Source organism: Oncorhynchus keta, unplaced genomic scaffold (genome assembly GCF_023373465.1).
Source record: "Oncorhynchus keta strain PuntledgeMale-10-30-2019 unplaced genomic scaffold, Oket_V2 Un_contig_26588_pilon_pilon, whole genome shotgun sequence".
Lineage (NCBI taxonomy): Eukaryota > Metazoa > Chordata > Actinopteri > Salmoniformes > Salmonidae > Oncorhynchus > Oncorhynchus keta.
Genome location: NW_026285052.1, coordinates 17,878 through 162,056, shown reverse-complemented (window position 1 = coordinate 162,056; position 144,179 = coordinate 17,878). Strand labels below are relative to the sequence as shown.

The following is a 144,179-nucleotide window of genomic DNA, read 5'->3' as shown; positions in this document are numbered from 1 at the left end:
GGAAGTGGCTCACTTAATCACGTATAGTCATGTGTCAATGTTTCTTAAACTTACAGAAGGCAAATCCTTTCTCCAAAATGAAATATGTGTTGATATTAGTTGGTAGGGGTCTTTACTTCAACATTATTGTCTTTTGATGTATTTTCTAATACTATTTAAGACTTTTTCTGGTAGATGTTTTTCTCTTATCCGTCTGGTTGACCAGAAATCCAAGCCATTACTTATGTATGCCTAATTTTAAGATGAAAACGGTTGAGAAGTGTATATATATGCCTTCATTTCCCCAAAATATAGACTCCTAGCTTTTCTTTGAGACATGTAGCTTCTCCTTTTACATGGACATGACCATAAGCACCTGTAATGGATATTGCCTAATGTCATTCACTTAGCAAGTCTGCCGCGCAGACGTGGGAGAGCTGTTTTAGACAGTCGATTTCCTTCTACTCAGACAGCACACACATTGATAAAATATACACACCCACACACACATGCAAATACACACAAAGTTGCAAACACACAAAATCAGTCCTTTATAAGTCTGTATTTTGTATCCACCACACCCATCTCTCTATTGTACCCTCTTCCTCTAACCGCAGACACAAACAGACACACCTACACACATACCGTCCATGATTTTGGTTCGTACCATGGTTCATTTGGAAAACATTTCATCAGCTTTTCTTGCTACCGTCTTAGCAGCAAACAGAGGGCCACCGAGTCAAGAGGTTCTCGCTTCCAGAGTTCTGACACATCGGTGTTCATTTGCTTACCTGCCTAGCTTCTCCCCTGTGTCGCGCAAAACTATTTCGCCACATGTGCTGCTCAACGTGCCTCGGCGAGCCTTTGTCTCCAATCCTGTGGCCTTTAAGTCCTCAGCTGTCTACAATTGTCCTTGTTAATCTCTATTTACTAGTAGTAGTAGTGTAGTAGTAGTCTACCACTCTAGTAGTAGTGTTATTGCTGCATTGCTGATGCCATTTCCGGTCACAACTTGCAGACTTGTTTACGTGTTGCTGTTTTGTGCGTTTTGTTGCCAACCTTACTTTGCTACCTGACAACTTTGCGGTTTTTACATTTTAATTACCGTTTATATTTTTGGTTTTTCCCTCACTCAACTTTTTTTCATTCAACTTTTTCACTCCAAACGCTTTATCTGGACGTGGTTCGTCAGGACCTCCAACAGCCGAAGCTAAGTAGTAACATCATAATATACAGGAGAACGATCGCCTTACGGCGAAGATAGCTGTGTTGCAAGCCCAGCTTCAGACGCAATCGTTAGGCAAGGGTAATTTCAGTGTAGGAAAGGATGAAACAGCGTCTGTGCCACCGTAGATAGTACAGATAGTAACGTTAGTATAAATCCCCTCGTACGGTCCCCGCAGCCGGACAACTTACCCATGGTTTCTGGAGGGAAATGCTGTAGGAATGCTCAACCGGTGTCACACATTCAGCTGACAGAAACTTTCAACCGGTTTTCCCCATTAAGCAGCAAGTCTGGGTCTGAGGCCGTGCCTTCTCTTGTCTCTACTCCTCCCGTTACGGGGTCTGAGACACCGAAGCTTCCCACCATTAGCTCTGACAAATTGAAAACCCTAGTCATTGGCGACTCCATTACCCGCAGTATTAGACTTAAAACGAATCATCCAGCGATCATACACTGTTTACCGGGGGGCAGGGCTACCGACATGAAGGCTAATCTGAAGATGGTGCTGGCTAAAGCTAAAACTGGTGAGTGTAGAGAGTATAGAGATATTGTTATCCACGTCGGCACCAACGATGTTAGGATGAAACAGTCAGAGGTCACCAAGTGCAACATAGCTTCAGCTTGTAAATCAGCTAGAAAGATGTGTCGGCATCAAGTAATTGTCTCTGGCCCCCTCCCAGTTAGGGGTAGTGATGAGCTCTACAGCAGAGTCTCAAAACTCAATCGCTGGTTGAAAACTGTTTTCTGCCCCTCCCAAAAGATAGAATTTGTAGATAATTGGCCCTCTTTCTGGGACTCTGTTGGGGAAATTATGATTAAATGACTGAACAAATCATTTTAAATGGAACTGTAACTAAGTAAACTTATACTCTGTTTTCTTATATCTGATTAACAATATGAGTTCATAAGAAGGGATTGTGTGACACGGACAAGGAGTAATTAAAGTTAATGAACACCATTCCAACTTGGCAGAAACTAATGGGTTGTGGATTAAGTAAGCAGATAAGGTAGTTAACCTATGGTTGAATCGACGAAACTGAGCTCTGGGGTGTTTAGATAAGGAAGTGAGTGCATTCCTAGGGTTTCTGTTAATTAGAACTGTCAGCTAAGTGGTGATCGATAATGTTGGGGGGTCAAAAGTTAATTCAGTTATGTTGTGTGACCTGAGTGTGTTAGTAAGTTAGAATGAACTATTAGCCTCACTTTGTCCCGGTCGAGAGGAGGGGATTCTGTTAAGCAATGAAATGACGTCATGTTATGGTATACAAACTGTTGCTTGTGGTAACGTGGCAGCTCGCTCCGAGAATAAATTCTGTTACCTATTATTGAAATGGCTGGTCTCCGTCTATTTTATGCAAACAAGAATCTTACAAATTCTCATAAAATAGATTAAGGGTTTTCAATTAATGAACACACATTGGCATAATTAAATTACAGTAACAGACTCACCCACAAACAGGACCAAGCCTGGAGTGACGGCCATCGACTCAATGGGTTTTGTCCAACATGTCTCTGGACCTACTCACTGTCACAGTCATATTCTGGACCTAGTTTTGTCCCATGGAATAAATGTTGTGTATCTTAATGTTTTTCCTCATAATCCTGGACTATCGGACCATCATTTTATTATGTTTGCAATTGCAACAAATAATCTGCTCAGACCCCAACCAGGGAGCATCAAAAGTTGTGCTATAAATGCACAGACAGGTCAAAGACTCCTTGATGCCCTTCCAGACTCCCTCTGCCTACCCAAGGACGTCAGAGGACAAAAATCAGTTAACCACCTAACTGAGGATCTCAATTGTGCAATACCCTAGATGCAGTTGCACCCCTAAAAACTAAAAACATTTCTCATAAGAAACTAGCTCCCTGGTATACAGAAAATACCCGAGCTCTGAAGCAAGCTTCCAGAAAATTGGAACGGAAATGGCTCCACACCAAACTGAAAGTCTTCCGACTAGCTTGGAAAGACAGTACTGTGCAGTATCGAAGAGCCCTTACTGCTGCTTGATCATCCTATTTTTCCAACTTAATTGAGGAAAATAAGAACAATCCTAAATGTATTTTCGAATCTGTCACAAAGCTAACTAAAAAGCAGCATTGCCAAAGTGAGGATGGCTTTCATTTCAGCAGTAATAAATTCATGAACTTCTTTGAGAAAAAGATCATGATTATTAGAAAGCAAATTACAGACTTTAAATCTGCGTATTCCTTCAAAGCTCAGTTGTCCTGGGTCTGCAAAACTCTGCCAGGACATAGGATCAAGAGAGACACTCAAGTGGTTTAGTACTATATCTCTTGACACAATGATGAAAATAATAATGTCCTCTAAACCTTCAAGCTGCATATTGGACCCTATTCCAACTACACTACTGAAAGAGCTGCTTCCTGTGCTTGGCCCTCCTATGTTGAGCATAATAAAATGGCTCTCTATCCACCGGATGTGTACCAAACTCAGTAAAAGTGGCAGTAATAAAGCCTCTCTTGAAAAAGACAAACCTTGACCCAGAAAATATAAAAAAACTATCGGGCTATATCGAATCTTCCATTCCTCTCACATTCTTTAGAAAAGGCTGTTGCGCAGCAACTCACTGCCTTCCTGAAGACAAACAATGTATACGAAATGCTTCAGTCTGGTTTTAGACCCCATCATAGCACTGAGACTGCACTTGTGAAGGTGGTAAATTACCTTTTAATGGCATCAGACCGAGGCTCTGCATCTGTCCTCGTGCCCCTAGACCTTCGTGCTGCTTTTGATACCATCGATCACCACATTCTTTTGGAGAGATTAGAAACCCAAATTGGTCTACACAGACAAGTTCGGGCCTGGTTTAGATCTTATCCATCGAAAAGATATCAGTTTGTCTCTGTGAATGGTTTGTCCTCTGACAAATCAACTGTAAATTTCGGTGTTCCACAAGGTTCCGTTTTAGGACTACTATTGTTTTCACTATATATTTTACCTATTGGGGATGTCATTCGAAAACATAATGTTAACTTTCACTGCTATGCGGATGACACACAGCTGTACATTTCAATGAAACATGGTGAAGCCCCAAAATTGCTCTCGCTAGAAGCCGGTGTTTCAGACATAAGGAAGTGGATGGCTGCAAACCTTCTACTTTTAAACTCGGAAAAAACAGAGATGCTTGTTCTCGGTCCCAAGAAACAAAGAGATCTTCTGTTGAATCTGACAATTAATCTTAATGGTTGTACAGTCGTCTCAAATGAAACTGTGAAGGACCTCTGCGTTACTCTGGACCCTGATCTCTCTTTTGACGAACATATCAAGACTGTTTCAAGGACAGCTTTATTCCATCTACGTAACATTGCAAAACTTTGAAACTTTCTGTCCAAAAATGATGCAGAAAAATTAATCCATGCTTTGTTACTTCTAGGTTAGACTACTGCAATGCTCTACTTTCCGGCTACCTGGAAAAAGCACGAAATAAACTTCAGTTAGTGCTATATACGGCTGCTAGAATCCTGACTAGAACCAAAAAAAATGTATCACATTACTCCAGTCTCTGCTTTTGCTGCCTCCAGCTCTGCTTTGGGGCGGCGATATTCCCCTGGCTGTGCCCAGGGTCCTTCGCCATTCTAGAATGTCCTCCCAAGTCCATGAGTCCTGCGTTGTTTACCGCTGCTGCTGCTGGCCGTTACCACGCTGCTTGGTCCTTTGTTGGTGGGTTATTCTGTCACGATCGTCGTATTAAGGAGACCAAAGTGCAGCGTGGTGTGAATGCCTACTTGAATGAATGGACGGAAAAAACACGAAGTACACTAAACACATTTTAAATAATAACAAGACAAACGTGACCGCTATCAAAACTGAGTGCAAACATGCAACATCACATAGACAATAACCCACAAACCACAATTCTAAACAGGCTACCTAAATATGGTTCCCAATCAGAGACAACGACAAACACCTGCCACTAATTGAGAACCATATCAGGCCAAAACACATAGAAACAGACTAACTAGACATGCAACATAGAATGCCCACTCATATCACGCTCTGACCAAACAAAACATAGAAACAAACAACTCAAATAATGGTCAGAGTGTGACAACTGTGCACTCTCCTCAAGCAATACAATGGTATTCCTTCAGTGTAATAGCTATTGTAAATTGGACAGTGCAGTTAGATTAACAAGAATTGAAGCTTTCTGCCCATATCAGATATGTATGTCTGGGAAGTGTTCTTGTTATTTACAACCTCATGCTAATCACATTAGCCTACGTTAGCTCAATCGTCCCACGGGGGGACACTGATCCTGTGGAGGTTGTAAGACATGAAGGTCAGTCAATGCAGAACATTTCAAGAACTTTGACATTTTCTTCAAGTGCAGTCACAAAAATCCTCAAACGCCCTGCAGAAACTGGCCCTCATGAGGACCACCACAGAAAGGAAGACCCAGAGTTACCTCTGTCGCAGAGGATAAGTTCATTAGGATAAGTTCATCAACATCAACTGTTCAGAGGAGACGTGAATCAGGCCTTCATGGTCGAATTGCTGCAAAGAAACCACTACTAAATGACATCAATAAGAAGAAGATATTTGCTTGGGCCAAGAAACACGAGCAATGGACATTAGAATGAAGGAGATCTGTCCTTTGGTCTGACGAGTCCAAATTAGATTTTTTTGGGCTCCAACCATCGTGTCTTTGTGAGAAGCAGAATAGGTTAACGGATGAGCTCTGCATATGTGGCTCCCACTGTGAAGAATGGAGGAGGTGTGATGGTGTGCGGTTGCTTTGCTGGTGACACTGTCAGTGATTTGTTTAGAATTCAAGGCACACTTAATTAACCAGCATGCCTACCATAACTTTCTGCAGCGATACGCCATCTTAGTGGGACTATCATTTGTTTTTCAATAGGACAATGTATATAATTCATATACAATTCAGAAGAAAGAGGAAAGTATAGTTTACTTGGTTTTGATGGAAGGTTTCGAATATGACTGTTTCCCAAATAGTAGGTCTGGCCCCCTTGGTGAGTCACATCTCCCTCCTCCTGGATCACAACATAACACTGGGCAGTGACTGGAATTATTGACTTTGATCTATTTTACTAACCTTGTTAGATGCCAAACAGTTTCAGCGTCCTGAGACTATGAGAATATCCTGTTGAGTTAAAGTTCCAGGGTTTTGATTAAGACTGGGATTATCTATGAGGACAAGCATGTAAAGTCATGGCCAAAAGTTGAGAATGACACAAATATTAATTTTCACAAAGTCTTCTGCTTTAGTGTCTAGATATTTTTGTCAGACGTTACTATGGAATACTGAAGTATAATTACAAGCATTTCCTAAGTGTCAAAGGCTTTTATTGACAATTACATTTCTCTTCATCCTGTCCAATTTGTAGCCATGTGTGAACTCCAGACAGGGATAGTAAACACATTGAGGGCCTATCATTTCTCATTGGGGGTTAGTGTGTCTGTTGATTTACAGAGAGCAGCCCACGGAGATAGGGGTCCTGATGATGTGGGCTGCATCAAGAGATCTCTTGGACAGCTATGCTTGTTTTTCCTGCTATGATTGTCTTTGGAGGCCACACAACATTATCGCTTCCAGCCATTAACTGGCCACCTGGGAGCCCTGCCACATGGGAGCCCTGGCCGCTAAGCCTGTGTGTGCCTGTGCGCTAACTATGCAGGAGCAGAGAGCCAAGTGTTGTGACTAACTGAGGGATACAAAACTGGGACATGGTCAAAGGTGGGAAATAGGACATTCATACTCCATATTTCCACAGGGGACCAAGGGCCACAGATGACTACAAACGCAACAACAACGTTATCAACAACATCAAACTAAACATCAACCTGAAAAACAACAAAATGATCATGAACAACAACAAGAGTAACAAATAATGAATTCACAGCCATAAAAAGCGATGGTATTAAAGCAATGAGGCAGTCAGCTAACATGTTTATTTTTATTTTACACTCCTTATTCCAACAACACACAGTTGAAGTCGGAAGTTTCCATAAACTCAGGTTGGAGTCATTAAAACTCATTTTTCAACCACTCCACAAATTTCTTGTTAACAAACTATAGTAATATTTCCAACATTTTTTTACAGACAGATTATTTCACGTATAATTCACTGAATTACAATTTCAGTGGGTCAGAAGTTTACATAAAGTAAGTTGACTGTGCCCTTAAACAGCTTGGTAAATTCCACATAATGATGTCACGGCTTTAGAAGCTTCTAAAAGTCTTATTGACAAAATTTGAGTCAATTGGAGGTGGATCTGTGGATGTATTTCAAGGCCTACCTTCAAACTCAGTTCAAAATCAATGCCTCTTTGCTTGACATCATGGGAAAAATCAAAAGAAATCAGCCAAGACCTCAGAAAAAAGTGTAAAACTCCATAAGTCTGGTTCATCCTTGGGAGCAATTTCCAAACACCTGAAGGTACCACGTTCATCTGTGCAAATAATGGTCTGCAAGTATAAACACCATGAGGCCACCCATCCATCATACCACTCAAGAAGGAGACGCGTTCTGTCTCCTAAAGATGAACATTCTTTGGTGTGAAAAGTGCAAATCAATCCCAGAAAAACAGCTAAGGACCCTGTGAAGATGCTGGAGGTAACAGGTACAAAAGTATCTATATCCACAGTAAAACGAGTCCTATATCAACATAACCTGAAAGTCCGCTCAGCAAGAAGAAGCCACTGCTCCGCCATAAAAAGCCAGACTACGGTTTGCAACTGCACATGGGCACAGAGATCGAACTTTTTGAAGAAATGTCCTCTGGTCTGATGAAACAAAAATATAACTGTTTGGCTATAATGACCATCGTTATGTTTGGAAGAAAAAGGGGGAGGCTTGCAAGCTGAAAAACACCATCCCAACTGTGAAGCACGGGGGTGACAGCATCATGTTGTGGGGGTGCTTTGCTGCAGGATGGGCTGGTGCACTTCACAAAATAGATGGCATCATGAGGATGGACAATTATGTGGATATATGGAAGCAAAATCTCAAGACATCGGGCTGTTAAAGCTTGGACGCAAATGGGTCTTCCAAATGGACAATGCATACTTTCAAAGTTGTGGCAAAATGGCTTAAGCACAAAGGTATCAAGGTATTAGAGTGGCCATCACAAAGCCCTGACCTAAATCCTATAGAACATTTGTGGGCAAAACTGAAAAAAGTGTGTGCGAGCAAGGAAGCCTACAAACCTGACTCAGTTACACCAGCTCTGTCAGGAGGAATGAGCCAAAATTCACCTAACTTATTGTGGGAAGCTTGTGGAAGGCTACCCAAAACATTTGACCCAAGTTAAACAATTTAAATGCAATGCTAACACATACTAATATGTGGTATGTAAACTTCTGACCCACTGGGAATGTGATGAACGAAATTGAAGCTGAAATAAATCATTCTATCTCCCTACTATTATTCTGACATTTTACATTCTTAAAATAAAGTAGTGATCCTACCTGACCTAATAATTGGCTTTTTTACTAGGATTAAATGTTAGGAATTGTGAAAAACTTTGTTTAAATGTTTTTGGCTAAGGTGTATGTAATCTTCCGACTTCAACCGTATGTACATAGGCCGTCACCTTTTGTCATAACATAAAACATAAAAGTTGCAAAAACATTCCCCCCAAAAGTTGTAATAACACGATATCTGTCCAGTTCTGTTGACGATTATACAATGTTGGTGGGATTTTTTTTATCTGATGCTGCAAACATGCTGACAGAACATCGTTTTTTTAACGTTCCAAAAACATTTCATTATGTTGTAAGAACAATGTGGGGACATCACAAGAGATAACAAAATATGGGCTCCCGAGTGGTGCAGCGGTCTAAGGCACTGCATCTCAGCGCTAGAGTGCTAGAGGCTTCACTACAGACCCTGGTTTGATTCCAGGCTGTATCACAACTGGCTGTGATTGGGAGTCCCATAGGGCGGCGCACAATTGGCCCAGCGTCATCTGGGTAAGTGTTTGGCTGGGGTAGGCCGTCATTGTTAATAAGAATTGGATCTTAACTGTATTGCCTCGTTAAATGAAAGGTTAAATATATTAACATCTACTTCAACCAGTGTAGATGAAGGGGAGGAGACAGGATAAAGAAGGATTTTTAAGCCTTGAGACAATGAGATGTGTACGTGTGCCATTCAGAGGGTGGATGGGCACGACAAAGATAAATATATATATATTTTTTAAACTGCAACGCTGCTGGGTTTTTCACACTCAACAATTTCCCGTTTGTATCAAGAATGGTCCACCACCCAAAGGACATCCAGCCAACTTGACAACTGTGGGAAGTATTGGAATCAACATGGGCCAGCATCCCTGTGGAACACCTTGTAGAGTCCATGCCCCGACGAATTGAGGCTGGTCTGAAGCAACTTAACATTAGGACGGTGTTCTTAATGATTTGTACACTCAGTGCATATCCATAGTTGTAATCATAATTTAGGGATTTCAGTGCAAAGGGAAATCCACTGGAAATAGGAGGATCCTGGTGGCACAACAGACTAATTGCCTATAGATCGCAAGTTCAAATCTACTTAATGATCTTTCTTTAAAAAAGCTAGGACAATACCCGAATAAAATATGATATAAGAAGATTAAAATGTCATTTCACATAATAATGTTAAACTACACATTAGCAGAACATTGCAGCATTGGTTTCAGAACTACTTCCATTCATTTTTCCTTTATTTACCTAGGCAAGTCAGTTAAGAACAAATTCTTAATTACAATGACAGCCTAGGAACAGTGAGTTAACTGCATTGTTCAGGGGCAGAATGACAGATTTTACCTTGTCTGGCCCAATGCCCAATGCTCCAACCACTAGGCTACCTGCAGCCCCAGCCTTAATATGCCTTCAGAACATTATTGGAACATCATGTCATAACATTTCAGAATATAAGAGTCTCGCAGGAATGTTTCTAGTTTGGTGTTATAACAGAGGCGAGATGGGCTTTATGTGGTTCACATGTGAAAATAAAGGTCATTCTTTGTTACTGGGAAAAAGGAATCTCCATGGAGCTACACATCCTGCTTGGCTAATAAATGCAGACAAAGGCGCTGGACATTTTTGAGGGAGATAATGATCCAGGGTTTGAGCGCTCCAAAACTGGGTGGATTACACAATTCAAGTCACCTCCAAAAATTAAATAGTGTGAGTTGAGATTGGGCATCAAAGAAATGTTGGTAAAATGTTTGGTAAACCTTCTTCAGGCTAGGAGTCCTACTAGCAGGACAACTTCCTGTGAAACTGGAGGGCGCACAATTCCAATAAATAATCATACAAATTATGGATATTAAACATTTATGTACATACAAGTGAAAGCTTAAATTCTTGTAAATCTAACTGCACTGTCCAATTTACAGTAGCATTTACAGCGAAAGCATGCCATGCAATTGTTTGAGGACGGTGCCTCACATCAAAATATTTTTCCACAGGCAGAGGTTTCATAAATTAACAAATAGCGATGAAATATTCACTTACTTTTTTGAAAATCTTCCTCTGATTTGTCATCCAAAGGGTCCCAGCTATAACATGTAGTGTAGTTTTGTGAGATAAAATCCTTCATTATATCCCAAAAAGTCTGTTGAGTTGGCGCCATCGATTTAAGTAATCCACTCGTTCAGCATGCAGAGATAGGAATCCAAAAATCTACCTCTAAAATGTATTTCAACAAGTCAAAATGTTTCTATTGACTCCGCAGATACCCTAAAATGTAATGAAACTATAATATTTCATACGGAAAGATGTTCAATAGGAAACCGATTTTAGCAGGTGCAGGTGTCTTCATCGAGCATGCATACACACATTTCCAAGACTGTGTCCCTGTACTAATCCTCTGCATTGAACAGAACTGCTATGAAAGTCAGTTCTGTTTGCCAATCAGATCAGCACACCGTGAGTCATTGTTCCAAAGGCTCATTTGAGAGTGGGCAGCCAGATTCCACAATGCATTTAAAACATGCAGAACATTAGCAATGGATCAAAACAGTGTGTGTGTTTGTTGTTCTTAGTACTTTATCCACACATGGATAGAGAGAAGAAAATCTATGGGATATACATGGCCATAGATGGGTAATGAGAATGCAAATACAAAGGTGCAATCTAGAACCAAAAAGTTTTTTTTGACTGTCCCCATAGTTTAACCCTTTGAATAACACCTTTTGATTCCAGGGAGAACCCTTTTGATTGCAGGTAGAACAGTTTTGGGTTTCATGTAGAACCCTTTTCAAAGAGAGTTTTACCTGGAACCAAAAAGGGTTCTCCTATTGGGACAGCCACAGAACTCTTTTGGAACCCTTTTTCCTAAGAGTGTAGTATTGACATAGATGGGTAGACTAGATTATAGTTAGAGTCACCCTAGTCTCTGTTTGCCTATCAAAAGCAGCCACACTCCACTGCCACTTTAATGGCCTTTTCCTTATTTTCTCTTAGTCAATTATTGCCTACTTCTCTCACTCTCTCTCGCTCTGAATTACTCACTCACTCCCTCTCCCTCTCACCCTCTCTCTCTCACCCCCTCTCTCTGCCCCTATGACACTGTACTGGGAAACCCTTCCGTGTTCAGATGGAACATCTAGTCAGAGGCCAACACTAGCAGCTACCTGGAGTTCATTCAGATGGAACATCTAGTCAGAGGCCAACACTAGCAGCTACCCGGAGTTTATTCAGATGGAACATCTAGTCAGAGGCCAACACTAGCAGCTACCTGGAGTTCATTCAGATGGAACATCTAGTCAGAGGCTAACACTAGCAGCTACCCGGAGTTCATTCAGATGGAACATCTAGTCAGAGGCCAACACTAGCAGCTACCCGGAGTTCATTCAGATGTCTGATGGAAACCTTATGCTCCTTTGTTAATGAATCTGTCCAGAATAATCTGGCTCAAAACACTTTTTTTTTTTCATTTTCTTTCCTTATCCATGAACTGTTTTTTCTACTTTCATTTGTCAATGGGGTCTTTGGGGCCTGTCATGCCAAATAGTGTCCCTTGGCCAAATAGTGTCCCCCTCTACGTCACAATGGGATTTGATGAGTTCTAGCTCTTGTCGCTAGGGCTGTTGGTAGAACTTTAAAAAATCTGAACGGATTACGTAATGAATCAAAGCGTTCATAGCTATGCTGGTTGCTTGTCTCAATTTTTACCTCGTAGTGGTCGAGAAGGATGGAGGATGCGGGCAGTTCTAGTTCTATTTCACAGCATAAATGCTCCCTCAGTCCGCACAAAATTATTACCTCAGAATTGCTCTCCAAGGATGGTGTTTTTGACAGTGACAACCTTCTGCTTCAGAGGACCGAAAAGACTGGAAGGAGAACACTTTCTTTCCCATGTATTTGTCTTTATATAAGTACAAATAGGAATAAATAATTTGCACTGTTTTTAGATTGATGTTAACGAGCTAGATAGCTAGCTAGCAAGCAAGCAAGCAAGCTACTGTAACTGTCATTGCAGCTTTCTGTTTGTATCTATCGTTAGCTTGCACTTCAATGGTATCCCTCGGAGATTTTTTTAAATCTTTCCAACCAGGCGAAGTACTATGAAGACACCACTGGTCTCGACAGGAGGCGCAACATTCAGAGAAATTCACAATTCAGGGTAACGTTAACTTCTTGGTGACAGGGGGCAGTATTTTCATGTTCGAATTAAATGCATGCCCAAATTCAACTGCCTGCTACTCATCCCCAGAAGACAACATATTAATATTATTAGATTTGGATAGAAAACAATCTGAAGTTTCTAAAACTGTTTGAATCATGTCTGTGAGTATAACAGAACCTATTTAGCAGGCAAAACCCAGAGGAAAAACTATTCAGAAGTTTTTATTTTTTTAGGTCACTCTTTTCAAAGGGTTTAATTTGGAATCCAGATTTCCAAGTGACCTTCTTGCAGTTCCTACCGCTTCCACTGGATGTAAACAGTCTACAGAAATTGGTTGAGATTATTCCATTGTGAAATCATGAAGTAGCCCTGTTCAGATCGAGGGTAACTTGCAGTATACTGTTTGTTAGAGTCGCGTGACCAGAAAGCACGCTACAGTTTGTTTTCCTCCTGTATTGAACACAGATCATCCCGTCTTCAATTTGATCAATTATTTATGTTAAAAAATACCTAAAGTTGTATTACAAAAGTAGTTTGTAATGTTTTGGCAAAATTTACAGGTAGCTTTTGAGATATTTTGTGGTCACGTTGCGCAAGTTGGAACCGGTGTTTTTCTGGATCAAACGCGCCAAATAAATAGACATTTTGGATATATCGACGGAATGAATCGAACAAAAGGACCATTTGTGATGTTTATGGGACATATTGGAGTGCCAACAAAAGAAGCTTGTCAAAGGTAAGGCATGAATTATATTTTTATTTCTGCATTTTGTGTCGCGTCTGCAGGGTTGAAATATGCTTTTCTGTCTTTGTTTACTATGGTGCTATCCTCAGATAATAGCATTGTTTGCTTTCGCCGAAAAGCCTTTTTAAAATCTGACACGTTGGCTGGATTCACAAGTGTAGCTTTAATTTGGTATCTTACAAGTTTGATTTTATAGTAATTTATTTGTATTTGGCGCTCTGCATTTTCACTGGCTTTTGGCCAGGTGGGACGCTAGCATCCTACATATGCCAGAGAGGTTAAAAACCTGTTGGGGATAGATAGGGCTGTTTACTGCCCCCTCTGGAGTAATTGCGTGCCCATAGTAAACATAATTTTTTTTTGTCAAAAGTTGCTAATATATGCAAATAAAAAATATTATTGAATAGAAAAAAACTCTAAAGCTTCTAAAACCGTTTAAATTATGTCTGTATGTAAAGCAGAACTCTCAGGGCAGTCATTCTCCCAAACTCTCTCTTGTCATCAGAAAAGTTGGCCCAACTGTGACGTCATCGCCCCCACCCTTCCCAAGCACCTACAGGTCTGGGAACAGTCTCTTTGTCTTCAGCGCGATGTCTGCTTCCAATGGGGCTTCTCATTGTGAGAATCGCGCGCTCAGAGAGTTTTGGCAGGCCGAAACCTTTCGGTCAAGCGAAAAAACAGGTTACTCTCATGCGTGCTCTGCTCCGGTCCTGTCTTTTTTCCAAGATCGATTAAACGGTGCCTGTGTTTCTGTTCGTCCTCACAATTGCTGTACACCTTTATAACATGTTAAAGCTTGATTATGAACTTAGTTTGACAAGTTTAGTCGACATATAATATGTAATTTCAACGTTTTGGTGCGCATCCACTTGACTTTTGGCTGCATTTCAACCAAAATGTGTCGTGTTTGAGAACCGAAAGACACAGACTGCAAAACTAAACACTGTTTTTGGTAAGTATAATTCCTTCCAGGTCTTCTGATGGAAGAACAGCAAATGTAAGGGAATATTTATGTGGTAAATTTGGGTTTATGTGGACTCCAAGATAGAGGAGCCATAATGCTACTTTGAGCGCCGACTCATAGTATAGCCTAGTGAACGAAACCTGTAACGTTAAAAATAAATGTAACACAGCGATTGCATTCAGAAGAAGTATATCTTCCTATATATATGTAGAACATGCATATTTAGTCAAAGTTTATGATGTATATTCCTTGTTAGCTGACGTTATCTGCCGGAGCTATCGTCATTTCTCAGGACATTTGAGTAGCATTTTTTGAACGATGCATCATTGTAAACAGAGATTTATGGATATATATAGCATATTATTGAAAAAACATAAATGTACCGTGTAACATGTTATATTACTGTCATCTGATTAAGATTTCAAAAGGTTAGTGAAATTATTTTTCTTTTAATCCTGCGTTTGTTGATTGCATATTTTTTTCAACTTGGCTATGTAAATTAGCTGTGTCTTCGGTGGTGGTTTGACATAAATATGTGCTGTTTGACGTAAAACATTTTAGAAATCTGACTTGCTGGGTAGATAAACAAGGTGTTTATCTTTCATTTGAGCCATTGGACTTGTTAATGTGTGGAAGTAAAATATTTTTAGGAATATTTTTGCGTTCCATGCGCCACCTTCCAGCTGAACGTGGGGGGTGTTCCCAAATTGGAACCCTAATCTCCTTCTGGTTAACTAGCTCCTCAAAGCACTTCATGATGACAGAAGTGAGTGTTACAGGGCGATAGTCATTAATTAATAAGAGGTTTTAGGTTCAGTTACATTTGATTTCTTGGGTACAGGGGCTATGGATACATTTTAAATTTAAGCTGTAACAACACAATGTGGGAAGTGAATGGGTGTGAACGCTTTCTGAAGGCACTGTATAGAGTGCCTTCTGGGAAGTACTCAGACCCCTTCACTTTTTCACCATTTTGTTACCTTATGGCCTTATTCTAAATTGGATTAAATGAGAACATGTATTCATGAATCTACCCACCATACCCCATAATGACAAAGTGAAAACAGGTTTTTAGAAATGTGGCAAATGTATTGAAAATAAGTTTACACTCTTTGCTATGAGACTCGAAATAGAGCTCAGGTGCATCCTGTTTCCATTGATCATCCTTGAGACGGTTCTACAACTTGGAGTCCACCTGTGGTAAATTCTCTTGATTGGACATGATTTGGAAAGGCATACACCTGTCTATATAAGGTCCCAGAGTTGATAGTGCATGTCAGAGCAAAAACCAAGCCATGAGGTCAAAGGAATTGTCCGTAGAGCTCCGAGACAGGATTGTGTCGATGCACCGATCTGGGCAAGAATACCAAAAAATGTCTGTAGCATTGAAGGTCCCCAAGAAAACAGTGGCCTCCATCATTCTTCAATAGAAGACGTTTGAACCATCAAGAGTCTTCCTAGAGCTGTTCACCTAGCCAAATTAAGCAATCAGGGGAGAAGGGTCTTGGTCAGGGAGGTGAGGAAGAACCCGATGGTCTCTCTAAAAAAGCACCAGAGGTCCTTTGAGAAGAAAGAACCTTCCATAATGACAACCATCTCTGCAGAATTCCACCAATTAAGCCTTTATGGCAGAGTGGTCAGACGGAATCCACTCCTCAGTAAAATGCACAACAAGACACTTGGAGTTTGTCAAACGGAACAAGATGAAACCAAAATTGAACCCTTTGGCCTAATTGCTAAGAATCACATCTGGAGGAAACCTGACACCATCCCTATGGTGAAGCATGGTGGTGGCAGCATCATGCTGTGGGGATGTTTTCCAGCGGCAGTGACTGGGAGACTAGTCAGGATCAAGAGAAAGATGAACAGAGAAAAGGTGCAACAGGACAATAACCCTAAGCACACAGCCAAGACAACGCAATAGTGGCTTCGGAACAAGTCTCTGAATGTCCTTGAGACTTGAACCCTATCGAACATCTCTAGAGACCTGAAAGCAGCTGTGCAGTGACTTTCCCCATCCGACCTGATAGAGCTTGAGAGGATCTGCAGAGAAGAATGGGAGAAACTCCCCAAATACAGGTGTGCCAAGCTTGTAGCGTCATTCTCAAGAAGACTCGAGGCTGTAATCGCTGCCTAAGGTGCTTTAGTAATATCTGAGTAAAGGGTCTGAATACTTTCATCTAGTATTTCCGTTTTGTTTGATTTGTAAAACTGTATCAAACAGTTTTTGCTTTGTCATTATGGAGTATTGTGTGTAGATTGACAAGGTACATTATTTTGAATACATTTTTAGAATATGGCTGTAACATATCAAAATGTGGAAAAAGTCAAGGGATTTGAATACTTTTACGAATGCACTGTATGTGTGCCCATCCAAAGCAATGCAAACCCATTGAAAGTGACTGACTCAATTTTTTTCCCAAACACAGTCTCTAGTATTGTTGGAGAAAAATCAGAGAGATGGGGAAAGTAAGTAACATCTCACACACATGGACACAGTTATGCCACTTCACACAATGTGGAGATTAGTGTTATCATGAGGTGGATTGTCAAGGTCCCTCTCAAACGTACAACCTGCACATACCAAACCAGATCCCTGGATACCGACCCGCAATAATATGTAGCGTCGGAATATTCATTTCACAGGGAGTTTGATTGTTGTATAATAGGGAACAACATTGATGTATTGCAGGCATTGTGCTCTTTCTGTTGGGAATACTAGGGAGAAAAAGGTGTAGATTCACACACAGAGCATGGCAGGTGTTTATTACGCCTCTGCAGAAGGCAGGAATCGTGGTCACAGGCAGGCAATGGTCATTCACAGGTAGGCAAACAGGCAGACGCAAAACTAGGACTGGAGGCTATAACTGGTTCTCACAAACGATCTAGGAAAAGGCTTAGTAGAGTCAAAACGAACACCTCACAAAGGCACAAACAGAATGAACCAAACTAAATAAGGAGCTGATGAGACCAGGTGAGTGAATAACACAGGTGAAATCAATGAACAAAAATGAGACAGGGCTGAAACAGTGCTACGTTCCAGAACACAACGAAACAGGGCTACGTTCCAGAACACAACGAAACAGGGCTACGTTCCAGAACACAACGAAACAGGGCTACGTTCCAGAACACAACGAAACAGGGCTACGTTCCAGGACACAACGAAACAGGGCTACGTTCCAGAACACAACGAAACAGGGCTACGTTCCAGAACACAACGAAACAGGGCTACGTTCCAGAACACAACAAAACAGGGCTACGTTCCAGAACACAAAGATACAGGGCTACGTTCCAAAACACAAAGAAACAGGGCGACGTTCAAGAACAAAGAAACAGGGCTACATTAAAGAACATAAAGAAACAGGGCTGCGTTCCAGAACACAAAGATACAGGGCTACTTTCCAGAACACAAAGATACAGGGCTACTTTCCAAAACACAAAGAAAGAGGGCTACGTTCCAGAACACAAAGAAACAGTGCTACATTCAAGAACACAACGAAACAGGGCAACGTTCAAAAACACAAAGAAACAGGGCAACGTTCAAGAACACAAAGAAACAGGGCTACGTTACAGAACACAACGAAAGAGGGCTACGTTACAGAACAAAGAAACAGGGCTACGTTCAAGAACACAATGTAACAGGGCTACGTTCCAGAACACAAAGAAACAGGGCTACATTACAGAACACAAAGAAACAGGGCTACGTTCCAGAACACAAAGAAACAGGGCTACGTTCCAGAACACAAAGAAACAGGGCTACGTTCAGGAACACAACCAAACAGGGCTACATTCCAGAACACAATGAAACAGGGCTACGTTCAGGAACACAACGCAACAAAACATAAAGTTGACTAAGAAAATGATTACAGAGCATTACACTTTCGGCCCAGCCTCGGTTTGGAAAGGTTACCAGTGGTTCGAACATTCCTGAGAGATCACATAGGGGGTCACATCTATGATTCAAAATAAAGGGGAGGCAGTACACACCACATTAAATCATGGCTAATTGGGGCTATTTTCAACTAAATGTTGATTCAAACTGTATACTGCTAGAGGCGGGTAAATCAATAGTTCTACACACTGCCTCTTATTGTACAACAGAGTGTGTTCTCAATCACCTACCTGGCTTTTGAAATTACAGATAAATAAATAAAAGCAAATCCAGAGAGTCTGACCTCAGTGGCACCATAGCGTCATCTACCTGTGTCATCTACCTGCCTCCTGAATAAGCAAAGAAGGTTTTAATGTGGGCCAGATACAGTGCATTCCCTGTGCTTTGTGAACTCACTATGTTTTCTTTGTGGCCAACCTGAAAGGTCTGTGAACATAACCATCAGCCACAGCTCCAGGCCCAGCGCAGGAGGATTGCATCAGTGGTGGAAAGTGGAACAGGAACAGTCCTGGCCAGTAAACTGCTCTTTAATTGCTGTACAACTGAGAACACATTGGTCTGGAAAACAAGGGGCCCATTGTAAGAGGAATTTCCTCTCAACACACTACATATTTTCATCACACCACTTCTTCCTGGCCCCGCTCTACACACACACACACACAAACCAGCAAGAGCCCAGTACATTCCCAAGCTAACACAAACAGAACAATTAGGATACAGGAACTCAGAATTAACCCTAACAGCGGCAAGAACAAAAAAATATCATCAGTTTGAAATCCTTTATTTTATCCTACTGAAATTTTAGTACTTTGTCAAGCAAGTAACCCTGTCTTTCTAGGCCATGGTAAAGTCAAATGCTCTCAAAATTAATTTGCACTCATGTGTCACAGACTCACATGCTGCTTCTTATCATTCGACCACCACCTTGCTTCTGTATATCGCGAATCAGTTAAGGGAAACAGATAGCGAAAAGGACTCATTGGGACTCACCTGGATATATAAACAGTAACTTAATGGTTACCTGTTCCTGGTTTAGGGCACTAAGCTTCACTTCCTTCCTCTCTGACTGAGTGTCGATTGTTGACTGTGAGAAGAGAGGAGCCATCCACGCAAACACACACACAGCAAGAGTCGAGCAGAAGTCCATTTCCAAGCTAACACAAACAGAACAATTAGGATACATGTACACAACAACATAATCCCATCAGTTTGAAACCCTTTTTTTGTCAAGCAAGTAGTCCTAGGACTGTAACATAGAGGTACTGGTAACTCCCAGAATAAAAGAAACACCAACATAATGTGACTCATGGGTTTGGGCCACCACTAGGACTGTAACATAGAGATACAGGTAACTGCCAGAATAAAAGAAACACCAACATAAAGTGTCTCATGGCTTTGGGCCACCACTAGGACTGTAACATTGAGGTACAGGTAACTGCCAGAATAAAAGAAACACCAACATAAAGTGTCTCATGGCTTTGGGCCACCACTAGGACTGTAACTGTAACATAGAGGTACAGGTAACTGCCAGAATAAAAGAAACACCAACATAAAGTGTCTCATGGTTTTGGGCCACCACTAGGACTGTAACATAGAGGAACAGGTAACAGCCAGAATAAAAGAAACACCAACATAAAGTGTCTCATGGCTTTGGGCCACCACTAGGACTGTAACATAGAGGTACAGGTAACTGCCAGAATAAAAGAAACACCAACATAAAGTGTCTCATGGCTTTGGGCCACCACTAGGACTGTAACTGTAACATAGAGGTACTGGGAGCTGCCAGAATAAAAGAAACACCAACATAAAGTGTCTCATGGTTTTGGGCCACCACTAGGACTGTAACATAGAGGTACAGGTAACAGCCAGAATAAAAGAAACACCAACATAAAGTGACTCATGGCTTTGGGCCACCACTAGGACTGTAACATAGAGGAACAGGTAACAGCCAGAATAAAAGAAACACCAACATAAAGTGACTCATGGCTTTGGGCCACCACTAGGACTGTAACTGTAACATAGAGGTACAGATAACTGCCAGAATAAAAGAAAAACCAACATAAAGTGTCTCATGGTTTTGGGCCACCACTAGGACTGTAACTGTAACATAGAGGTAGGTACTGGTAACTGCCACAATAAAAGAAACACCAACATAAAGTGTCTCATGGTTTTGGGCCACCACTAGGACTGTAACATAGAGGCACAGGTAACAGCCAGAATAAAAGAAACACTAACATAAAGTGACTCATGGCTTTGGGCCACCACTAGGACTGTAACTGTAACATAGAGGTACAGATAACTGCCAGAATAAAAGAAAAACCAACATAAAGTGTCTCATGGCTTTGGGCCACCACTAGGACTGTAACTGTAACATAGAGATACAGGTAACTGCCAGAATAAAATAAACACCGACATAAAGTGTCTCATGGCTTTGGGCAACCACTAGGACTGTAACATAGAGGAACAGGTAACAGCCAGAATAAAAGAAACACCAACATAAAGTGACTCATGGCTTTGGGCCACCACTAGGACTGTAACATAGAGGCACAGGTAACAGCCAGAATAAAAGAAACACTAACATAAAGTGACTCATGGCTTTGGGCCACCACTAGGACTGTAACTGTAACATAGAGGTACAGATAACTGCCAGAATAAAATAAACACCGACATAAAGTGTCTCATGGCTTTGGGCCACCACTAGGACTGTAACATAGAGGAACAGGTAACTGCCAGAAGAAAATAAACACCAACATAAAGTGTCTCATGGCTTTGGGCCACCACTAGGAATGTAACATAGAGGTACAGGTAACTGCCAGAAGAAAATAAACACCAACATAAAGTGTCTCATGGCTTTGGGCCACCACTAGGAATGTAACATAGAGGTACAGGTAACTGCCAGAAGAAAATAAACACCAACATAAAGTGACTCATGGGTTTGGGCCACCACGAGGACTGTAACTGTAACATAGAGGTACAGGTAACTGCCAGAATAAAAGAAAAACCAACATAAAGTGACTCATGGGTTTGGGCCACCACGAGGACTGTAACTGTAACATAGAGGTACAGATAATTGCCAGAATAAAAGAAAAACCAACATAAAGTGACTCATGGGTTTGGGCCACCACGAGGACTGTAACTGTAACATAGAGGTACAGATAACTGCCAGAATAAAAGAAAAACCAACATAAAATGACTCATGGGTTTGGGCCACCACGAGGACTGTAACTGTAACATAGAGGTACAGGTAACTGCCAGAATAAAAGAAAAACCAACATAAAGTGTCTCAGGGCTTTGGGCCACCACTAGGACTGTAACTGTAACATAGAGGTACTGGTAACTGCCAGAATAAAAGAAACACCAACATAAAGTGACTCATGGCTTTGGGCCACCACTAGGACTGTAACATAGAGGTACCGGTAACTGCCAGAATAAAATAAACACCAACATAAAGTGTCTCATGGCTTTGGGCCACCACTAGGACTGTAACATAGAGGTACAGGTAACAGACAGAATAAAAGAAACACCAACATAAAGTGTCTCATGGCTTTGGGCCACCACGAGGACTGTAACTGTAACATAGAGGTACAGATAACTGCCAGAATAAAAGAAACACCAACATAAAGTGTCTCATGGCTTTGGGCCACCACTAGGACTGTAACTGTAACATAGAGGTACTGGTAGCTGCCAGAATAAAATAAACACCAACATAAAGTGACTCATGGCTTTGGGCCACCACTAGGACTGTAACATAGAGGTACAGGTAACAGCCAGAATAAAAGAAACACCAACATAAAGTCACTCATGGCTTTGGGCCACCACGAGGACTGTAACTGTAACATAGAGGTACAGATAACTGCCAGAATAAAAGAAACACCAACATAAAGTGTCTCATGGCTTTGGGCCACCACTAGGACTGTAACTGTAACATAGAGGTACTGGGAGCTGCCAGAATAAAAGAAACACCAACATAAAGTGTCTCATGGCTTTGGGCCACCACTAGGACTGTAACATAGAGGTACAGGTAACAGCCAGAATAAAAGAAACACCAACATAAAGTGACTCATGGGTTTGGGCCACCACTAGTACTGTAACATAGAGGAACAGGTAACAGCCAGAATAAAAGAAACACCAACATAAAGTGACTCATGGGTTTGGGCCACCACTAGGACTGTAACATAGAGGTACAGGTAACAGCCAGAATAAAAGAAACACCAACATAAAGTGTCTCATGGCTTTGGGCCACCACTAGGACTGTAACTGTAACATAGAGGTACTGGGAGCTGCCAGAATAAAAGAAACACCAACATAAAGTGTCTCATGGCTTTGGGCCACCACTAGGACTGTAACATAGAGGTACAGGTAACTGCCAGAATAAAAGAAACACCAACATAAAGTGTCTCATGGCTTTGGGCCACCACTAGGACTGTAACATAGAGGTACAGGTAACTGACATCCTCCTCCCTCCTGTGGTACCCTTCCTGCAGGCTCATCCTGACATGACCCTCCAGCATGACTATGCCACCAGCCATACTGCTCGTTCTCGCGTGATTTCCTGCAAGACAGGAATGTCAGTGTTCTGCCATGGCCAGCAATGAGCCCGCATCTCAATCCCATTGAGCACGTATGGGACCTGTTAGTTCAGATGGTTCAGGGCTAGGTTCATTCCCCTCATAATTATCCGGGAACTTGCAGGTGCCTTGGGGGAAGAGTGGGGTAACATCTCACAGCAAGAATTGGCAAATCTGGTGCAGTCCATGAAGAGGAGATACACTGCAGTACTCAATGTAGCGGTTGGCCACACCAGATACTGACTGTTACTTTTGATTTTGACCCCCCCTTTGTTCAGGGACACATAATTCCATTGCTGTTTGTCACGTCTGTGGAACTTGTTCAGTTTGTCTCAGTTGTTGAATCTGGTTATGTTCCTACAAATATTTACACATGTTAAGTTTGCTGAAAATAAACACAGTTGACAGTGAGAGAACATTTATTTTTTTTGCTGAGTTTATATACTGTATTCCACTGTATTATAGTCAATGCCACTCAGACATTGTTCATCCTAATATTTACATTATTCTTAACATTATTTTGTTTTTAAAAATGTGTGTATTTTTGTGAATTGTTAGATTTTACGGCACTGTTGAAGCGAGGAACACAAGCATGTTGCTTCTCAAGCAATAACATCTGAAAAATATGTGTGGGTGACCAATCAAATTGGATTAGATTTGATGGGAAATACAGCGAGATCCTTGATGAAAACCTGCTCCAGAACGCTCAAGACCTCAAGACTGGGGCGAAGGTTTACCTTCCAACAGGACAACGACTCTAAGCACACAGCCAAGACAATGCAGGAGTGGACAAGTATCTGAATGTCCTTGAGTGGCCTAGCCAGAGCCCGGACTTGAACCCAATCGGACAACTCTGGAGAGACCTGGAAATAGCTGTGCAGCGGCGCTCCCCATACAACCTGACAGAGATTGAGAGGATCTGCAGAGAAGAATGGGAGAAACTCCTCAAATACAGGTGTGACAAGCTTGTAGAGTCATACCCAAGAACACTCAAGGCTGTAATCGCTGCCGAAGGTGCTTCAACAAAGTACTGAGTAAAGGAACTGAATACTTTGGAAATGTGATATTACATTTTTTCTATTTTTATAAATTTGCAAACATTTCTAAAAAAACAGTTTTTACTTTCTGAATGCACTGTATGGACTGGTTACTTTCAGCTACGCTCAAATCTTTCTATCCATGAGTCTGGAAGAGAACGTGTAGTCCGAGGCGATGCTGTTGGTTCATTGATTGTGGAGGGCGGCTTACAGATTAACCTCTCTGGGATATGTAGGATGCTAGCGTCCCACCTGGCCAAAAGCCAGGGCAAATGTAGAGCACCAAAAACAAATATATTACTATAAGAATCTAACTTTCATTAAATCACTCATGTAAGATACCAAATTAAAGCTACATGTGTTGTGAATCCAGCCAACATGTCAGATTTCAAAAAGGCTTTTCAGCAAAAGCAAACAATGCTATTATCTGAGGATAGCACCTCCGTAAACAAAAGAGAGAAAGCATATTTCAACCCTGCAGGCGCGACACAAAACGCAGAAATAAAAATATAATTCATGACTTTACCTATGACGAGCTTCTTTTGTTGGCACTCCAATATGTCCCGCACAAAGGCGGAGGTAGCGGTCCTGTTGCTGGGTTGTTGCCCTCCTACGGCCTCCTCCATGTCTCCTGAAGTACTGGCCTGTCTCCTGGTAGCGCCTCCATGCACTGGACACTACGCTGACAGATACAGCAAACGTTCTTGCCACAGCTCACATTGATGTGCCATCCTGGATGAGCAGCACTACCTGAGCCACTAGAGTTGTAGACTCCGTCTCATGCTACCACTAGAGTGAAAGCACCGCCAGCATTCAAAAGTGACCAAAACATCAGCCAGGAAGCATAGGAACTGAGAAGTGGTCTGTGGTCACAACCTGTAGAACCACTCCTTTATTGGGGGTGTCTTGCTAGTTGCCTATAATTTCCACCTGTTGTCTATTCCATTTGCACAACAGCATGTGGAATTTATTGTTAATCAGTGTTGCTTCCTAAGTGGACAGTTTGATTTCACAGACGTTTGATTGACTTGGAGTTACATTGTGTTGTTTAAGTGTTCCCTTTATTTTTTTGAGCAGTGTATATCCAAAATGTCTATTTATTTGGCGCGTTTGATCCAGAAAAACACTGGTTCCAACTTGAGCAATGTGACGACAAAATATCTCAAAGGTTACCTGTAAACTTCGCCAAAACATTTCAAACTACTTTTGTAATACAACATTAGGTATTCTTTAACATATATCATCAATAAAATTTAAGACGGGATGATCTGTGTTCAATACAGGAAGAATACAAACTGAAGCATGCTTTCTGGTCATGCGCCTCTATCTAACACTAACACTTGAAGTTTACCTTGTTCAAGTACTTCTACAAGTACTTCTACATTACACAAAGGAATAACCTCAAACAATTTCTAGACTGTTGACATCCAGTGGAAGCGATAGGAACTGCAAGAAGGTCCCTTAGAAATCTGGATTCCCAATGAAATCCCATTGAGTCACATCCAAAATGTATTTTTGATACTGTCCAAAGCTAACTAAAAAGCAGCATTCCCCAAGTGAGGATTGCTTTCACTTCAGCAGTAATAAATTCATAAACTTCTTTGAGGAAAAGATCATGATTATTAGAAAGCAAATTACGGACTCCTCTTTAAATCTGCGTATTCCTTCAATGCTCAGTTGTCCTGAGTCTGCACAACTCTGCCAGGACATAGGATCAAGAGAGACACTCAAGTTTTTTAGTACTATATCTCTTGACACAATGATAATAATAATCATGGCCTCTAAACCTTCAAGCTGCATACAGGACCCTATTCCAACTGAACTACTGAAAGAGATGCTTCCTGTGCTTGGCCCTTCTATGTTGAACATAATAAACGGCTCTCTATCCACCGGATGTGTACCAAACTCACTAAAAGTGGCAGTAATAAAGCCTCTCTTGAAAAAGCCAAACCTTGACCCAGAAAATATAAAAAAAACTATCGGGCTATATCGAATATTCCATTCCTCTCAAATATTTTTTGAAAAAAGCTATTGTGCAGCTACTCACTGCCTTCCTAAAGACAAACAATGTATAAAAAGTGCTTCATTCTGGTTTTAGACCCCATCATAGCACTGAGACTGCACATGTGAAGGTGGTAAATTAACTTTTAATGGCATCAGACCAAGGCTCTGCATCTGTCCTCGTGCTCCTAGACCTTAGTGCTGCTTTTGATACCATCGATCACCACATTCTTTTGGAGAAATTGGAAACCCAAATTGGCCTACACGGACAAGTTCTGGCCTGGTTTAGATCATATCTGTCGGAAATATATCAGTTTGTCTCTGTGAATGGTTTGTCCTCTGAGAAATCAACTGTATATTTCGGTGTTCCTCAAGGTTCCGTTTTAGGACCACTATGGTTTTCACTATATATTTACCTCTTGGGGATGTCATTCGAAAACATAATGTTAACTTTCACTGCTATGCGGATGACACACAGCTGTACATTTCAATGAAACATGGTGAAGCCCCAAAATTGCCCTCGCTGGAAGCATGTGTTTCAGACATAAGGAAGTGGATGGCTGCAAACGTTCTACCTTTAAACTCGGACAAAAGAGAGATGATTGTTCTAGGTCCCAAGAAACAAAGAGATCTTCTGTTGAATCTGACAATTAATCTTAATGGTTGTACAGTCGTCTCAAATAAAACTGTGAAGGACCTCGGCGTTACTCTGGACTCTGATCTCTCTTTTGATGAACATATCAAGACTGTTTCAAGGACAGTTTTTCCATCTACGTAACATTGCAAAAATCAGAAAAGTTCTGTCCAAAAATGATGCCGAAAAAATGTATCCATGCTTTTGTTACTTCTAGGTTAGACTACTGCAATGCTCTACTTTCCGGCTACCCGGATAAAGCACTAAATAAACTTCAGTCAGTGCTAAAAACGGCTGCTAGAATCCTGACTAGAACCCCAAAATTTGATCATATTACTCCAGTGCTCGCCTCCCTACATTGGATTCCTGTTAAGGCTCGGGCTGATTTCAAGATTTTACTGCTCACCTACAAAGCATTACATGGGCTTGCTCCTACCTATATCTCTGATTTGGTCCTGCCGTACATACCTACACGGTCACAAGACCCAGGCCTCCTAATTGTCCCTAGAAATGAAAATTTCTCCTATAGAGCTCAATGTTTATGAAATGGTCTGCCTCCCCATGTGAGAGATGCAGACTCGGTCTCAACCTTTAAGTCTTTACTGAAGACTCCTCTCTTCAGTGGGTCATATGATTGAGTATAGTCTGGCCCAGGAATGTGAAGGTGAACGGAAAGGCTCTGGAGCAACGAACCGCCCTTGCTGTCTCTGCTTGGCCGGTTCCCCTCTTTCCACTGGATTTCTCTGCCTCTAACCCTATTACAGGGGCTGAGTCACTGGCTTACTGGTGCTCTTTCATACCATCCCTAGGAGGGGTGCGTCACTTGAGTGGGTTGAGTCACTGATGTGATCTTCCTGTCTGGGTTGTGCCGTGGCGGAGATCTTTGTGTGCTATACTCGGCCTTGTCTCAGGATGGAAAGTTGGTGGTTGAAGATATCCCTCTAGTGGTGTGGGGGCTGTGCTTTGGCAAGGTGGGAGTGGTTATATCCTTCCTGTTTGGCCCTGTCCGGGGGAATCATCGGATGGGCCCACAGTGTCTCGTGACCCCTACTGTCTCAGCCTCCAGTATTTATGCTGCAGTAGTTTAGGTGTCGGGGGCTAGGGTCAGTTTGTTATATCTGGAGTACTTCTCCTGTCTTTTCCGGTGTCCTGTGTGAATTTAAGTATGCTCTCTCTGATTCTCTCTTTCTCTCTTTCATTCTCTCTCTCGGAGGACTTGAGCCCAAGGACCATACCTCAGGACTACCTGGCATGATGACTCCTTGCTGTGCCCAGTCCACCTGGCCGTGCTGCTACTTCAGTTTCAACTGTTCTGCCTGCGGCTATGGAATCCTGACCTGTTCACCTGACGTGCTACCTGTCCCAGACCTGCTGTTTTCAACTCTCTAGAGACAGCAGGAGTGGTAGAGATACTCTTAATGATCGGCTATGAAAAGCCAACTGACATTTACTCCCGAGGTGCTGACTTGCTGCACCCTCGACAACTACTGTGATTATTATTATTTGACCATACTGGTAATTTATGAACATTTGAACATCTTGGCCATGTTCTGTTATAATCTCCACCCGGCACAGCCAGAAGAGGACTGGCAACCCCTCATAACCTGGTTCCTCATTAGGTTTCTTCCTAGGTTTTGGCCTTTCTAGGGAGTTTTTCCTAGCCACCGTGCTTCTACACCTACATTGCTTGCTGTTTGGGGTTTTAGGCTGGATTTCTGAGATATCAGCTGATGTACGAAGGGCTATATAAATACATTTGATTTGATTTGATTTAATTGGAAAGAGAGTGACCCCAAAAAATGTTTTGGAATGGTTTGTCCTCAGGGTTTCGCCTGGTAAATAAGTTCTGTTATACTCACAGACATAATTCAAACAGTTTTAGAAACTTATGAGTGTTTTCTATGCTAATAATATGCATATATTATCTTCTGGGGATGAGTAGCAGGCAGTTGAATTTGGGCATGCATTTCATCCGGACGTGAAAATACTGCCCCGTCACCAAGAAGTTAACCATCAATTATAGTGAATTTGTATTTGACTTTGAATAGCCTATTAATAGGGGATTTTTATATTTTCATAATAGACTGACACAATAGCCTACCTTTAGCTACAGAATATATCTCTCAGAGAGAGGGGGCGTCAACATTTTATTGAAATATGTTTTGTTGTGAAAACATGTTACTGTTGATATTCCTGAACAGATTTCATTTGATTTCCCAAATTAAGCACTAGGTAGCTGCAGGAACAGGGTTGGAGAGTGGCAAGAGCCCATGGCACACAGATTTTGGGCAGAATATGTCCTGTCGCTCCTCAAACAGTGGTTGATGCATGGAGTGAAATAACCAGAGTTGCCTATGTTGCTTGATTGAAAAACAAACAAGTGGGAAAGCCTCCATTCGCTAATCGAGTGCATAGGCTATAATTTATTTATAATTTATTTATGTATTTTTATCCCCTGCCCATTTGATAACGGGCCATTCTAAATCAACACTAACTTTACATATTCGTAAAGACAAGTTTAAATGGAGAATTATCTTATTATCTTTGTCTTTTTTTGCTGAATTTACATATGAAATGAGTAAAACAGTATGTAAACATGAATTAAGAGACTGGTGTCCCATTTAAGGTGGCCAGTGTTTCCATGTCTATGTACATAGAGTAGCAGCCTCTAAGATTTGAGTAACCGGGTGGTGCTGACTATTTAGCAGTCTGATGGCTTTGAGATAGAAGCTGTTTTTCAGTCTCTCGGTCCCAGCTTTTATGCACCTGTACTGACCTCGCCTTCTTGATGGCAGAGGCCATGGCTCGGGTGGTTGATGTCCTTGATGATCTTTATGACCTTCCTGTGACATCGGGTGCTGGAGGTGTCATGGAGGGCAGGCAGCGTGCCCCTGGTGATGCGTAGGGCAGACCTCACCACCCTCTGGAGTACCCTTTGGTTGCGGGCGGTGCAGTGGCCGTACCAGGGGGTGATACAGACCGACAGGATGCTCTCAATTGCACATCTGTAAAAGTTTGGCCAAACCAAATGTCTTCAACTTCCTTATGCGCTGTTCCACCTTCTTCACCACACTGTCTGTGTGGGTGGACCATTTCAGATTGTCAGTGATGTGTGCTCTGAGGAACTTGAAGCTTTTCACCTTCTCCACTGCGGTCCCATCTATGTGAGCAGGGGCGTGCGCTCTCTGTTGTCTCCTGAAGTCCACGATCAGCTCCTTTGTTTTGTTGAGGGAGAGGTTATTTTCCTGGCTTTACTCCGCCAGGGCCCTCACCTCCTCCTTGTAGGCTCTCGTCATTGTTGGTAATCAGGCCTAATACTGTTGTGTTGTCTTTTTTTTTTTTTTTTATTTATTTCACCTTTATTTAACCAGGTAGGCTAGTTGAGAACAAGTTCTCATTTGCAACTGCGACCTGGCCAAGATAAAGCATAGCAGTGTGAACAGACAACACAGAGTTACACATGGAGTAAACAATTAGCAAGTCAATAACACAGTAGAAAAAATGGGCAGTCTATATACAATGTGTGCAAAAGGCATGAGGAGGTAGGCGAATAATACAATTTTGCAGATTAACACTGGAGTGATAAATGATCAGATGGTCATGTACAGGTAGAGATATTGGTGTGCAAAAGAGCAGAAAAGTAAATAAATAAAAACAGTATAAAAGGTCTGCAACCTTGATGACTGAGTTGGAGCCGTGCGTGGCCACGCAGTCATGGGTGAACAGGGGGTACAGGAGGGGGCTAAGCACACCCTTGTGGGGCCCCTGTGTTGAGGATCAGCGTACTGGAAGTGTTGTTTCCTACCTTCACCACCTGCGGTCGGCGTGTCAGAAAGTCCAGAACCCAGTTGCATAGGGTGGGGACCCAGGGCCTTGATTTTAATGATGAGCTTGGAGGGTACTATGGTGTTGAAGGCTGAGCTATAGTCAATGAACAGCATTCTAACATAGTTCCTCCTCTTGTCCAAATGGGATAGGGCAGCATGCAGGGCATTGCTCATTCAGGGATATTTTGGGACGCTACGCAAATTGAAGTGGGTCTCAGGTGTCAGGTAAGGTGGAGGTGATTTGATCCTTAACTAGCCTTTCAAAGCAATTAGTCTTGACAGAAGTGAGCTAAGGGTCGATAGTCATTTAGTTCAATTACCTTTGCTCTTGTTGGGTACAGCACCAATGGTGGACATCTTGAAGCAAGTGTGGACAGCAGACTGGGATGGGGAGGGATTGAATATGTCCATAAACCCTCCAGCCAGCTGGTCTGCACATGCTCTGAGTACACAGCTAGGGATACTTCGCTCCGTTCATCTTTCCCTCTATCCTGACTAGTCTCCCAGTCCCTGCCACTGACAAACATCCCCACGGCATGATGATGCCAACACCATGTTTCACAGTAGGGATGGTGCCAGGTTTCAGTGACACAATGAGTTCAATCTTTGTTTCATCAGACTGATGAGTGTCCTTTAGGTGCCGTTTGGCAAACTCCAAGCGGGCTGTCATGTGCCTTTTACTGAGGAGTAACTTCCTCACTCTACCATAAAGGCCTGATTGGTGGAGTGCTACAGAGATGGTTGTCCTTCCTGACGGGCCGCCCCCAGGTGGTGAGGGTAGGCAACAACATCTCCTCCCCGCTGATCCTCAACACTGGGGCCCCACAAGGGTGCGTTCTGAGCCCTCTCCTGTACTCCCTGTTCACCCACGACTGCGTGGCCACGCACGCCTCCAACTCAATCATCAAGTTTGCGGACGACACAACAGTGGTAGGCTTGATTACCAACAACGACGAGACGGCCTACAGGGAGGAGGTGAGGGCCCTCGGAGTGTGGTGTCAGGAAAATAACCTCACACTCAACGTCAACAAAACTAAGGAGATGATTGTGAACTTCAGGAAACAGCAGAGGGAACACCCCCTTATCCACATCAATGGAACAGTAGTGGAGAGGGTAGCAAGTTTTAAGTTCCTCGGCATACACATCACAGACAAACTGAATTGGTCCACTCACACAGACAGCATCGTGAAGAAAGCGCAGCAGCGCCTCTTCAACCTCAGGAGGCTGAAGAAATTCGGCTTGTCACCAAAAGCACTCACAAACTTCTACAGATGCACAATCGAGAGCATCCTGGCGGGCTGTATCACCGCCTGGTACGGCAACTGCTCCGCCCTCAACCGTAAGGCTCTCCAGAGGGTAGTTAGGTCTGCACAACGCATCACCGGGGGCAAACTACCTGCCCTCCAGGACACCTACACCACCCGATGTTACAGGAAGGCCATAAAGATCATCAAGGACATCAACCACCCGAGCCACTGCCTGTTCACCCCGCTATCATCCAGAAGGCGAGGTCAGTACAGGTGCATCAAAGCTGGGACCGAGAGACTGAAAAACAGCTTCTATCTCAAGGCCATCAGACTGTTAAACAACCACCACTAACATTGAGTGGCTGCTGCCAACACACTGACACTGACTCAACTCCAGCCACTTTAATAATGGGAATTGATGGGAAATTATGTAAATATATCACTAGCCACTTTAAACAATGCTACCTTATATAATGTTACTTACCCTACAATATTTCTCATATATATATACAGTATATATACTGTATATATATACTGTACTCTATATCATCGACTGCATCCTTATGTAATACATGTATCACTAGCCACTTTAACTATGCCACTTTGTTTACATACTCATCTCATATGTATATACTGTACTCGATACCATCTACTGTATCTTGCCTATGCTGCTCTGTACCATCACTCATTCATATATCCTTATGTACATATTCTTTATCCCCTTACACTGTGTATAAGACAGTAGTTTTGGAATTGTTAGTTAGATTACTTGTTGGTTATTACTGCATTGTCGGAACTAGAAGCACAAGCATTTCACTACACTCGCATTAACATCTGCTAACTATGTGTATGATTCTGGAAGGTGCTCCCATCTCCACAGAGGAACTCTGGAGCTTTGCCAGAGTGACCATTGGGTTCAACTCCCTGACCAAGGACCATCTCCCCGATTGCTCTATTAGGCCGAGCGGCCAGCTCTAAGAAGAGTCTTGGTGGTTCCAAACTTCTTCCATTTAACCCTTGTGTAGTGTTCATGTTTTTGTTTTTCACCCAATTTTCCCTGGTCTGATGGACACGCAACATTATTGGGTTTTTAAAGAATGCAGCCATAACCATTTATGTCAAAATCCTTAATATTTAGATGTTGACTTATATCAATTATAAGCAATATAGACAGCATAACTTTAGACCGTCCCCTCGCGAACCAGGGACCCTCTGCACACATCAACAACAGTCAGATTGAAACGCTATTTAGCGCGCACCACCGCTAACTAAGCTAGCCGTTTCACATCCGTCACACTGACCCCCCTTTTGACCTCCACCTTTTCCGCAGCAACCAGTGATCCGGGTCAACAGCATCAACGTAACAGTATAAATTTAGACCGTCCCCTCGCCCATACCCGGGCACAAACCAGGGACCCTCTGCACACATCAACAACAGTCACCCACGAAGCATCGTTACCCATCGCTCCACAAAAGCCGCGGCCATTGCAGAGCAAGGGGAACCACTACTTCAAGGTCTCCGAGCAAGTGACGTCACCGATTGAAACGCTATTTAGCGTGCACCACCGCTAACTAAGCTAGCCGTTTCACATCCGTTACACATACATGGTTAATATTTGCCATTTACTTCTGCTAGATCACATTTATCAATAAAAGCACTATTCATATTTTTAAATAAAATTATAATCAAGACATGGGTGGAGTAAATCATGTTAATCTTGAACAAATACAAATGCAGCACTATTGATGTCTATTGCTTTGAACCGAACAAATTGGAGGACACAGTCTACATACAATATTTTATGGAAATGATAAATGAGCCCAACTGAACACAAATTAAGGCCAGTCTACACATCAAATGAGGGACAGAGTTTTACTGTGTGTGTGTTGGAAATGTATTTCTTGCAGTTGATGCATGTGTACTGTATCTTCCTGTCCTTCTTGAGTCCACACACATCGCAGCGCTTCTTCTTGTTGCTACCCAGATGCAATCTAGAATGACGAAAACACTCATATATAGTTACAGCAGGCCAAGGTAGGAGAGTCAGACACACACACGCAACAACCTCACTCAGACTTCCGGTATTGGAGTTGTTGGTTCTGTGGGTCGGGCGGTTGAGGCACCAGCATCCTCCTCCCAATCCTCCTCACGAAGGCTGCAGAAGCCGGGGTCCTTGGGATATATTGCCTCCTCTGGATTTGAGGTTTTATCAATGCCTTGAGCAGCGAGAAAGAGCTGTCTTGTCTGGAGCTTCCCTCTGTTCCAATCTGGGTTCAATGGCATCCAGATGACAAACGTGTTGTACGCCAAGATGTCCAATATGTTGAAGAATAGCACAAGTGGCCAGAGTAGGGTCCTTCTTTTGCAGCTGTAGGCAGTCACTAGCTTGTCTAAATTGTCCACCCTTCCTTATGAGGCATTGTAACCCCCCTTAAAAGATTTAGATGCACTATTGTAAAGTGGCTGTTCCACTGGATGTCATAAGGTGAATGCACCAATTTGTAAGTCGCTCTGGATAAGAGCGTCTGCTAAATGACTTAAATGTAATGTAAATGTAATCCGTGATGATTTCAGTTTTCTCATGTTCCTGGCCACAGATTCTCCCATCCCTATGCAGCGTACTCATGAGTACCACATTTTTGCCTTTCTTTGTCACGTAGAACATGATGTAGGTGTCGGCCCTGAACACAAACTCAGGAATTTATAGGCCTGTTCTGTGTATTCAACAGCTGAGGTGGGAGCTCTGGCTTGTTTTTTGTACTATTCCTACCATCGTCAACTTGGGGCGGCAGGGTAGCCTAGTGGTTAGAGCGTTGGACTAGTAACTGGAAGGCTTGCGAGTTCAAACCCCGATCTGACAAGGTACAAATCTGTCGTTCTGCCCCTGAACAGGCAGTTAACCCACTGTTCCTAGGCTGTCATTGAAAATAAGAATTTGTTCTTAACTTCTTGCGTCGAGCCATCCCGGATCCGAGATCGTGAATACAGCCTCAAGCTCATTACCATAACGCAACGTTAACTATTCATGAAAATCACAAATGAAATGAAATTAATCTATTTGCTCTCCTTTTGTTAACAACACTGTCATCTCAGATTTTCAAAATATGCTTCTCAACCATAGCAAACTAGCATTTAGCATTTAGCGTTAGCATTTAGCATTAGCATTTAGCATTAGCATTAGCAGGCAACATTTTCACATAAACCAGCAAAAACATTCAATAAATCATTTACCTTTGAAGAACTTAGGATGTTTTCAATGAGGATACTCTCAGTTAGATAGCAAATGTTCAGTTTTCCTGAAAGATTAGTTGTGCAGGAGAAATCGATCTGTTTTCTGCATCATGTTTGGCTACCAAAAAAAAAACGAAAATTCATTCATCCAAACGCCAAACTTTCTTCCACATTAACTCCATAATATCGACTGAAACATGATAAACGTTGTTTAGAATCAATCCTCAAGGTGTTTTTCACATATCTCTTCATGATATATCATTCCTGGAAGTCTCCTCTCTGTCTTAATCACATGGATGAATGCGAGCAGCTTGGAGATTACGCAACAATTTCAACAAAGGACACCGGGCGGACCCCTGGTAAATGTCGTCTCTTATGGCCAATCTTCCAATGATATGCGTACAAATACGTCACAATGCTGCAGACAACTTGGAGAAACGATAGAAAGGGCAGGCTAATTCGTGGCGCTTTCACAGCCATATAAGGAGACAATGGAAAACAGAGCCTCAAAAATCCTGCTCATTTCCTGTTTGAAGTTGCATCTTGGTTTCCCCTGTAAGATCAGTTCTGGGGCACCCACAGATAATATCTTTGCAGTTTTGAAAATGTCAGAGTGTTTTCTTTCCAAAGCTGGCAATTATATGCATAGTCGAGCATCTTTTTGTGACAAAATATTGCGCTTAAAACGGGCACGTTTTTTTTATCCAATAATGAAATAGCGCCCCCCTAGCTTCAACTGGTTAACTGACTTGCCTGGTTAAATAAAGGTAAATAAAATAAATAAATAAAAAACTTCCTCTTGAGGAGCTCCTGTCCCAGCTTGTGCAAAGTAAAAACATTTTTGCATGTGATGTTGTGGCCACGCTGGGTCTGCCATGACGTACTATGAGGGCGCAAGGCGACACCCAGATGCAGATACAGGAGGCAGATGGTTAGAGTCCAAGATGGTTATTAATAGTCCAAAAGGGGTGAAACAGATCAGGGTGTGACGTGAACACCACACAATAGTTAAAAATGATGGAGGCCACTGTGTCCTTGGGGGCCTTTAATGCTGCAGAAATGTTTTGGTATTTTTCCCTAGATCTGTGCCTCGACACAGTCCAGTCATGGAGCTCTACGGACAAATCCTTTGACCTCATGGCTTGGTTTTTGCTCTGACATGCACTGTCAACTGTGGGACCTTACATAGACAGGCCTTTCCAAATTATGTCCAATCAATTGAATTTACCACAAGTGGACTCCAATCAAGTTGTAGAAACATCTCAAGGGTGATCAATGGAAACAAGATGCATCTGAGCTCAATTTAGAGTCTCATTGCAAAGGGTCTGAATACTTACGTAAATCAGGCATTTCTGATTTGTTTTTATTTCTAAATCCTAAAAACCAGCCCTAGCCACCACGAGCCAGAATAGTTGTAATGTACCTTGGCATAGATTCTACAAGAGTCTGGAACTCTATTGGAGGGATGTGACAACTTAATAACTCAGTCAATGTCTCTATACCAGTCAATATAATGTCTCTGTACAAAGCTGAGAGTCTCTTCTTTAAGATGCATTTGGAACTGAGTTGATTTCCCATAGCGTTCCAAATTTATAGCTAAAAGTGTGACTGCACCAGCTCCCATGTTGCCTTTAACGCCCTTATCGGTGGCTATCTTAGGTTGTACCTGTCACGCCCTGGTCTTAGTATTTTGTGTTTTCTTTATTATTTCGGTCAGGCCAGGGTGTGACATGGGTTATTTATGTGGTGTGTTTTGTCTTGGTTTTTTTTGTAGGTTATGGGATTGTGGTGTAGTATAGTTGTCTAGAAAAGTCTATGGTTGCCTGGAGTGGTTCTCAGAGGCAGGTGTTTATCGTTGTCTCTGATTGGGAACCATATTTAGGCAGCCATATTCTTTGAGTGTTTCGTGGGTGATTGTTCCTGTCTCTGTGTTTGTTTGCACCAGATAGGGCTGTTTAGGTTTTTCACGGTTATTGTAGTGTATCATCTTTATTAAAGATGTATGAAGATAACCACGCTGCATTTTGGTCCTCCTCTCTTTCGACACAAGAAAACCTTAACAATACCAGTACGTCAGATTAGCTCAATTGCCAATTTCTCAACCTCTGAGTATTAAAGCAACACAACACTTTGATTGAATAACAGAAAAATTCTTGACAAATTTCTATGGATGAAATGTATCTAAATAACTGTTAAAAACATAAACAGCCCAAAACGTATATTTCTAATAATAAAATGTGACTATAAATGTGTGAAAATAACTGTTAAAAACATAAAATAACAGCCCAAAATGTATATTTCTAATAATAAAATGTGACTATAAATGTGTGAAAATGTTCTAATATATGTTATTTTGGGGGAAATAAAACCAATAACTTGTGTTACAAAAACGTAATTGAAGGAAAAGTCTTACTGCTTGACAGACAGCCTCTCTTTGCAATCATTACCGATGTAGGGTAAAAAAAAAAACACTGGCGCTTTTAAGACAAAGTACAGTAGGTTTGCACTTTTAGGGTTAAAATACAGGCTCCCAATCTCACACACAAACACACACGCTCCCTTGTACACACCACACACACACACACAGACACACACACGCACGCACGCACACACACACACACACACAGTCGTTTTGGTCCGATAGCTTACAGCCAGCTCTTTGCCCAGCATGGCGAGGGGATAGAGGTACATAGCGTGGTTCTGTCCTTGGATAATAGGAGACATTGCTTGGGTGTTTCAGGGCACTGGGGAGCTGTATAATGAGGTATGGAATATGGATGAGATGATGGCTGTGTTTCTGTGTGAATGTTTTGCTGTTGGCAAGGTTGTGGTAGTCTGGTAGTCAAAGCCAGATGCTGAGTAGACTATCGTCCCCCCGGAGAGAGAAGGACTGTACGTGTCTCTGTGTGGAAGTGTGTGTGTGTGTCTAAAATATAATCTAATCTCATATTTTTCCAAACCACAATGGAAGACCAGGGATGTCATGCAAGCTGGAATGAGCTCATGCCTCGTATGGTTTGATCCTATGGAATATGAGGGATTAACTCTCCCGACAAGTACAGCTTCGTATGGTTTGATCCATAAATCATATGGATTACATAGAATAACTCTCCCGACAAGTACAGCTTTGCAAAAAAACATACATCTATTGATCAATGACTTATTCAGACCTCATATATGCATTAAATCTATTTAGACAAGTTAAGTTAACAAGTGACCTGGATTTATTTAATCTATTGGCCCATTTAGATGTAATTAGAGTAGTCCATTTAGATTTTTGGAAAGGGCTTTTATTTTTGTACAAATGGTTTTGTGTACCTTTTTTTGTTCACAATGCCACCAGTGTTGCATAGACTGGAAATCCCCATATCATTTGGTACGGTATTTAAACTACAAGTGAGTTGAACTCAAAGTTAGTGGAACTGAAAATAAAAATAAAACTATGTGAAAAGTCATCAACATTTTTTTTAAAGTAGATTTAAAAAAAACATGTTTTTAATATCTGTGTTTTTGCATTTACATTGAGAGATTGATTGATAAGTGTATGCTACACAATGATAAATAACAATTTATTTATCATATACATACATACTAACTCAATCAAGATTTCTTTTGCACCCATTACTTGTCACGACTTCCGCCGAAGTTGGTTCCTCTCCTTGTTTGGGCGACGTTCGGCGGTCGGCGTCGCCGGTCTTCTAGCCATCATCGATCCACTTTTAATTTTCCATTTGTTTTGTCTGGTCTTCCCACACACCTGCTTTCAATTCCATCATTACATGTTGTGTATTTAACCCTCTGTTACCCCCATGTCCTTGTCCGGAATTGCTTATTGTAAGTGCTTGTGCACGTTATTCTGGTGTGCGAAGGGGTTTGTACCCATTGTATTGATTGTTCCTCTTTACGGTGATTTTTATTATTAACTTCTCTAGGGTAGGGGGCAGCATTTGGAATTTTGGATGAAAAGCTTGCCCAAATTAAACTGCCTTATAGTCAGGGCCAGAAGATAGGATATGCCTATAATTGGTAGATTAGGATAGAAAACACTCTAAACTGTTAAAATAGTGTCTGTGAGTATAACAGAACTGATATGGCAGGCGAAATCCTGAGAAAAATCCAGTCAGGAATTAGGATTTTTCTTTTTTTGTAGTTTTCTATTCAATGCCATTACAATATCTATTGACTTAGGATTCACATTGTTAGTTGCTATGCCTTCTAATAGATGTCAACAGTCTTTAGAAATTGTTTCAGGCTTGTATTCTGAAAAATGAGGGAGTAAGAGTAGTCTGAATGAGTGGACCCTAACATGTCACAGAGCTTTTTCATGAGGGCGACTGAGAGAGTAACTTTCTTATTTACCTTTTATACGTTATTGTCCGGTTGAAATATTATCGATTATTTAGGCTAAAATTATTTAGCAATTTAGGCTAAAATTTATATTATTGATTATTTAGGCTAAAAACAACCTGAGGATTGAATATAAACATTGTTTGACATGTTTCTATGAACTTTACGGATACAATTTGGATTTTTTTGTCTGCCTGTTGTGACTGCGATTGAGCCTGTGGATTACTGAAGAAAGGTTTTTGGATATAAAGAGAGACTTTATCGAACAAATGGGAAATTTATTGAATAAATTAATATCTTCTGAGTGCAACCATATGAAGATCATCAAAGGTAAATTACTAATTTTATCTCTATTTCTATCTTGTGTAACTCTTCTACTTGGCTGGTTACTGTTTGTAATGATTTGTCTGCTGGGCGATGTTCTCATATAATCGTAAGTTATGCTTTCGCTGTAAAGCATTTTTGAAATCTGACATTGTGGTTGGATTCACAAGAAGTTAATCTTTCAACCGCACGCGTCCCACGTACCCTAGAGAGGTTTAAACTATGTCGTTGAAACAGTTTTTGCTCTCCTGCACCTGACTTCTTTGCCGCCAGTACGCAACCTTTACAGAATTCCGGACCAAACTTATGGAGTCAGCAGGAGCAGGTACCCCGGGTATAGGGGTGGAGGAGCACATCTAGGTGCACGCAGCAATGCTCCACCATCTTGTCACCGCCATGGACCGCATTGTCCAGACAAAGGTAAACTGGGAGAGACAGGGAGTTCTACCAGCACCTCCACCAGCACAACCGTGGTCTCCACTACGCGACCCTCCTTCTCCTGGTCTCGGTGGGATTCATCTCTCCCTTCCCCAGGAATACGATGGGATGGCTGCGAACTGCCAGGAGATCCTGTTGCAGCTAGACATTTACCTGACAACCATCCACCCAGTTCCTTCGGTCTGTGAGAGAGTGTCTGCCCTCGTCTCGTGCCTCACAGGGAAAGCTCTGGAGTTGGTCAATGCCACGTGGAGAGAGGGAGATGCGATGTTGTACCAGTTTGAGGAGTTCACCCGCCGTTTCCGGGCAAACTTTGACCACCCACCTGAGGGTAGAGCGGCAGGTGAATGCCTCATCCATCTGAGGCAGGGGACAAGGAGCGCCCAGGAGTTCGCACTGGAATTTCGGACCCTGGCTGACGGCGCAAGATGAAAACGACAGGGCCCTGATCGACCATTACCTGTCCATCCGGCTGGATAACCTGCTGGCGACCCGCGGATTTTAAGATCGGGTCTGTTGGTTCCATCCCCCCGCACCCCCTCACAGGAGGAGGTTCCAGCTCGTGCACCATCTGTGGCTGCAGAGGTCACACTGCCGGTCGGTGCCGGGTTGGTTCCTCTGGGTATCAAGACAGCAGGGAGGGCTTTCTGGCGTCAACCCAGGGGAGTCGACACCATTCTTACCCAGAGCCCTCTGTTCCACATATGTTTTTGTATGTCACCTTTCCTGAGTTTTCCCCGCATTCCCAGCATAAGGCGCTTGTCAATTCAGGTGCGGCTGGGAATTTTATAGAATTTTTATCGTTCGCCCATGGTTTAAGGATCGCCACTGTTCCCGTGATTGTGCCTTTCCCCGTTGACGCCTTAGATGGTCAACCATTAGGGTCGGGGTTGATTAGGGAGGCCACCGCTCCTCTGGGCATGGTGACGCAGCGAGGTCAATGAGAGAATTAGTCTCTTCCTTATTGACTCTCCTGCCTCTTCCTTATTGACTCTCTTTCCAAAAATGATAGATATGATTCAGATCAGGACTCATAGAACGTCACTTTAGAATAGTCCATGTTTTGTTCTTATCCATCCTTGAGTGTTTTGGGTCATTATCCTGTTGGAGGACACATGACCTGGGCAGTACGTTTCACTCCAGAATGCCTTGATAGTCTTGAGATTTCATTGTGCCCTGGATAGATTCAAGGCACCCTGTGCCAGGTGCAGCAAAGCAGCCCCAGAATAGAACCGAGCCTCCTCCATGTTTCACTGTAGGTATGTTGTTCTCTTCTTTGAAAACTTGAAAATAAAATCTTTGTCTGTGAACATAGAGCAGATGTGACTTGCCAAAAAGTTCCAGTTTTGACTCATCTGTCCAAAGGACACTCTCCCAGAAGGATTGTCAATATGCGTTTATGCAAATTCCAGTTTGGCTTTTTATGTTTTCCTTTTGAAAGTTGTGTCATCCTGGGTCTTCTTCCATGGAGCGCACATTCACTCAAAAAGCGATGGATGGTGCGATCAGAAACTGACGTACCTTCACCTTGGGGTTCAGCTTGTATCTCTTTGGCAGTTAACCTTGGTTCTTTTTCTACCATTCACACTATCCTTCTTGTCACGTTCTGACCTTATTTCCTTTGTTATGTCTTTGTTTTAGTGTGGTCAGGGCGTGAGTTGGGTGGGTTGTCTATGTTCGTTTTTCTATAATTTGGGATTTCTGTGTTCGGACTAGTATGGTTCTCAATCAGAGGCAGCTGTTTATCGTTGTCTCTGATTGAGAATCATACAGGTAACCTGGTTTCACTTTTGAGTTGTGGGTGTTTGTCTTCCGTGTCAGTGCTTGTTGCCACAGGGGACAATTTACATTTATTGTTTTGTTCCAGTGTTCTGTTGCGTTTTGATTAAAACTTGTTATGGCTAGGAGTCCCTCGAAAGGAACACCCCCCATTCAGCTGAAAAGGTGGCGCGGGAAATATTTAACTTTCACACTTTAACAAGTCCAAACATCTTGTTAATCTACCCATTGTGTCCAATTTTTTTTATGTTTTACAGCGAAAACACAACATATATTTATGTTAGATCACCACCAAATCCAAAAACACACACAGCTATTTTTCACAGCCAAAGATAGTCAAAAAAGCAGAAATATAGATAAAGTTCATCACAAACCTTTGATTATCTCCATCAGATGACACTCATAGGACATCATGTTATACATGTATTGTGTGTTTTGTTCGATAATGTGCATATATATATATATATATATATATATATATATATATATATAAAGTTTACATTGGCGCGTTACGTGCAGTAATGTTTTGATTCCAAAACATCCGGTAATTTAGCAGAAATACTCACAATAAACATTGATAAAAGATGCAAGTGTTATTCACAGAATTAAAGATAAATGTATCCGCTATGCAACCGCTGTGTCAGATTTCAAAAAAACTTTACGGAAAAAGAATAATCTGAGAGCGGTGCTCAGAACCTAAATTAGCCAAAGAAATAGCCTCCATTTTGGCGTCAACAGAAGCTACAAAAAACACTATAAATATTCACTTACCTTTGAATATCTTCATCAGAAGGCAGTCCCAGGAATCCCACTCAGTAAAAGAGCTCCTATGAGCCCCTCCTTTATAGTAGAATCATACAACCAGAATCTAAAGATGGTGACACCTTGTGGAAGCCATAGGAAGTGCATGCACATCCATAACTAACATGGACTTCAAATGGCACTGTTTTGAAAATCGAGTTCTCGCTTCCTGTTTGGATTTCTTCAGGTTTTTGTCTGCCATATGAGTTCTGTTATACTCGCAGACATAATGCAAACAGTTTTAGAAACTTCAGGGTGTTTTCTATCCACCAGTAATAATAATATGCATATATTCCCATCTGAGACAGAGGAGGAGGCAGTTAAGTTTGGGCACGCAATTCATCCAAAGTGGAAATGCTGCCCCCTATCTCTAAAAGGTTTTAAACATTATGGACACTTACCACGCTGCGCATTGGTCCTCCGATCCTTCTCGCTACTCCTCCTCAGATAGAGAGAGAGAGTATGGGGAACACAATCACTATACTGAAAAATGTGGATCAATAGGGAATAAGACAAATAGACTATACTAAGATATTGTATGCCTCTGGCATTATATATACATATATAGAAATTAAATACAAATATCATAAATGAATATGCAATCATGTAAACAACTGGATTAGCAAGAGAAGCAAAAACTTATTTTACTTACTGATCTGGAGAAGTAACGTTACTATCTTCTCCTTCTCTCTTGCGAGCAGGACTCCTCGTGTCTCAATTTCTGCATTAATCTCATTCAAATGTGTATACTTGAAGTTCGATTTAGCATTTATACTCTTAGTAGACATGTTATACTTCTTACAGTTGCAGAAAACGTATTACTCATCAAGCTGTGCGTAATGTAAACTCTTCTTTCTTACGATTTTCAATGGACAATTAATCTTGTTGGGCTTAGTACAATGGCTTTTACTTATACAAAGGACTCATGCAAAGCCCTTTTGGCTATCTAGCTAGCTATATTTCAAAATGATAGGTGGTTGGACCAAGTACAGTCAACAAAGTGAACACCGCCCGTCTCATTGGTGCGTAATGATTTCTGTGGGCTTAAAGAGGTGTTGTGTAGCCAATACATAATGTAAAATGATGCAGGGCATTTTGGTTGCCTTCTAGGGTGTCTAAGGATTGCACAGAAACCAAACTTGACTGGGTGAAACAAGGTTTAGTGTTTATATTACATTGATTTTTTTGTTGCAAGTTGAAAGTGATGGAATTTATGAGAAATGCTGTATACCACATGGATCATGTTAGGATATAAAAATTGATTTTATTTAACAAAACTATGCTACATTTCATCTCTGGGACCCTGAGGATGACAGATCAGAGCAAGAATACTGAATGTAAGTACATTATTTACCTTCAGAGGTAAATGTATCAAACCAGTTGCCGTGATAAAAGTGTTTTGTTGTTGTGCATTCTCCTCAAACAATAGATATGGGTATTCCCACACTGTAATAGCTACTGTAAATTGAACAGTGCAGTTAGATTAACAAGAATTTAAGCTTCTGCCCATATAAGACATGTCTATGTCCTGGAAAGTTGGCTTTTGTTTCCAACATCATTCCTGTCACATTATCGCATATTGAGCAACAACTGTCCTGATTTCGGGACACCGATCCTTAATGCTTTTATTGTGGTCGTTGATACAAGATGAATGAAATCTAACTTTAGGCTACATGAAAACGAACAATCACATGTGCACACACACACATACACTATGAACGCAAGAACAAACACCCTCCTTCTCCCTCACACACCATGAGGTGTCAATGGCCCATGTCCATTGGCAAAAGCATGGCAAAAGTAACTCGACATACTGTGTCTCCATCTAATAGGGCTGATTGTGTACACACCTAACCCAGGCCAATTGCTTTCCTCTGGCAGCAGCTGCTAAACTGGAGAGAAATCCACATGCATATGAAATCCACATTTCCTTTTCCACCTCCCTCTCTTTATAGAGGCGGGTCATTTCCCAGGTCACTACTGAGAGAATGGATCAGGTGTCTTAACTCTGGGATACATTGCTGATGTCACAACCCAGGGATGTAAACTCTCTCTCTCTCTCGAGTAGCTTTATGGCTGCATCTAATAAGATCATGTCCAGTAAAAGTGCCTAAGAAAGAGCCAGTGACGGGTCACAGCAGGGTTAAAGTAATGAAACTAACTGAGTGGTATGCTGTTTCGCTAAAGTGCTTTCATTAAGTCAGTCTCTGGTGGCTCTATCAGCAAAGGACTGCAGTGTGGGTCACATAGTCTACTGTATTGTGGGACCATAGCTGACAGTTGTGCTCAGGGAGTTCTCTAGGCTGAGAAGTCTTAAGTCTGGAAAGCATTTCACATTAACAGTACAGTAGAAGGCAATACATGGATACAATTGTTTAGTTTTTTTTCTCTCCCCAGGGAATTGGTCCCAGATGTTTTAATGATCTATGAAGCTACAAGGAATCTGAGCACCATATTTAACTTCTTTCGGCTCATTGGGATGGCAGTGTCCCACCTCAACAACATCTGGTGAAATTGCAGAGCGCCAAATTCAAATGACAAAAATAGTAATAATAAACAATCATGAAAATACAAGTGTTATATATTGGTTAAAAGATTAACTTCTTGTTAACAAACAGAAGACACAACCGATGCCTTGTTTAAACTATGGATTCCAAGGTGTTTCATGTCACGGTTATTTGTTTCTCTTTATGTCATTTTTTTTTACAACAATTTACCAATTAGATGACTCCACATAGCTCAAGGAAATGTCCTTCAAATACGAGAGTCCGTATGCACACCTGCAATGATTAAAGAATAAAGCCCGCATTTATTAGAAAGAACACATTCACAAGTGTATTCCTCTACTATTTTATCTACAATACACCATAATGACAAGGCAAAAACACGTTTTTGTCATTTTTTTTGCGAGTGTATAAAAAAACAGAACTATCACTTATACATAAGTATTCAGATCCTTCACTCAGTACTTTGTTGAAGCACCTTCGGCAGCGATTACAGCGTCGAGTCTTGGGTATTATGCTACAAGCTTGACACACATGTATTTTGGGAAGTTTCTCACATTCTTCTCTGTAAATCCTCTCAAACTCTGTCACGGTGGATGGGGAGTCTCACTGCAGAGCTATTTTCAGGTCTCTCCAGAGATTGAATCTTGCCTATATATTCATATTCCATTAATTTACTTAGATTTGTGTGTTGTGGAATTGTTAGATTACATGTTAGATATTGCTGCACTGTCGGAACTAGAAGCACAAGCATTTCGCTACACTCACAATAACATCTGCTAACCATGTGTATGTGACCAATAAAATTTGATTTGAGTCGAGATGTTCGATCGGTTTAAGTCCGGACTCTGGCTGGGCCACTCAAGGATATTCAGACTTGTCCCGAAGCCACTACTGCATTGTCTTGGCTGTGTGCTTAGGGTCATTGTCCGGTTGCAAGGGGAAACTTCACCCCAGTCTGAGGTCCTAAGCACTCTGAGGCAGGTTTTCATCAAGGATCTCTCTGTACTTTACTCTGTACATCTTTCCCTTGATCCTGACTAGTCTCCCAGTCCCTGCCGCTGAAAAACATCCCCACAGCATGATGCTGCCACCACCATGCATCACTGTAGGGCAGTAGCGTGCCGTGGTTCTGGGGCCTGGACCTTCAGTGAAGTCCTACACAGTCCCACCCGAATTAATCCACCTCTTATTACCATCATTATGATGCCATGGCTCTAGACACTATACATGTAGACAGAAACGCAGTATAACCAGGAGTTGCGTCACCTTGAAATTGACATTTTTATTCAGAGAATTTGAGAATTTTTCATTGTGCAGCTTCGTTGCCCTGCGTGCTTGTTCGTTGAGCTGTAGATCCACTCGGGTGTCCCCAAAAGTTTTCAAAAGCACCATTGCTTGTAAGTGCCCAGCCGTACGTTGGTGTCTCGTTGCTGCCTTGGTTAGACAACTCAGGTTTGCAAAGCCAGTGTGGCTCCAAACACCAAATCGATCACTTGCAAATAATAGGCATTCCCAGCAGTACAGTTTGCAGTGCTTCTCGGAGCCTGTGAGTCATTCATAGTTGAAAGTGGCGAACGAACCCCTTTCCCGCCTGTGACAGGCTTTGTAGCGTCGGCGTCTACCTCTCCTGACAATGTCTAACTTTTCTTGAAAAGGCGTTATAGTTATATCCTCGACCAAATCGATATCTTCTCCTTCCGCCATTGTGGGAAGAAAAAACAGCTTAGTAGTATGCAAATTAATTTGTTGATCAATTTCAGTTTCCTAGTTCTGAGACCTGCCCATATAGGACCTGCCTCTCAATATTGGTAATCCAATCAAAAGACGTGCACGCACTACGCCTGCTAGCTGGCTCCTGTGTAACACTGGAGCCAGCCAGCAGGCTTACAATAGCCAACTCTAAAGCTGATTGGTTGACACTAAATTTTAATTCCCATTCACTTTAAGCTACAAGCGCCCGCACTGTTGATTCTGAAGGCCTGAGGGCAGATTTTAGACCCCTGGAAACACATGATGGCTAAATATGATTGGATAAAAGATCTAACATAAAGACCAGCCCTCCAAATCTGGAAGCAGTGCAACCAAGAGGAATGCTATGAAATGAAGAGTGTAACTCTTACTCTGGGGAATAATTTAATACATATTTTTGGGAAAATATATATTTTTTAAAATTATATTCTGATAATGTTTAGGCCAAGATTCCTCCAGACATGACAATTGGCATTCAGGCTAAAGAGTTCAATATTGGTTTCATCAGACCAGAGAATCTTGTTTCTCATGGTCTGAGAGTCTTTAGGTGCTGTTAGGCAAAATCCAAGCAGGCTGTCAAGTGTCTTTTACCGAGGAATGGCTTCAGTCTGGCCACTCTACCATAAAGGCCTGATTGGTGGTGCTGTAGAGATAGTTGTCCTTCTGGAATGTTCTCCCATCTCCACAGAGGAACTCTGGAGCTCTGTCAGAGTGACCATCAGGTTCTTGGTCACCTCCCTGGCCAAGGTTCTTCTTCCTCGATTGATCAGTTTGGCTGGGTGAACAGCTCTAGGAAGAGTCTTGGTGGTTCCAAACTTCTCCCATTTAAGAACGATGGAGGCCACTGTGCTCTTGGGGACATTCAATGGTGCAGAAATGTTTTAGTACCCTTCCCCAGGTCTGTGACTCGACACAATCCTGTCTCTGAGCTCTAAGAACAATTCTGTTGACCTCATGGCTTGGTTTTTGCTCTGACATGCACTGTCAACTGTGGGACATTATATAGACAGGTGTGTGCCTTTCCACCTTTTCCACAGGTGGACTCCAATCAAGTTGAAGAAACATCTCAAGGATGATCATGGGAAACAGGATGCATCTGAGCTCAATTTCGAGACTCTAGGCAAAGGGTCTGAATACTTATTATTATTATTATTATTATATACTTATGTAAATAAGGCATCTCTGTTTTCTATATTTAATTAAATTTGCAAACATCTCTAAAAACCTGTTTTCACTTTGTCATTATGGGGTTTTGTGAGTAGCTTAATGAGGGAAAATGAATTTTATCCATTTTTAGATAAGCCTGTAATGTAACAAAATGAAAGGGTCTGAATACTTTCCAAATGCATTGTACCTTTAATCTACGATCTCAGAAGCAGCAGAGACATGAAAATTAATTAGTGAGTTACTGTCACGCCCTGACCTGAGATATCTCTGTTTCTTTATATTTTGGTTAGGTCAGGGTATGACTAGGGTGGGTACGCTAGTTTTTGTATTGTCTAGGGGTTTTGTAATTGTCTAGTGTTTTGTATGTCAAATCAAATCAAATGTATTTATATAGCCCTTCGTACATCAGCTGATATCTCAAAGTGCTGTACAGAAACCCAGCCTAAAACCCCAAACAGCAAGTAATGCAGGTGTAGAAGCACGGTGGCTAGGAAAAACTCCCTAGAAGGCCAAAACCTAGGAAGAAACCTAGAGAGGAACCAGGCTATGTGGGGTGGCCAGTCCTCTTCTGGCTGTGCCGGGTGGAGATTATAACAGAACATGGCCAAGATGTTCAAATGTTCATAAATGACCACCATGGTCGAATAATAATAAGGCAGAACAGTTGAAACTGGAGCAGTAGCACGGCCAGGTGGACTGGGGGCAGCAAGGAGTCATCATGTCAGGTAGCCCTGGGGCATGGTCCTAGGGCTCAGGTCCTCCGAGAGAGAGAAAGAAAGAGAGAAGGGGAGAATTAGAGAACGCACACTTAGATTCACACAGGACACCGAATAGGACAGGAGAAGTACTTCAGATATAACAAACTGACCCTAGCCCCCCGACACATAAACTACTGCAGCATAAATACTGGAGGCTGAGACAGGAGGGGTCAGGAGACACTGTGGCCCCATCCGAGGACACCTCCGGACAGGGCCAAACAGGAAGGATATAACCCCACCCACTTTGCCAAAGCACAGCCCCTACACCACTAGAGGGATATCTTCAACCACCAACTTACCATCCTGAGACAAGGCTGAGTATAGCCCACAAAGATCTCCGCCACGGCACAACCCAAGGGGGTGGCGCCAACCCAGACAGGATGACCACATCAGTGAATCAACCCATTCAGGTGACGCACCCCTTCCAGGGACAGCATGAGAGAGCCCTAGTAAGCCAGTGACTCAGCCCCTGTAATAGGGTTAGAGGCAGAGAATCCCAGTGGAAAGAGGGGAACCGGCCAGGCAGAGACAGCAAGGGCGGTTCGTTGCTCCAGAGCCTTTCCGTTCACCTTCCCGCTCCTGGGCCAGACTACACTCAATCATATGACCCACTGAAGAGATGAGTCTTCAGTAAAGACTTAAAGGTTGAGACCGAGTTTGCGTCTCTGACATGGGTAGGTAGACCGTTCCATAAAAATGGAGCTCTATAGGAGAAAGCCCTGCCTCCAGCTGTTTGCTTAGAGATTCTAGGGACAATTAGGAGGCCTGCGTCTTGTGACCGTAGCGTACGTGTAGGTATGTACGGCAGGACCAAATCAGAGTGATAGGAAGGAACAAGCCCATGTAATGCTTTGTAGGTTAGCAGTAAAACCTCGAAATCAGCCCTTGCTTTGACAGGAAGCCAGTGTAGAGAGGCTAGCACTGGAGTAATATGATCACATTTTTTGGTTCTCGTCAGGATTCTAGCAGCCGTATTTAGCACTAACTGAAGTTTATTTAGTGCTTTATCCGGGTAGCCGGAAAGTAGAGCATTGCAGTAGTCTAACCTAGAAGTGACAAAAGCATGGATTAATTTTTCTGCATCATTTTTGGACAGAAAGTTTCTGATTTTTGCAATGTTACGTAGATGGAAAAAAGATGTCCTTGAAATGGTCTTGATATGTTCTTCAAAAGAGAGATCAGGGTCCAGAGTAACGCCTAGGTCCTTCACAGTTTTATTTGAGACGACTGTACAACCATTAAGATTTTATTTTTTATTTGATTTGTATGTTTATGGTGGCCTGATATGGTTCCCAATCAGAGGCAGCTGTTTATCGTTGTCTCTGATTGGGGATCATACCCTGCTCAAAAAAATTAAGGGAACACTAAAATAACACATCCTAGATCCGAAAGAATGAAATATTCTTATTAAATACTTTTTTCTTTACATAGTTGAATGTGCTGACAACAAAATCACACAAAAATGATCAATGGAAATCAAATGTATAAACCCATGGAGGTCTGGATTTGGAGTCACACTCTAAATTAAAGTGGAAAACCACACTACATGCTGATCCAACTTTGATGTAATGTCCTTAAAACAAGTCAAAATGAGGCTCAGTAGTGTGTGTGGCCTCCGCGTGCCTGTATGACCTCCCTACAACGCCTGGGCATGCTCCTGACGAGGTGGCTGATGGTCTCCTGAGGGATCTCCTCCCAGACCTGGACTAAAGCATCCGCCAACTCCTGGACAGTCTGTGGTGCAACGTGGCGTTGGTGGATGGAGCGAGACATGATGTCCCAGATGTGCTCAATTGGATTCAGGTCTAGGGAATGGGCGGGCCAGTTCATAGCATCAATGCCTTCCTCTTGCAGGAACTGCTGACACACTCCAGCCACATGAGGTTTAGCATTGTCTTGCATTAGAAGGAACCCAGGGCCAACCGCACCAGCATATGGGGTCTGAGGATATCATCTCGGTACCTAATGGCAGTCAGGCTACTTCTGGCGAGCACATGGAGGGCTGTGCGGCCCCCCAAAGAAATGCCACCCTACACCATGACTGACCCACTGCCAAACCGGTCATGCTGGAGGATGTTGCAGGCAGCAGAACGTTCTCCACGGCGTCTCCAGACTCTGTTACATGTGCTCAGTGTGAACCTGCATTCATCTGTGAAGCGCACAGGGCGCCAGTGGCGAATTTGCCAATCTTGGTGTTCTCTGGCAAATGCCAAACGTCCTGCACGGTGTTGGGCTGTAAGCACAACCCCCACCTGTGGACGTCTGGCCCTCATACCACCCTCATGGAGTCTGTTTCTGACCGTTTGAGCAGACACATGCACATTTGTGGCCTGCTGGAGGTCATTTTGCAGGGCTCTGGCAGTGCTCCTCCTGCTCCTCCTTGCACAAAGGTGGAGGTAGTGGTCCTGCTGCTGAGATTTTGCCCTCCTACGGCCTCCTCCACGTCTCCTGATGTACTGGCCTGTCTCCTGGTAGCGCCTCCACGCTCTGGACACTACGCTGACAGACACAGTAAACCTTCTTGCCACAGCTCGCATTGATGATCCATCCTGGATGAGCTGCACTACCTGAGCCACTTGTGTGGGTTGTAGACTCTGTCTCATGCTACCACTAGAGTGAAAGCACCGCCAGCATTCAAAAGTGACCAAAACATCAGCCAGGAAGCATATGAACTGAGAAGTGGTCTGTGGTCACCACCTGCAGAACCACTCCTTTATTGGGGGTGTCTTGCTAATTGCCTATAATTTCCACCTGTTGTCTATTCCATTTGCACAACAGCATGTGAAATGTATTGTCAATCAGTGTTGATTTCTAAGTGGACAGTTTGATTTCACAGAAGTGTGATTGACTTGGAGTTACATTGTGTTGTTTAAGTGTTCCCTTTATTTTTTTGAGCAGTGTATTTAGGTAGCCATTTCCCTTTGGTGTTTGTGGGATCTTATTCTATGTTTAGTTGCCTGTCTGCACTTTTCGTATAGCTTCACGTTTCGTTCATTTTGTTGTTTTTCTAGTTTGTTCAGTGTTCTTTCTTTAATAAAAGAAGAAGGTACGCATACAACGCTGCACCTTGGTCTCCTTCCTATAACGAATGTGATATTTGCAGACAGCTAGTTACCATGCATAGTTCCCAACTGTGGAGGCTACACACTGGGCAACTCGGGTCCTAAAAACAATTTATGCAAATAAAATACAAATCTTGTCACATGCTTCATAAACAATAGGTGTAGATTAACAGCACCGAGTTGATATGCAGGGATACAAAGCAATTGAGGTAGATATGTACATATAACTAGGGGTAAAGTGACCAGGCAACAGGATATATAATAAACAGTAGCAGCAACGTATGTGATGAGTCAAAAGAGTTAGTGCAAAAAGTCAATGCAGATAGTCCGGGTAGCCATTTGATTAACTATTTAGCAGTAAAATCTGTTCAGGATCCTGTTGGATCCAGACTTGGTGCATCGGTATCGCTTGCCGTGTTGGTTCAGAGAGAACAGTCTATGACTTGGGTGGCTGTAATCTTTGACAATTTCTACGTCCTTCCTCTTACACCGCCTGGTATAGAGATCCTGGATGGCAGGGAGTTCGACCCCAGTGATGTATTCGGCCGTACGCACTATACTCTGTAGCGCCATGCCATCGGAGGCCGAGCAGTTGCCATAGCATAGCAGTGATGCAGCCAGTCAAGATGCTCTCAATGAAGCAGCTGTAGACCTTTTTGAGGATCTGAAGGCCCATGACAAATCTTTTCAAGCACCTGAGGGGAACAAGCATTGTTTTGCCCTCTTCACGACTGTGTTAGTGCGTTTGGACCATGATAGTTCCTTAGCGATGTGGATACCGAGGAACTTGCAGTTCTCAAACCGTTGATGTGAATGGGGATGTTTTCTGTAGTCCACGATTAGCTCTTTTGTCTTGCTCACATTAAGGGAGAGGTTGTTATCAAGCACCACACTGCTATTGTGTTGAATGCTGACTTATAGTCTACGAACAGCATTCTCACATAGATGTTCCTTTTGTCCAAGTGGAACAGGACAGTGTGGAGTGCAATAGATATTGTGTCATCTGTGGATCTGTTTGGTCGGTATGCGAATTGTGAAGATACTTGCCGCGTTGTTCAGTTTGCAAGCCCTGCCACATCCGACAAGCATCAGAGCGAGTTTGGTAGGATTTGAGCTTTGTCCTGTATTGAAGCTTTGCCTGTTTGATGGTTCGTCGGAGGGTGTAGTCGGATTTCTTATAAACGTTCAGATTTGTTTTTCTGCATTAAAATCAACGGCCGCTAGGAGCAGCGCCTCTGGATGAATGCTTATAGATCGTTGATTGGGGTGTTAGTGCCAGAATACATTTTTGTGGTGGTAAATAGACAGCTACGAAAAATAGAGATGAAAACTCTCATGGTAAATAGTAAACAGTATTATCTAACAGCTTATCATTAGGTATTCTAACTTAGACGAGCAGAACTTTGAGACTTCCCTAATATAAGAGATCGCCCACCAGTCTTTGTTGACAAAGAAACACTCCCCACCCCCACGGATCTTACCGGACGATGCTGTTCTTTCCTGCTTATACATGGACAACCCAGCTAACTGTACATGATCCATGTCCTTGTTCAACCATGTCTCCATATAATATATATACTTTATAGATATAATGTATAATACAGTTCTTTATGTCATGAAAAACAATATCGGATTTTTGATTTAGCGGTCACCAAAATGTCTTTCAACCATTTAAAAGCACAGCAAAATTCAAATGGGAAAACAAATAAATAACATGTCTACATATACCACATGAATCTGTTGATCAGTTCCATCATTCATTGAATCAGATGGCTCATTCATCACAAAACCCACTGGCACGATAAGCAAATTCAAGCATGACATGCCAGCAACAAACGCTGACAATACACATCCAACAACACATCCACATCCTGATCTAATTATGAAAGACAAGCATTGTAATTTTGAATTCAGTGAAGTGAGTGAGTAAAAGGTGAAAAAAATATTGAAATGAATGATAAAAAAGATTGTGGGGGCTGTTTTGTTAGACTTCAGTGTGGCTTTGACATGATTGATGATAGTCTGCTGCTGGAAAAATCTAGGTGTTATGGCTTTGTACCCCCTGCTATATTGTGGATAAAGAGTTACCTGTCTAACAGAACACAGAGGGTGTTTAATGGAAGCCTCTCCAACATATTCCAGGTGGATTCAGGAATTCCCCAGGACAGCTGTCTTGGCCACTTATTTTTTTCAATCTTTACTAATGACATGCCACTGGCTTTGAGTAAAGCCAATGTGTCAAATCAAATCAATTCAAATTGTATTAGTCACATGCGCCGAATACAACAGGAACTCACTGCAGCCCTTTCATATTACATTGCAAAGGACATGATGCCATTTCATATTGATGTCTTACAGTGAAATGCTTACTTTCGAGCCCCTAACTGATGGTGCAGTTAAAAAAAATACAGATAAGAATAAGAGATAAAAGTAACAAGTAATTAAAGAGCAGCAATAAAAATAACAATTTATATAGGGGGGTGCCGGTACAGAGTCAATGTGCAGGGGCACCGGTTAGTTGAGGTAGTATGTACATGTAGGTAGGTACTTAAAGTGACTGGATAGATGACAACAGAGAGTGGCAGTGGTGTGGCGAAGGGGGGGAGGCAATGCGAATAGTCTGGGTAGCCATTTGACGAGATGTTCAGGAGTCTTATGGCTTGGGGGTAGAAGCTGTTTAGAAGCCTCTTGGACCAAGACTTGGCGCTCCGGTACCACTTGCCGTGTGTTATTAGGGAGAACAGTCTGTGACTTGGATGGCTGGAGTCTTTGACAATTTTTAGGGCCTTCCTCTGACACCGCCTGGTATAGAGGTACTGGATGGCAGGAATCTTAGCCATCTTAGGATGGCTAATCATCTTAGGATGATCAGTGAGATACACCTGCTGGAGCGCGTGCTACGGGTGGGTGTTGCCATCGTGCCCAGTGAACTGAGATAAGGCGGAGCTTTAGCTAGCATGGACTTGTAGATGACCTGGAGCCAGTGGGTCTGGTGCCGAATATGTAGCGAGGGCCAGCCGACGAGAGCATACAGGTCGCAGTGGTGGGTGGTATAAGGTGCTTTTAGTAACAAAACGGATGGCACTGTGATAAACTGCATCCAGTTTGCTGAGTAGAGTATTGGAAGCTATTTTGTAGATGACATCGCCGAAGTCGAGGATCGGTAGGATAGTCAGTTTTACTAGGGTAACTTTGGCGGCGTGAGTGAAGGAGGCTTTGTTGCGGAATAGAAAGACGATTCTAGATTTGATTTTAGATTGGAGATGTTTGATATGAGTCTGGAAGGAGAGTTTACAGTCTAGCCAGACACCTAGGTACTTATAGATGTCCACATATTCTAGGTCGGAACCATCCAGGGTGGTGATGCTAGTCGGCCGTACAGGTGCAGGCAGCGAACGATTGAAAAGCATGCATTTGGTTTTACTAGCGTTTAAGAGCAGTTGGAGGCCACGGAAGAAGTGTTGTATGGCATTGAAGCTCGTTTGGAGGTTAGATAGCACAGTGTCCAAGGACGGGCCGGAAGTATACAGAATGGTGTCGTCTGCGTAAGGGTGGATCAGGGAATCGCCCGCAGCAAGAGCAACATCATTGATATATACAGAGAAAAGAGTCGGCCCGAGAATTGAACCCTGTGGCACCCCCATAGAGACTGCCAGAGGACCGGACAGCATGCCCTCCGATTTTGACACACTGAACTCTGTCTGCAGAGTAGTTGGTGAACCAGGCAAGGCAGTCATCAGAAAAACCGAGGCTACTGAGTCTGCCAATAAAAATATGGTGATTGACAGAGTCGAAAGCCTTGGCAAGGTCGATGAAGACGGCTGCACAGTACTGTCTTTTATTGATGGCGGTTATGCTATCGTTTAGTACCTTGAGCGTGGCTGAGGTGCACCCGTGACCGGCTCGGAAACCAGATTGCATAGCGGAGAAGGTTTGGTGGGATTCGAGATGGTCAGTGACCTGTTTGTTGACTTGGCTTTCGAAGACCTTAGATAGGCCGGGCAGGATGGATATAGGTCTGTAACAGTTTGGGTCCAGGGTGTCTCCCCCTTTGAAGAGGGAGATGACTGCAGCAGCTTTCCAATCCTTGGGGATCTCAGATGATATGAAGGAGAGGTTGAACAGGCTGGTAATAGGGGTTGCGACAATGGCGGCGGATAGTTTCATGGCTACAGACATGAGTGCTGCAGGTCAGTTGACATTTAGGCAGGTTAGGTTTGTGTTCTTGGGCACAGGCACGGTGGTGGTCTGCTTAAAACATGTTGGTATTACAGACATGGACAGGGAGAGGTTGAAAATGTCAGTGAAGACACTTGCTAGTTGGTCAGCGCTTGCTCACAGTACATGTCCTGGTAATCCGTCTGGCCTTGAGGCCTTGTGAATGTTGACCTGTCTAAAGTTCTTACTCACATCAGCTGCGGAGAGTGTGATCACACAGTCTCATGGTACAGCTGGTGCTCTCATGCCTGTTTCAGTGTTATTTGCCTCAAAACGAGCATAGAAGTAGTTTAGCTCGTCCAGTAGGCTCGTGTCACTGGGCAGCTCTTGGCTGTGCTTCCCTTTATAGTCTGTAATAGTTTGCAAGCCCTGCCACATCCCACGAGCGTCAGAGCTGATGTAGTACGACTCAATCTTAGTCCTGTATTGATGCTTTGCCTGTGTGATGGTTCATGAAAGGGCATGGCGGGATTTCTTTTAAGCTCCCGGTTAGAGTCCCGCTCCTTGAAAGCAGCAGCTGTAGCCTTTATCTCAGTGCGGATGCTGCCTGTAATCCATGTCTTCTGGTTGGGGTATGTACGTACGGTCACTGTGGGGATGACATCATCGATGCACTTATTGATGAAGCCAATGCCTGATGTGGTGTACTCCTCAATGCCATCGGAGGAATCCCGGAACATTTTGCACGCCCAATTTTTCAGTTTTTGATTTGTTAAAAAAGTTTGAAATATCCAATAAATGTCGTTCCACTTCATGATTGTGTCCCACTTGTTGTTGATTCTTCACAAAAAAATACAGTTTTATATCTTTATTTTTGAAGCCTGAAATGTGGCAAAAGGTCGCAAAGTTCAAGAGGGCCGAATAATTTCGCAAGGCACTGTATGTGGTAGTGGAGCAGGGCACACACTTAGTGTGTTGTGAAATTTGTTGTAAACGTATTGCAAAGATTTTTAAATTGTGTAACTGCCTTAATTTTGACAGACCCCAGGAATAGTAGCTGATGCCAAGGGGATCCATAATAAATACAACATGATTACTTTTCAGGTGAGACCCAGATGTAGACAACATCGAATTAACAACAGTTTATTAAAAGGCTAGGCATCCCGTCAGCGGGACAAATTCCGGGGAAACTGGAGGGTGCGCAATTTAAATAAATAATCATACATTTTGGGGATATTAAACATTTATGAACATACAAGTGTCTTATATCGATTAAAATATTAAATTCTTAATCTAATTAATAATAATAGTCCAATTTACAGTAGGCTTTACAGTGAAAGCATGCCATGCGGTTGTTTGAGGACGGCGCCCCACATCAAAATATTTTTCCTCCAGCACAGGTTTCATAAATTCACAAATAGCGATGAAATATTCACTTACTTTTTGAAAATCATTGTCTGATTTGTCATCCAACGGGTCCCAGCTATAACATGTAGTGTAGTTTTGTTAGATAAAATCCTTATTTTTATCCCAAAAAATCTGTTGAGTTGGCGCCATCGAATTGAGTAATCCACTCTTTTAACAAATCTTCCCCTAAACTTTGTTTCAACAAGTCAAAATGTTTCTATGTAATCCTCAGATACCCTAAAATGTAATTAAACTATAATATTTCATACGGAAAATAAGTATGTTCAATAGAAAAATGATATTAGCAGGTGCGTGTCCTCTTCCTCGCTCTTGCATACACAAATTTCCAAGTCTGTGTCCCTGTGGTAAAAATCATTATTCTTACTCGTTTTGGAATAAACAAGCCTGATACCTTGAATTTTGAGTGCTGACACCCAGTGGAAGCCATAGGGAATGCATCCTGAGAGCTAGATTTCAGAATTCCCGTAATCTCTCCATTGAAAGAGCATAGGCTCTCAAAAAAAAAAAAAATTCAGGTTGGTTTTTTTTTTTAATGGGGAAGATAGCCAACACCTTGAGGGGGGTGGAGACAATCAAAAAGACACATGAAACAGATGATTTTGTGACAGTACCCCCCTCTAGGGGGCGCTACCTGGCGTCCTTCCTGGGCGCATACCTGGTTGACCGGGGTGCCGGCATTGGAAATCCGCCATGAGGCCTGGGTCCAGGATGTCCCTGGCAGGGACCCAGTACCTCTCCTCTGGGACATAGGACATAACCCTCCCAGTCAACCAGGCACTGGAACCCCCTGCCCCGATGTCAAACCTTCAAGAGAAGATAACAGGAGACAAAGGGCTGGAAACAGGAGGCAAAGGGGTGTGAGACATGGGTTTAACTCTGAACACATGAACGGTAGGATGTATACGAAGGGTACGGGGCATCAGAAGATGAACAGCAGAGGCGCTAATGATGTTGGAATTTGGGAAAGGGCCGATAAACCAGGGGGAGAGTTTACGGGATTGCACCCGGAGAGGAAGATCCCAGGTGGATAGCCATACCTTCTGCCTGAGACGATACAGGGTAGCCGGCATCCAATGGCAATCCACTTGACATTGATACCTGGAGGTGGTCTTTAGAAGGGCCAACCAGGCTCTCCTCCAGTGGCAGACAAACATCTGGGCTGTAGCCAACGTTTTCTTCATGCTCGGGGAAGAGCTGGGGCTGATACCCTAGGGAACACTAAAATGGCGATAGGGAAGTGTGTTGCGGGCGTATTCCACCCACACAAGCTGCTGGCTCCAGGTGGTGGATTTTACGGAGACCAAGCAGCGCAGAGTAGTCTCGAGGTCCTGGATGCTCACAACAACTGGCCATTGGACTGGGGGTGGAACCCAGAGGACAGGCCGGCCGGTGCCAAATGAGGGTGCAGTATGCCTTCCAAAACTGGGATGAGAACTGAGTAAGACGTGCTCCGGATCTGGAAGACGTGCTGCACCAGGAGCTGGGGAGTCTCCTTCACCGAGTGTAGTTTGGGGAGAGGAATGAAGTGGGTGACTTTGGAAAACCGGTCGACCACAGTCAGGATGGCAGTGTTTCCCTCAAAAGGGACCCATGATGAAATCCAGGGAGATGTCGGAAAAGGGACAGTGAGGGACAGGCAGTGGTTGAAGAAGACCAGCCGGAGCTAGCAACGAGTCATGTTCTGAGCACAGACCATGCAGGCGGCGACACGCAGCGATATCAGGAACCATAGTAGGCCACCAAAAGCATTGTCGCATGAAGGCCAGGGCAGGCTAGCCTGGACAAATGGGCCCACTACAGGACTGAGGACAGCGTCAGGCACAAACATCCTGTTATCTGGGGCCCCCCCAGGGTTCAGCTGGGACTGCTGCGCCTCCCAGACCTGTTTCCCTATACCCCAGCTGAGTGCCATCACCAGGCAAGCAGTGGGAGGATGGTCTCGGGCTACGGGGTAGTAACCGTGGGGCTATAGCGGCGAGACAGGGAATCCGGCTTGACGTTCTTGGACACCCGGCCAGGTTCCGTCCATTCCAGCCAGTGCCTCCATTCCTCCAATGGCATCTTCACCGCTAGAAGCTCTCAATTCTACACTTCTACAACCAAAGTTGCGCCCCTGCTCTAAATAGACAAGGAATACATCAAATAACATGTAAGACACTCATACACTTATCCATACACACCCTTATGCACTCACACATACACTGCTGACAAATGCATACATTCCATATATAACCTCGTTGTATCTCACCTATTTAATGTTGTTACATGTATACAATGATCTCACTGTACGTCTTCTTTTTGATGTTATGTTTACTTATCAAAATGCTTTTTAGATCATCACAATATTATTAATAATAGATCATTTAATTTATTATATTTCTATTCATAAAGAAATATACAGTACCAGTCAAAAGTTTGGACACACCTTCTCATTCAAGCGTTTTTCTTTATGTTTACTATTTTCTACATTGTAGAATAATAGTGAAGACATCAAATTCTATGAAATAGCACATATGGAATCATGTAGTAACCAAAAAAGGGTTAAACAAATCAAAACATATTTTATATTTCAAATTCTTCAAAGTAGCCACCCTTTGCCTTGATGACAGCTTAGCACACTCTTGGCATTCTCTCAACCAGTTTCATGAGTTGGTCACCTGGAATGCATTTCAATTAACAGGTGTGGCATGTTAAAAGTTAATTTGTGGAATTTATTTCCTTCTTAATGTGTTTGAGCCAATCAGTTGTGTTGTGACAAGGTAGGGATGGCATACAGAAAATTGCCCTGTTTAGTAAAATATAAAGTCCATATTATGACAAGAACAGCTCAAATAAGCATAGAGAAACAGCAATTCCATTATTACTTTAAAATACATAAATGTCAGTCAATGTGGAAAGTGCAGTAGCATAAACCATCAAGCGTTGTGATGAAACTGGCTCTCATGAGGACCGCCACATGAAAGGAAGACCCAGAGTTACCTCTGCTGCAGAGGATAAGTTCATTAGAGATAACTGCACCTCAGATTACAGGCCAAATAAATGCTTCACAGAGTTCAAATAGCAGACACATCTCAACATCAACTGTTCAGAGGAGACTGTGTGAATCTGGCCTTCATGGTTGAATTGCTGCAAAGAAACCACTACTAAAGGACAACAATGACGAGAAGAGACTTTCTTGGGCCAAGAAACACGAGCAATGGGCATTAGACCGGTGGAAATCTGTCCTTTGGTCTGATGAGGTACATTTTTATATTTTTGGTTCCAACCGCTGTGTCTTTGTGAGATGCAAAATGGGTGAACGGATGATCTCTGCATGTGTGGTTCCCACCGTGAAGCATGGAGCAGGAGGTGTGATGGAGAGGGGTTGCTTTGCTGGTGACACTGTCAATGATTAATTTAGATTTCAAGGCGCTCTTAACCAGCATGGCTACCACAGCATTCTGCAGCGATACACCATCCATCCCATCTGGTTTGCTTGGTGGGAATATCATTTGATTTTTAACAGGATAATAACCCAACACACCTCCAGGCTGTAAGAGCCATTTGACCAAGAAGGAGAGAGATGGAGTGCTCCATCAGATGCCCTAGCCTCCACAATAAAAATACATTTAAAAAAGTAACCTTTATTTAACTAGGCAGTCACCCGACCTAAACCCAATTGAGATGGTTTGGGATAAGTTGGACTGCAGAGTGAATGAAAAGCAGCCAACAAGTGCTCAGCATATGTGGGAACTCCTACAAGACAGTAGGAAAAGCATTCCTCATGAAGCTGGTTGAGAGAATGCCAAGAGTATGTAAAGCTGTCATCAAGGCAAGTGTCACACCCTGATCTGTTTCACCTGTCCTTGTGCTTGTCTCCACCCCCCTCTAGGTGTCGCCCATCTCCTACTTATCTCCTGGGTATTTATACCTGTTTTTCTGTCTGTCTGTCCCACTTCGTCTTGTTTGTTCAAGTCTACCAGCGGTTTGTCTCAGCTGCTGCTTTTCCCCAGTCTCTCTTTTTCTCTCCCTCCTGGTTTTGACCCTTGCCTGTACTTACTCCGCGCCTGCCTGCCGTCCTGTACCTTGGCCCCACTACTCTGGATTATCGACCCCTGCCTGACTTGACCTGTCGTTTGCCTGCCCTTGTTGTTGCAATAAACATTGTTACTTCAACACAGTCTGCACTTGGGTCTTACCTGAAACCTGATACAAAGATTGGCTACTTTGAAGAATCTCAAATATAAAATATATTTTGATTTGTTTAACACTATTTTGGTTATTACATGATTCCATATCTGTTATTTCATAGTTTTGATGTCTTCAATATTGTTCACAATGTACAAAAATGGAAAAGGAAAAACCCTTGAATGAGTAGGTGTGTCCAAAATTTGGACTGGTACTATATATATATATATATATATATATATATATAGACTGGACTGGTACTATATATATATATATATATATATACAGTAAAAAATTAACAATACAATTGGTGATTAGAGAAAGGGGAATATATATATATATATTATATATTCCCCTTTCTCTAATCACCAATTGGTAAATTTTTTACTGTTATTGTTGATGTCATATAGCTTTAGCAACAGTGGCCTTGCCATTCATGCTAATAAATCTTATCTGAATTTGAGAGAAAGTATGGGGTTGTTCCTCTGTGTCTGGGCTGGGTAGCATTTCAGGGCAGGGCTAAGGATAGGGGTAGGGCCTGGGGAGGGACAGGGGATATACAAATGGCTACTGCCTGTCAGCCGGCCCCCTCATAGTCAGTAGTAGAGCACGCTGCTCCACACACACACCCTCGTACACACACAGAGCACAGAAGACGGAAGAAGCTGAGTCAGAAACGTCCACCCTTTCACACACACACACACACACTTGCATGTGTATATGGATATGTGGCATTCCTAGACACCATCTCTATCTCTATCTCTCTCTCTCTCTCCTTTACTTTACCTTTGGTTGTGCTCTCTCCCTCCCTCTTTCCCTCTTCCCTTCTCCTTCTCTAGTTTTCCTTCTGCTCTGCCTGTCGCTGGCAGTTGCCTGAGAGAGTGTGTGTTGAAGAAAACAGAAGAGAAGAGGTGCAGGACGGGTCAGGATGCTGTGGACTCTGCAGATGTATGCGTCTACAGGTTTCCCTCAGGGCTGACTGAAGACAAGACAAAAACACTCGAGGCACCAGGATCCTAACACACAGCTTGTCTGTTTTTTTCTCCTTTGGTTCTCAACCTGTCCATCAGTTGTTCATCTTTGTCCTCCTTTTTGGTGCTTTTCCACGGGTTATTTTGGAAGCCACCCAGAAGAGAAAATGAGGTCCAGGTTGCCTCAAGCCGCTTTGCAGCCCTTTTTTCTAGGACTGTTGCTGTCACTGGTGGACGCCAAAGGAACCTTCTATGGAACAGGCCATGGGAACCCGCTCTATGGAGGAGGCCATGGGAACCCGCTCTATGGAGGAGGCCATGGCAACAGATACAACCTGTACAAGTCTGGAGCCAACTCACACTACAGCCCGGGCAAACCCTTGGGCCGTCACAAGTAAGTGCACCTCCTGAAACTGTCTCTAGCCTCACCTGTACAACGAATACTTTGGTATTGACTTGGATTCATACAGCACCTCGCCAAGTGCTCAAAGTGATTTACATGGCAATAGGGATTTCCATTGATTTCCATCTTATCCAAAGTCATTTACAATACTACAGGGGATCAAATGTTTTTATTGTTAACGTTTAGACAAGTACACATGAACAAAGAAACAACCCCATCCCCCGACAGGACTTCCTAAACCATAGTTAGATTCCTGGGTCACAATAGCAGTCTTACAGAGATACGCTGATGTAAGAACCATTATGTGTCTTTCACTTGCTCCATGCGTATATGCTACAGATATTTCCATGTTTATAATATCCATGAGTTACAGAAGCCACTGCTGTCTGTTTAAAGAATGAGGAGCCTGCCAACACGAGGCTCTCGTTTTTCTGGCCCTTGAATGTTTTGGTACACCTACTGGAGAGCTCTTCTTTATCTACACCCATTCAGCATCGTTCAGACCCTCATAAGCCTTAGTGGTAAAAGTAGTAGGTTACAATAAGGAAGAACTCCAGGTAAAACTACCCAATCCTTGGCCTATATCCTAATCTGACAATCAATCAATCAAATTTTATTTATATAGCCCTTCGTACATCAGCTGATATCTCAAAGTGCTGTACAGAAACCCAGCCTAAAACCCCAAACAGCAAGCAATGCAGGTGTAGAAGCACAATGGTGCATGTCATGTTGTTTATCACATTACTGTCTCTGGTAAGCACACACTATCAAAAAATAGCTACGTTGATTTGACTCATGCACAAAGATATAAAGTGTCCAAATAAAAATATTGTATAAATATTTTGTAATTATTAGATGACACATGCCCAACATGCTTGTCTAAATTGATAAATCATGTGAAGGAAATGCTATAACCACCCCTAGACATGTACACATGTTCATGAAATATGGCCGTAATCACCCGCAGACACACCTGGCTAACTTGACGTGTCATGTAATCATCTGGCGAAGTGGAGTTTGTTTAGACATGTAGCTAAACGATGAGCCGGCATAATCCCAACTCATTCTACTACCAATACAAACTGTAAGGGATTTCCTCCTCTTCTTCCGAAGAAGAGAGGCGACAAGGATCAGAGGACCAATGTGCGGCGTGGTAAGTGTCCATGGTTCTTTTTAATAAGAAATAGTACACATGAACAACTAAATACAAAAACAATAAACGTGGAATGAACGAAACCCAAAACAGTACCGTGTGGTGAAAAACACAGACACGGAAACAAACACACAGTGAAACCCAGGCTACCTAAGTATGATTCTCAATCAGAGACAACTAATGACACCTGCCTCTGATTGAGAACCATACTAGGCCGAAACATAGAAATACCCAAATCATAGAAAAACAAACAGACTGCCCACCCCAACTCACGCCCTGACCATACTAAATAATGACAAAAGAAAGGAAATAAAAGGTCAGAACGTGACACAAACATTGTCATAGATTTAGTATTAATCTGCAGGTAGCTACAGAGCTAACCAGCTAGGTTCAACGTTAGCGAGCTAACATTAAGCTTTAACTGTAAAATATACACAGGGAGTCAGGAAGCAGGTGCAGAAGGTGAGTTTAATAATAGTAAGCATGAAGATCATACAAAACAAGACATGCTAAATTAAGGGTATACATATTGATGAGAAAAATAAAAAGTTGTAGTTTTTTTTTGCCCTCAATCTACACACAGTACCCCATAAAGGCAAAGCAAAAGCTGTTTTTTATACATTTTTGCCAATGTATTACAAATAAAAAACAGAAATATTACATTTACTTAAATATTCAGACCCTTTATTCAGTACTTTGTTGAAGCACCTTTGGCACCTTTGGCCACTCAAGGACATTCAGAGACCTTTCCTGAAGCCACTCCTCATTGTCTTGGCTGTGGGCTTAGGGTCGTTGGTTTTTTGGAAGGTAAACCTTCGTCGCAGTCTGAGGTCCTAAGTGCTCTGGAGCAGGATTTCAGAATATCTCTGTATTTTGCTCCTTTCATCTTTCCTTCAACTCTGACTGGTCTCCCAGTCCCTGCCGCTGAAAAACATCCCCAAAGCATGATACTGCCACCACCATGCTTCACCATAGGGATGGTGCCAGGTTTCCTCCAGATGTGATGAATGGCATTCAGGCCAAAGAGTTCAATATTGGAGTCTGATAGTCTTTAGCTATCTTTTGGCAAACTCCAAGTGAGCTGTCATGGGCCTTTTACTGAGGAGTGGATTCCGTCTGTCCTCTCTACCATAATGGACAGATTGGTGTACTGCTGCAGAGATGGTTGTCCTTCTGGAAGGTTCTCCCATCTCCACAGTGAAACTATGGTGCTCTGTCAGAGTGACAATCGTCTTCGCGGTCACCTCCATGCCCAAGGCCCTTCTCCTCTGATTGCTTAGTTTGGCCGGATGAACAGCTCTAGGAAGACACTCTGTGGTTCAAAACTTCTTCCACTTAAGAATGATGGAGGCCACTGTGTTCTTGGGGACCTTCAATGCTGCAGAAATGTTTTGGTGCTCTTCCTCAGATCTGTGCCTCGACAATAGCCTGTCTCAGAGCTCTACGGACAATTGCTTCAACCTCATGGCCTGGTTTTTGCTCTGACATGCATTGTCAACTGTGGGACCTTATATAGACAGGTGTGTGCCTTTCCAAATCATGTCCAATCAACTGAATTTACCACAGGTGGACTCCAATCAAGATGTAGAAACATCTCAAGCATAATCACTGGAAACAGGATGCAAATGAGTTCAATTTCGTGTCTCATAGCAAAGGGTCTGAATACCTATGTAAATAAGGTTATTTTTATTTAAATTTGCAAAAATGCTCTGTTTTACAGAGAATGCTGCGACAAACAAAAAACATTCATTCAGCGGCAGTCCTGTGGGTCGAAAACACCTCGTTGATGAGAGGTCAAAGGAGAATGGCAAGAATCGTGCAAACTAACAGGCTTTCTGACCACCAACAGGAATATAACAGCACATTACAACAGTGGTGTGCAGAACAGCATCTCGGAATGCATAACTCGTTGGTCCTTTTCACGGATGGGCTATTGGAGCAGACGACCACTCTGGGTTCCACTCCTATCAGCTAAATACAAGAAGTAGTGGCTGCAGTGGGTACGCAATCACCAACACTGAACAATTTAGGATTGGAAAAACATTGCCGGTTCCTGTTACGTCGTGCAGGGTCAGGATTTGGCGTAAGCAACATAAGTCCATGGCCCTATCCTGTCAGGTGTCAACAGTATAGGCTGGTGGTGGTGGTGTAATGGTGTGGGGTATGTTTTCCTGGCACACGTTAAGGTCCCTTCATATCAATTGAGCAATGTTTCCATGCCCAGAAGAATTTATGCTGTTCTGGAGGCAAAGGGAGGTTTGACCAGGTACTAGATGGGTGTAACTAATAAACTGACCACTGATTGTATTTTGGGTAGGTTAAAACCTTACTACTACCAGGCAGGATCTCCTCAACGTCAGCCTTGAGGCTTGTGACAAAATAACAACCCACCGGGCAAACTACGTAATTTCAAACGTGGATAATTGGGTCATATTTGGCTGAGACCGATCGTTGTAATCGATGAGATTACAACATGGGAGACCAAAGGGTAGCTGTAGATAGATTCGATTCTCCATTAGGCGTTGCTGCCCAGCCTATTGTATTTTTTTCTAATAGTGGATATAATGCTGAAGATCTGACCAAACATTAGATACGGCTAGGAGATCCTGTTGCAGCTAGACTTGGCAATCATCCACCCAGCTCCTTCGGGCCGTGAGACGGTGTCCGCCCTCATCTCGTGCCTCACCGGGAAAGCCCTAGAGTGGGCCAACACAGTGTGGAGAGAGGGAGATGCTGCATTGGACCAGTTTGAGGAGTTCATCCTCCGTTTCTGGGCAGTCTTCGACCACCTGTGCGTGTGTAGAGCGGTGGGTGAACGCCTCTTCCATCTGAGGCAGGGGACGAGGAGCGCCCAGGAGTTTGGCTGACCATGGCTGCCAGCGCGGGATGAAGCGACAGGGCCCCGATTGACAATTATCGCTGCAGTCTGCGCGAGGATGTCTGTCGGGAGTTGGCCTGCAGAGACACCACCCACACATTCGACCAGCTGGTGGACCTGTCCATCCAGCTGGATAACCTGCTGGCTACCTGCGGACGTCCAGATCGGGGTCTGTTGATTCCATCCCCCCACACCCCTCTCTCTGATACCCATGGAACTGGGAGGGGCGGTGCACAGAGAGACCGGAGGGGGTTCCAGCTCGTGCACCATCTGTGGCCGCAGAGGTCACACTACCGGTCGGTGCTGGGTTGGTTCCTCTGAGTATCGAGGCAGCAGGCAGGGCGCTCTGGCGTCACCTCAGGTGAGTCGGCACCATTCTCACCCAGAGCCCTCTGTTGCACATATGTTTTTGTATGTCACTTTTCCTGAGTTTTCCCCGCATTCCCAGCATAAGGCGCTCGTCGATTCAGGCGCGGATGGGAATTTTATAGATAGATCGTTCGCCCAAAGTTTAGGGATCCCCATTGTTCCCGTGGCTGTGCCTTTTCCAGTTGACGCCTTAGATAGTCGACCATTGGGGGCAGGGTTGATTAGGGAGGCATGGTGACGCAGGGAGGTCACAAGGAGAGAATTAGTCTCTTCCTTATTGATTCTCCTGCATTTCCTGTGGTGCTAGGCCTACCCTGGTCGGTTTGTCATAACCCCACTGTTTCTCGGCAACATAGGGCTCTCACGGGGTGGTAGCGAGAGTGCTCTGGGAGGTGTTTAGGGGTTTCCGTTGGTGCTACTACGGTGGAAAGTCCAGACCAGGTCTCCATCATGCGCATTCCCCCTGAATATGCAGATTTGGCTCTCGCCTTCTCCAAAAATAAGGTGACTCAATTACCACCCCATCAACGGGGCAATTGTGCGATAGAGCTCCTGGTAGACACTGCACTTCCCAGGAGTCACGTGTATCCCCTCTCACAGGCGTAGATGGCGGCTATGGAAACATATTTCTCCAAATCCCTGCGTCAGGGGTACATTCGGTCCTCAACTTCACCCGCCTCCTCGAGTTTCTTTTTTGTGAAGAAGAAAGAGGGAGGTCTGCACCTGTGTATTGACTATCGAGGTCTGAACCAGATCACTCTGAGGTATAGTGGTCCTTCTGTGGCTCAGTTGGTAGAGCATGGCGCTTGTAACGCCAGGGTAGTGGGTTCGATTCCCGGGACCACCCATACGTAGAATGTATGCACACATGACTGTAAGTCGCTTTGGATAAAAGCGTCAGCTAAATGGCATATATTATTATATTATTATATATATAGTTACCCGCTACCGCTCATAGCCACAGCGATTGAGTCAATGCACGTGGAACACTTCTTCACCAAACTAGATCTCACGAGCGCTTACAACCTGGTGCGTATCCGGGAGGGAGACGAGTGGAAGATGGCTTTCAGTACCACCTCAGGGAACTATGAGTACCTCGTCATGCCGTACTGGTTGATGAATGCACCATCAGTCTTCCAAACCTTTGTAGACAAGATTTTCAGGGACCTGCATGGGCAGGGTGTAGTGGTGTATATTGATGACATTCTGATATACTCAGGGAGTGGCTCCCATTACATCACTGCTGAAGGGGGGCCTGGTACGTTTGCAGTGGTCGGCTGAGGCAGACAGGGCTTTTGGTCACCTGAGAGGCTCTGTTTACCTCGGCTCCCATGCTGGCCCAACCGGATCTTAAGAGGCTGGGATAGGAGCTGTGCTCCATCAGCGCTCGGGTACGCCACCGAAGCTCCGCCCCTGTGCCTTCTTCTCGAAGAAACTCAGCCCGGCGGAGCGAAACTATGACATGGGGGACCGGGAGATGTTGACTGTCGTCAAGGCCTTGAAGGCGTGGAGACATTGGCTTGAGGGAGCTAAAGACCTTTTTCTCATCTGGACTGACCACCGCAATCTGCAGTGCATCCAGGCAGCGAAGAGATTGAAACTTTGCCAGGCAAGGTGGGCCATGTTTTTCACCCATTTTGTGTTCACCCTTTCCTACAGACCAGGCTCCCAGATTGTTAAGGCAGACGCATTGTCCTGGCTGTATGACACAGAGGAGCGGCCCATGGATCCCACTCCCATACTCCCCGCCTCCTGCCTGGTGGCACCGGTAGTGTGGGAGCTAGACGTGGACATTGAGCAGGCGTTACGTGCAGAGCCCGCGCCCGTCCAGTGTCCCGCTGGGCGTCTGTACGTACCGTCTGCTGTTTGTGACCGGTTGATCTATTGGGCCCACACGTCACCCTCCTCTTGTCATCCTCGGATTGGTCGGACAGTGCGCTGTTTGAGCAGGAGGTACTGGTGGCCTAACTTGGCTAAGGACGTGAGGGTTTCCTCCTGCTCGGTGTGCGCCCAGTGTAAGGCTCCTAGGCACCTGCCCAGTGTGAAGCTACACCCATTACCCGTTCCACAACAGCCTTGGTCGCACCTGTCGGTGGATTCTCCCCCCTCACAGTGTAACACTGTGATCTTGGTCGTTGTGGATAGGTTCTCGAAGTCCTGTCGTCTCCTCCCTATGCCCGGTCACCCTACGGCCTTACAGATTGCAGAGGCCTTGTTTACGCACGTTATCCGTCACTTCTGGGTGCCTGAGGATATAGTGTCTGATCGAGGTCCCCAGTTCACGTCTAGGGTCTGGAAGGCGTTCATGGAACGTCTGGGGGTCTCTATCAGCCTTACTTCGTGGTTTCACCCCAACAGTAATTGGCAGGTGGAGAGAGTAAACCAGGATGTGTGGCAGGTTTCTGTGGTCTTATTGCCAGGACTGGCCGGGGGAGTGGGCGGCGTTCGTGCCCTGGGCCGAGATGGCACAGAACTTGCCTGGGGAGGATGTACTGTCACGACTTCTACCGAAGTTGGTTCCTCTCCTTGTTCGGGCAGCGTTTAGCGTCGCCGGTCTTCTAGCCATCATCGATCCACTTTTAATTTTCCATTTGTTTTGTCTTGTCTTCCCACACACCTGGTTTCAACTCCATCGATAAATGTTGTGTATTAACCCACTGTTCCACCCATGTCCTTTTCCAGAATTGTTTATTTTAAGTGCTTTTGCACATTATTCTGGTCGGCGACGGCAGGGTTTTGTACCCATTGTATTGATTATTCTGTTTATGGGGATTATTATTATTAAACTACAAAGTTGTAAAACAGTTTTTGCTCTCCTGCGCCTGACTTCTCTGCCGCCAGTATGCACCCCTTACAGACATCAATAAAGGATCATAGCTTTCACCTGAATTCACCTTGTCAGTCTATGTCATGGAAAGAGTAGGTGTCCTTAAAATGTTGTATATTCAGTGTATTTTATAGGTTTGTATATGTTGAAATTTGGTTACTATGATGACATAATCCTGTGGTTGAAATGTCACCCTCAAAACAGCATATTATTTTGATGACTTTTTTTAACTCCAATGTATTTTCCACATAGATTCCACATCACAATACGTTGAACATTACGTTGAAACGACGCTGATTCAACTATTTTGTGCCCAGTGGGAAGTGTGTGTGTGTGACTTAAGTTTGTCAATGACTGTGGTAAATATGACTGAATTCCAGCCTCAGAGTAATTCAACTGTACAGTAGATCGACTGTAAGGGGCCAGAATGTGGCTACATTCTTTGTGCTGTATTGCTAGTAAAGCTTTTCATATTTTCTTGTCACCACCAAATAATTACTCAAGTGATAACATACAGTAGCTGGATCTGGGGGTTTTCTCCCTTTTCCTCATTTGATCATAAAAATAATTGTCATTGCAATTCAATTATTACATACAAGAAGAACATAGGAATTGTTAGGAGTGATGCTGAAAGATGGGACTGTGAAAAACATTGCTGTGATGACTGTGAAGAACATTGCGATGTTCTGCATTGTAGAGAAAGAGAGTTCCACATGGCAGGTTGTTGTTTGGCCCTGGGGGTTTTCCGATCTGTCCTTTTCTGTTGCTTGGCTTCCCCTGAGAGCTGTACCACTCTGGACAGCAGCCCACCTACCTGCTGCTTTCCTCTACCAGCCCCAGCAGACAGACCCTGACCTGGCCCTACTTAGTCTTTACCCTCCCCCTCCCTCCTCACCCCTCATTACCCTAATTCACCAGGGAGACAACCCCTTTCCTCTACCAGCCCCAGCAGACAGACCCTGACCTGGCCCTACTTAGTCTTTACCCTCCCCCTCCCTCCTCACCCCTCATTACCCTAATTCACCAGGGAGACAACCCCTTTCCTCTACCAGCCCCAGCAGACAGACCCTGACCCAGCCCCACTTGGTCTTTACCCTCCCCCTCCCTCCCCACCCCTCATTACCCTAATTCGCCAGGGAGGCAAACCCTTTCCTCTACCAGCCCCAGCAGACAGACCCTGATCCAGCCCAATTTAGTCTTTACCCTCCCCCTCCCTCCCCACCCCTCATTACCCTAATTCACCAGGGAGACTAACCCTGACCCAGCCCAACTTAGCCTTTACCCCCTGTTTTACCCACCTCATCCTTACTTCTCCTCATTTTAATTACCTCGGAGAGAGGGTCTGACTTAACAGTTTTCATCCCGACCCTCACCAACACTATATACTCACCATACCATTGCTCACTATATCTCACACACCCTCTCTCCCTTTCCTCAGTCACTCTCTCACCCTCAACCTCTCCTTCACCCCATCGCTCGATCTCACCTTCAACCTCCCCCTTCCTCCCTATCCCTCAACCTACCCTTCCATCTCACCCTTAAGCTCGCCCTCACCCTCAACCTCGCCCTTCCTCCATATCCCTCCGTCTCACCCTCAACCTCCCCCTTCCTCCCTATCTATCCATCTCACCCACAACATTCTTATTGGCAGACTAGACAGCCTTGGTTTCTCAAATGTTTGCCTCGCCTGGTTTACCAACTACTTCTCTGATAGAGTTCAGTGTATCAAATCGGAGGGCCTGTTGTTCGGACCTCTGACAGTCTCTATGGGTGTGCCACAGGGTTCAATTCTCGGGCCGACTCTCTTTTCTGTATACATCAATGATGTTGCTCTTGCTGCTGGTGATTCTCTGAACCACCTCTATGCAGACGACACCATTCTGTATACTTCTGGCAGCTCCTTGGGCACTGTGTTAACTAACCTCCAGACGAGCTTCAATGCCATACAACTCTCCTTCCATGGCCTCCAACTGCTCTTAAACGCAAGTAAAACTAAATGCATGCTTTTCAATTGATCACTGCCCGCACCTGCTCGCCCGTCCAGCATCACTACTCTGGACGGCTCTCACATAGAATACGTGGACAACTACAAATAACTGGGTGTCTGGTTAGACTGTAAACTCTCCTTCCAGACTCACATTAAGAATCTCCAATCCGAAATTAAATCTAGAATCGGCTTCCTATATTGCAACAAAGCATCCTTCACTCATGCTGTCAAACATACCCTCGTAAAACTGACCATCCTAGCGATCCTCGACTTCGGTGATGTCATCGATAAAATAGCCTCCAACACTCACAGTGCCATCCGTTTTATCACCAAAGCCCCATACACTACCCACCGTTGCGACCTGTATGCTCTCGCTCTCGCCAAACCCACTGGCTACAGGTTATCTACAAGTCTCTGCTTGGTAAAGCCCCGTCTTATCTCAGCTTACTGGTCACCATAGCAGCACCCACTCATAGCACGCGCTCCTGCAGGTATATCTCACTGGTCACCCCCAAAGCCCATTCCTCCTTTGGTCGTCTTTCCTTCCAGTTCTCTGCTGCCCATGACTGAAACGAATTGCAAAAATCTCTGAAGCTGGAGACTCACATCTCCCTCACTAGCTTTAAGCACCAGCTGTCAGAGCAGCTTACAGATCGCTGCACCTGTACATAGCCCACCTATCTACCTTCCTACCTCATCCCCATACTGGTATTTATTTATTTATTTTGCTCCTTTGCTGTTACAGGAATTAAATTCCTATGTTTTTTTTTGTTTGTTTTTTTTGTTTGTTTTGAATTTTACCGCTTTTTCTCCTCAATCTCGTGGTATCCAGTTGTTGTAGTATCTATCTTGTCTCATCGCTACAACTCCCGTACGGGCTCAGGAGAGACGAAGGTTGAAAGTCATGCGTCCTCCGATTCACAACCCAACCAGCGCGCATCCAACCCGGAAGCCAGCCGCACCAATGTGTCGGAGGAAACCCCATGCACCTGGCAACCTTGGTTAGCGTGCACTGCGCCCGGCCCGCCCCAGGAGTCGCTGGTGCGCGATGAGACAAGGACATCCCTACCCGGACGACGCTCGGCCAATTGTGCGTCGCCCCACGGATCTCCCGGTCGCGGCCGGTTACGACAGAGCCTGGGCGCGAACCCAGAGTCTCTCATGGCACTAAATTCCTATGTGTTTTAACACCCAATTAAAATTAAGCACTCTGTTAATTTCTAAGAATTTGTAAGACTCTTATTTGCATGAAATGGACAGAGACCAGTCTCAAAATCTATCAGCAGTGTTTATTCTCGAGAGTACTGAACATGATACAGTTTACCACAGGTTATAAACTAAAGATGACGTCATTCGTTTTCGTACTACCCCGTCTCATCTCCGCTCCATGACAATGGCTGTATGGTTCTCAAGACTTACATAATTTATGACCAGAGCCAAGGTCTGCCTGTGTAGATAAGCATTCTAGCCAGTCTAGCGATAAGTTCATTCATTTCTACCAAGGAACAGACAGTCATTGTTCTAATTCTTGATTATAATTACACACATTATATTCAGTACTAGGGTTAAAAGAAAATTCATACATCTATAGTAACATAATAGTATTCTGATTATTCCGTCCTGATTGAAATGTATACATAATTAGTCATTTATTGATAAAAATTCCCTTAACATTTGCACCCCAGTATCTCTACCTGCACATTCATCTTCTGCCGATCTACCATTCCAGTGTTTAATTGCTATATTGTAATTACTTCGCCACCATGGCCTATTTATTTCCTAAACTTACCTCATTTGCACTCACTGTATATAGACTTTTTGTTTTCTTTTGTTCTACTGTATTATTGACTGTATGTTTTGTTTATTCCATGTGTAACTCTGTGTTGTTGTATGTGTCGAATTGCTACACTTTATCTTAGCCAGGTCGCAGTTGCAAATGAGAACTTGTTTTCAACTAGGCTACCTGGTTAAATAAAGGTGAAATAAATAAAAATAAAAAACCTCCCCTTTCCTCTCTATCCCTCCATCTCACCCTCAACATCCCCGTTCCTCTCTATCCCTCTATCTCACACTCAACCTCACCCTTTCTCCATATCCCTCCATCTCACCCTCAACCTCACCCTTTCTCCATATCCCTCCATCTCACCCTCAACCTCCCCCTCCATATCACCCTCAACATCCCCTTTCCTCCCTATCTCTCCATCTCACCCTCAACCTCCCCCTTCCTCTCCATCCCTCCATCTCACCCTCAACCTCCCCCTTCCTCTCTATCCCTCCATCTCACCCTCAACCTCCCCCTTCCTCTCTATCCCTCTTTCTCACACTCAACCCCCCCCTTCTTCTCTATCCCTCCATCTCACCCTCAACCTCACCCTTTCTCCATATCCCTCCATCTCACCCTCAACCTCCCCCTCCATCTCACCCTCAACATCCCTTTCCTCCCTATCTCTCCATCTCACCCCCTTCCTCTCCATCCCTCCATCTCACCCTCAACCTCCCCCTTCCTCTCCATCCCTCAATCTCACCCTCAACCTCCCCCTTCCTCTCCATCCTTCCATCTCAACCTCAACCTCCCCCTTCCTCTCTATCCCTCCATCTCACCTTCAACCTCCCCCTTCCTCCCATATCCCTCATCTCACCCTCAACCTCCCCCTTCATCTCACCCTTAAGCTCCCCACCCCCTCCATCTCACCCTCAACCTCCCCTTCCTCTCCATCCCTCAACCTCCCCCTTCCTCTCTATCCCTCCATCTCACCTTCAACCTCCCCCTTCCTCCCATATCCCACATCTCACCCTTAACCTCCCCCTTCATCTCACCCTTAAGCTCCCCCACCCCCTCCATCTCAACCTCCCCCTTCCTCTGTATCACCCTCAACATCCCCCTTCATCTCACCTTTAAGTGTTGATGCATTGGATTGGTTCCAGAACTACCTTTCTGACAGAACACAGTGTGTAGCACAGGAGGGAATGAAATTTGAGTTAAGGCTTACAAAAGGAGTTCCCCAGGACTCGTTTTTAGGTCTGATCCTTCTTAAACTGTATATAAATAATATAGGGAAGACTGTTGACTCTGCAAATCTCCATTTGTATGCTGATGACACATTCATTCTAGCGCGTCTAATATTGAGCCTTTTCAGGACTTACAGTTGGCCTTTAATGTCATTAAAAGGCAGCTTTTCCAATTGAAACTTGTGCTTCATGAAAAAGGAAAACAAAGTTTATGGTTCTCTTCCCTGAAAGTTAACAGATGAGTCAATTGCAGATTTGAACTATAAAAGGCCAACAAATTGATAGGGTCACCTCCTATAAGTATCTTGGGATTTGGTTAGATGAGAATTTGAATTTTACACAGCACATTGATAACCAAGAAACTGAAGTTGAAATAGGGTTTCTATTTCAGGAACAAATCTTGCTTTTCAATGTTAGTCAGAAAGGATCTTGTTCAAAGCATTCATTTTTAACCAGTGCTGAATTATGGTGGTGATATTGTCATGTATCATGGTGCTTTAAGATGTATTACAAACGCTAGATCACTGACCCATCACTGTGATCTGTATGCTATGGTGCAATGGGCCTCTCTTTCCACGAGGAGGCTAAAGCACTGGTACAATTTTGTGTACACAGCAAATAAATCATTCAAATAAAATTTGATTGGTCACATTCACATGGTTAGCAGATGTTAATGTGAGTGCAGCGAAATGCTTGTGCTTCTAGTTTCATGCAGTAATATCTAACAAGGAATATAACAATTTCACGACAACTACCTTATACACACACAAGTGTAAAGGAATGAATAAGAAAATGTACATATAAATATATGGATGAGCGATGGCCGAACGGCATAGGCAAACATTATATTATAAACATTATATAAAGTGGCATTTCTAAAAGTGACTAGTGATGCATTTATTACATCAAATTTTTAATTATTAAAGTGGCTATAGATTTGAGTCAGTCTGTTGGCAGCAGCATCTCAATGTTAGTGATGGCTGTTTAACAGCCTGATGGCCTTAAGATAGAAGCTGTTTTTCATTCTCTCGGTCCCTGCTTTGATGCACCTGTACTGACCACGCCTTCTGGATGATAGTGGGGTGAACAGGCAGTGGCTCGGGTGGTTGGTGTCCTTGATGATCTTTATGGCCTTCCTGTGACATCGGGTGGTGTAGGTGTCCTGGAGGGCAGGTAGTTTGCCCCCGGTGATGCATTGTGCAGACCTCACTACCCTCTGGAGAGCCCTGCAGTTGAGGGCGGAGCAGTTGCTGTACCAGGCGGTGATACAGCCCGACGGGATGCTCTCGATTGTGCATCTGTAAAAGTTTGTGGGTGTTTTTGGTGACAAGCAACATTTCTTCAGCCTGCTAAGGTTGAAGAGGCGCTGCTGCGCCTTCTTCACCACGCTGTTTGTGTGGGTGGACCATTTCAGTTTGTCTGTGATGTGTACGTTCGAGGAACTTAAAACTTTCCACCATCTCCATTACTGTCCCGTCGATGTGGATAAGGGGTGCTCCCTCTGCTGTTTCCTGAAGTCCACGATCATCTCCTTTGTTTTGCTGACGTTGAATGTGAGGTTATTTTCCTGACACCACACTCCATGGGCCCTCACCTCCTCCCTGTAGTCCGTCTCATCGTTGTTGGTAATCAAGCCTACCACTGTAGTGTCATCTGCAAACATGATGATTGAGTTTGAGGCGTGCATGGCTACGCAGTCGTGGGTGAATAAGGAGTACAGGAGGGGGCTGAGCAGGCACCCTTATGGGGCCCCAGTGTGGAGGATCAGCGGGGTGGAAATGTTATTTCCTACCCTCACCACCTGGAGGCGGCAAGTCAGGATGTCCAGGACCCATTTGCAGAGGGGGGGTCCCTTTGTATCTCTGTTCTTTACTGACCAGATCTGTCACTCAATATAGTCTTCGTTCACAGTCGCTGCTTTCCTTGTCTGTTCCTAAGGGATATGTCACAGGCAGACCACAACAGCAGATATATGACTTGAGTTAGCTTTCTCCAGGGCAGTGGAAATATAGGTGGGGTTCTCCTATCCTTGTGGGGACTTAAAATCCCCAAATGTCCCCAGAAAGATAGTAAAATAAGGAAAACCATAACCCCTAAGCTTAGGGAACATGGGAAAGGTCCCCATGAGGACCAAGGCTATAAGCTAAGGGGTTACAATTAGTGTTAGGTTACAATTAGGGTGAGGGTAAAGGGTTAGTGGTTAGGTTTAGGAGTTAGGGATAGTGTTAGGGTTAGGGTTATGGTTAGGTATGGTTTTGAATGGAAATCAATTTTAGGTCCACGCAAGAATAGAACAAAACATGTGTGTATGTGTGTCATTATCTGGAATTTATAACACATACAAACACAACCAAGAACATAACACACATGTATAAATCTAGGTAACAAAATATATAGCCTAGAAATCACTACATAGAATTAACAGATCACAGCATTCTCTGTCAAGTCTTCAGCTGTGGGTCTGTTGGTGTTTTTTTATTTTTCGCATTTTTCAGTATTGTTGCAATGGAACATGTGATTCAACAGCTGACTGGGAGGGAATGTGCCCGCTCCTCATTGTTAGTGACAAGGAAGACAATGATCACAATGGCTCCAACTAAACTTGCATGGGATTTACACAAACCACAGAGGGCTACAGGAGGAGTATTGGTGAAAGGTTGTGTTTTTCACTCCAATCCTGCTCATTTGGATGTTGTCGGAGTCAAACAGACAGGCCTGGGTGAGATCTTCAAAGATCTCACAAAATCATTTTAGACCCAAGCCAAGTACCCAGACTTTGAACTACTCCCCTCTGGGCGCAGATATAGGGCACCCCTCAGCAGGAATAACAGAACTAGACAATAATTTGTGCCAGGTGTGATATCCCTCCTAAATAGCTCAGTCTATTGTTCCTATCGACTCAGTAATGCCAGCAGGCTAGTCTCTTTTTATTGGTATGTGCAGTTGATGTCGGAAGTTTGCATACACCTCAGTCAAATACATTTGAACTCAGTTTTTCACAATTCCTGACATTTAATCCCAGTAAAAATTCCCTGTTTTAGGCCAATTCCCTGTTTTAGGGCAGTCATTTTAAGAATGTGAAATGTCAGAATAATAGTAGAGAGAATGATTTATTTCAGATTTTATTTCTAATATCTCATTCCCAGTGGGTCAGAAGTTTACATACACTCAATTGGTATTTGGTAGCATTGCCTTTAAATTGTTTAACATGGGTCAAACGTTTCGTGTAGCGTTACACAAGCTTCCCACAACAAGTTGGGTAAATTTTGGCCCATTCCTCCTGACAGAGCTGGTGTAACTGAGTCAGGTTTGTAGGCCTCCTTGCTCGCCTACGCTTTTTCAGTTCTGCCCACAAATTTTCTATAGGATTGAGGTCAGGGTTTTGATGGCCACTCCAATATCTTGACTTTGTTGTCCTTAAGCCTTTTTGCCACAACTTTGGAAGTATACTTGGGGTCATTGTCCATTTGGAAAACCCATTTGCGACCAAGCTTCAACTTCTAGAATGATGCCTTCAACATATTCACATAATTTTCAGATTTGCACTTTTCCCACCAAAGTACTTTCATCTCTAGGAGACAGAACGCGTCTCCTTCCTGAGCGGTATGACGGCTGAGTGATCCCATGTTGTTTATACTTGCGTACTATTCAAACCAAATCAAAATCAAATCAAATGTATTTATATAGCCATTACATTTACATTTACATTTAAGTCATTTAGCAGACGCTCTTATCCAGAGCGACTTACAAATTGGAGCATACACCTTATGACATCCAGTGGAACAGCCACTTGCATCTCATCTAAATCTTTTTTTTTTTTGGGGGTGAGAAGGGGGGTGAGAAGGATTACTTACCCTATCCTAGGTATTCCTTGAAGAGGTGGGGTTTCAGGTGTCTCCGGAAGGTGGTGATTGACTCCGCTGTCCTGGCGTCGTGAGGGAGTTTGTTCCACCATTGGGGGGCCAGAGCAGCGAACAGTTTTGACTGGGCTGAGCGGGAACTGTACTTCCTCAGTGGTAGGGAGGCGAGCAGGCCAGAGGTGGATGAACGCAGTGCCCTTGTTTGGGTGTAAGGCCTGATCAGAGCCTGGAGGTACTGAGGTGCCGTTCCCCTCACAGCTCCGTAGGCAAGCACCATGGTCTTGTAGCGGATGCGAGCTTCAACTGGAAGCCAGTGGAGAGAGCGGAGGAGCGGGGTGACGTGAGAGAACTTGGGAAGGTTGAACACCAGACGGGCTGCGGCGTTCTGGATGAGTTGTAGGGGTTTAATGGCACAGGCAGGGAGCCCAGCCAACAGCGAGTTGCAGTAATCAAGACGGGAGATGACAAGTGCCTGGATTAGGACCTGCGCCGCTTCCTGTGTGAGGCAGGGTCGTACTCTGCGGATGTTGTAGAGCATGAACCTACAGGAACGGGACACCGCCTTGATGTTAGTTGAGAACGTCAGGGTGTTGTCCAGGATCACGCCAAGGTTCTTAGCGCTCTGGGAGGAGGACACAATGGAGTTGTCAACCGTGATGGCGAGATCATGGAACGGGCAGTCCTTCCCCGGGAGGAAGAGGAGCTCCGTCTTGCTGAGGTTCAGCTTGAGGTGGTGATCCGTCATCCACACTGATATGTCTGCCAGACATGCAGAGATGCGATTCGCCACCTGGTCATCAGAAGGGGGAAAGGAGAAGATTAATTGTGTGTCGTCTGCATAGCAATGATAGGAGAGACCATGTGAGGTTATGACAGAGCCAAGTGACTTGGTGTATAGCGAGAATAAGAGAGGGCCTAGAACAGAGCCCTGGGGGACACCAGTGGTGAGAGCGCGTGGTGAGGAGACAGATTCTCGCCACGCCACCTGGTAGGAGCGACCTGTCAGGTAGGACGCAATCCAAGCGTGGGCCGCGCCGGAGATGCCCAACTCGGAGAGGGTGGAGAGGAGGATCTGATGGTTCACAGTATCGAAGGCAGCCGATAGGTCTAGAAGGATGAGAGCAGAGGAGAGAGAGTTAGCTTTAGCAGTGCGGAGCGCCTCCGTGATACAGAGAAGAGCAGTCTCAGTTGAATGACTAGTCTTGAAACCTGACTGATTTGGATCAAGAAGGTCATTCTGAGAGAGATAGCGGTAGAGCTGGCCAAGGACGGCACGCTCAAGAGTTTTGGAGAGAAAAGAGAGAAGGGATACTGGTCTGTAGTTGTTGACATCGGAGGGATCGAGTGTAGGTTTTTTCAGAAGGGGTGCAACTCTCGCTCTCTTGAAGACGGGAGGGACGTAGCCAGCGGTCAGGGATGAGTTGATGAGCGAGGTGAGGTAAGGGAGAAGGTCTCCGGAAATGGTCTGGAGAAGAGAGGAGGGGATAGGGTCAAGCGGGCAGGTTGTTGGGCGGCCGGCCGTCACAAGACGCGAGATTTCATCTGGAGAGAGAGGGGAGAAAGAGGTCAGAGCATAGGGTAGGGCAGTGTGAGCAGAACCAGCGGTGTCGTTTGACTTAGCAAACGAGGATCAGATGTCGTCGACCTTCTTTTCAAAATGGTTGACGAAGTCATCTGCAGAGAGGGAGGAGGGGGGAGGATTCAGGAGGGAGGAGAAGGTGGCAAAGAGCTTCCTAGGGTTAGAGGCAGATGCTTGGAATTTAGAATGGTAGAAAGTGGCTTTAGCAGCAGAGACAGAGGAGGAAAATGTAGAGAGGAGGGAGTGAAAGGATGCCAGGTCCGCAGGGAGGCGAGTTTTCCTCCATTTCCGCTCGGCTGCCCGGAGCCCTGTTCTGTGAGCTCGCAAGGAGTCGTCGAGCCACGGAGCGGGAGGGGAGGACCGAGCCGGCCTGGAGGATAGGGGACATAGGGAGTCAAAGGATGCAGTAAGGGAGGAGAGGAGGGTTGAGGAGGCAGAATCAGGAGATAGGTTGGAGAAAGTTTGAGCAGAGGGAAGAGATGATAGGATGGAAGAGGAGAGAGTAGCGGGGGAGAGAGAGCGAAGGTTGGGACGGCGCGATACCATCCGAGTAGGGGCAGTGTGGGAAGTGTTGGATGAGAGCGAGAGGGAAAAGGATACAAGGTAGTGGTCGGAGACTTGGAGGGGAGTTGCAATGAGGTTAGTGGAAGAACAGCATCTAGTAAAGATGAGGTCAAGCGTATTGCCTGCCTTGTGAGTAGGGGGAAGGTGAGAGGGTGAGGTCAAAAGAGGAGAGGAGTGGAAAGAAGGAGGCAGAGAGGAATGAGTCAAAGGTAGACGTGGGGAGGTTAAAGTCGCCCAGAACTGTGAGAGGTGAGCCGTCCTCAGGAAAGGAGCTTATCAAGGCATCAAGCTCATTGATGAACTCTCCGAGGGAACCTGGAGGGCGATAAATGATAAGGATGTTAAGCTTGAAAGGGCTGGTAACTGTGACAGCATGGAATTCAAAGGAGGCGATAGACAGATGGGTAAGGGGAGAAAGAGAGAAAGACCACTTGGGAGAGATGAGGATCCCGGTGCCACCACCCCGCTGACCAGAAGCTCTCGGGGTGTGCGAGAACACGTGGGCGGACGAGGAGAGAGCAGTAGGAGTAGCAGTGTTATCTGTGGTGATCCATGTTTCCGTCAGTGCCAAGAAGTCAAGGGACTGGAGGGAGGCATAGGCTGAGATGAACTCTGCCTTGTTGGCCGCAGATCGGCAGTTCCAGAGGCTACCGGAGACCTGGAACTCCACGTGGGTCGTACGCGCTGGGACCACCAGATTAGGGTGGTCGCGGCCATGCGGTGTGGAGCGTTTGTATGGTCTGTGCAGAGAGGAGAGAACAGGGATAGACAGACACATAGTTGACAGGCTACAGAAAAGGCTACGCTAATGCAAGGAGATTGGAATGACAAGTGGACTACACGTCTCGAATGTTCAGAAAGTTAAGCTTACGTAGCAAGAATCTTATTGACTAAAATGATTAAAATGATACAGTACTGCTAAAGTAGGCTAGCTGGCAGTGGCTGCGTTGTTGACACTACACTAATCAAGTCGTTCCGTTGAGTGTAATAGTTTCTACAGTGCTGCTAATCGGGGCTAGCTGGCTAGCTAGCAGTGTTGTTTACGTTACGTTGCGTTAAAAGAACGACAATAGCTGGCTAGCTAACCTAGGAAATCGCTCTAGACTACACAATTATCTTTGAAACAAAGACGGCTATGTAGCTAGCTACGATCAAACAAATCAAACCGTTGTACTGTAATGAAATGAAATGAAAATGTGATACTAACTGTGGAGCGAAGCGGAATGCGACCGGGTTGTTGTTGGCTAGCTGTTAGCTGTTGGCTAGCTAGCAGAGTCTCCTACGTTAAGGACGACAAATAGCTGGCTAGCGAACCTCAGTGAATTAAGATAATCACTCCAAGGCTACACACACTAAACTACACAATTATCTTGGAAACAAAGACAGCTATGTAGCTAGCTAACACTAGACTAATCAAGTCGTACAGTTGAGTGAATAGCACTACAGTGATGCTAATCTGTGTGCGTTAGCTAGCGCTTGCTAGCTCCTGGGCGAATAGCAGTGAAGGCTACGTTAGGGCGACGAAATACGATAATTATGCAATTATCTCTGATACAAGGACGGCTATGTAGCTAGCTAAGAAGAATTGCTAAGATTAGACAAATCAACCGTTGTACTATAATGAAATGTAATGAAAAAGTTATACAACCTGCAGAGCGAAGTGCGAATGCGACCGCTCGCTCCAACCCGGAACCGGATAGCCCTTCATACATCAGCTGATATCTCAAAGCGCTGTACAGAAACCCAGCCTAAACCCCCAAACAGCAAGCAATGCAGGTGTAGAAGCACAGTGGCTAGGAAAAACTCCCTAGAAAGGCCAAAACCTAGGAAGAAACCTAGAGAGGAACCAGGCTATGTGGGGTGGCCAGTCCTCTTCTGGCTGTGCCAGGTGGAGATTATAAAAGAACATGGCCAAGATATTCAAATGTTCATAAATGACCAGCATGGTCAAATAATAATAATCATAGGCAGAACAGTTGAAACTGGAGCAGCAGCACGGCCAGGTGGACTGAGGACAGCAAGGAGTCATCATGCCTGGTAGTCCTGAGGCATGGTCCTGGGGCTCAGGTCCTCCGAGAGAGAGAATGAAAGAGAAAGAGAGAATTAGAGAGAGCATACTTAAATTCACACAGGACACCGGATAGGACAGGAGAAGTACTCCAGATATAACAAACTGACCCTAGCCCCCCGACACATAAACTACTGCAGCATAAATACTGGAGGCTGAGACAGGAGGGGTCAGGAGACACTGTGGCCCCATCCAATGACACCCCCGGACAGGGCCAAACAGGAAGGTTATAACCCCACCCACTTTGCCAAAGCACAGCCCCCACACCACTAGAGGGATATCTTCAACCACCAACTTACCATCCTGAGACAAGGCTGAGTATAGCCCACAAAGGTCTCCGCCACGCGACAACCCAAGGGGGGGCGCCAACCCAGACAGCAAGATCACATCAGTGACTCAACCCAATCAAGTGACGCACCCCTCCTAGGGACGGTATGAAAGAGCCCTAGTAAGCCAGTGACTCAGCCCCTGTAATAGGGTTAGAGGCAGAGAATCCCTGTGGAAAGAGGGGAACCGGCCAGGCAGAGACAGCAAGGGCAGTTTGTTTGCTCCATAGCCTTTCCGTTCACCTTCACACTCCTGGGCCAGACTACACTCAATCATATGACCCACTGAAGAGATGAGTCTTCAGTAAAGACTTAAAGGTTGAGACCGAGTTTGCGTCTCTCACATGGGTAGGCAGACCATTCCATAAAAATGGAGCTCTATAGGAGAAAGCCCTGACAATTAGGAGGCCTACGTCTTGTGACCGTAGGGTACGTGTAGGTATGTACGGCAGGACCAAATCAGAGAGATAGGTAGGAGCAAGCCCATGGAATGCTTTGTAGGTTAACAGTAAAACCTTGAAATCAGCCCTTGCCTTGACAGGAAGCCAGTTTAGGCAGGCTAGCACTGGAGTAATATGATCAAATTTTGGGGTTCTAGTCAGGATTCTAGCAGCCGTATTCAGCACTAACTGAAGTTTACTTTGTGCTTTATCCGGGTAGCCGGAAAGTAGAGCATTGCATGCAGTAGTCTAACCTAGAAGTGACAGAAGCATGGATGAATTTTTTCTGCATCATTTTTGGACGGAAAGTTTCAGATTTTTGCAATGTTACGTAGATGGAAAAAAGCTGTCCTTGAAACAGTCTTGATATGTTCTTCAAAAGAGAGATCAGAGTAATGCCGAGGTCCTTCACAGTTTTATTTGAGATGACTGTACAACCATTAAGATTAATTGTCAGATTCAACAGAAGATCTCTTTGTTTCTTGGGACCTAGAACAAGCATCTCTGTTTTGTCCGAGTTTAAAAGTAGAAAGTTTGCAGCCATCCACTTCCTTATGTCTAGCGAGGGCAATTTTGGGGCTTCACCATGTTTCATTGAAATGTACAGCTGTGTGTCATCCGCATGGCAGTGGAAAGTTAACAGTATGTTTTCGAATGACATCCCCTGGAGGTAAAATATATAGTGAAAACAATAGGAACCTTGAGGAACACCGAAATTTTACAGTTGATTTGTCAGAGGAAAAAAACATTCACAGAGACAAACTGATATCTTTCCGGCAGATAATATCTAAACCAGGCCAGAATTTGTCCGTGGAGACCAATCTGGGTTTCCAATTTCTCCAAAATAATGTGGTGATCGATGGTATCAAAAGCAGCACTAAGGTCTAGGAGCACGAGGACAGATGCAGAGCCTCGGTCTGATGCCATTAAAAGGTCCTTTACCACCTTCACAAGTGCCGTCTCAGTGCTATGATGGGGTCTAAAACCAGACTGAAGCATTTTGTATACATTGTTTGTCTTCAGGAAGGCAGTGAGTTGCTGCGCAATAGCCTTTTCTAAAAATGTTGAGAGGAATGGAAGATTCGATATAGGCCGATAGTTTTTTTTATATTTTCTGGGTCAAGGTTTGGCTTTTACAAGAGGCTTTATTACTGCCACTTTTAGTGAGTGTGGTATACATGGGTTGGATAGAAAGCCATTTATTATGTTCGAAATATGAGGGCCAGGCACAGGAAGCAGCTCTTTCAGTAGTTTAGTTGGAATAGGGTCCAGTATGCAGCTTGAAGGTTTAGAGGCCATGATTATTTTCATCATTGTGTCAAGAGATATAGTACTAAAACACTTGAGTGTCTCTCTTGAGCCTAGGTCCTGGCAGAGTTGTGCAGACCTAGGACAACTGAGCTTTGAAGGAATATGCAGATTTAAATATGAGTCCGTAATTTGCTTTCTTATAATCATGATCTTTTCCTCAAAGAAGTTCATGAATTTATTACTGCTGAAGTGAAAGTCATCCTCTCTTGGGGAATGCTGCTTTTTAGTTAGCTTTGCGACAGTATCAAAAAGGAATTTCGGATTGTTCTTATTTTCCTCAATTAAGTTGGAAAAATAGGAGGATCGAGCAGCAGTAAGGGCTCTTCGATACTGCACGGTATTGTCTTTCCAAGCTAGTCGTAAGACTTCCAGTGTGGTGTGGCGCAATTTCTGTTCCAATTTTCTGGAAGCTTGCTTCAGAGCTCGGGTACTTTCTGTATACCAGGGAGCTAGTTTCTTATGAGAAATGTTTTTAGTTTTTAGGGGTGCAACTGCATCTAGGGTATTGCGCAAGGTTAAATTGAGTTCCTCAGTTAGGGAGTTAACTGATTTTTGTCCTCTGGTGTCCTTGGGTAGACAGAGGGAGTCTGGAAGGACATCAAGGAATCTTTGTGTTGTCTGTGAATTTATAGCACGACTTTTGATGTTCGTTGGTTGGGGTCTGAGCAGATTATTTGTTGCAATTGCAAACTTAATAAAATGGTGGTCCAATAGTCCAGGATTATGAGGAAAAACATTAAGATCCACAACATTTATTCCATGGGACAAATCTAGGTCCAGAGTATGACTGTAACAGTGAGTAGGTCCAGAGACATGTTGGACAAAACCCACTGAGTCGATGATGGCTCCGAAAGCCTTTTGGAGTGGGTCTGTGGACTTTTCCATGTGAATATTAAAGTCACCAAAAATTGGAATATTATCTGCAATGACTACAAGGTCCGATAGGAATTCAGGGAACTCAATGAGGAACGCTGTATATGGCCCAGGAGGCCTGTAAACAGTAGCTATAAAAAGTGATTGAGTAGGCTGCATATATTTCAAGACTAGAAGCTCAAAAGGCGAAAACGTATTTTTTTTTTGTAAATTGAAATTTGCTATTGTAAATTTTAGCAACACCTCCGCCTTTGCGGGATGCACGGGGGATATGGTCACTTGCGTAGCGAGGAGGTGAGGCTTCATTTAACATAGTAAATTAATCAGGCTTAAGCCATGTTTCAGTCAGGCCAATCACATCAAGATTATGATCAGTGATTAGTTCATTGACTATAATTGCCTTTGAAGTAAGGGATCTAACATTAAGTAGCCCTATTTTGAGATGTGAGGTATCATGATCTCTTTCAATAATGACAGGAATGGAGGTCTTTATCCTAGTGAGATTGCTAAGGCGTACACCGCCATGTTTAGTTTTGCCCAACCTAGGTCGAGGCACAGACACGGTCTCAATGGGGATAGCTGAGCTGACTACACTGACTGTGCTGGTGGCAGGCTCCACTATGCTGGCAGGCTGGCTAACAGCCTGCTGCCTGGCCTGCACCCTATTTCATTGTGGAGCTAGAGGAGTTAGAGCCCTGTCTATGTTGGTAGATAAGATGAGAGCACCCCTCCAGCTAGGATGGAGTCCGTCACTCCTCAGCAGGTCAGGCTTGGTCCTGTTTGTGGGTGAGTCCCAAAAAGAGGGCCAATTATCTACAAATTCTATCTTTTGGGAGGGGCAGAAAACAGTTTTCAACCAGCGATTGAGTTGTGAGACTCTGCTGTAGAGCTCATCACTCCCCCTAACTGGGAGGGGGCCAGAGACAATTGTTTGTACAGATGAACGTGGTACCTTCAGGCGTTTGGAAATTGCTCCCAGGGATGAACCGGACTTGTGGAGTTCTACAATTGTTTTGCTGAGGTCTTGGCTGATTTCTTTTGTCAAGCAAAGAGGCACTGAGATTGAAGGTAGACCTTGAAATTAATCCACAGGTAAACCTCCAATTGACTCAAATGAGGTCAATTAGCCTATCAGAAGCTTCTAAAGCCATGGCATCATTTTCTGGATTTTTCCAAGCTGTTTAAGGGCAGTCAACTTAATAATAATCTGTCTGTAAACAACTGTTGGAAAAATTACTTGTGTCATCCACAAAGTAGTTGTCCTAACCAATTTGCCAAAACTATAGTTTGTTATCAAGACATTTGTGGAGTGGTTGAAAAATGTGTTTTAATGACTCCAACCTAAGTGTATGTAAACTTCCGACTTCAACTGTAACTATTATGAAAGTGTTATTGTCAACTTGCTTTGTATTTGAATGCCACTTCTTATGGCTGCAAGGACACTATTCAGTAGCTTGGATGAAAGGTGCCCAGAGGTGCCCAGAGTAAACAGCCTGCTCCTCAGTCTCATTTGCTAATATATTCATATTATTATTAGTATTGGATAGAAAAAAACTCTGAAGTTTCTGAAACTGTTTGAATGATGTCTGTGAGTATAACATAACTCATATGGCAGGCAAAAACCCGAGAAGGAATCCAAACAGGAAGTTGGTATATTTTCAATCCATTCCGTTTTGAAATCCCTGTTAGATATTAAATTTCACCTTCTAGGGCTTCCACTAGATGTCATCCGTCTATAGAAATGTGAATGAGGCTTCTACTGTGATGTGGGGCTGAATAAGAACAGAATGCACCAGTCTACTGGCAGAGAGCCAGTTCCAGGTCACGCGCAAAGCACATGATATCTTCCTGCGTTCCGTTCCTCCTCTAGACACAAAGGAATTCTCTGGTTGGAACTATATTGCAGATATATGTTAAAACATCCTAATGATTGATTCTGTGTTTATTTGACCTGTAATATAACTTTTTGAAGTTTTTGTCCGAAGAAACGGCGACCAGCTCCAGCGTTTGGATAGGTGTACCAAACACGCTAACAAAAGTAGCTAATTGGACATAAATAATGGACATTATCGAACAAATCAAGCATTTATTATGGACCTGGGATTCCTGGGAGACTTTCTGATGAAGATCATCAAAGGTAAGGGAATATTTAGCATGTAATTCATGGTTTATGTTGACTACAACATGGCGGCTAATTTGACTATTGTTCTCAGCGCTGTCTCAGATTATTGCATGGTTTTCTTTTTCCGTAAAGTTTTTTTTTAAATCTGACACAGCGGTTGCATTAAGGAGAGATATATCTATAATTCCTTGTGTATATTATCATCTACATGTATGATGAGCATTTCTGTTGAATCTATGTGGCTAATCAAAATCCCTGGATGTTTTTGGAACTAGTGAATGTAAACCGCCAATGTAAACTCAGATATTTTGATATAAATATGAACTTCATCAAACAAAACATACATGTATTGTGTAACATGAAGTTCTATGAGTGTCATCCGATGAAGATCATCAACGGTTAGTGATTAATTTTATCTCTATTTGTGCTTTTTTTCTTCTCTCTCTTTGGCTGGAAAAATGGCTGTGTTTTTCTGTGAGTTGTTGGTGACCTAACATAATCGTTTGTGGTGCTTTCGCCGTACATCCTATTTGAAACCGGACACTGAGGTGGGATTAACAACAAGACTCCATTTAAAATAATATGAGAGACATGTATGTTTGAGGAATTTTAATTATGAGATTTCTGATGTTTTGAATTTGAACTTTCACTGGCTGTTGTCATATCGACCCCGTTAACGGGATTGCAGCCATAAGAAGCTTTAAACATGTACATGACACTGCAACAACATTTCCCCATGGGGAAGTCGTGTCTTTGGCATCATTTAAAGTGAAGACTGTTATTTTATCAAATCAATTCTCTGTAATTATTATTACGTGATTAAACTAATTGTGTACATATAATTATCTAGGAAGTCGGGGCACCATGGAAAATCTTCAGATTACAAAGTTATAATTTTCCAAATATAACTCTTCAGATATTTTAATATCTGATTAATTAGTCTTTTATTAATGAATTATTCTGTACCTCACGTCAGTCTCATCTGAACGTCGTAAATTGTTGGTTATCTGCATGAACCCAGCCTTTACTATGAATCCTCCATACACCAATTGGCTTAATCATGTATATACTATCTAACTAAATAATCACAGAAATGCATAAACAAACAAACAGTAGATGTGTTCCAAACAAATGATAGGGAAGATTCCCTAGTGGGCTAAACCAATATGACGGCTTGGTGGACAAAGGGAAGTGGGTGTGGACTGAGAAAGAAGTGGGTGTGGGCTGAGAAAGAGTGGGAAAGACAAAAGGAATCTATATTCATTGAAATGCCCATCTATTGCACATGAACGCTCACTCATTCGGGAATAATTGCAATCAATATATATTTATGCCCAGTGTGTCGTTGTGATCTTTTCTGTTGGAATCCGGTCCGTCTGATGGAGTCGCGCTCTCTCTCTTTCTGTGGTTAGAATGGATACTCCAGAGTACCATTCAGAAATGTCCTCATAGGATAGATGTTTTGGCGGTTGTCTGTATTTGCATCCCAGGTTTACATCATTTCTAGCTGCAGACTAGTAATTAGTATCTTAGATTTTCTCTTATTCTGTATGGATCTATAGTCTCAGAGTTTAATCATTTCCAGCCTTGTAGCCAATTCTCCATGTGGTATGGTTAGGAACTAAATAACTATTTGCAATCACAGCTCATGCTGAGGGTTGGCTCAGTCTTGGTTCTCAAACCTGTGCCACCTCAGCTCACACCGAGGTATGCGTGGTCTGAAGAGGATTTCCTCAGGAGGGGGTTTTATTCGTAACAATAGAAAGGACGCCTGGTCTGTGCTCACGGGGGCCAATGACTTAGTTAAAGGGAATACAATTCTCTCACATTAAAGGTTTAACATCCCATTACATCACTTCACAAATAGTTTCATCTTTACTCATTAATTTTATACGTGAATTAGATGCAAACCCTATAATTGAGAAATGTACATATTCAGAGATATGGTTGTGTGTTTCCTGTCCTCTCTGAGGTCACCAAATGAAACACACTCGTCATACCCGTCCCGTAAGAGTCCACAGACCATTCCCACAAGTGGGCATTTTGTTTCATATTCTCATTTTGGGGATTTAGGAGTTCGCCAAGTGAAATCCTTTGTTCTCTCTGTGTCTCTCTTTCTGCATGACCAGAGGGAGAGTCTCTGCCAAGAATTTATGACCTGAGATAACAGAACCTGGAGGTAGGAGAGCGTGAGAGAGGGGGAAGCCACGATCTACAACCAGAAAGGGCCACATCATGAGAGGGACAAAAAAGTCAGTCAACTTATAGTGTATTCTGCAGCTGCCATTATTCTGTTTCAATTATCATCTATTATCTCCATAAATATAGTGACTGCAGACAGAGCACGCAGAGGGAGGGGTCCACATGAAATATATGAGCGCAGCCCCAAGATAGGTACATATGGGAACGTATGGTCCTGTGTCATTCATCTCATTGGCCCAACAAATGCATCTTTCAAACTCAGAAGCAGGAGTCAAGTCAGGTCAATGCCAGTTCAGTCTTTTTAGCTATTTGCATGTGAAAATATCTTGTAATCCTATTTTAATATTGCTTGGTAGTGTTTTGTTTTGTTTTGTTGGTGGGCCTACTTATTGATGGTTAACAAATATCACAGAGTGTAGCTTAAAACTTATTTGGGACTGGAGGGCAGTATTGAGTAGCTTGGATAATAAGGTTCCCAGAGTAAACTGCCTGCTACTCAGGCCCAAAAGCTAGAATATGCATATCACTAGTATATTTGGATAGAAAACACTCTGAAGTTTCTAAAACTGTTTGAGTGATGTCTGTGAGTATAATAAAACTCATATGGCAGGCAAAAACCTGAGAAAAAAATCCAACCAGGAAGTGGGAAATCTGAGGTTTGTAGTTTTTCAAGTCATTGCCTATCGAATATACAGTGTCTATGGGGTCACTTCCTACGGCTTCCACTAGATGTCAACAGTCTCCAGAACCTTGTGTCAGGCTTTTACTGTGAAGGGGGAGCGAATGAGAGCTGTTTGAGTCAGGTGTCTGGCAGAATGCCATGAGCTAAAACATGCGCGTGCCAGTGAGAGGTAGCTGTGTTCCTTTTAATTTCTAAAGACAAGAGATAGAGATTTTGTTTAACAAGTAATATTTATATTTATATTTAATATAAAAGGTAGGGGTAAAGGTTATTGACACCTCTGTTTTCAATTCCTTTCAGTACCTTACCTTACAAAGATAACGGCACTGATCCTTTTTCTAAAATGTTTTGTGAGACGAAGAACACATTGAGATGAATCATTCCTCCGTTCAGAATCCTTCCAGATTCTTGATATCTTTTGTCTGTGCTTATCGACTGTCCTCTTCAATTCAAACCACACAATTTCAATGGGATCCAAGTCGGGAGACTGAGATGGCCATTTCAAACTGTCAAAAAATCTCAGTGAACAAATCCATTGAAGAGGCCCAGACTAATCCATTGCGGAGGCTGTGGGAATGGCACAGTCTAAGGCGAAGGGGAGTGGCTAAAATGCATATCTCTCTCCAGAATGTACTCTTTCCCGTCAATTTGTGCACATTCATTGTTTCATAACTTTATTGTGTGAATTGTTTGCGTTTGATTGTTATTAGTGTCTATCAATTCCACATTACATACAGTACCAGTCAAAAGTTTGGACACATCTACTAATTTCAGGGTTTTTCTTTATTTTTACATTTTCTTTACATTATAGAATATTAGTGAAGACATCAAAACTATGAAAAAACACATATGGATTCATATAGTAAGCAAAAAAGTTTTAAACAAATCAAAATATTTTATTTTTGAGATTATTTAAAGTAGTCACCCTTTGCCTTGAAGACAGCTTTGCACATTTAATTTGTGGAATTTCTTTCCTACTTAATGTGTTTGATCAGTTATGTTGTGACAAGGTAAGGGTGGTATACATAAGATGGCCCTATTTGGTAAAGTCCATATTATGGCAAGAACAGCTCAAATAAGCAAAGAGAAACGACAGTCCATCACTACTTTAAGACATGAAGGTCAGTCAATCTGGAAAATGTCAAGAACTTTGTAGGTTTCTTAAGGTGCAGTTGCAAAAACCATCAAGCGCTATGATGAAACTGGCTCTCATGAGAACCGCCAAAGGAAAGGAAGACCCAGAGTTACCTCTGCTACAGAGGATTAGTTCATTAGAGTTAAATGCACCACAGATTGCAGCCCAAATAAATGCTTCACAGAGTTCAAGTAACAGACATCTCAACATCAACTACTAAAGGAAACCAATGAGAAGAAGAGACTTGCATTGGGCCAAGAAACATGAGCAATGGACATTAAAAAGGTGGAAATCTGTCCTTTGGTCTGATGAGTCCAATTTTGAGATTGTTGGTTCCAACTGCCATGTCTTTGTGAGACGAAGAGTCTGTGATTGATTATCTCTGCATGTGTGCTTCCCACCTTGAAGCATGAAGGAGGAGGTGTGATGGTGTGAAGGTGCTTTGCTGGTGACACTGTGATATATTTACAATTCAAGGCACACTTAACCAGCATGGCTACCACAGCATTCTGCTGTGATGCCATCCCATCTGGTTTGTGCTTGGAAGGACCATCATTTGTTTTTAACAGGACAATGACCCAACACACCTTCAGGCTGTGTAGGGGCTATTTGACCAAGAAGCAGAGTGAAGGAGTACTGCATTAGATGACCTGGCCTCCACAATCACCTGACCCAAATGAGATGGTTTGAGATGAGTTGGACAGCAGAATGAAGGAAAAAGCAGCTAACAAGTGCTCACCGTATGTGCGAACTCCTTCAAGACTGTTGGAATATCATTCCTCATGAAGCTGGTTGAGAGAATTCCAAGAGTGTGCAAAACCATCATCAAGACAATAGCTTAATATTTTGAAGAATATAAAACATACACTACCAGTCAAAAGTTTTAGAACACTCATTCAAGAGTTTTTGTTTATTTTTACTATTTTCTACAATATAGAATTATTGTGAAACAGATCAGGGTGTGACAAAATTAACTTTTAAGAAGGCCTACCTGTTAAGTGAAATGCATTCCAGGTGACTACCTCATGAGAGAACACCAAGAGTGTGCAAAGCTGTCATCAAGGCAAAATGTGGCTATTTGAAGAATCTCAAATGAAAAATATAATTTGATTTGTTTTACACTTTTTTACTATATAATTCCATATGTGTTATTTCATAGTTTTGATGTCTTCACTATTATTCTGCAATGAAGAAGAAAAATAAAGTACTCATTCAAGAGTTTTTGTGTCCAAACTTTTGACTGGTACTGTGTACTCGCAGTAGTACATTCACCATTAATTCCTGTCATTTCTACAAAATGAATAATCTACAACGCTTGTTTGGAACTTCTTGTGACTCCCCATCCCGGATCCGGGAGCGTTTTTTAAATTTTTTATTTCATCTTTATTTAACCAGGTAGGCTAGTTGAGAACAAGTTCCCATTTGCAACTGCGACCTGGCCAAGATAAAGCATAGCAGTGTGAACAGACAACACAGAGTTACACATGGAGTAAACAATTAACAAGTCAATAATACAGTAGAAAAAAGAAGAGTCTATATACATTGTGTGCAAAAGGCATGAGGAGGTAGGCGAATAATTACAATTTTGCAGATTAACACTGGAGTGATAAATGATCAGATGGTCATGTACAGGTAGAGATATTGGTGTGCAAAAGAGCTTAAAATAAAATAAATAAAAACAGTATGGGGATGAGGTCGGTAAAAATGGGTGGGCTATTTACCGATAGACTATGTACAGCGGCAGCGATCGGTTAGCTGCTCAGATAGCAGATGTTTGAAGTTGGTGAGGGAGATAAAAGTCTCCAACTTCAGAGATTTTTGCAATTTGTTCCAAATCGCCCGGAAATTGCAGTCAGGAACACTGCGAAAAATATTCCAAATTAGCTCCATAATATCGACAGAAACATGGCAAATGTTGTTTATAATCAATCCTCAAGGTGTTTTTCTAATATCTATTCGATAATATATCAGTTGGGACAATTAGTTTATCAGTAGGACCGATTGGAGTAATACCTATTTTACAGGAGAATCTCTCTGGGAGCCATCATGTGACCACTTACGCAATGTAGCCGCCTACAGCTATTCTTCAACATAAATGCGTAAAACTACGTCACAATGCTCTAGGCACCTTGGGGAATACGTAGAAAGCATAAGCTGGTTGATAGGGCATTCACAGCTCAATAGGGACTCATTGGAACACAGCGCTTTCAAAATATGGGGCACTGCCGGCAACAACAGTTCTGTTATACTCACAGACAATATCTTTACAGTTTTGGAAACGTTAGAGTGTTTTCTATCCACAGCTGTCAATTATATGCATATTCTAGCATCTTGTCCTGACAAAATATCCTGTTTAAAACGGGAACGTTTACTGCCCCTAGAGTCGCAACACAGGAGACAGGTAATTTCTGTAAATGCATTTACATTACATTTACATTTAAGTCATTTAGCAGACGCTCTTATCCAGAGCGACTTACAAATTGGTGCATTCACCTTATGACATCCAGTGGAACAGCCACTTTACAATAGTGCATCTAAATCTTTTAAGGGGGGGGGGGGTGAGAAGGATTACTTTATCCTATCCTAGGTATTCCTTAAAGAGGTGGGGTTTCAGGTGTCTCCGGAAGGTGGTGATTGACTCCGCTGTCCTGGCGTCGTGAGGGAGTTTGTTCCACCATTGGGGGGCCAGAGCAGCGAACAGTTTTGACTGGGCTGAGCGGGAACTGTACTTCCTCAGTGGTAGGGAGGCGAGCAGGCCAGAGGTGGATGAACGCAGTGCCCTTGTTTGGGTGTAGGGCCTGATCAGAGCCTGGAGGTACTGAGGTGCCGTTCCCCTCACAGCTCCGTAGGCAAGCACCATGGTCTTGTAGCGGATGCGAGCTTCAACTGGAAGCCAGTGGAGAGAGCGGAGGAGCGGGGTGACGTGAATGCATTCAATATATTATTTTTGCTCTCATTGTCGTAGTGGACAAGTTGTTTGCAGACCGCACAGCCTATGTTACGCTTATGAGAAATACGTTTTGGTTTATTTTATTTCTCTTCAGTTTTGTCAATTTATTCATTCTCTTTTGTTTGCAGCGCTCCTGTCAATGTTGATTACGCTCACCTGATTTCACATAGAAGTAGGCCTATAGGCCCATTCGGGGATCTGATAGTATTTCTGATTCTCTTAATGCACCACCACTAAGGAGCTGTGGAGCTTCTCAAATAGCAAGCAAACAAAGTCTGTTTTTACATCTATTGAGAATGACAATTGTTCCTCAATGTATCTGAAAGATCTTTCCCGCTCTCTCCCTTTTGATAACCACTCAGCGTGAAAGGGGAAAATGTCATCCACTGATCCAGTGGAAACTTCATAAAATAGGCCTACCTGATTACTTCTTATCCCTTGTGCAAATAGCCTACAGCTATGTCTGTCCCGAGCTCACTGGCAAGGGAAACTCTAAGGGCCCAGATTATTTTCTACAATGCTAGAGCAAGCTTCATGCCAGACCGAAATTAATTCAAGATCATTGCAGACAGGCCATGCATAGCCAATGTGATTTAATAATAATAATAATAATATATGCCATTTAGCAGACGCTTTTATCCAAAGCGACTTACAGTCATGTGTGCATACATTCTACGTATGGGTGGTCCCGGGGATTGAACCCACTACCCTGGCGTTACAAGCGCCATGCTCTACCAACTGAGCTACAGAAGGACCATAAGGCATTTATTTTTATCGGGATATTTTCTACCTGCAGGCTGAAATGTTTTATGTAGGCTACTTTAACAAAGTTGGTAATAACAATAGAATTTACTTTTTAGGTTTGTACATTACATGACCAAAGTATGTGGACACGTGCTCGTCGAACATCTCATTCAGAAATCATGGGCATTAATATGCTAACATAATTGCAAGGGTTTTCTAATGCTCAATTAGCCTTTTAAAATTATAAACTTGGATTAGCTAACACAACGTTGCTGATAATGGGCCTCTGTACTCCTATGTAGATATTCCATTTAAAAAATCATCTATTTCCAGCTACAATAGACAACATCAACAATGTCTACACCGTATTGCAAATCAATTTGATCTTATTTTAAATGGACAAAAAAATAAATTTTCTTTCAAAAACAAGGACATTTCTATGTGGCCCCAAACTTTTGAACAGTAGTGTACTTTGCAATTCTTTTGAATGAGCGTAGTTTTCAACTGTATGTAGTGGATCCATTCTGTCTTTCCCGCTCTTTATCTGTCCCCACCCATTTCCATTGTGTACCAAGTCGTCATATCGGGTTTAGTCCACTAGGGACTTTTCATTACATTATGTAGTAATCAAGGTGTACGCTATTCTGTTTGTGTGTTTATGTAATTCTATGTGATTATTTAGTTAGTTAGTAAATAAATTATAAAGTCAATTTGTATATCGCTGATTCATCATTTATGCTAGGGTTCGTGCAGACATCCAAGGATTTTGTGCAATTCAGAATGAGACTGAAGGTAAATAAGAATGAATGAATTGACTGATGTAAGAGATATTTGTCTTTTTAGTTTAATTGGGAGATAGTAACTCGTTAAATTACTTTTCCCATGGTGCCCCAGATTACTACTTAATTAATTGTTGCATAATAATTTTACATGGTATGTAATTATTTTATAAAATAACAGTCAATCACATTAATGATAGTCAAGACACAACAATGGCTACCGACGTGAGCGCTACGGGCGGTAATCATTTAGGCAGGTTACCTTTGCTTCCTTGGGCACAGGGACTACGGTGGTCTGCTTGAAACAGGTATTACAGAAATAGGTATTACAGACTCGGTCAGGGAGAGGTTGAAAATGTCAGTGAAGACACATGCCAATTGGTACGCACATGCTTTGAGTACACATCCTGGTACTCAAAATATACAACAATGAACTATATTCAGGAAGTACACAGAAATTCCAATTCTAATTCCCGTAAAATGTCAAGGTCGATTTTGGTTTACTTTCTGAATTGACTGGAATGTAAATGGAACTGACCTCAACATTGGTTAGCACACTTGGACACAACCACACCTGGGATTTGAACTCATAACCTCTAGGATGCCATTAAGAGGAATTTCCTGCATTGCCAGCAGATATGTGGCCATGACAGAGATCAACCACAGATGTATTGGCAAGAATACATTTCTGCATTTTGCAAGTTACCCGGAATCAAGTCAATAATTGTGTGATTGTCACGTGAAGTTTGATGTTATCAGATGTTGAGATTTTGCATCCCCATGTTGTCACATGTATTTCACATCAATTTCACATGAGATCATGTTCTCACATGTGCTAACATGTTGTGACATGTTTAATTTTATGTTAACATATTAACTTCACATTAAATCACATAAATCGCTCGATTAGTATGTTTTAATTTCATGAGGGAAACCTCAATGACACATACATGTCTTCACATTTTATTTTGGCCTAAAGTATAGTGCACTGAATGGGGGAATCAAGTGTCATTGGAAATTTCATCACTAAACTTTCAGAAAGTGTGGTACAAAATGATTGAATTCCTTGGTCGTTATGAAAAGCAGCTGTGTGTGTTGGATTAGCAACTATCTCTAATGTTGTTATAGACAGCTTTAGTACACAAAGTCCTACAGGAGATACAACGTCGGATTGAGCACTTGATGATGTTGTATTTTGTTGTTGTTGTCTTCTCTCTTTCGATCTCTAACAGAAATCACTGTGCGTATGTGGTCCAGAAGAACATCACGTGTATGATTGAGGACGGCATGGCCACCTATGTGAAGGCAGAGTACACCACCAAGTGCATCTGGGGTCAGAAGTGTCCTGTCGTCATGTAAGTCTACACTCTTCGAAAAAATATTAAATTCCAATTTAATTCAATTCCAAAGATGTTTTGTTTGTACAATTCAATTCCCATTCAAAAAGTCCAAACAGTTGAATTCCAATTCAATTCCAATTCCATGAGTTGAAGATTTTTTTAAATTAGAATGTAATGCTTTGTAAATTCTTCACTTCATGAGTGAATTCAATAATTTCAAATTCAATTGGAATTGACCCCAACCCTGATAGTTACTCAATTCAGACCCACCAGCCTCTGACACTACTTATCGTAACATGAGAGAGGATACATACAGGGACATAATAGATACTGATAGTAGCTAGCTTTCCATCCAGTTTGCAACATATTTTCATTCGAATATTCTATAATCTGAAACCCACCAGTGGTGTTTCCAACAAACTGGCTCATTGCAGATGAAAACATGCCAGTGATTACGTCTTGGTACTTTCGCTCTAGCCAACATCTCGCGGATACAGTGGTCTGCAGGTAGGCTAGTTTAGATGATGATATTATGGATAAGAGCCAGAATGTTTTTATTTGTAAAAACAGCAGCCAAGCATCGATCATCATGTCACTAGAATAAAACCCTTAATATTTATTGGAAAGGAGCATCAGGCTCATCACCTTGCACTTTCACCACCCTGTGAAGTTCATCGTAACTTATTTCATCTGTAGCCTAATAAACTGCATGGTAGGCCAATCCCTAGTCGTAGTAGGAGGACCACACACCATCACTCCACATTTACTTCTGTATGATAATTATTATATCAATATTTGTGCATAAATATAATCCTTTTAAAGACCTCCAAAAGATCCCACAATGTCGAAAGAACAAATGATCTGTTGTACGGAAATGTCCTGTTTCCATCACAGCTGTCATGATTTGTTTTTATATGGTATGACTTGACTCGCATAAAACTGTGGATGGGAACGTGGTTTATGAGACTCACCCCACTGCTGTACACTTTCCGTATAGTTTTGACAGGCACAGCAAAGTAGGTGGTGTACCATGCATTGGGACTCATGTATATGTGCTGCCCTCTGGTGGTGTCAGTTTGTATTACTAGTTAACTCCACACTGTCCCTCCAGCTGCACTTCCAGCTGTGTTTGTGGTCAGTGGCTCTGTGACTCTGCTCAGGCCTCAAAGGTTGGAAAGTGTTAATGGTCTGCTAGTTTTCATAATAATTGGATTCTTGTCAAATTTGACCATTTATTTCCATCTCAGTGGATTATAAACAAACTCACATTATGGTTATTACAGAGGCCACCTTTTCAGTATAAGTTTACAGTGAAATTGTGCTGTGTCCGTTTGTGTGCATGCATGAGTGCGTATGTGTTTGTGTGTCTATAGCTCATCTCTGTAATGAGTGTGTGAGCTGGGATGTCAGATTCTCTCTGATGTGACTGAAGCCTCTCAAAGGTCCTCTGTAGTGACATCACAGAGAGAAAGCATTTCTACTTTTTTTTAATGTAGGGAATGAGATAGAAGAGAGAGAGGAAAGAGAGAGTAGAGATCACTATTCTTCAGTAGAAGAGTAGACACCTTAAGACATAACCGTCTCAGTGAGGTCAATGACCCTTGTAACAATCCTTCATCTGAGAATGCCTCATCATCATCAGCACACTAAAGTGTCTCTTTATCTCCAAATCTACTGTTCATACCCTCCCCAGTATCAATATACAAACCTTGATCCTTTGATCTACCATCTTCTCTCCTCCCATCTCACTTTCTGAGATAGTCACTGACCTCTTGTTATCTTCTCTCCTCTCCATCCACTCCAGGTACCGGACCTTCTACAAGCCCAAGTATAAGGTGGGCTATAAGAGAATTACTGCGCTGGAGTGGAGGTGTTGTCCTGGCTACTCTGGGGAGAACTGCTACGATGGACCCACCACTCTGCCCCCTTTCAAAGGGGGTGCCCCACACCGACCAGGGATCAAGGGGTACCCCCATGGGCAGCCCCAACCTCCCCTGATCCAAAAACCTGTCCCTGGTGGGGCTAATCTGGAGCCAGGGAGCCCCTTCCCAAATCAGCCTAATAGCAGACCCATCCCCACTGGACAACTGCCCACCGGGAACGGCAAACCCAACTATGGTGAGTCCAGACATTGGGTGAAATATTTGCCCATTTATATTTTCAAACTGTGATTCACTTCTCCCTCCCTTGCCCTGTGTAATAACGTTTTCTCTTTCTCTCTGGGTCATAAAGTTGGTGGAGACCGTCTCGATCGTATGGAGGAGGACCTGCTTCGTCTGACCCAGGATCTGGACATTCTGAACGGGGTGATGGCCAGCCTAGAAGACCGCCTGCACCTCTCTCTCCGGGAGGACACAAAAAATATGCTGGGCTCCTTGCTCTCCACCGTCCCCCGTCTTTCAGACACCTCTGTTGGCTTTGGGGTGATCCCAGACGGGACCCCAGATGGCCTGGAGGGGGGAGAGGGACTCCCTGGGTTCAGAGACCTGGCTGGGAGGGTGACAGAGGTAAAGGATGAGCTCAAAGCCAAAGGACATGTGCTTGAGGAGATACAGGTGGGTGCTACGGTTTTGTTAATGTTATTAGACTGGTTTATGCTAGCTTATGGAAATGTAGCAGATGTCTAAATCAATAATATCACTTTTGCTGATTGGTAACATTCTGAATCTCACACTGAGGTTCTGAGACTAGGCTATTTCCACACAATGTCATTCACTTACAGTGTCAAAGAATTTGAGGTGTTCCTAAAGCCAAACCATTGTCTTTCCTCAGGGCATGGTTCTGGGCCATGAAGGGCAGCTGAAAAAGTTGTTGGAAGCTGTGACTGGCAGGCCCATCACTGGGTCAGTCTCTCCCTCCACCCTGGAGGAGCTGCTGGATGCTAAACTAGCAGGTGTCCGCGCTGACATCCTGGACGGCTTTGAGAGGCGTCTGTCTGGCCTGGAGAACCACTGTGAGGAGAGGATAGGAGAGGTCCAGAGACAGTGCCATAATGAACACATGAACGGCCAGGAGCACATACAGCAGTCTCTGGACGGCAGAGAAACTGGACTGAGAGAGGAGCTGGGTACCCTGCAGGCCCAGATACAGGGACTGACCCTCACTGAGAGCTGCTGTGGACAGGTACCAATGAACTTTGGTGTTTCTCAATGCTACTGGACATGGCATGTTTTTATTGAGGCAACACATCAATACTTCAAACAGTAGCTACCACATCAAATGTTATGGGCATACACACCTTGAAAAATGCACTAGGAAAATTGGGTTACAGTTATTCAATGTAAATATGAAATATTATCTGCTAAATCGCTAAAACTTGTATATTACTCAAATATTTGCTAAATGTCTTATTGCTACACTGTATGCCTGACATGTGACTGTCCCAGCAGGTGAACAGCCTGTCGCAGAGGATGTTGATGCTGGAGGAGTCAGTGAAGGGCTTAAAAGAGTCCCAGCTGGAGCTTCAGGTTTCTCTCACTGACCAGACCATCCACATTGAGACCCTGATAGAGGCCCATCTGGAAGACATGGATGTCAGGCTCAATGTCACCGAGTCTGGGGACGTAGGGGTTGGCAAGGTGCCTGGGGGTCTGGATGGCTTCAAGACCCTGCTGAAGGACAAGCTGAAGTCCCTGGAGGAGAGGGTGTTTGTGGCTTTGGAGGAGCTGAGTAACACCACCGCCCCAACTCTGCTGGAGGGTCAGGTGATGCCTGCCCTGGAGACAGAGATTGAGTCGGTCAGGAGGAGGGTGGAAGGAGATCTGGACTGCATCCAGAGGAAACTCACAGACCTGGAGCTCCTCTGCACCTCCTCCTGCTCCCACGCCACTCCCCCTGGAGGAGGCGCACGGACAGGCCTAGCGGCGGAGTGTGAGGCGGTGGAGAAGAAGGTGTCAGGCCGTCTGGACTCCCATGCTGACCAGCTGGACCGTCTCAATACCACCCTGCAGACCCTACTGAGCCGCATTGCCCAGGAGGACGAGGAAGGCTCTGTCCAGGGAGAGATCACCCTCCTCAAGATCAAAGTCAACTCAGTCAACCGCACCCTGAAGGGCCTGAGGGACTCTGTTAGCCTGTTCAGTAAGGAAGTGGGCCATGCTAATGCCACGTGGACACACAGGGAGAATCAGCTAGCCACACAGGTCCAGGGTATCACCCAGCTGGTGGGACGCCAGGCCTTCCTCCTGGGGGCCGGGGAGCACCGACTAGCCCAGCTAAAGGGGGAGCTGGTGAGCATGAGGAGGAGACTGGCTGGGGAGCTGCAGGGCTGCCGGAGTACGGCCCTGGGGGTGCAGAGGGAGGTGGAGGAGGTGGATAGTCGAGTGGCCCAGGTGGAGGGACAGTGTGGTAGCCTGGGGGAGCTGGCGGACAACCTGGAGAGGATCAGGACAGAGCTGGAGAGACACTCAGACTTGCAACTGTCACAGGTCAAAGGAACGATGGCCAGTCACTCCACACAGCTGGCCAAACTGAAGGGAGAAATGAAAGACTGTGTCGGAAATGGCTCAGCCAATCAGAGGGGAGACCAGTAACACTTGTGCTATGGAGAAAGACGTATGTCCTCTCATCTTCTGCTCTCCTTCATCTGCTCAAATGGGAAACTTGAGAACAGATTCATTCCTGCATTTTCAGATCAGTGAAGGAGAGGAGATGAGTAGAATAGGCCATTTGAAGCTATTGAAATGCACCCTTGGTTGTATAGTTGGGCAATATTTTCCCTCAAGTTTTTCTTCAAAAGGGGCATTTAGTTTTTTTCTTATAGTTTTGTTTTCACATTTTATATTGATATTAACTGACTTTTTAACTTATTTGAAGAAAAGATGACTTCATTGTTATACTGTATTAGACATATTTGTGAAAAATTATCAACAAAAACAAAGCAAATGATATCCCACTGGGCACAGACGTCAATTCAATGTCTATTCCACATTTGTTCAACTCAATTTGATTGAAATGAAGTGGAAACAACGTTGATTCAACCAGTATGTGCCCAGTGGGTTGGGACTATGGGTTTCTACCCTGCAAGCACACTCTACTCTCTGTGTGGACTGTCCTTTAAAAATACTGTATGTCAATATGAAAGGTGCTAGACATTTGGTTAACATTCATTTTTGAGTATTTCTCCTTAAAGGTCCCGAACATCATCAAAATGACTGTTGCTTCTACATTGATAAAGTTGGATCATAAAGTCACTGGTCCCCTCCCCCATGTCAAACGCTTGGATTCAGGAGGCAGGCCAGATACTCCTTCCTCTATCTCTGGACAGGCATAACCAAGGCTTTACGTCCGGCTTTATGCAACGTCACATGAAGCAGGAAGTGTAAAACCCCAACGGTAGCGTCTTATCATATATATTATGTTCTGCCTTAAAACCGACATCACGTGCCCCTACGCCTTGATTTGGTCTTGTCAACAAACCATAAGCCAGTATCTCGCTCAAACAGAACGTATGAAGACATCAGAAAGCTGTGGCTGCTTTTCATTTCGGGTGGGCAGGAGGCAGCTTTACCAATTGGGGAGAACATTCGATGAGTCGTGCCAAGAAGCTCGTCCTGAAAACGGATGCCATCATAGACAGTGGATCTTGGAAGCGCTGACCATAATGTAAGTATCAGAGTTCGATGTCTGACACGGTAGCCAACATTGTTGGAGATCATAGGCCTAACGTCAAATAATGCAACTGTGGCTGCTTTGACATGTAAACGGTATATTTTCTATAACACAGCTGAGTCACTACAGTATATGGTTTTTATCTTTCATCCCTAAGCCCCCTACATTTAGTCTTAGAACACACAGCTGGCCCCAAGGGATGTTGTCCACAAAAGGAATATAATATTTTGCCCTTTCATTTCGTTGTCTTACAGTTGATGTATCTTGTGTCATTGGGGCTAGTCATGATGATTTATATTTTTTTTTGGGGGGGGGGGATTATAGTTATTAATTTCAAATCTGCATCAGTTGAGCAATTCACACACACTAAAATTCAAAATAAAAACATTGAAAAGTTTCACAAAAACTGCACAACCAAATATTGCATATTTCAAATAAAAAACACCTTGTAGAATGAGAAAACAAATAGAAAACACATTGTAGAATGAGTAGATAGAATCATAAAATACAATAAAATGCACTACCCATTTAACAAACATTTCCCCTTTCAAAAACATTACAGGCTACGTAGAGAGGCTCCTAGGTCTCCTCTTCAATGAGATCACCTTTGATCCAGCTCCATAGGTGAGGAAGCTGTGCGAGCTGTCCATCGCAGGACACCTGTCTGCCCCAGTGTGAGCTGTTGTCTCCCGCTTCAATCTTTAGGGTGACTGAAGCCTGCTTGATTGAAGTGAGGTATATGGGTTCCTCGCCCCTCCCCATCAATCTCTGTAGTTGTATTTCCTGAATCATAAGTAATTAACTTTCACGTGATATGATATCACATTTTGTTATAGAAACTTTTTAAAAAGCATTCGGACAGGAGATGAGTGTTAGAAATGACACAAATCAATGGGTCCTACACACTGTAGGGTGGCCGGGTGCCTATATCAGGCACATGGCTCTAATTATGTATCTTCTGTCAAATTATGTCTCACCATTACTTCTCACCTTTATTTCTCATGAGTGTTCTAGTTGATCTTTTTGCTATGCTGGCCTATCATAGAATATAAAATAAATGTCTGATCTTTACATACAATCCTGACCATATTGTCACTTGTGATGCTAATGCAGAGGCACCAATCAATTGTCCAGTACACTTATTGTATGCTGTTTCCATGTACAGTCCCTTATGTCTATGGGTTGAGGCATACTATTTAGGCTTGGAATGACTTGTCCCATTGTTTACCTTGTTAACTGGCAGTGACCTCAAGGCCATTTCAAAGAGCGGTCATGAGTATATAGAATCTCTCTGCCCACTCAGACTGTTCTTAGGGTAAAAATATTCTGGGTAATGTTTTGGTCATTCAAAAGGCTATTTTTACTTTTAAAGTGTTGTGGTTTATTTTCTGGTCATACTGATGTCAAAGACATAATATTAGTATTCTGAAGTGTTTTGGTAATAGCCTGGTCCAGATCGGATTGTGCTCTTACCAGGAAGTTGACATAATAGCAAAAACAGACGGGCACTTGTAAAAGAAAGAAAGAAAAGAAAATCTAATTTCTCATGTTCGGATGCAGTTCGAAGATTAACCAGCAGGAGGAATCAAATCCTCTGATAACAGAGATTTTATGGTTTGTTCTTTAGTATTTCAGTGGTATTTTCAAGACAAAGGGACAGTCAGGGACTAATCTCCCCCATTTCACAGAAGAAGACCATTTTTCCATGTCAGGTGGACTAGAGAGTAAACGGAGGGATAGGATTTGATTCAGTGCACGAGAGCTGCACTGTCGGCAGGTTTACTGCATCAGCACGTATCACAGACCACTGGTTCGAAGTCGCCAAAGATTAACTGTCAATCGTTGTTTTAAAGAATGGTTAGAAGTTGCCAAGATATTACAATGAGAACCAAAGATGAACTGTGAGTCCTTATTTTGGTGGAGTGAGAGAATCTCAATGTCTTTAGGTAACCTTTATTTAAGGATGCAGTCAGAGAAAGGATGGGCAGGCTACAGCTCTGACCACTATCTTCCTCTTCTCCTTCCTCCTCCCCCTCTTTCTAGCCCTTTTCTGAACCAATCCCCCCCCCCCAAACTAAAACTAAAAAATGTCCTAGTGTATAATCTAGAACCTAAAAGAGTTATTCAGCTGTCCCCATAGAATAACCCTTTGAAGAACCCTTTTGGGTTCCATGTAGAACCCTTTCCACAGAGTTCTACAATGATCCAAAAGGATTATGCTATGGGAACAGCCTAGCAAATCTTTTTTTCTAAGTGTGTACAATAATTTCATGCAATATCTTCTAATGCATGACAAGGGGAAAGCATTTGTCATTCCAAACTATTCAAGAATTCTGATTCCAAAGCTGATGGACAAATCCTCACGTTGCTCCTTATTTAAAATGAGTGAGTAACTAATCATGTGAAAGTGTTACAGTATGTAGCTGGATGAGGTTTAGTAGTCCCATGACACCAGATAACCCTCAGCGAAACCATTCTAAACTCTTGTTCGTTAAGGTAGCATCTTTAGTGATTTAAGACATTTTTGTTTATCTTTTCTAAAATACAATACACAATAATATTGGACAATACATTTGGCCATTTATATGATATGCAATTTTTGTATTTAATTTAAATATATTAGCTGATGAACCATTTAAACTTTTTTGAAAACACTGAAATAAATTAAAGAGGTTTTTAAGGCTTGCCAGTTAGTCAGTGCTTATCTCTGCAACAGGTCACCTTCCAGATTATCCAATGTATTTCCTGTGTAATAACAGAGGTTAGCTATACCAAGGCTGAGCAGCACTGGGCCCTTCATTTGGACTGGCCCAGAATGGATCAGAATGGGTCAGATCATGGCTCTGCTAGGACAGAGAGGAACCTGACAAGACAGGGGCCTTGGAGCACAGCGACTCACCTGGCTAAGCTTTGGGTTTACAACATACTAACACAAGATCAGTGAGAACAACAACCTAAACCCAAGTGTCCCCAGTGCTAGAACTCCAGGGCTGCAGCACTGTAAAGACCAACCAATGTCACTGACAGGCCAGAGAATACTGCATGTTCACTTTGTTTCCCAGGTCTAAGTCACTCTCTGGTTCAAGGCAAAGGAAGAGAACCAGTGGCTACAGGCCTCAAGAGCTGGGGTGGGGTTTACCCAGATCTGACACCAGGGGGCTTCAAACCCAGGCCTTCAGGTCAGTACCACCACACGTTGTATTCCACCTCTTCCACCAGGCTTGTAAACCTTTCGACTTGTATTGGAACATTCTGGCCTACAAACTCAGCCTAAGACATTCTGAGCAGGTCTCAGTGCTTGAAAACAAACCATCTTTTCATGCAAAAACAACAGTCTCTTGTGGATGGCCCCTGGCATTGACAGGCACCGCCATTTCAATAAAACACACTCGGAGAGGAAGACTTTAGAAACTAGCACCTCCAAATTGGCTACAATAGGTAAACACGTGCTCCAGGTTGGGTGATGTTAAAAAGAGGAAGGTTGGATGAACCAATAAGAGGGTACTTCCTGTAGCTATCTAAGTACAGATTGGTTTCCATGTAGCACGTAATTAGTGACTCTCCCAATCTGAGGTCTGGCAGATCAGCATCACTGATTACAGATCAGGAAATTGAAGTTGCCTAGTGGGAGGAAGTGACATCAAGCACATTCAGATTAGGCATCTCCTTCCACAATGTCTGTTCAGCAGATTAATAAACATCCCAAATCAACCCATAGACCCTCATCTCTATGTATTTCTGTAAATCTGACAGGATTGGAAAGGTTTAAGCAATATGGCAGACAATCCAACTAGCAAATTAAAAGGCATGGTGGAGCTGTTACCATTTTGGTTATATTTATACAATTCTTTCAGTTCTAAGTGTATAGAGTTTAGGGGCTAGCATTTGATTTTGGACATCCTTCCACACAGTCTGGACTCTTACACTAAGTTTCAGTGCTTCTAACACAGCCTGTCTCACAGCAAGTCTCCTCATCATCACAATATCAACCACAACAAAACCCATCACAGGAAGTAATCCATAAAATAGTAAATAAATAAGGTCCCACCTCTGTCATATTATCATGGGACCTGAAAATGAACGGTTATTTCAACTGTTGTCTTTTTCCCATCTGATACATCTGAAGAAAGTCAATGTTTCGACATGGTGATGTGTGTGAAATGAAGTAGCTGTATATGGAGGCTAAGGGAACTGTAATGCTCCGGGTGTCGTGGGTGTGGAGTCAGACGCAGGAAACAGAGAGTGCAATACTGTGCTCTTTAATGCACTCACGCAACACTGGGTGCTCAAAACCAAAATGGCCAAACACGAGGGACGAAAATAGTACAGCTTAATACACGACCAGGAACAAACACGTTCCTCTACTACATAACCGAAGGTCACAATAATTATTCCCGCACAAAGAAACAGGCTGTCTAATAAAGCCCAACTAATGATTCACTAACAGGTGCTAACAATAAACATACAAGGAGGGGGAAGAAAGACAATCAGTGGCAGCTAATAGGCCGGTGACGACGACTGCCAAGCGCCACCCGACCAGGAAGGGGAGCCACCCCCCCCCCCCCATGGTGATGTGTGAAATTAAGTAGCTGTATATAGAGGCTAAGGGAACAGAGTGACATGGTGATGTGTGTGAAAGGAAGTAGCTGTATATAGAGGCTAAGGGAACAGAGAGACATGGTGATGTGTGTGAAATGAAGTAGCTGTATATGGAGGCTAAGGGAACAGAGAGACATGGTGATGTGTGTGAAAGGAAGTAGCTGTATATGGAGGCTAAGGGAACAGAGAGACATGGTGATGTGTGTGAAAGGAAGTAGCTGTATATGGAGGCTAAGGGAACAGAGAGACATGGTGATGTGTGTGAAAGGAAGTAGCTGTATATGGAGGCTAAGGGAACAGAGAGACATGGTGATGTGTGTGAAATTAAGTAGCTGTATATGGAGGCTAAGGGAACAGAGAGACATGGTGATGTGTGTGAAATTAAGTAGCTGTATATGGAGGCTAAGGGAACAGAGAGACATGGTGATGTGTGTGAAATTAAGTAGCTGTATATAGAGGCTAAGGGAACAGAGAGACATGGTGATGTGTGTGAAAGGAAGTAGCTGTATATGGAGGCTAAGGGAACAGAGAGACATGGTGATGTGTGTGAAATGAAGTAGCTGTATATGGAGGCTAAGGGAACAGAGAGACATGGTGATGTGTGTGAAAGGAAGTAGCTGTATATGGAGGCTAAGGGAACAGAGAGACATGGTGATGTGTGTGAAAGGAAGTAGCTGTATATGGAGGCTAAGGGAACAGAGAGACATGGTGATGTGTGTGAAATTAAGTAGCTGTATATAGAGGCTAAGGGAACAGAGAGACATGGTGATGTGTGTGAAATGAAGTAGCATCCAGCTGTACCCCCTCTAGCACCAGGGTCAGCTGTACCCCTTCAAACATTCAACCTCCAACTGTACCCCCTCTAGCACCAGGGTCAGCTGTACCCCTTCAAACATTCAACCTCCAGCTGTACCCCCTCTAGCACCAGGGTCAGCTGTACGCCTTCAAACATTCAACCTCCAGCTGTACCCCCTCTAGCACCAGGGTCAGCTGTACGCCTTCAAACATTCAACCTCCAGCTGTACCCCCTCTAGCACCAGGGTCAGCTGTACCCCTTCAAACATTCAACCTCCAGCTGCGTCCCCCCCTCTAGCACCAGGGTCAGCTGTACCCCTTCAAACATTCAACCTCCAGCTGCGTACCCCCTCTAGCACCAGGGTCAGCTGTACCCCTTCAAACATTCAACCACCAGCTGCGTAACGGTGGGTTAACTGCCTTGTTCAGGGGCAGAACAACACATTTGTACCTTTTCAGCTCAGGTATTCAATCTGGCAACTTTACAGTTAACTAGTCCAACGCTCTAACCACCTGCCTCACGAGGAGCCTTCTTGTTACGCAAATGCAGTAAGAAGCCAAGGTAAGTTGCTAGCTAGCATTAAACTTATCTTATAAAAAACAATCAATCAATCATAATCACGAGTTATAACTACACATGGTTGGTGATATTACTAGTTTATCTAGCGTGTCCTGCGTTGCTTAAAATCGATGCGGTGCGCATTCGTGAAAATGGCCTGTCGTTGTTCCAACGTGTACCTAACCATAAACATTAATGCCTTTCTTAAAATCAATACACAGAAGTATATATTTTTAAACATGCATATTTAGCTACAAGGGTCTACAGTCAATCACGGATTACAAAAAGAGAACCAGCACCGTCACGGACCAGGATGTCTTGCTCCCAGGCAGACTAAATAACTTTTTTTTTCCTGCTTTGAGGACAATACAGTGCCACTGACACTACCCGCAACCAAAACATACGGACTCTCCTTCACTGCAGCCAACGTGAGGAAAACATTTAAACGTGTCAACCCTCGCAAGGCTGCAGGCCCAGACGGCATCCCCAGCCGCGCCCTCAGAACATGCGCAGACCAGCTGGCTGGTGTGTTTACGGACATATTCAATCAATCCCTATCCCAGTCTGTTGTTCCCACATGCTTCAAGAGGGCCACCATTGTTCCTGTTCCCAAGAAAGCTAAGGTAACTGAGCTAAACGACTACCGCCCCGTAGCACTCACTTCCGTCATCATGAAGTGCTTTGAGAGACTAGTCAAGGACCATATCACCTCCACCCTACCTGACACCCTAGACTCACTCCAATTTGCTTACCGCCCAAATAGGTCCACAGACGATGCAATCTCAACCACACTGCACACTACCCTAACCCATCTGGACAAGAGGAATACCTATGTGAGAATGCTGTTCATCGACTACAGCTCGGCATTTAACACCATAGTGCCCTCCAAGCTCGTCATCAAGCTCGAGACCCTGGGTCTCGACCCCGCCCCGTGCAACTGGGTACTGGACTTCCTGACGGGCCGCCCACAGGTGGTGAGGGTAGGTAACAACATCTCCACCCCGCTGATCCCCAACACTGGGGCCCCACAAGGGTGCGTTCTGAGCCCTCTCCTGTACTCCCTGTTCACTCACGACTGCGTGGCCACGAACGCCTCCAACTCAATCATCAAGTTTGCGGACGACACAACAGTGGTAGGCTTGATTACCAACAACGACGAGATGGCCTACAGGGAGGAGGTGAGGGCCCTCGGAGTGTGGTGTCAGGAAAATAACCTCACACTCAACGTCAACAAAACTAAGGAGATGATTGTGGACTTCAGGAAACAGCAGAGGGAACACCCCCCTATCCATATCGATGGAACAGTAGTGGAGAGGGTAGTGAGTTTTAAGTTCCTTGGCGTACACATCACAGACAAACTGAATTGGTCCACCCACACAGACAGCATCGTGAAGAAGGCGCAGCAGCGCCTCTTCAACCTCAGGAGGCTGAAGAAATTCGGCTTATCACCAAAAGCACTCACAAACTTCTACAGATGCACAATCGAGTATCACCGCCTGGTACGGCAACTGCTCCGCCCACAACCGTAAGGCTCTCCAGAGGGTAGTGAGGTCTGCACAACACATCACCGGGGGCAAACTACCTGCCCTCCAGGACACCTACACCATAAAGATCATCAAGGACAGCAACCACCCGAGCCACTGCCTGTTCACCCCGCTATCATCCAGAAGGGGAGGTCAGTACAGGTGCATCAAATCTGGGACCGAGAGACTGAAAAACAGCTTCTATCTCAAGGCCATCAGACTGTTAAACAGCCACCACTAACATTGAGTGGCTGCTGCCAACACACTGACTCAACTCCAGCCACTTTAATAATGGGAATTGATGGGAAATGATGTAAAATATATCACTAGCCTCTTTAAACAATGCTACCTAATATAATGTTCCCTACATTATTCATCTCATATGTATACGTATATACTGTACTCTATATCATCTACTGCATCCTTATGTAATACATGTATCACTAGCCACTTTAACTATGCCACTTTGTTTACATACTCATCTCATATGAATATACTGCACTCAATACCATCTACTGTATCTTGCCTATGCCGCTCTGTACCATCACTCATTCATATATCTTTATGTACATATTCTTTATCCCCTTACACTTGTGTCTATAAGGTAGTAGTTTTGGAATTGTTAGCTAGATTACTTGTTGGTTATTACTGCATTGTCGGAACTAGAAGCACAAGCATTTCGCTACACTCGCACTAACATCTGCTAACCATGTGTATGTGACAAATAAAATTTGATTTGATTTGAAGAAAGGTTAGCAGGCAATATTAAGCAGGTGAAATTGTGTCACTTCGCATACAAGCCAGTCACACAGAATTTTGCGTAATTATGGCACAACATTGAAGGTTGTGCAATGTAACAGCAATATTTAGACTTAAAATACGGAACGGATGCAGTATTTCACTGAAAGAATAAACGTTTTGTTTTCGAAATGATAGTTTCCGGATTCGACCATATTAATGACCTAAGGCTCGTATTTCTGTGTGTTATTATGTTATAATTAAGTCTATGATTTGATAGAGCAGTCTGACTGAGCGATGGAAGCTAACAGCAGGATCGTAAAGCATTCATTCAAACAGCACTTTCGTGCGTTTTGCCAGCAGCTCTTCGCAATGCTTCAAGCATTGAGCTGTTTATGACTTGAAGCCTATCAACTCCTGAGATTTGGCTGGTGTAACCGATGTGAAATGGCTAGCTAGTTTGCCAAGCTAATAGCGTTTCAAACGTCACTCGCTCCAAGACTTGGAGTAGTTGTTCCCCTTGCTCTGCATGGGTAACGCTGCTAAGAGGGTGGCTGTTGTCGATGTGTTCCTGGTTCGAGCCCAGGTAGCGGCGAGGAGAGGGATGGACGCTATACTGTTACACTGGCAATACTAAAGTGCCTATAAGAACATCCAATAGTCAAAGGTGTATGAAATACAAATCGTATAAAGAGAAATATTCATGTTAAAAGGAACCACCAGCTTTCATATGTTCTCATGTTCTGAGCAAGGAACTTAAACGTTAGCTTTCTTACATGGCACATATTGCTCTTTTACAAACCAACACTGTTTTTGCATTATTTAAACCAAATTGAACATGTTACATTATTTATTTGAGGCTAAATTGGTTTTATTGATGTATTATATTAAGTTAAAATAAGTGCTCATTCAGTATTGTTGTAATTGTCTTTATTACAAATAAATAAATAAAATCAAATAAAAATCGGCCGATTTAATCGGTATCTGCTTTTTTGGTCCTCCAATAATCTGTATCGGCGTTGAAAAATTGTAATCGGTCGACCTCTAGCCAGCGCACTCTCAAATGTTGTTTTTTTTGCCATCATTATAAGCCTGCCACACACACACACACTATATGATACATCTATTAAACATAAGAATGAGTGAGTTTTTCACAAACCGGCTCGTGGGAAGTGACAAAGAGCTCTTACAGGACCAGGGCACAAATAAGAATATAATAATCAATCATTTTGCTCTTTATTTAGCCATCTTACATTTAAAACATTATTTGTTCATCAAACATTATGAATAGCTCACCACAGGTTAATGAGAAAGGTGTGCTTGAAAGTATGCACATAACTCTACAAGGTTGGGTTGTGTTGGAGAGAGTCTCGGTCTTAAATCATTTTCCACACACACACCGTGCCTGTATTTAGTTTTCATGTTTAGGGAGGGCCGAGAATCCACTCTCACGTAGATACATGGTTGCAAAGGGCATCAGTGTCTTAACAGCATGATTTGCCAAGACAAGTAACTCTGAGTGCAGCACTATCCAGAAATCTGGCAGTGGCTTCTGATTAAATTACATTTTCACAGAACCGCTTATTTCGATGAGGCTCTCTCTTGTTCAGATATCAGATAACGAATCCAGTTGTTTGTGTCATCCGTTATGTGAAAGTACCTGTGTAACTGAGCACCCAACTCATTCAGGTGCTTCGCTATATTACATTTGACATTGTCCGTAAGCTTGAGCTTTGTTTTGTTCTATTCCCGAGAGATATAGGTCTAATTTCTTGATCCTTGGCTCTACGATGGAGTTGACAGTGAGATGGGGAGTATAAACCAAGTTGAAAGAATAGTTTCAATAGAATGTTTTGATATTCTCTGTGAAATATGTTTAGATATGTGTATTAAGAATAATTGGTAAAAGTAATCATTTATCATGTAGTTAATGAACTGAACTAAACTGTTGTTCTGATCTGTTCTTTCGAGGTTATCATGAAAAGTGACCTCAGACGGTATCTTAATGCATGGAAGAGATAATTTGGACCGAATGGTGTGTGTACCTCAAAACCCCCTCTACCTGGCTGAAGAAGAGAGACAAAAGCATTGAAGGAGGCTTTCCAAACCACTTCTACCGAGAGAAAAGAACCAAGCCAGAAATTGGTGTACAGTATCAGATCTAAGCTATCAACTGCTTTTCTTTCATGGTTCTGTCATACTGTGGTGAGTCCACTTGGAGTGATCATGGAGAAAGATCTGTTCTAACATTTTCTTATGATGCTGGTATATTGGTTGACGAATGGACAAGACATGAGTGGTAAAGATGAGACATTGAAATTGGGACATTATCATGGGTCGTCCATTTTGAACTGTAAAGCTATCTGAAGAAAAACGAAGATGGCAGAAGATGCCGTGCCTGTGTAAGGGGGGTTTAATCAAACTGTGCCATTAAAATTGTTTATACTTTTGTGGTATCAGATTGATTGAAGAGGTCTACACCATGTAAATTGTAGTAATTTAGATTAAGAATGCATTGAGATACTGATCTGTATTAATATCATGACTAAAAAAGTTAATAGTAGAATTATGGGATGATTATACTGTATGTAAATCTGCTAATATTGATGTGAGTTAAATTGAGGTTTTTACCTTAAGTGATAATGACCCATTTGAATCACTGAGGAATGTTGGGTTGTTACTTATGATTTGGAATATGAATGATTTCACTGCCCTATTCTCTATTCCTGAGTATATTTCTGAGCATGAGAACTTAGAGGGATGTCTGTCCTATATGTTGTGAGGAGGCCTGTGTTTAGACACTGTTTCTCATGTAACGTAAAGAGCATAAATATGTTAAGTTTTTATTTTCCTCAAATGGATTATTCTATATGTTTAAACAGGTGCAAGTCTGTATTATGGTATAAACATTGTAAACTCAGTTTCTGACGGGCGACTACTTACATTGAAGGGATTTGATTCTTTATTATCTTTAAATTTTGATTATGGATTTTTTAATTGTATTATATACTCTACTGTTAGTAAGGTGCTATGTTACTATTCTGATTCTTCAGAAGTGACTGAGTCCCTTGAGAGGGGAATGTTGTGGAATTATCAGAATTAGTTGAGTAACATAGATAAGATGTGTTATTTTCATGATATGCTTATGAGTTATTTCTCATAAATGTATTTTGTTGTACTATAGTGGTGGCCATTGGCAGTTATCTGTTTTGTCAGGACTAAGTTGCATGGGCCACAGAGAGGGGAGAGGTCAAAGTGTCATCATGTGTAAAGATATATTTTACTCCCTACTTTTTCTTGTGGGGAAAGAAGGGTGGCAGTGTCTGGAATCATTCTATGCTCCCTCTAATGTTGCTTTTATCTTAACCTAGAGCCTCACCCTCCTCTCCGTGAGTTTGTCCAGGAGGTTGTATTTTGAGTGGGTTGTATCTAAATGACAATTTGATATATGCCTGTTGATATGGAGGATTTGGTTCATGGTTCTGGGGTTTGGGAAAGGAGACAAAGCTGAACGATGAATTATGTCTATGCTGTCTGACTATGTGTGTCTTTGCTATTAAAGGAACTCAGTTGCATTGTAAGGGGGCTCTCAGAGAATTCACTGAGAGACACTGCATTTATCTGAGAGTCACAGGATTGTGATAGAGCTCATATAATTAAAGATGGACTTTTATAACTAACTCTGACGTGTGTGTGTGTGTGGTTTGCTCCCATGATTTGGTAAATAGAGGAAATTTCCACGGCAGACACCAAGGAACTTAAGCTCTCCCTACAGCCCCGTCAATGAGAATGGGGGTGTGCTCGGTCCTCCTTTTCCTGAAGTCCACAATCATCTCCTTTGTCTTGATTTAGTAATTTAGTGTTAGCTAGCTACATAGCTGTCTTTGTTTCCAAGATAATTGTGTAGTTTAGAGTGTGTAGTCTTGGAGTGATTATCTTAATTCACTGAGGTTCGCTAGCCAGCTATTTGTCGTCCTTAACGTAGGAGACTCTGCTAGCTAGCCAACAGCTAACAGCTAGCCAACGTCACCACACACACGTCTACTGAATCGAATTCAACAACCCGGTCAGGTAGTATCACATTTTCATTTCATTTCATTACAGTACAACGGTTTGATTTGTTTGATCGTAGCTAGCTACATAGCTAGCTACATAGCCGTCTTTGTTTCAAAGATAATTGTGTAGTCTAGAGCGATTTCCTAGGTTAGCTAGCCAGCTATTGTCGTTCTTTTAACGCAACGTAACGTAAACAACACTGCTAGCTAGCCAGCTAGCCCCGAATAGTAGCACTGTAGAAACTATTACACTCAACGGAACGACTTGATTAGTGTAGTGTCAACAACGCAGCTACTGCCAGCTAGCCTACTTCAGCAGTACTGTATCATTTTAATCATTTTAGTCAATAAGATTCTTGCTACGTAAGCTTAACTTTCTGAACATTCGAGACGTGTAGTCCACTTGTCATTCCAATCTCCTTGCATTAGCGTAGCCTCTTCTGTAGCCTGTCAACTATGTGTCTGTCTATCCCTGTTCTCTCCTCTCTGCACAGACCATACAAACGCTCCACACCGCGTGGCCGCGGCCACCCTAATCTGGTGGTCCCAGCGCGTACGACCCACATGGAGTTCCAGGTCTCCGGTAGCCTCTGGAACTGCCGATCTGCGGCCAACAAGGCAGAGTTCATCTCAGCCTATGCCTCCCTCCAGTCCCTCGACTTCTTGGCACTGACGGAAACATGGATCACCACAGATAACACTGCTACTCCTACTGCTCTCTCCTCGTCCGCCCACGTGTTCTCGCACACCCCGAGAGCTTCTGGTCAGCGGGGTGGTGGCACCGGGATCCTCATCTCTCCCAAGTGGTCTTTCTCTCTTTCTCCCCTTACCCATCTGTCTATCGCCTCCTTTGAATTCCATGCTGTCACAGTTACCAGCCCTTTCAAGCTTAACATCCTTATCATTTATCGCCCTCCAGGTTCCCTTGGAGAGTTCATCAATGAGCTTGATGCCTTGATAAGCTCCTTTCCTGAGGACGGCTCACCTCTCACAGTTCTGGGCGACTTTAACCTCCCCACGTCTACCTTTGACTCATTCCTCTCTGCCTCCTTCTTTCCACTCCTCTCCTCTTTTGACCTCACCCTCTCACCTTCCCCCCCTACTCACAAGGCAGGCAATACGCTTGACCTCATCTTTACTAGATGCTGTTCTTCCACTAACCTCATTGCAACTCCCCTCCAAGTCTCCGACCACTACCTTGTATCCTTTTCCCTCTCGCTCTCATCCAACACTTCCCACACTGCCCCTACTCGGATGGTATCGCGCCGTCCCAACCTTCGCTCTCTCTCCCCCGCTACTCTCTCCTCTTCCATCCTATCATCTCTTCCCTCTTGCTCAAACTTTCTCCAACCTCCAACAATCTCCTGATTCTGCCTCCTCAACCCTCCTCTCCTCCCTTTCTGCATCCTTTGACTCTCTATGTCCCCTATCCTCCAGGCCGGCTCGGTCCTCCCCTCCCGCTCCGTGGCTCGACGACTCATTGCGAGCTCACAGAACAGGGCTCCGGGCAGCCGAGCGGAAATGGAGGAAAACTCGCCTCCCTGCGGACCTGGCATCCTTTCACTCCCTCCTCTCTACATTTTCCTCCTCTGTCTCTGCTGCTAAAGCCACTTTCTACCATTCTAAATTCCAAGCATCTGCCTCTAACCCTAGGAAGCTCTTTGCCACCTTCTCCTCCCTCCTGAATCCCCCCTCCTCCCTCTCTGCAGATGACTTCGTCAACCATTTTGAAAAGAAGGTCGACGACATCCGATCCTCGTTTGCTAAGTCAAACGACACCGCTGGTTCTGCTCACACTGCCCTACCCTATGCTCTGACCTCTTTCTCCCCTCTCTCTCAGATGAAATCTCGCGTCTTGTGACGGCCGGCCGCCCAACAACCTGCCCGCTTGACCCTATCCCCTCCTCTCTTCTCCAGACCATTTCCGGAGACCTTCTCCCTTACCTCACCTCGCTCATCAACTCATCCCTGACCGCTGGCTACGTCCCTCCCGTCTTCAAGAGAGCGAGAGTTGCACCCCTTCTGAAAAAACCTACACTCGATCCCTCCGATGTCAACAACTACAGACCAGTATCCCTTCTCTCTTTTCTCTCCAAAACTCTTGAGCGTGCCGTCCTTGGCCAGCTCTACCGCTATCTCTCTCAGAATGACCTTCTTGATCCTAATCAGTCAGGTTTCAAGACTAGTCATTCAACTGAGACTGCTCTTCTCTGTATCACGGAGGCGCTCCGCACTGCTAAAGCTAACTCTCTCTCCTCTGCTCTCATCCTTCTAGACCTATCGGCTGCCTTCGATACTGTGAACCATCAGATCCTCCTCTCCACCCTCTCCGAGTTGGGCATCTCCGGCGCGGCCCACGCTGGATTGCGTCCTACCTGACAGGTCGCTCCTACCAGGTGGCGTGGCGAGAATCTGTCTCCTCACCACGCGCTCTCACCACTGGTGTCCCCCAGGGCTCTGTTCTAGGCCCTCTCTTATTCTCGCTATACACCAAGTCACTTGGCTCTGTCATAACCTCACATGGTCTCTCCTATCATTGCTATGCAGACGACACACAATTAATCTTCTCCTTTCCCCCTTCTGATGACCAGGTGGCGAATCGCATCTCTGCATGTCTGGCAGACATATCAGTGTGGGTGACGGATCACCACCTCAAGCTGAACCTCAGCAAGACGGAGCTCCTCTTCCTCCCGGGGAAGGACTGCCCGTTCCATGATCTCGCCATCACGGTTGACAACTCCATTGTGTCCTCCTCCCAGAGCGCTAAGAACCTTGGCGTGATCCTGGACAACACCCTGTCGTTCTCAACTAACATCAAGGCGGTGTCCCGTTCCTGTAGGTTCATGCTCTACAACATCCGCAGAGTACGACCCTGCCTCACACAGGAAGCGGCGCAGGTCCTAATCCAGGCACTTGTCATCTCCCGTCTTGATTACTGCAACTCGCTGTTGGCTGGGCTCCCTGCCTGTGCCATTAAACCCCTACAACTCATCCAGAACGCCGCAGCCCGTCTGGTGTTCAACCTTCCCAAGTTCTCTCACGTCACCCCGCTCCTCCGCTCTCTCCACTGGCTTCCAGTTGAAGCTCGCATCCGCTACAAGACCATGGTGCTTGCCTATGGAGCTGTGAGGGGAACGGCACCTCAGTACCTCCAGGCTCTGATCAGGCCCTACACCCAAACAAGGGCACTGCGTTCATCCACCTCTGGCCTGCTCGCCTCCCTACCACTGAGGAAGTACAGTTCCCGCTCAGCCCAGTCAAAACTTTTCGCTGCTCTGGCCCCCAATGGTGGAACAAACTCCCTCACGACGCCAGGACAGCGGAGTCAATCACCACCTTCCGGAGACACCTGAAACCCCACCTCTTCAAGGAATACCTAGGATAGGGTAAGTAATCCTTCTCACCCCCCTAAAAAGATTTAGATGCACTATTGTAAAGTGGCTGTTCCACTGGATGTCATAAGGTGTATGCACCAATTTGTAATTCGCTCTGGATAAGAGCGTCTGCTAAATGACTTAAATGTAAATGTAAATCACGTTGAGGGAGAGGTTGTTGTCCTGCCACCACACGGCGAGGTCTCTGACCTCCTCCCTATAGGCTGTCTCATTGTTGTCAGTGATCATGCCTACCACTGTTGTGTCATTGGCAAACTTAATGATGGTGTTGGAGTCGTGCCTGACCATGCAGTCATGAGTGAACAGGGAGTACAGGGGGGGGGGACTGAGCACTGTTGGGGCGGTATGCAAATTGGAGTGGGTCTAGGGTTTCTGGGATAATGGTGTTGATGTGAGCCATGACCAGCCTTTCAAAGCACATCATGGCTACAGATGTGAATGCTATGGGTCGGTAGTCATTTTGGCAGGTTACCTTAGTGGTCTTGGGCACAGGGACTGTGTGCTTGAAACATGTTGTTATTACAGACTCAGTCAGGAAGAGGTTGAAAATGTCAGTAAAGTCAACTTGCCAGTTGGTCAGCGTATTCTCCGAGTACACACCCTGGTAATCCGTCTGGCCCTGCAGCCTTGTGAATGTTGACCTGTTTAAAAGGTCTTACTCACATTGGCTGCGGAGGTCATTATAACGCAGTCGTCCGGAACAGCTGATGCTCTCATGCATGTTTCAGTGTTACTTGCCTCGAAGTGAACATAGAAGTAATTTAGCTCGTCTGGTAGACTATTGTGGGCAGCTCGCAGCTCTGCTTCCCTTTGTAGTCTGTAATAGTTTGCAAGCCCTGCCACATCCAACGAGTGTCAGAGCTGGTGTAGTAGGATTCAATCTTAGTCCTGTATTGATGCTTTGCCTGTTTCATGGTTCGACAGAGGGCATGGCGGGATTTCTTTTAAGCTTCCGGGTTAGAGACCCGCGACTTTGAAAGCAGCAGCTCTACCCCTTATCTCAGTGCGGATGTTGCCTGTAATCCATGGCTTCTGGTTGGGGTATGTCTGTTGGGTATCACTGTGGGGACGACATCATCAATGCACTTATTGATGAAGCCAATGCCTGATGTGGTGTACTCCTCAATGCCATCGGAAGAATCCCGGAACATATTCCAGTCTGTGATAGCAAAACAGTCCTGTAGCTTAGCATCTGCTTCATCTAACCACTTTTTTATTGATCTAGTCACTGGTGCTTCCTGCTTTATTTTTGCTTGTAAGCAGGAATCAGAAGGATATAATTGCGGTCAGATTTGTATGCCTCTCTGTGTGTGGAGTATAGGTGGTCCAGAGTTTTTTTCCCTCTGGTTGCACATTTAACATGCTGATAGAAATGAGGTTAAACGGTTTTAAGTTTCCCTGCATTAAAGTCCCCGGCCACAAGGAGCACCGCCTCTGGATGAGCGTTTTCCTGTTTCCTTATGGCCGTATAAAGCTCATTGAATGTGGCCCTACTGCCAGCGTCGGTTTGTGGTGACAAATAGACAGCTACGAAGAATATAGATGAAAAAATAGTGTGGGCTACAGCTTATCATGAGATACTCTACCTCAGGTGAGCAAAACCTCAAGACTTCCTTAGATTTTGTGCACCAGCTGTTGTTTACAAATATACACAGACCGCCAACCCTTGTCTTTCCAGATCTATGTTATACATGTCGTCGTTCAGCCAAGACTCGGTGAAACAGTTTTTAAAGAGATGGGTGGGGCTAAAGCTTAACGGGGTGTGAACGATGCTAAATGGGTGTAGAGAAGGAAGAGATCTCCAGTAAGTGTACCAAAACATTCACAGGCCATTTTCTCAAAAGTGGGGTTTATAAGTTGATCAACTTTCAAAGCAAAATTACTTTGACATTGTTCCTCAATTGCAGGGTATTATATACCATTTCTAGCTCTGAGTCTTTAGTTTTGTCCAATGTAAAAAAAAAACTATTTCAAATTTTGCTACATGAGACCGAATCCAGGTGGTCGGTCACATATGGTGTTTAGTTTAGGCTGCTATGGTGTTCACTTTGAACCAGGTCCAAATGTAGCATGCCATGGGTCTAGCTGTTATCCCAATCTAAATATAGCCCAGAATGTCCTGGTGATGCTGGGTGATGAGGGGTGCTGTGAGTCCCCTGCACATGACACAGAGGAGCCCACTGTCTTTGAGGGAAACCCACGGCACGAGGTGCAGCACGCATCACCGGCACATACACATACTGCACGGACACACGCTGCACAGGCACACACACATGCTGCATGGACACACACTGCACAGGCACACACACATGCTGCAAAGGCCCACGCCCATTGCATACACACACACACACCCATTTGCTGCACACAAAACACTCTGCACACAGAGCAGTGACCAAGCTGCACTTCTTAGATTAGAAAATAATTAATTGGTGTAATTAATAGGATGAAAGCTCCACCGAGCACTATGGTAGAGTAAAGTTCCATCCCAAATCTACCCCTAAAGGTTACATCAATTTATACGCAACTGCTGTATTGTTATGGCAACCCTGTATCATCCATGTCTCAATAACCAATCAGACTGCTGTATTGTATGCCTGTGTGTTGTTATGGCAACCCTGTATCATCCATGTCTCAATAACCAATCAGACTGCTGTATTGTATGCCTGTGTATTGTTATGGCAACCCTGTATCATCCATGTCTCAATAACCAATCAGACTGCTGTATTGTATGCCTGTGTATTGTTATGGCAACTGTTACGAATCCCTTTTGGCCCGACGGTCTAGGGGGGGATGGTAATGAGACCCGTAACATAACTCATGCAAATTATTATTGTGACAAAGTAAAAGTGTGAACGAAATAACCACGACAACAGAAATCTACCGTCAAACTCTAGGTTTATTTATAAACACACGGTAATGGGGGGAGCAGGAAAAGGGGCTGAGCTGGACCCAAGGAAAGAAACAATAAGTATTCAAAAACACCCCTAAGCTAGACTAGCCTACTTTAACAACAGCTAACTAACTAACCAAAAATACAGTGGGTGGTCTGCCCAGTTCTAACTAGTGTATTTAACAAAGTTCACCTACGGGTAGTGTATGCCCATGGGCGACTTGTCTTGGTTTCCCCCTTTTCCCACCAGCAACAAACAAACACCATAACCAAAAACAATACTCACAGGTGATGACAAAGTGCTATGGAGGTGCTTTAAACAAAATAAGAGGTTTAAGACACAAAGCGAGAGTGAAACACAGAGACCTACAGACATGGCATTACAGAGAGATTGAGCTGAGCTGAGCTGAGCTGAGCTTTAGAACAAACAAATGATGGGGTTTTTAAACCATGGGGAAGGAACTGTGATAGGTCAGGAAATAGGAGGAGGTGTGTCTTCTGATTGATGATTGATTGGAGAGTGATGATTTTCACCTGTGAGGGGAGAAGGAGAGAAAAGAAACACACACACAGGATACACACAGACACAGGATAACTGTATCCGTAACAGCAACCCTGTATCATACATGTCTCAATAACCAATCAGACTGCTGTATTGTATGCCTGTGTATTGTTATGGCAACCCTGTATCATCCATGTCTCAATAACCAATCAGACTGCTGTATTGTATGCCTGTGTATTGTTATGGCAACCCTGTATCATCCATGTCTCAATAACCAATCAGACTGCTGTATTGTATGCCTGTGTATTGTTATGACAACTATGTATCATCCATGTCTCAATAACCAATCAGACTGCTGTATTGTATGCCTGTGTATTGTTATGGCAACCCTGTATCATCCATGTCTCAATAACCAATCAGACTGCTGCATTGTATGCCTGTGTATTGTTTGGCAACCCTGTATCATCCATGTCTCAATAACCAATCAGACTGCTGTATTGTATGCCTGTGTATTGTTATGGCAACCCTGTATCATCCATGTCTCAATAACCAATCAGACTGCTGTATTGTATGCCTGTGTATTGTTATGGCAACCCTGTATCATCCATGTCTCAATAACCAATCAGACTGCTGTATTGTATGCCTGTGTATTGTTATGGCAACCCTGTATCATCCATGTCTCAATAACCAATCAGACTGCTGTATTGTATGCCTGTGTATTGTTATGGCAACCCTGTATCATCCATGTCTCAATAACCAATCAGACTGCTGTATTGTATGCCTGTGTATTGTTATGGCAACCCTGCATCATCCATGTCTCAATAACCAATCAGACTGCTGTATTGTATGCCTGTGTATTGTTATGACAACCCTGTATCATCCATGTCTCAATAACCAATCAGACTGCTGTATTGTATGCCTGTGTATTGTTATGGCAACCCTGTATCATCCATGTCTCAATAACCAATGACTGCTGTATTGTATGCCTGTGTGTTGTTATGGCAACCCTGTATCAATGCACATCAATGTCTCAATAACCAACCAGACTGCTGTATTGTATGCCTGTGTATTGTTATGGCAACCCTGCATCATCCATGTCTCAATAACCTATCAGACTGCTGTATTGTATGCCTGTGTATTGTTATGGCAACCATGTATCAATGCACATCAATGTCTCAATAACCAATCAGACTGCTGTATTGTATGCCTGTGTATTGTTATGGCAACTCTTTATCATTCATGTCTCAATAACCAATCAGACTGCTGTATTGTATGCCTGTGTATTGTTATGGCAACCCTGTATCATCCATGTCTCAATAACCAATCAGACTGCTGTATTGTATGCCTGTGTATTGTTATGACAACTACGTATCATCCATGTCTCAATAACCAATCAGGCTGCTGTATTGTATGCCTGTGTATTGTTATGGCAACCCTGTATCATCCATGTCTCAATAACCAATCAGACTGCTGCATTGTATGCCTGTGTATTGTTATGGCAACCCTGTATCATCCATGTCTCAATAACCAATCAGACTGCTGCATTGTATGCCTGTGTATTGTTATGGCAACCCTGTATCATCCATTTCTCAATAACCAATCAGACTGCTGTATTGTATGCCTGTGTATTGTTATGGCAACCCTGTATCATCCATGTCTCAATAACCAATCAGACTGCTGTATTGTATGCCTGTGTATTGTTATGGCAACCCTGTATCATCCATGTCTCAATAACCAATCAGACTGCTGTATTGTATGCCTGTGTATTGTTATGGCAACCCTGTATCATCCATGGCTCAATAACCAATCAGACTGCTGTATTGTATGCCTGTGTATTGTTATGGCAACCCTGCATCATCCATGTCTCAATAACCAATCAGACTGCTGTATTGTATGCCTGTGTATTGTTATGACAACCCTATATCATCCATGTCTCAATAACCAATCAGACTGCTGTATTGTATGCCTGTGTATTGTTATGGCAACCCTGTATCATCCATGTCTCAATAACCAATCAGACTGCTGTATTGTATGCCTGTGTATTGTTATGGCAACCCTTTATCATCCATGTCTCAATAACCAATGACTGCTGTATTGTATGCCTGTGTGTTGTTATGGCAACCCTGTATCAATGCACATCAATGTCTCAATAACCAACCAGACTGCTGTATTGTATGCCTGTGTATTGTTATGGCAACCCTGCATCATCCATGTCTCAATAACCAATCAGACTGCTGTATTGTATGCCTGTGTATTGTTATGGCAACCCTGTATCAATGCACATCAATGTCTCAATAACCAATCAGACTGCTGTATTGTATGCCTGTGTATTGTTATGGCAACTCTTTATCATTCATGTCTCAATAACCAATCAGACTGCTGTATTGTATGCCTGTGTGTTGTTATGGCAACCCTGTATCATCCATGTCTCAATAACCAATCAGACTGCTGTACTTTATTGTTCAGACCAAATCCAAACATATTATGACAAATTATTTGATGAATCAAATATATTGTTGCCATGCTGACAATACTGTATGTATATTATGTATTGGTCACTTATACGCTACTATAATTTAAAGTGTAATATTATTTAAAGACAAATAGGATGCCTTATATTTAGTACTTATTTTGTCCGAAGTTAAGTCCAACAAGCTGTGGTCTGTAGGTACCTACCACCCTCTGCTGGTCACAAGGACAGATTGCAGTTGCATTCAAGGTGAGCGTCGATATCACAGGTATCTACGTCTGAAATTAGAAAAACTACAAAGTAAATGTATTCCTACTTGTCATAAATGATGGAAAATCTACAATGTGTGTATACATGTGATGATTAAGTTTTGCGCCACCACAGAATTGTGAAAACATTTAATTAACTTAATTCATAATCCTCCTTTTTCTCCCACCAAAGCATTCATTTGATGGGGTAACTAGCCTACCCTTATGGTAAACTTTACACCACTCCAGCCGACGCTTGGCATTGAGCACTCGGCCATAGAAACATCTCATGAAACTCTCGATGAACAGTTCTTGTGCTGATTTTACACGCTTCAGCACTCCACGGTCCCATTCGGTGAGATTGTGTTGCCTACCACTTCACAGCTGAGCCATTGTTGCTCCTAGACATTTCCACTTCACAATAACAGCACTTACAGTTGACCGGGGCAGCAAGAAGCAGGGCAGACATTTGACGAACTGTTGGAAAGGTGGAATCCTATGACCGTGCCACGTTAAAAGTCACTGAGCTCTTCAGTAAGGCCATTGCACTGCCAATGTTACCGATGGAGATTGCATGGCTGTGTGCTCAATTTTATACACCTGTCAGCAACGGGTGTCGCTGAAATAGCCTAATCCACTCATTTGAAGGGGTGTCCACACATTGTGTATACATACACACACAACCGTTCAAATGTTTTGCATCACTTAGAAAAATATCCTTGTTTTTTTTGTCCATTAAAATAACATCAAAATGATCAGAAATACTGTAGACATTGTTAATGTTGTAAATTACCATTGTAGCTGGAAACGGCTGATTATTTATGGGATATCTACATAGGCGTACAGAGGCCCATTATCAGCAACCATCACTCCTGTGTTCCAATGGCACGTTGTGTTAGCTAATCGAAGTTCATCATTTTAAAAGGCTAATTCATCATTACAAAACCCTTTTGAAATTGTTAGCACAGCTGAAAACTGTTCTTCTGATTAAAGGAGCAATAAAACTGGCCTTCTGTAGACTAGTTGAGTATCTGGAGCATCAGCATTTGTGGGGTTGATTACAGGCTCAAAAGGGCCAGAAACAAATACATATCTTCTGAAACTTGTCAGTCTATTCTTGTTCTGAGAAATGAAGGCTATTCCATGAAAGAAATTGCCAAGAAACTGAAGATCTCGTACAACGCTGAGTACTACTTCCTTCACAGAACAGGCTCTAACCGGAATAGAAAGAGGAGTGGGAGGCCCCGGTGCACAACTGAGCAAGAGGACAAGTACATTAGAGTGTCTAGTTTGAGAAACAGACTCCTCACAAGTCCTCAACTGGCAGCTTCATTAAATAGTACCCACAAAACACCAGTCTCAATGTCAACAGTGAAGAGTCGACTACGGGACTGTGGATGCTGGCCATCCACAAGTAACTTCCAGTTACCCCGGTACTTTTCTGAAAACAACATTTCATTAAATAACAAAAAAAGTTTTTAAAAACTAGCCACTTATTTGCCTTCATAGTTTGTTTTCCTTAAGGTTGACCATCATCCACATATCACATTTTTACCAAACTTAGCTTTTTTGCATCAGCATTTGAACATATTTCTTAGGGTGTCTAGTTACACCATGTTACCCTACCTGCTGCCAAATTTATGTCCAAATCTAGCCTACCTATTATGCTGTAGGATTACACTAGTATTTTTAACATGATCATTTCAGAACAAATATCAGAAATCGCCAGCTCATAGTTTCAATCTTTCTGCGCTTCTGATGTCATGTGCACTTCGGCCGCTTCCTGTAGTCTCTCCCTGTTTGTTATTTTAATAATATAAACTATTTTGAGGTGATGAATTACAATGGGTAATTTCCTCTATTCTAAATTCATGTATGGTTATCATGCAAGCAATAGGTCTACTGTGATTTAGTTTAGAGAGATAATGTCGTCATTCTGGCTAATTGAGCTGGTATAATTGACATTTTGTAACCACAATTTTGTAACCACTCCTTCTTTCAATTAGGACTAATTGGAAAAGCTGTTCAAAAGAGGACATTGTATTCCTTTTTTTTTGTACTCCCTGAAGAAGGCCATGCAGCCGAAACGCGTCTGTTTTTTAAAACGTTTTTTTTTCTATTGAACATGCCATTCTAATAAAGGCATTTTAATTAATTATATGAAGAGTGCCTTGGTCCTCCTTTCTTTTTGATGACCAAGATATATTAATGTTGTATTTTGCATTATTCTTACAAGTTTTACCATCTCAATTGGGTTGAAGTCGGGGGATTGTGGAAGCCAGGTCATCTGATGCAGCACTCCATCACTCTCCTTCTTGGTAAAAGAGCCCTAACACAGCCTGGAGGTGTGTTTTGGGTCATTGTCCTGTTGAAAAACAAATGATAGTCCCACTAAGCACAAACCAGATGGGTTTGCGTATCGCTGCAGAATGCTGTGGTAGCCATGCTGGTTTAGTGTGTCTTCAATTCTAAATAAATTACAGACAGTGTCACCAGCAAAGCATCCCCACAACATCACACCTCCTCCATGCTTCACGGTGGGAACCACACATGCAGAGATCATCCGTTCACCTATTTTGCTTCTCACAAAGACACAGCGGTTGGAACCAAAAATGTAAAATTAACCTCATCAGACCAAAGTACAAATGTCCACCAGTCTAAATGTCCATTGCTCATGTTCCTTGGCCCAAGCAAGTCTCTTCTTCTAATTGGTGTCCTTCAGTAGTGGTTTATTTGCAGCAATTCGACCATGAAGGCCTGATTCAAAATTATGTCATGGCCTTAGAAGCTTCTGATAGGCTAATTGACATTATTTGAGTCAATTGGAGGTGTACCTGTGGATGTATTTCAAGGCCTACCTTCAAACTCAGTGCCTCTTTGCTTGACATCATGTGAAAATCAAAAGAAATCAGGCAAGACCTCAGAAAAACAAATTGTAGACCTCCACAAGTCTGGTTCATCCTTGGAAACAATTTCCAAATGCCTGAAGGTACCACATTCATCTGTACAAACAATAGTATGCATGTATAAACACTATGGGACCACGCAACCGTCATACCACTCAGGAAGGAGACATGTTCTGTCCCCTAGAGATGAACGTACTTTGGTGCGAAAAGTGCAAATCAATCCAAGAACAACAGCAAAGGACCTTGGGAAGATGCTGGAGGAAACCGGTACAAAAGTATCAATATCCACAGTAAAACGAGTCCTATATCAACATAACATGAAATCAACATAACATGAAAGGCCGCTCAGCAAGGAAGAAGCCACTGCTCCAAAACCGCCATCATAACACCAGACTAAGGTTTGCAATTCCACATGGGGACAAAGATCATACTTTTTGGAGAAATGTCCTCTGGTCTGATGAAACAAAAATAGAATTGTTTGGCCATAATGACCATAGTTATGTTTGGAGGAAAAAGGGGGAGGCTTGCAAGCCGATGAACACCATCCCAACCGTGAAGCACGGGGGTGGCAGCATCATGTTGTGAGGGTGCTTTGCTGCAGGAGGGACAAGTGCACTTCCCAAAATAGATGGCATCATGAGGCTGGACAATTATGTGGATATATTGAAGCAACATGAAGACATCAGTCTGGAAGTTAAAGCTTGGTCTCAAATGGGTCTTCCAAAATGGACAATGACCCCAAGCATACTTCCAAAGTTGTGGTAAAATGGCTTAAGGACAACAAAGTTAAGGTATTGGAGTGGCCATCAAAGTCCTGACCTCAATCCCATAGAACATTTGTGGGCAGAACTGAAAAAGCATGTGCGAGCAAGGAGGCCTACAAACCTGACTCAGTTACACCAGCTCTGTCAAGAGCAATGGGCCAAAATTCACCCAATTTATTGTGGGAAGGTTATGGAAGGCTACCCGAAAAATGTGTCCCAATTAAACCATTTAAAGGCAATGCAACCAAATACTAATTGAGTGTATGTAAACTTCTGACCCACTGGAAATGTGATGAAAGAAATTAAAGCTAAAATAAATCCCTCTCTACAGTCGTGGCCAAAAGTTTTGAGAAGGAACCCAATATAAATGTTCAAAGTTTGCTGCTTCAGTGTCTTTAGATATTTTTGTCAGATGTTACTATGGAGTACTATAGTATAATTATAAGTGTTTCATGTCAAAGGCTTTTAGTGAGGGAAAAAAATAATTTGATCCCCTCCTGATTTTGTACGTTTGCCCACTGACCAAGAAATGATCAGTCTATCATTTTAATGAACAACAACAAAATCCAGAAAAAAAATGTCAAATGTCAAAAATGTTATAAATTGATTTGCATTTTAATGGAGGGAAATAAGTATTTGACCCCTCTGCCAAACATGACTTTGTGATTGTCAACAAGGGTTTTGCCACCAAGTACTGAGGTCAGACGTTTCTTGTAGTTGGCCACCAGGTTTGCACACATCTTAGGAGGGATTTTGGCCCACTCCTCTTTGCAGATGTTCTCCAAGTCATTAAGGTTTCGAGGCTGACGTTTGGCAACTCGAATCTTCAGCTCCCTCCACAGATTTTCTATGGGATTAAAGGTCTGGAGACTGTTTAGGCCACTCCAGTACCTTGAGCCACTACTTTGTTGCCTTGGCCGTGTGTTTTGGGTCATTGTCACGCTGGAATACCCATCCACAAACCATTTAATGCCCTGGCTGAGGGAAGGAGGTTCTCACCCAAGATTTGACGGTACATGGCCCGTCCATCGTCCCTTTGATGCGGTGAAGTTGTCCTGTCCCCTGAGCAGAAAAACACCCCCATAATGTTTCCACCTCCATGTTTGACGGTGAGGATGGTGTTCTTGGGGTCAAAGGCAGCATTCCTCCTCCACCAAACACGGCAAATTGAGTTGATGCCAAAGAGCTCCATTTTGGTCTCATCTGACCACAACACTTTCCCCCAGTTGTCCTCTGAATGATTCAGATGTTCATTGGCAAACTTCAGACGGGCATGTATATGTGCTTTCTTGAGCAGGGGGACCTTGCGGGCGCTGCAGGATTTCAGTCCTTCACGGCGTAGTGCGTTACCCATTGTTTTCTTGGTGACTATGGTCCCAGCTGCTTTGAGATCATGGACAAGATCCTCCAGTGTAGTTCTGGGCTAACTCCTCACCGTTCTCATGATCATTGCAACTCCATGAGGTGAGATCTTGCATGGAGCCCCAGGCCGAGGGAGATTGAGAGTTATTTTGTGCTTCTTCCATTTACAAATAATCGCACCAACTGTTGTCACCTTCTCACCAAACTGCTTGGCGATGGTCTTGTAGCCCATTACAGCCTTGTGTGGGTCTACAATCTTGTCCCTGACATCCTTGGAGAGCTCTTTGGTCTTGGTCATGGTGGAGAGTTTCGAATCTGATTGATTGCTTCTGTGGACAGGTGTCTTTTATACAGGTAACAAACTGAGATTAGGAGCACTCCCTTTAAGAGCAAATCAATTTATAACATTTTGGACATGCGTTTTCCTGGATTTTGTTGTTTTTATTCTGTCTCTCAGTGTTCAAATAAACCTACCATTAAAATTAGACTGAGCATTTCTTTGTCAGTGGGAAAACATACAAAATCAGCAGGGGATCAAATACTTTGTTCCCTCACTGTACATGAAGTTGACGCAAGAGTCAATATTTGCAGTGTTGACCCTTCTGTTTCAAAGCGTCTCCAATCCACCCTGGCATGCTGTCAATTAACTTCTGGGCCACATCCTGACTGATGGCTGCCCATTCTTCCATAATGAATGCTTGGAGTTTGTCAGAATTTGTGTGGGGGGGGGTTATGTCCACCCGCCTCTTGAGGATTGACCACAAATTCTCAATGGGATTAAATTCTGGGGAGTTTCCTGGCCATGGACCAGTTTTGTTCCCCGAGCCACTTAGTTAACATTTTTGCCTTATGGCAAGGTGCTCCATCATGCTGGAAAAGGCATTGTTCATCACCAAACTGTTCCTGGATGGTTGGGAGTAGATGCTCTCGGAGGATGTGTTGGTACCATTGTTTATTCATGACTGTGTTCTTAGGCAAAATTGTGAGTGAACCCAATCCCTTGGCTGAGAAGCAACCCCACACATGAATGGTCTCAGGATGCTTTACTGTTGGCATGACACAGGACTGATGGTAGCGCTCACCTTGTCTTCTCCGGACCAGCTTTTTTCCGGCTGACCCAAACAATCGGAAAGGGGATTCATCAGAGAAAATGACTTTACCCCAGTCCTCAGCAGTCCAATCTCTGTACCTTTTGCAGAATATCAGTCTGTCCCTGATGTTTTTTCCGGAGAGAAGTGACTTCTTTGCTGCCCTTCATGACACCAGGCCATCCTCCAAAAGTCTTCGCCTCACTGTGCGTGCAGATACACTCACACCTGCCTGCTGCCATTCCTGAGCAAGCTCTGTACTGGTGGTGCCCCGATCCCGCAGCTGAAACAACTTTAGGAGGCGGTCCTGGCCCCTGCTGGACTTTCTCGGGCGCCCTGAAGCCTTCTTCACAACAATTTAAACGCTATCCATGAAGTTCTTGATGATACGATAAATGGTTGATTTAGGTGCAATCTTACTGGCAGCAATATCCTTGCCTGTGAAGCCCGTTTTGTGCAAAGCAATGACGATGGCATTTGTTTCCTTGCAGGTAACCATGATTGACAGAGGAAGAACAATGATTCCAAGCACCACCCTCCTTTTGAAGCTTCCAGTCTGTTTTTCAAACTCAATCAGCAAGACAGAGTGATCTCTCTTCAGGGCTGAAATGCAGTGGAAATGGTTTTTGGGGATTCAGATCGTTTGCATGGCAAAGAGGGACTTTGCAATGAATTGCAATTCATCTGATCACTCTTCATAACATTCTGGAGTATATGCAAATTGCCATCATACAAACTGAGGCAGCAGACTGAAAATGAATAGTTGTGTCATTCAAAACTTTTGGCCACGACTGTACTATTATTCTGACATTTCACATTCTTAAAATAAAGTGGGAATCCTAACTGACCTAAGACAGGGAATTTTTAAGAGGATTAAATGTCAGGAATTGTGAAAAACTGAGTTTAAATGTATTTGGCTAAGGCGTATGTAGACTTCCGACTTCAACTGTACATGAAATTAGTTGCAAAATGAGTAGCAAATATAGTCAAGACATTGACAAGGTTATAAATAATGATTTTTAATTTAAATAATAAATTGTGTCCTTTAAACTTTGCTTTCATCAAAGAATCTTCCATTTGCAGCAATTACACCCTTGCAGACATTTGGCATTCGAGTTGTCAATTTGTTGAGGTAATCTGAAGAGATTTCACCCCATGCTTCCTGAAGCACCTCCCACAAGTTGAATTGGCTAGATGGGCACTTCTTACCTACCATACGGTCAAGCTGCTCCCACAACAGCTCAATAGGGTTGAGATCCTATTACTGTGCTGGCCACTCCATTATAGACAGAATACCAGCTGACTGCTTCTTCCCTAAATAGTTCTTGCATAGTTTGGAGCTGTGCTTGGGTCATTGTCCTGTTGTAGGAGGAAATTGGCTCCAATGAAGCACCGTCCACAGGGTATGGCATTTCATTTCATTTAAGTCATTTAGCAGACGCTCTTATCCAGAGCGACTTACAAATTCAATAGAAGGTAGACTCAGAGGGTCAGGTCTTGACATGTTCCTGAATAACATAGCAACATAGCAACATAGCAACACCTGAGGGAATGGCATCTAAAACAATTGCAAAATCTTTAGGTGTTACAGGGACCTGGTAAAGTGATAAGAATTCTTTATAACTGAGTAAAAGACCCTCTGCATTTACCAGTTGGCTCACCAATAGGATATTATTTCTGAACCAATATTCTAAAAACAGAGAGGTATTTTTATACAATATATCCCGATTATTCCATATATAATATCTGTGTGGAGAAAAATTGTGTTTATAAATTAAGGACCATGATAAGAAAACCTGCTGATGAAAAGCAGAAAGTTTCACTGGAACTTTGTCAATATTATAATTGCAAAACAACATGAAGTTAAGGCCACCAAACGTAGAGAAGACATCATGAGGAATAAAATTCCAGATAGAAGTGGGTCTTCTTAGGAATTGTTTTATCCAATTGATCTTGAAAGTATTATTTAAAGTAGTAAAATCCAGAAAAAGTGTTCATTACAACAGTTTTCCTAATGTAATGGGTACGGTTTCTCCAAAGAAAGTTGAAAAGCATCTGGTCTATCTCCTTGCTTATTTTACGGTCAAGATATAAAGATAGAGCACCATATGTTAGTCTAGAGATACCTTCAGCCTTGGTTATTAGGACTCTACCTTTTAAAGATAAGTCCCTCTGTAGCCATTGATTTAGTTTCTTCTGGTTTTTTTTAATAAGAGGGTTAAAATCTAGTAAGCCTCTAGACTTCTGATCCTTTGTAATGGTTATGCCTAAATATGTAAGTTCTTCTTTTACTGGAATACCATAATATGAAGGTGTCACACAATCTTTGACAGTCATGAGTTCACATTTCTTAATGTTAAGATATAGACCAGACGCTTTGGAAAAGGATTGTATCACATTGATCGATATGGGAATTTGGTTAGCGTCTTTCAGAAAAAGTGTAGTATCGTCAGCCAGCTGGCTTATAATAATTTCTTTACCAGCTATGGAAATACCTTGTACAGGACTATTATTTAAAGAATTTGCAAGAAGTTGGGTGATTAATAAAAACAGGTACGGAGAGATAGGACAACCTTGCCTAATTCCTCTCTTTAACTCAAATCTAGGTGAGGTGCCATATTTCAATTTGATAGAGCTGTTACCATTTGCATAGAGAGTCTTAATAGCCTTACAGAAAAAATCCCCAAAGCCAAGTCTCTCAAGGGAGTGGAAGAGAAACTGATGCTCTACTGTGTCAAATGCTTTATAAAAATCTAAAAATAATATGAAGCTATCCTCAGTTATTAGGTCTGAGTAGTCAAGTACGTCTAATACTAGTCTGACATTGTTAGAAATATGTCTGTTCCTCATGAAGCCAGACTGTGTTTCATCAATGATTGCATCCAGAACTTCTTTAATTCTTTTTGCAAGTAGTGAGGCTAATATCTTATAGTCATTATTAAGAAGACAAATTGGACGCCAGTTATCGATGAGCAGCACTTCTTTTTTAGGCTTTAGGTATCAGTGTTATTAACCCCTGACTCATTGTAGGAGGGAGAACATTGTTTTTAATACTCTCTAAAAAGACTTCAAATAGGAAGGGAGCTACTTGTTCAGAAAATAATTTGTAAAATTCTGATGTAATTCCATCAACACCTGGTGATTTATTGTTCTTTAGATGTGTGATAGACTCTATAATCTCTTCAACTTTGATGGGTTCATCACACTGTTTAGATTCTATATCACTGATAGAGTGAACATTATTCAGTGAGTTAAAAAACATATCTGTGGAATCCTGACAGTACGTAGAGCTATACAATTTTCTGTAAAAATTGCTGCAGTATTTAGCGATTAATTTTTGGTCATCTGTAATAACACCATCAATGTTTAACTTATGGATAGTGTTATTTTTAGAGTGAAATTTCTCAAGTCTAAAGAAATAGGATGAATTCTGTTCTCCCTCCTCAATCCATTTTTTCCTAGATCTAATAAAGGCTCCTTCTGCTTTTAATTTATATATATTATCCAGTTTATTTTGTAACTCAATTAGTTCCATCTTCTCCTCCCCCAAGAGGTCGGCTGGGGACCTCTGAGAAAGGGAAGTTATCTTAATGATCACCTTTTCCTCCTCAGCTCTTCTGGTCTTAGCAAGATTACTACCATATTTTTTAAGATATTTGGACACCTCAAATTTAAAGAGCTCCCAGTTCTTGCAATAAGATTTTTCTTCACAAGCCCTTTCCCAAAAGTGTGAGAGCAGATCTTTAACCTCAAATGTAACTATATCATTATTTAATCATGAGCTATTTAGCTTCCAGTAGGATGCTCTACCAAGGTTCGTATCAGGGGTAAATATTTTGATATCAATGTAAATAGCCCTATGGTCTGTGAGGGGAGTAGTACAAATATTTGTAGTAACACACTCACTATCAATACATTTGGATATAAGCCAAAAATCTATTCTGGATTGTCTGGAGCCTGTTTTGTTACTCCAAGTGAATGATCTGTCGGCCGGAAACCTCTCTCCATATATCAGTAAGATCAAACTTTTCCATAAAAAGTATTAAACCCAAAATCTGATTGGTTGGCCTACCTGGGGGCCATCTATCAGTTGAATTATCTATTGTAATGTTAAAGTCCCCTCCTATCAATAAAAACGAATTGGGAAATTTAGATAACGAATGAAGTATATGTTTCTCTATAGATTCAAGCAACTCATCATTCTCATGTTTGGTGTTGTACCCGTAGAAGTTTACAGTAATGAGTGTAATGTCATTGTAACTGATCACAAGAAGGCATGGCACTGCAAAATGGAGTGACAGCCTTCCTTCCTCAAGATCCCTTTTACCCTGTACACATCTCCCTCTTTACCACTACCAAAGAACCCCCAGACCATCACATTGCCTCCACCATGCTTGACAGATGGCGCCAAGCACACCTCCAGCATATTTTAATTTTTTCCCAGATTATCACAAATGTTTCTCTTTGTGACCCGAACACCTCAAACTTAGATTTGTCTGTCCATAACACTTTTATTCCAATCTTCCTCTGTCCAGTGTCTGTGTTCTTTTGCCCATCTTAATCTTTTTATTAGCCAGTCTGAGATATGGCTTTTTCTTTGCAACTCTGCCTAGAAGGGCAGCATCCCAGAGTCGCCTCTTCACTGTTGACATTGAGACTGGTGTTTTGCGGGCAGTATTTAATGAATGAGGACTTGTGAGGCGTCTGTTTGTCATACTAGACACTAATGTCTTCTTGCTCAGTTGTGCACCGGGGCCTCCCACTCTTTCTATTCTGTTTAGAGGCAGTTTGCGCTGTTCTGTGAAGGGAGTAGTACACAGCGTTGTACGAGATCTTCAGTTTCTTGGCAATTTCTTTTTTTCTTCTTAATTTCTCAGAACAAGAATAGACTGACGAGTTTCAGAAGATAGGTATTTGTTTCTGGCTATTTTGAGCCTGTAATCGAACCCACAAATGCTGATGATCCAGATACTCAACTAGCCTAAAGGCCAGCTTTATTGCTTCTTTAAATCAGCACAACTGTTTTCAGCTGTGCTAACATAATTGCAAAAGGGTTTTCTAATGATCAACTAGCCTTTTAAAATTCTAAACTTGAATTAGCTAACACAACATGCCATTAGAACACAGGAGTGATGGTTGCTGATAATGGGCCTCTGTACACCTATATAGATATTCCATAAAAAGAATCTGCCTTTTCCAGCTACAAAGGTCATTTACAACATTAACAATGTCTACACTGTATTTATGATACATTTGATGTTATTTTAATTGACCAAAAATGTGCTTTTCTTTCAAAAACAAGGACATTTCTAAGTGACCTCAAACTTTTGAATGGGAGTAAATATATAAATAAACTCAGCAAAAAAGAAGCGTCCTCTCACTGTCAACTGCATTTATTTTCTGCAAATGAATGTGTAAATATGTGTATGAACACAAGATTCAACAACTGAAACTGAAAAAGTTCCACAGACATGTGACTAACATAAATGGAATAATGTGTTCCTGAACAAAGGAGCGTCAAAATCAAAAGTAACAGTCAGTATCTGGTGTGGCCACCAGCTGCATTAAGTACTGCAGTGCCTCTCCTCCTCATGGACCGCAACAGATTTGCCAGTTCTTGCTGTGAGATGTTACCCTGCTCTTCCACCAAGGCAATTGCAAGTTCCCGGACATTTCTAGTGGGAATGGCCCTTGCCCTCACCCTCCGACCCAACAGGTCCCAGACGTGCTCAAAGGGATTGAGATCCGGGCTCTTCACTGGCCATGGCAGAACACTGACAATCCTGTCTTGCAGGAAATCACGCACAGAACAAGCAGTATGGCTGGTGGCATTGTCATGCTGGAGGGTCATGTCAGGATGAGCCTGCAGGAAGGGTACCACATGAGGGAGGAGGATGTCTTCCCTGAAATGCACAGCGTTGAGATCACCTGCAATGACAACAAGCTCAGTCAGATGATGCTGTGACACACCGCCCCAGACCATGACGGACCCTCCACTTCCAAATCGATCCCACTCCAGAGTACAGGCCTCGGTCGAACACTCAAGCCTTCAACGAAAAAACCCTGAATCCGGCCATCACCCCTGGTGAGACAAAACCGCGACCCGTCAGCGAAGAACTGTTTTGCCAGTCCTGTCTGGTCCAGAAACAGTGGATGTGCCCATAGGCGACTTTGTTGCCGGTGTTGTCTGGTGAGGGTCTGCCTTACAACAGGCCTACAAGACCTCAGTCCAGCCTCTCTCAGCCTATTGCGGACAGTCTGAGCACTGATGGAGGAATTGTGCGTTCCTTGCGTAACTAGGGTAATTGATGTTGCCATCCTGTACCTGTCCCGCAGGTGTGATATTCGAATGTACCGATCCTGTGCAGGTGTTGTTACACATGGTCTGCGACTGCGAGGACGATCAGCTGTCCATCCTGTCTCCCTGTAGCTCTGTCTTAGAAGTCTCACAGTAAGGACATTGCAATGTATTGCCCTGGCCACATCTGCAGTCCTCATGCCTCCTTGCAGCATACCAAGGCACGTTCACGCAGATGAGCAGGGACCCCGAGCATCTTTCTTTTGGTGCTTTACAGAGTCAGTAGAAAGGCCTCTAGTGTCCTAACCTTTCATAACTGTGACCTTAATTGCTTACCGTCTGTAAGCTGTTAGTGTTTTAACGACCGTTCCACAGTTGCATGTTCATTAATTGTTTATGGTTCATTGAACAAGCATGGGAAACAGTGTTTAAACGCTTTACAATGAAGATCTGTTTAGTTATTTGGATTTCTACAAATTATCTTTGAAAGAGACGGGCCTGAAAAAAGGACGTTTCTTTTTTTGCTGAGTTCACACACAATCTAGTTGAAGTTGGATGTTTACATACACTTAGGTTGGAGCCATTAAAACTTGTTTTTCAACCACTCCACACATGTATTGTTAAACTATAGATTTGGCAAGTCGGTTAGGACATCTACTTTGTTCATGACAAGTTATTTCTCCAACAATTGTTTACAGACAGATTATTTCACAATTCCAATGGGGCAGAAGTTTACATACAGCAAGTTGACTGTGCCTTTAAAAAAACTTTACTTTAGAAGCTTCTGATAGGCTAATTGACATTATTTGAGTCAATTGGAGCTGCATCTGTGGATGTATTTCAAGGCCTACCTTCAAACTCAGTGTCTCTTTGCTTGACATAATGGGAAAATCAAAAGAAAATCAGACAAGACCCCAGAAAAACAAATTGTAGACCTCCACAAGTCTGGTTCATCCTTGGGAGCAATTTCCAAATGCCTGAAGGTACCACGTTCATCTGTACAAACAATAGTACGCAACTATAAACATCATCATTATGTTTGGAGGAAAAAGGATTGGCTTGCAAGCCGAAAAAACCCTCCCAACCGTGAAGCACGGGGGTTGGCAGCCTCATGTTGTGGGGTCTTCCAAATGGACAATGACCCCAAGCATACTTCCAAAGTTGTGGCAAAATTGCTTAAGGACCACAAAGTCAAGGTTTTGGAGTGGCCATCAAAGTCCTGACCTCAATCCTATAGAAGATATGTGGGCAGAACTGAAAAAGCATGTGCAAGCAAAGAGGCCTACAAACCTGACTCAGTTACACCAGCTCTGTCAGGAGGAATTAGCCAAAATTCACCCAACTTATTGTGGGAAGCATGTGTAAGGCTGCCCGAAACATTTGACCCAAGTTCAACAATTTAAAGGCAATGCTACCAAATACTAATGGAATGTATGTAAACTTCTGACCCACTGGGAATGTGAATAAATAAATAAATAAAAGCTGAAATATATAATTCTCTATTATTCTGACATTTCACATTCTTAAAATAAAAGTGGTGATCCTAACTGACCGAAGACAGGGAATTTTTACTAGGATTAAAATGTCAGGAATTGTGAAAAACTAAGTTTAAATGTATCGGGCTAAGGTGTATGTAAACTTCCGACTTCAACTGTACATACTTTTCATCAATTTACAATGTTGGCTATTTTCCCCCTCCTCTCCCCCTGTATGGCCGTGTAGGGATAGTGGGGATTGAATCCCTCTACACAGACATTCTGCGATGCTCCTCAGTGTCAACGGGTGGAGGGGGAGGAGAGGGGGTAAAGTTAGGGTTCCGGGTTGGGTCTACAGAGCATGCCGGGTGAGGAGAGGATTTGTGGGTCGGGGCAACACCACCACTTTTCATACTGGTAAGATAACCACAAAGAGAGAAAAGGGATGATTGATTTCTCTGTCACATAGGAAGTTTCATGTGTGAAAAAATATATACAAATGACAGCGAATCAAATTGGCGGCATCAAAACTGCTCAATGACATTTTGTCATGGGCTTGCTGTGACTACTAGTTCGTCATTTGTTTCTATTTCTCTACTGGCTAGAATATAGAGTAGGTTATGCACAATGGCCTCTTCTCTCTGTGTTCCTTTTGGTCTGTGAAGACAATGGGTGTTTCTTTCATGCATATTCAGTACAGATTCTGCAGAGATTTTAATGGTGTCCTATTGGTTCCTGAGATGTTAACATGTTTCTAGCCAGACATTGTAAAGATATGATACTCTGGACAGAAGCACACTCAGTGGGAGGTGAGAGCCAACTAGAGATCACCTCAGCTGGCCTTCTCAGAGCACCGGTGAAAGAGCTCCTGGAAAGAAGAACATTTAAGTATTGGAATATATCCATTAGGCCATCTCTTTGGCCCGTTCGGAAACATCACTAGATGAACGAGGAGAAGAGGTCAAAAGTGAATTGCACTGCTCCTTAAGGCCACTCTAGACAGACATTTCAACCAAGTTCCAAAAAATGCAGTAGCACACTTCCTTGAGGTAATGACTAATGTAATGCATTCCTCTATATAGCTTTCACCAAGTAATAGAACAAGCAATTACAGTAGATCATTGAGGAAAGGATTTCAGTTGGCCTTTTTAAAACTGACTCCATTGGGGATCTGAAATTGAGAGCTGAAATTTACTATACTTTAAATGCCGGGATGTCATACTCATTTCTTCTTTTAATCAAGTTGAATTCGCTGCGCACGAGGAAGAGTCGTCGTCTTTTGAGATCCACGGGTCTTACAGAAGCTGATAATCATCTGAGGGGGAGGCACTTCACCAAAATGAACGTATGGTGGGAAATAACACAGTTGCACATTAGATGACGCATTAGGCGTCACCACAGTAGGATGAGCCTAGTATCCTGACATGTTGCTGACTGCATTTGTTTTTACAACACAGTACATTATTAACGCTCTAACCACTTGGCTACCTGCCGCCCCAATAGTGCATAGACGCTAGTGCATAGACGCTGACAAAATCACCCTTCTCTATCTAGAGCGGTTGTTGAAAGGATAATGTAAGGCAGCAGGGGCCAATTGGGTTCATCAGTCAGAAACAACACACTTCCCTTTTCGTGTGTTGTGTATTTGTCTAACCCAGAACCTTATCCACAAGTCTCTTTATTAAACTGTGAATTTTACAGTCCTGTGTTCTTCATCACTCACCACAGAAGGATTTCAGCATGGCCAGAACATTTGACTAAGTATGTGTGAAGTGTCATTGCCCACAGGTAGACCTATGTGTAAGGATTTCAGCATAGCCAGAACGTTTGACTTTGTATGTGTGAAGTGTCATTGCCCACAGGTAGACCTATGTGTAAGGATTTCAGCATAGCCAGAACATTTGACTAAGTATGTGTGAAGTGTCAATGCCCACAGGTAGACCTATGTGTAAGGATTTCAGCATAGCCAGAACATTTGACTAAGTATGTGTGAAGTGTCAATGCCCACAGGTAGACCTATGTGTAAGGATTTCAGCATGGCCAGAACATTTGACTAAGTATGTGTGAAGTGTCAATGCCCACAGGTAGACCTATGTGTAAAGATTTCAGCATGGCCAGAACATTTGACTAAGTATGTGTGAAGTGTCAATGCCCACAGGTAGACCTATGTGTAAGGATTTCAGCATGGCCAGAACGTTTGACTTTGTATGTGTGAAATGTCATTGCCCACAGGTAGACCTATGTGTAAGGATTTCAGCATGGCCAGAACGTTTGACTTTGTAAGTGTGAAGTGTCATGACGTTTGCCCACAGGTAGACAGACCTATGTTTAGCAGTCTAAATCACCCCTGCAGCTCCTGCTTGCCCATATTAAGTAAATGGACTGAACTGTGGGTCAGGTTATAGAGTATTTTACCCCAATGTACACCCTTTACAAAGATTAGCAAAAATGTATTAAATCAATTAAAATACTGAGCAATATTTTATGCTACAAAAACAAATGGGAATTTATATTTTATACTAATATAACTGTTTAGAGAAATAAAAATCCCAAAAATGTTTCATGAGTGGGAGAACACGTTCAAAGGGATGATAGACCATTCCTCTATACAGAATCCTTTGTGTTTATGGACATTCCTCTTCAATTCAAACAAACCACAGGTTTTCAATTGGATAGAAGTCCTGAGACAGATTGCCATTGCAAAATGTTGATTTTGCCAATTAACAATTTTTGATGTGTACTTGGGATTATTGTCTTGCTGAAAGTTCATGATACTGTTGACCTTTTTATTTAACTAGGCAAGTCAGTTTAGAACAAATTCTTATTTACAATGATGGCCTAAGAACAGTGGGTTAACTGCCTCGTTCAAGGGAAGAGCGACCGATTTTTACCTTGTCAGCTCGAGGATTCGATCTTGCAACCTTCTGAATCAAATTTTATTGGTCACATACACATGGTTATCAGATGTTAATACGAGTGTAGCGGAATGCTTCAGGGTACTAGTCCAATGCTCTAACCACTAGGCTACCTGCCGCCCCCACCTTAAGGGCCCCAGGACAAGTGGAAGCAAAATAGCCCCATAACATCAAAGATCCACCACCATATTTTACAGTAGGAATGGGGTTATTTTCTGCATTCTCATTTCAACGCCAAACCCACCACTGGTGTGCATGGCCAAAGACATTTATTTTCACCTCTGACCAAAGCAGCAGCTACAATCAAAATGCCAATGTCATTCAGTAAACTCCAAGTGTTTACATTAGTTAATTGACATGAAAATAGGTATTCTTAGCACATTCTTTTCAGCATACAGTATAGCTCAGTATTTTATTTATTTTACTTATCTTTATCAAGGGTGTCAATAATTTCAAACCCCACTGTAAATAGGAGAAGGAACAGGTTGTAAAACACTAACTGAAGATCATTTGGGAGAATTACCATTGGGTAAGCTGTCATAAACAGAAACTTCTCCCCGTCATAAACAGAAACTTCTGTCAGAACCAAAACTTCTCCCTGTAGTGTCTAAATGCCAGTGTAGCAAAGAGTGAAGTTCATATATATTTTCGGGACTGTCACTGGCTTTAGACTTAATTTCTTAGGGTCCTCCAGTTTATTGGATTAGTCAAAACAACAGCCACCTCCAAGAAGCTGGGTGACATATCAGCATGATAGCAATGAGATTGAGAATTTAGGTGTGTTGTGAAAATGTAAGTGATATGATAAACTGATACAACAAAACATCTCCAATTTCCACAGCAGCATGTAAACCTCAGCCATACACTTTAAATATTTAAGGGTAAATGTACAAGTGATTGTTCTTTAAATAGTGGTCAGTTGCCATAATAGTCTGTCTCAAAATATCCCTTTAAAGCATCAACCCCCACACCAAATGTTCACTTCAGCCTCTCACCACCCAACTAACAGTCTTACATTGATCTACGGAATGAACCATTGAAAATATATACTATTTAATTCCAGTGTAAGTTCAGTGTTCTTTCCTATTGGTTTTCAAGGTTAAAAAGTTAATCAGTGCACACAATCCAGTTTCAGAAGTCTTCTGTACGACACATCTAACGGAGTCTCCTCGGCTGACAAGTTATGTCAGCTTGTTTTGTTTGGGCGGCTTTCCTTCGAGCAGTCTGGCGCGTTTTTGTTTGAAGGAGGAATAGATTTAAGGGATTGGGAAGCCCTACGACGTCACATGACTAAGCTAGAGGGGGTGGAGCAGTAAGGAAGAGGAGGAACCAGTTAGAAAAAAGCATGATCTTTTACAAGGCAGAGAGAGAGGACTCCCTATGAACATGTGTAATGTATGTATTCCAGAGGTATACATCTGATAGAGACGATATGAGGGAGGGGAGGAAAGAAAGGGCAGGGGAGAGTGCAAGGGTACAAGGGAAGGGAGAGAGGAAAGTGAGAGAGTTCACTCCCTGCTCATCGGTACACCAGGTGTGATATGGTTCCAGACTTAAAGTTGAGCTGATGGTTGGGGACAAAGCTGTGCTGGGGGTTTTTACGTGTGCACAAGTCTTTGCCGTACAGGCTCATGCACGAGTCACACGATACCTTGGAGCAGTTCACACAGGTGTGAGACGCCCCCGGCTTGTTACAGAACCCGCACCGCGACCCCCCCAGACTTGCTCGGTCAGCATTGGCTACCGACTTGCTGGGAAACAGCTTGGTGGCCATAAGG

General features: G+C 43.2%; 2 protein-coding genes across 6 annotated transcripts in view; one reads left to right on the top strand and one right to left on the bottom strand.

Moving 5' to 3' along the window:
* Positions 1-37,590: 37,590 nt before the first annotated feature.
* On the top strand, positions 37,591-107,313 carry LOC118394880 (EMILIN-3-like). 5 transcript variants are annotated; one of them, XM_035788492.1, is made up of 8 exons: positions 37,591-37,716; positions 62,477-63,002; positions 98,102-98,224; positions 100,014-100,327; positions 100,442-100,764; positions 100,982-101,332; positions 101,596-103,813; positions 104,382-104,897. In XM_035788492.1, the coding sequence occupies exons 2-7, from the start codon at positions 62,776-62,778 to the stop codon at positions 102,739-102,741; spliced, it is 2,484 nt and encodes an 827-aa protein (XP_035644385.1). In that variant the 5' UTR covers positions 37,591-37,716; positions 62,477-62,775; the 3' UTR covers positions 102,742-103,813; positions 104,382-104,897. The 5 variants fall into 5 exon arrangements, with proteins under 5 accessions (XP_035644385.1, XP_052362486.1, XP_052362485.1 ...); XM_052506525.1 differs by lacking the exon at positions 37,591-37,716 and adding an exon at positions 106,882-107,313 and having other exon boundaries at positions 62,251-63,002; positions 104,382-104,443; XM_052506526.1 differs by lacking the exon at positions 62,477-63,002 and having other exon boundaries at positions 37,637-37,716.
* Positions 107,314-142,258: 34,945 nt separating this feature from the next.
* Positions 142,259-144,179, bottom strand: part of LOC118394881 (spermatogenesis-associated protein 2-like) — a 6,394-nt gene continuing 4,473 nt past the window's right edge. The window contains exon 3 of the mRNA XM_035788495.2: positions 142,259-144,179. This exon is cut by the window's right edge and continues 1,076 nt beyond it. Coding sequence (XP_035644388.1) covers positions 143,921-144,179 — 259 coding nt within the window. The 3' untranslated portion in view covers positions 142,259-143,920.

What these genes read in the sequence shown, in the direction of transcription:
- LOC118394880 (XM_052506525.1), top strand. Translation starts at nt 62,776, where the DNA reads ATGAGGTCCAGGTTGCCTCAAGCCGCTTTGCAGCCCTTTTTTCTAGGA. An exon ending in AAACCCTTGGGCCGTCACAA is followed by an intron (nt 63,003 to 98,101) that starts GTAAGTGCACCT and finishes GATCTCTAACAG; the next exon opens with AAATCACTGTGCGTATGTGG. An exon ending in GAACGGCAAACCCAACTATG is followed by an intron (nt 100,328 to 100,441) that starts GTGAGTCCAGAC and finishes TGGGTCATAAAG; the next exon opens with TTGGTGGAGACCGTCTCGAT.